The sequence below is a fragment of the Salmo salar genome, chromosome ssa14 (genome assembly GCF_905237065.1).
Source record: "Salmo salar chromosome ssa14, Ssal_v3.1, whole genome shotgun sequence".
NCBI lineage: Eukaryota > Metazoa > Chordata > Actinopteri > Salmoniformes > Salmonidae > Salmo > Salmo salar.
Window position 1 is genome coordinate 42,683,784 of NC_059455.1, and position 110,474 is coordinate 42,794,257.

General features: G+C 43.9%; 6 protein-coding genes across 9 annotated transcripts; 5 read left to right on the forward strand and 1 right to left on the reverse strand.

Annotated features, from left to right (window-relative positions):
* Positions 1-4,438: 4,438 nt before the first annotated feature.
* On the reverse strand, positions 4,439-6,879 carry LOC106569576 (eukaryotic translation initiation factor 3 subunit F). Its single transcript, XM_014141069.2, has 8 exons — positions 6,707-6,879; positions 6,326-6,396; positions 6,125-6,204; positions 5,806-5,943; positions 5,455-5,546; positions 5,159-5,295; positions 4,864-4,977; positions 4,439-4,618 (listed from the first exon to the last, which is right to left on the reverse strand). Exons 1-8 carry the CDS (start codon positions 6,816-6,818, stop codon positions 4,541-4,543), a joined length of 822 nt encoding a protein of 273 aa, XP_013996544.1. The 5' UTR covers positions 6,819-6,879; the 3' UTR covers positions 4,439-4,540.
* Positions 6,880-7,163: 284 nt separating this feature from the next.
* On the forward strand, positions 7,164-17,999 carry LOC106569574 (G protein-activated inward rectifier potassium channel 3). Of its 2 annotated transcripts, none has more exons than XM_014141066.2 (8): positions 7,164-7,868; positions 10,775-11,154; positions 12,620-12,830; positions 13,263-13,464; positions 13,843-14,035; positions 15,602-15,799; positions 16,153-16,283; positions 16,599-17,999. In XM_014141066.2, the coding sequence occupies exons 2-8, from the start codon at positions 10,866-10,868 to the stop codon at positions 16,872-16,874; spliced, it is 1,500 nt and encodes a 499-aa protein (XP_013996541.1). In that variant the 5' UTR covers positions 7,164-7,868; positions 10,775-10,865; the 3' UTR covers positions 16,875-17,999. The 2 variants fall into 2 exon arrangements, with proteins under 2 accessions (XP_013996541.1, XP_013996543.1); XM_014141068.2 differs by lacking the exon at positions 7,164-7,868 and adding an exon at positions 11,289-11,393 and having other exon boundaries at positions 10,874-11,154.
* A 724-nt stretch (positions 18,000-18,723) lies between these two features.
* On the forward strand, positions 18,724-21,844 carry dnaaf6 (dynein axonemal assembly factor 6). The gene is made up of 6 exons (XM_014141071.2): positions 18,724-19,111; positions 19,360-19,429; positions 19,862-19,958; positions 20,070-20,166; positions 20,454-20,539; positions 21,346-21,844. The coding sequence occupies exons 1-6, from the start codon at positions 19,019-19,021 to the stop codon at positions 21,476-21,478; spliced, it is 576 nt and encodes a 191-aa protein (XP_013996546.1). The 5' UTR covers positions 18,724-19,018; the 3' UTR covers positions 21,479-21,844.
* A 136-nt stretch (positions 21,845-21,980) lies between these two features.
* LOC106569577 (type I phosphatidylinositol 4,5-bisphosphate 4-phosphatase-A) lies at positions 21,981-36,563 on the forward strand. Its single transcript, XM_014141070.2, has 7 exons — positions 21,981-22,225; positions 23,317-23,510; positions 23,804-23,910; positions 30,410-30,515; positions 30,838-30,890; positions 31,471-31,561; positions 32,937-36,563. The coding sequence occupies exons 1-7, from the start codon at positions 22,117-22,119 to the stop codon at positions 33,078-33,080; spliced, it is 804 nt and encodes a 267-aa protein (XP_013996545.1). The 5' UTR covers positions 21,981-22,116; the 3' UTR covers positions 33,081-36,563.
* An 8,642-nt stretch (positions 36,564-45,205) lies between these two features.
* Positions 45,206-67,441, forward strand: lig1 (ligase I, DNA, ATP-dependent). Of its 2 annotated transcripts, XM_014141074.2 has the most exons (28): positions 45,206-45,369; positions 47,023-47,112; positions 47,374-47,545; positions 48,366-48,546; positions 48,905-49,021; positions 49,103-49,500; positions 49,546-49,681; positions 50,003-50,135; positions 50,442-50,525; positions 52,176-52,232; positions 52,431-52,489; positions 52,773-52,886; positions 52,997-53,163; positions 53,339-53,415; positions 53,889-53,980; positions 54,185-54,284; positions 54,489-54,574; positions 54,758-54,873; positions 55,750-55,845; positions 56,508-56,618; positions 57,210-57,281; positions 60,934-61,078; positions 63,743-63,825; positions 64,678-64,830; positions 65,094-65,147; positions 65,270-65,413; positions 66,648-66,740; positions 67,056-67,441. In XM_014141074.2, exons 1-28 carry the CDS (start codon positions 45,353-45,355, stop codon positions 67,128-67,130), a joined length of 3,222 nt encoding a protein of 1,073 aa, XP_013996549.1. In that variant the 5' UTR covers positions 45,206-45,352; the 3' UTR covers positions 67,131-67,441. The 2 variants fall into 2 exon arrangements, with proteins under 2 accessions (XP_013996549.1, XP_013996548.1); XM_014141073.2 differs by having other exon boundaries at positions 49,103-49,681.
* A 17,494-nt stretch (positions 67,442-84,935) lies between these two features.
* mpz (myelin protein zero) lies at positions 84,936-108,404 on the forward strand. 2 transcript variants are annotated; one of them, XM_014141044.2, is made up of 6 exons: positions 84,936-85,180; positions 88,206-88,372; positions 89,954-90,167; positions 90,869-90,998; positions 91,404-91,452; positions 102,572-106,666. In XM_014141044.2, exons 1-6 carry the CDS (start codon positions 85,135-85,137, stop codon positions 102,659-102,661), a joined length of 696 nt encoding a protein of 231 aa, XP_013996519.1. In that variant the 5' UTR covers positions 84,936-85,134; the 3' UTR covers positions 102,662-106,666.
* Positions 108,405-110,474: the final 2,070 nt, after the last annotated feature.

Below are 110,474 nucleotides of genomic sequence, written 5' to 3' on the forward strand. Positions count from 1 at the left end.
GAGAGAGAAACTATCCAATAAGTACCATAACATTTTTACCTAGAGCCCTATGGACCCTGGTCAAAAGTAGTGTACTGAATAGCGAATAGGATGCCATTTGGGACTTTGTCAAATCCTTCTCAAATGAATCCTCGCTGCTAGAAATGTGGAGAAATGTCCCAGGCAAAATAAAGTACACTACAGTTCCTGAACTCATGGAGAAACTATCAGAGAACTAACTATATAATGTGAAGACAGAATAACTGTGTCTTTTGGGAATGTTTGTTGACTTGGTAAATACTTTGTAAGAACAACCTACAGCCACTGCCCTGTAGCATATACATGGAACCAGAGCTATATTTAGAATATAGAATATTTCCAATATATTCAATATATGGCTCTTCGTGGAACTATAACACAGTAATATATGTGCATAAGACCTAATTGTCAGGACATAGTTAATCAAAGACTGAGCGCTGGGGTGAAAAATGTCCCACACACACAATAGTATTCCATCTAGAGCACTGTACAGTTCTCCAACAAACAAACCAGCAGGCCAATGTTCTGTTCCCAGTTGGAATGTTGTGACTCACTGGCATTCCTTGGAGATAAGCCATGGGAGGGTCAGATAGTATCTGTATCCCAAATGGCAACCTATTTACTATATCATTCTCTACTTTTGACCAGAGCCCTATGGGCCGTGGTCAAAAGGAGTGCAGTGTGTATTTAATAGGGTGTCTGTGACAACAAACATGAATTCATCCCTATCCTCAGAAGAGATGTATTTATGTTCATGTCAAGTGGCACAACTAAAACAAAGCAAAGGGAACGACAGCGACAATCTCGCAGAGTCACAAATTCATGACTTCATTCCACGAAAGAAAAGCATACATTTCCATTGCGCCTATAATTTTGGCCTGGCAGGGTTTACACACGATGGCCTCTCATTAAAAACTAGAATTAGTGCTTGTGAATCACACGTGGTTCAACTGTGAAGCATACGATGGGAAAACACTATAAACTACTGACACTTTAATTATCTAAACCAAATTGGGCTGAGAGATCTTTTGTATTGTGGCATTACCTAAAGAGCAGCAAGACTAAATACAGTGCTTGAATGGATGCTTATTGTAGATCATCACACATACTGCAAAGACCCAGAGCTACTGTAGGTAAGACTTTAGAACTATGGTACTGTTCTCTAAAGGGAGGCTTTACAAGCTCGAGTCTCATTAAGACAACCCATAGGGCTCTTGTCTAAAGTAGTGCACTATATAGAGAATAGGGTACCATTTGGGCCACAGATATGTTCACTAGGACCAAACTAATGAGGAGTTTAAAGCTGTATGAAGACACATGGCTGTTGTGTTCTTGTGTTAGACCAGTACCCTTTCAGGGTTCCACAAAGGGACAGGCAGTTTCCATGGAGAAATGCAGAACTCCTTTTGTTGTTGTTTTGCATTTGTTACTTACTGACCATAACTAACTACAGCTACACCATTCTACTGCTGCTGACTACCCTGATCCACTATCCCCTTCCAGCTTCTCTCTCTCGAAGAAGAAGAAGAATACATACATCCCAAATGGCACCCAATTCCCTATAGTACATAGGGCTCTGGTCAGCAGCAGTGCATAGGCTGCTATTTTGGACGTAGACAAACCCCAGTACCTCAGATCATAATACTGTAATAGCGGGTTTTACATTCAATATACTATTAGTCTTTAACAGGTTTGTTGGGCAGTATGTTAGAATTAGATGAGTCTTTTTGCAATACAGCTACATTAATCCCACTCATAGGATGAGAATGTCAACGCTTGGTTCATGTACTCTGAAACCCCTCTACACTGTAACTCTATTCATGATAACAACAGGGGGAAAAGGCAGAATTTTGTCTATTTCATTCAACTTTAAAAAAATCAAGATTCAAAGAAATGAATGGATGCATGAATTAGGTTTGCTTTAAGTGTCTCAATCGTAGGAAGAAATCATACTTATATTTTAGCTCATTTAGTCGACACTCTTATCCAGGGCGACTTACAGTGGAGCGCATACATTTTTATACTGGTCCCCTGTTGGAATTGAACCCACAACAAGTCCCATGCTCTACCAAGTGAGCCACATGGAACCGGAAAGGAGGGTCTGTTGATAAATATGATGTACATACAGTTGAAGTCGGAAGTTTACATACACTTAGGTTGCAGTCATTAAAACTCGTTTTTCAACCACTCCACAAATTTCTTGTTAACAAACTATAGTTTTGGCAAGTCGGTTAGGACATCTACTTTGTGCATGACACAAGTAATTTTTCCAACTGTTTACAGACAGATTATTTCACTTATAATTCACTGTATCACAATTCCAGTGGATCAGAAGTGTACATACGCTATTGACTTTGCCTTTAAACAGCTTGGAAAATTCCAGAAAATGATGTCATGGCTTTAGAAGTTTCTGATAGGCCAATTGACATAATTTGAGTCAATTGGAGGTGTACCTGTGGATCTATTTTAAGGCCTACCTTCAAACTCAGTGCCTCTTTGCTTGACATCATGCAAAAATCAAAAGAAATCAGCCAAGACCTCAGAAAAGAATTGAAGACCTCCACAAGTCTGGTTCATCCTTGGGAGCAATTTCCAAACGCCTGAAGGTACCACGTTCATCTGTACAAACAATAGTACGCAAGTATAAACACCATGGGACCACACAGCCGTCTTACCACTCAGGAAGGAGACGCGTTCTGTCTTCTAGAGATTAATGTACTTTGGTGCGAAATGTGCAAATCAATCCCAGAACAACAGCAAAGGACCTTGAGAAGATGCTGGAGGAAACAGGTACAAAAGTATCTATTTCCACAGTAAAACGAGTCCTATATCGACATAACCTGAAAGGCCGCTCAGCAAGGAAGAAGCCACTGCTCCAAAACCGCCATAAAAAAGCCAGACTACGGTTTGCAACTGCACATGGGGACAAAGATTGTACTTTTTGGAAAAATGTCCTCTGGTCTGATGAAACAAAAATAGAACTGTTTGGCCATAATGACTATCGTTATGTTTGGAGGAAAAAGGGGGAGGCTTGCAAGCCGAAGAACACCATCCCAACCGTGAAGCACGTGGGTGGCAGCATCATGTTGTGGGGGTGCTTTGCTGCAGGAGGGACTGGTGCACTTCCCAAAATAGATGGCTTCATGAGGACGGAAAATGATGTGGATATATTGAAGCAACAGCTCAAGACATCAGTCAGGAAGTTAAAGATTGGTCACAAATGGGTCTTCCAAATGAACAATGACCCCAAGCATACTTCCAAAGTTGTAGCAAAATGGCTTAAGGACAACAAAGTCAAGGTATTGGAGTGGCCATCACAAAGCCCTGACCTCAATCCTATAGAAGATTTGTGGGCAGAACTGAAAAAGCGTGTGCGAGCAAGGAGGCCTACAAACCTGACTCAGTTACACCAGCTCTGTCCGGTGGAATGGGCCAAAATTCACCCAACTTATTGTGGGAAGCTTGTGGAAGGCTACCCGAAACATTTGACCCAAGTTAAACAATTTAAAGGCAATGCTACCAAATACTAATTGAGTGTATGTAAACTTCTGACCCACTGGGAATGTGATGAAAGAAATAAAAGCTGAAATAAATCACTATTATTCTGACATTTCACATTATTAAAATAAAGTGGTGATCCTAACTGACCTAAAGCAGGGCATTTTCACTAGGAATACATGTCAGGAATTGTGAAAAATTGAGTTTAAATGCATTTGGCTAAGGTGTATGTAAACTTCTGACTTCAACTGTAACTGTTGACTCCGCCCAGAAAGGGGATACTGAAGATGACTATTAGATGCAGGGTATGCTGTCAAATGGCTCCGTATTCCCTACTTTTGATCAGGGTCCATATGGGTTTTGGGTTATACAGAACATCTCTTTGACCCTATGGTCATCAGAATTCATTGGACCTTTGATCTTCTCCTAGTCCCTGCCCTCTATCTATGACCCCTGTTGCCTAGGAGACCCCTCACTGTGCCAGGCAAAAGATCTGAGCTCTTTGGTGCCACCCTGTGGACCAAATAGGGATTTTATCCTAGGAACTGGTAACTAATCTGCATTGTCATCATACTGTATGAGTAGGGCCCTGTGTTTTGCACAGTCTTGGTCCAATTCTCATTTCTGAATGAGGATTAAAATGCAGGATAAAACATTGCTATGTCCCATGATTGCAGAAAACACAGGGCCCTAAATACAAGGCCTGTTTGCATTACTTCTGGAACCACCAACAGGGGAGAGTACTCACACAAGCAAATGCTTCTGAGCTTTAATTTATATTCATACTGCTTTTCCAGAAATATAAATGTTACTAGGCATGCATTGTCCCATTCAGGAACACATTGTGGAATCTGCAAATAAATTATTTTAGCTATAAAACATCACTTCAGTTGTAGCAAGCAAACATTGCAATTACACACTGTACTGTATATCACCTTTATTAATTTGAGCTAAAGAAGTATACCAAAAAATTCAATATCCATCACTCTTTATTAAGAACTAAACAATCCTGATCCCTCAATGCTCAGAGTACCACAATCTTCTCATTCAGGGCGATCTGTGCTTGAGTCAGATTAGATAGATAGGTCACCATCAACAGGTCCTGTGAAAGAGAAACGGTATACATTCTCACAAATGTCATGAGTGCAAGGGACAAATATTTACTATAGCTGTTCAACTGAATCAATTCCACAGATGAGGGGCCGTATGAATCAAGCGTCTCAGAGTAGGAGTGCTGATCTAGGATCAGATTCCCGTCCATGTAATCTTGATGTAAAAAAAAGGCAAAACTGATCCTAAACCAGCACTTGATAAATACAGGCCCAAATCCAAAAGAGGCATAATTACGTTGATGTTGGAGTTGAGCATGGTCTCAAAGTCCTCTGCTGTGATCTTAGGAACCTTGTTGACCAGATCCATCAGGTACCGTCCAACACTGTTATCTGCCGTCTGCTTACCAGACTGAGAAACATACAGGAAGAAAGGCTTAGGTTATGGCCACAGAGACGCAGAAACACAAATTAAGTCGTAACTCAACTTTTCCGATGAGCTGCATACGGTAAAAAGGTTGACATAACGGACGTCTCCGTAATGTAATATGGGATGCAGCCATATATAGGCTCTGTGTGTGTAGGCTACTCACCAACACGTCCTCAATGTAGGTCAGTACCGTGGCCAGCATGTCCTGAACGCGGCCTGCTGCCCCGCCCACCTGGCAGAGGTCAGAGGTCAGCCCATTGGTGGTGTTAGGGGCATCTCTCGTCCTCTGGAGAAGGTCAACTAGAATATACAAATTATTTTATCAATTTTATTAAGGATTTCCCCACCCCAACAAGAAGACATGACTCAACAAATAAAACCATGTCCAAACCTGGAACAATTGGGACAGAGAATTGTTAGCTGGACAGAAAACAAGGAAAGAAGAATTAAGGTTCTTACCTCCTATCCTCTCAGTGTCGTAATACTTGTATTTCACACTCAGGGGAGTGAACATCACACCGACAGTCTTTCCCGGCACACCCATCTGGGCACTGTCATGGCAAACGAAGCAATGGAAAAAAATATGAATTTATTTAAACTATCATAAGGAATACCAAAGTGCTTAAAGTAAAGCAAAGTAATGAAACAGCAAATGCCAACATAACAAAACAACTGAACGATGAGATCAGGAAGTCACAGGGAGTTGAAGCAACTCTGCCTGGGATGGAGTCAACAATAGCTTTTCAGTGGACCAACTAAATGACTGAGACAGAAGAAGAGAGACTGGTTGAAGTGAGGGCTGTCACAGACCTGACGTAGGCACGGATGTTCATCTTGCCACTCTGCAGGGCGGTGTCCATGGTCAGGTGAATGGGGTTCGTAGCCTCTCGGCTGTAATACTCATGGATCAACACAGAGTGCTCAGTGATCTCAAAGCCTGTGGCATACCTGTGGAAGGAAAACGGTTTGACTTTAGAGCAGTGTTCTGACACAAGCACACAGATTCACTTTGAACAAATGTACTTTTTTTCTTTCTATTTAATCGAATAAGTTGTCAATAATTGTTAGTACCGGCGGGGGACAAAAGCTTTTTTCTAATGGGACTAGGGAAGAATATAAGCCTACTCACCATCCAACAATGACCTCGCTGGGTGACACCCTCTTATGAAGATCATACATGTTCTTGGCAAACTCCATGTCCACAGCAACCTGTCACCATCACAAAGACACCAGTGTCACTTCTAGGACTACATGTGCAAGCTTTCCTAAATTTCTACACTACAACAATAGCTAGATAGTATATAGTTGTATCAGTGACACTTCTCATCACCTCGTCTTCAGACTCATTGTGGGGGACAGAGAAACAGTTGGTGACCTCAACAGAGTGCTTGTCAATGGTGCCTGAGGAAGACAAGAAATGCATTACGTTACGATCCTCGTGTTGTGCCTACGTTACGGGGACAAATTTAACTATTCTATGGAACCTGTTACTCGTTTCAACAACAAACATTCCACAGTAATCTAGGCAAGCTAAAATATTGTAATACTTTGGTATATTTTCGGATGAAGAGGATGTGATAGCCTGGCAATGCATCAGCAAAGTGATGCAAGCTAAGTTCGCCGTAGCTAGCTGAGACAGGCTGTTAGCCTCCCTGCGCGTCTACTCCATTTTCATTAGATTAGAGCTAAAGTACGTTTATAGTTAAATTACCAAGCAAGGTTCCGATCACACGACTCGCTCCCTCATTTCTCCGTTCGTAAGAATCGCCGATGGAGGCGAGAACGACAGGGTGAATTTTCACCACGGGGCCATACACCGACATCTTGAAAAAGGAACACTTTTACGCTTCCGGTCGCTTTATCAGCGTGTGACAAATACAGAAAAGGTGCGTCACCTGCTGCATTGGAAGTGGTATTGCACACAGAGGCGACCTAATAATACATCAAATAAACCCTTATAATAAAAAATAATAGCCTAAATGTGATTAACCATTGAATGCATCAGAAGACCAATTATTTCTGAAAAAACAGTATTAAATACTATAATTGAAATGCTGTTAGGCTATTTGGATGTTCAGAAACTGGTTGTTTCACATGGATATGAATTCATTTATTTTCAAAACGTCATCCTCCACAGACCGAATATCATTTCCACCTCCTGCAAGCCTATCGAAGAATAGGTCAACTGGATCATAAAATTGTCTCTATAGCAACCTCGGGTTGTAAATGCCTCCTCACATCATCGGCATCTAAAATGTCCAGACTTTACCATCTGTGTAAAACAGTTGACAAAACAGCACAATGGTTTAAATATCTAATGCCTGTCGTGATCATGAATCTGGGTGATGGTTTATGAATGATGGCGATGACAGCATCCTCCTCGACTGTCGCTCCCATGATCTAACACCTGCGCAGCTGCCGGTAATTCATACAATTTTATCTGATGCGGATCGCTGCTGCTGGGTGCACTGTCTATACCCAATGGTCTATACGGACGAACTGCCACCATTTTAAACTCTTTGAAGACAAACTTGGAAAATATAAGAATATGCTATTTGTCAGCACGCTGTTCGTTGAGGATTACAGACATCTAAAAAGCAGAGTCGTTTGGTTGGGGTTGCCTTTGTTTCCTGTTGAGAGAGTAGAGGACTGAACTGATGCTGCGTCGAACACCCTCCTGATCAGCAGAGCCGATGGTAAACATTCAAAACAATTGTCGGATGATCGAACTTGAGCGGACGATCTCCGAGGTTCACTCTTGGACCAGCCACTCATCTGTAAGGTCCTTTATAAATAAATAAATAAGGGGACGGGATATTATTTTAATAGGATAAGGCAATTACCAGATGAAAGCGGGACAAACCCCACTACAGGTAAGATACATCACTGTTGTTTTCTTTATGATTGATAAATGTGTGTTTTCTGATCGAATACATTAAGAAATGTTTAATGCGTCATTGTTGAATAGTCAACACCGTAGGCTATAGGCTATTCCATCACCCCACGCGTTTAGTTACCGAATATTCTATCCAGGTAGTGTTTTATATCACTGGAGGAAACCGGGCTCCATTTTATATGTTACACGGTGATTATGCACATTATTAGAATGGAACCTGTCTTATTGCTGTTTTGTGTTCTTATAGGCCTATATTACAGAATACGTTAAAAGTGACATTGTACGTTTTCTGAGAAATAATAGCCCCCTTACTCCGTGAAAAGATTCCTGTAATTTATTGTGCTCCCATAACAGACAGACACAGGCTATGCATGACCAATCTAATGACCTTATTCTTAAGGCTATATGTACAGCATGTGGTTTTGTCTCGGCAATATGTGACTCTTTCTCGGACCAAATTCACTTTCCCCATCCCCCACAGTCAGACAGGAGAAATAACCCATCTGTCATTGTCACTGGAATTATTCAGCTCTGACTCTCAAATGGCACCCTAGTCCCTTCATTACTTTTGACCAGAGCCCTATGGGCCCCTAGTCAAATGTAGTACACTACATAGGAAATATGGTGCCATTTGGGACGTAGATCAGGGCTTCACTCATTCCTCCCTGTAACATCTGACCTATTCCATTAATATAGATTAGACCGTACTGAAGGTAATAGGAGGGTTTGTGGAGAGAAAGTTGAGTAAAGGACAGATGGAGACATGGGTATTGAGTCAGGACAGACAGACATGGGTATTGAGTCAGGACAGACAGACATGGGTATTGAGTCAGGACAGACGGAGACATGGGTATTGAGTCAGGACAGATGGAGACATGGGTATTGAGTCAGGACAGATGGAGACATGGGTATTGAGTCAGGACAGATGGAGACATGGGTATTGAGTCAGGACAGATGGAGACATGGGTATTGAGTCAGGACAGACAGACATGGGTATTGAGTCAGGACAGACGGAGACATGGGTATTGAGTCAGGACAGATGGAGACATGGGTATTGAGTCAGGACAGATGGAGACATGGGTATTGAGTCAGGACAGATGGAGACATGGGTATTGAGTCAGGACAGATGGAGACATGGGTATTGAGTCAGGACAGATGGAGACATGGGTATTGAGTCAGGACAGATGGAGACATGGGTATTGAGTCAGGACAGATGGAGACATGGGTATTGAGTCAGGACAGATGGGACATGGGTATTGAGTCAGGACAGATGGATTGAGTCAGGACAGATGAAGACATGGGTATTGAGTCAGGACAGATGGATTGAGTCAGGACAGATGGAGACATGGGTATTGAGTCAGGACAGATGGAGACATGGGTATTGAGTCAGGACAGATGGAGACATGGGTATTGAGTCAGGACAGATGGGACATGGGTATTGAGTCAGGACAGATGGATTGAGTCAGGACAGATGAAGACATGGGTATTGAGTCAGGACAGATGGATTGAGTCAGGACAGATGAGGACATGGGTATTGAGTCAGGACAGATGGAGACATGGGTATTGAGTCAGGACAGATGAAGACATGGGTATTGAGTCAGGACAGCTGGAGACATGGGTATTGAGTCAGGACAGCTGGAGACATGGGTATTGAGTCAGGACAGATGGAGACATGGGTATTGAGTCAGGACAGATGGATTGAGTCAGGACAGATGGAGACATGGGTATTGAGTCAGGACAGATGGAGACATGGGTATTGAGTCAGGACAGATGGAGACATGGGTATTGAGTCAGGACAGATGGAGACATGGGTATTGAGTCAGGACAGATGGAGACATGGGTATTGAGTCAGGACAGATGGAGACATGGGTATTGAGTCAGGACAGATGGAGACATGGGTATTGAGTCAGGACAGATGGAGACATGGGTATTGAGTCAGGACAGATGGTGACATGGGTATTGAGTCAGGACAGATGGGACATGGGTATTGAGTCAGGACAGATAGACATGGGTATTGAGTCAGGACAGATAGACATGGGTATTGAGTCAGGACAGATGGAGACATGGGTATTGAGTCAGGACAGATGGTTTGAGTCAGGACAGATGGAGACATGGGTATTGAGTCAGGACAGATGGATTGAGTCAGGACAGATGAAGACATGGGTATTGAGTCAGGACAGATAGAGACATGGGTATTGAGTCAGGACAGATGGAGACATGGGTATTGAGTCAGGACAGATGGAGACATGGGTTTTGAGTCAGGACAGATGGAGACATGGGTATTGAGTCAGGACAGATGGAGACATGGGTATTGAGTCAGGACAGATGGAGACATGGGTATTGAGTCAGGACAGATGGAGACATGGGTATTGAGTCAGGACAGATGGAGACATGGGTATTGAGTCAGGACAGATGGAGACATGGGTATTGAGTCAGGACAGATGGAGACATGGGTATTGAGTCAGGACAGATGGAGACATGGGTATTGAGTCAGGACAGATGGAGACATGGGTATTGAGTCAGGACAGATGGAGACATGGGTATTGAGTCAGGACAGATGGAGACATGGGTATTGAGTCAGGACCATTTCTTGAGGGACAGAAGACTACTTCCCAAATGCCACCCTAATTCCTATAGTGCACATATTTTGTCCATAGGGCTCTGTTCAAAAGTAGCATACTATGAAGGGAATAGGTTGCCATTTGGAATGAAAACATAGTGTTATTCAGTATAGTGAAGGGCATAAGTTATGCTCAACACTAGCCCTTCAACACTCCCTGTAGAACATATTTTCAGCATGCAGAGCCCTCTAAATACCCCACACTTCTATGATCTCACAATAACAATTTGGATCAATTTCCCCCTTCTTGTTTTGTATCCTAGGACCTTAACGTAAAGAACCGGATTAAACAGTCAATAACCATTGGACAGAGTCTGCCATAGGGGAAATATCAAAAACACACCGTCATTCCTGATGGCGCTTGAAGACTCTGCCTTCACCTCGCGGCCAGAGTCCCTCTCTCTGCCCGTGGTGGAGAAAGGGAAGGGACCAGTGGAAGAGGCTACTGAGGTGACAGCCTCCACCGGAGTGTTTGATGTGTCTGAGGATCTGGGCCATGTGGTTACCACGGATACCGCCCAGCCTGGTGTTAACAGATCGTGGAAGTCCAAGTTGGCAGAGAGGCAGGCCAATGCAGCATCCGAGGAGTACGTTAAGAAGCTGCCTCGGGTGGTGGAGAAGGAGAGGGGTAGATTTGGCTGGGGTGAGTAGTAGTGCTGTTGCCTTTATCGGTGTCCAAAATTGGCACCCTATTTGCATCTCATAAGGCTCTGGTCAAAAGTAGGGCACTATGTAGTGAATAAGGGCCATTTGGAACGCACTTTATTTCTCTCTCAGGACTGTTCTTCTTTTCTGCCCTGAGACATTGTTGGCGCCACGAGAGTGAATCTATCTAGAACGAGAGGTTACTAAGCGACCGTCTGACAGTGTTCTGTGACCAATGTAAGGTTTTGTGTTTGGCTTTAAATGATTTACACTGACAGACAGGCTAAATCCCAAATGACACCCTATTTCCTATATATTAGGGTGTCATTTGGGACGCAACCACTGTGTTCTCTCTGGCTCTCTACGGTCTGCAGATAGGTGGTTATTGAATGCATCTTCTCTCTCCCTCCTCCTCTTCCACCTCTATCTCCTCCACCTCCACCCCCCCCACCTCCACCCCCCCTCCACCTCTACCCCCCCTCCTCCTGCTCCCCCCTCCTCTTCTACTTCTATCCCCCTCCTCCTCTACCCCCTCCTCCCCTCCTCCACTTCTACCCCCCTCCTCCTCTACCCCCTCCCCTCCTCCACTTCTACTCCCTCCTCCTCTCCCCTCCTCCTCCTCTACCCCCCTCCTCCTGCTGCTCTACCCCCTCCCTCCTACTCCCCCCTCCTCTTCTACTTCTATCCCCCTCCTCCTCTACCCCCTCCCCTCCTCCACTTCTACCCCCCTCCTCCTCCCCTCCCCTCCTCCTCCTCTACCTCCTCCACTTCTACCCTCCTCCTCCCCTCCTCCTCCTCTATCCCCCTCCTCCTCTACCCCCTCCCCTCCCCTCCTCCACTTCTACCCCCTCCTCCTCCCCTCCTCCTCCTCTACCCCCCCTCCTCCTCTACCCCCCCCTCCTCCACTTCTACCCCCTCCTCCTCCTCTATCCCCTCCTCCTCTACCCCCTCCCCTCCCCTCCTCCACTTCTACCCCCTCCCCTCCCCTCCTCCTCCTCTACCCCCTCCCCCCTACTCCCCCTCCTCTTCTACTTCTATCCCCCTCCTCCTCTACCCCCTCCTCCCCTCCCCTCCTCCACTTCTACCCCCTCCTCCTCTACCCCCTCCTCCTCCTCTACCCCCTCCCCTCCTCCTCTACCCCCTCCCCTCCTCCACTTCTACTCCCTCCTCCTCTCCCCTCCTCCTCCTCTACCCCCTCCTCCTCTACCCCCTCCCCTCCTCCACTTCTACCCCCCTCCTCCTCCTCTACCCCTCCCCTCCTCCTCTACCCTCCTCCCATCCTGTGTAAAATGCCTGTTCCTCTGGTTTCTCCCCCCCAACCCATCTTCCTATTGCTCATTCCCTTAGTCCCATAGTTCTACTGCCGATATGTCACTGTAGTCTTTCCCTCTCTCTCTCTCTCACTCCTCTCTCTCTCTCTCCCCTTCCTTCCCTCCCTTCCTGGCCTGGTTTCCTGCCTGCAGCCAAGAGACGTAAGACTCAGCGCTATGTGGAGAAGAATGGTCGCTGTAACGTTTCACACGGCAACATGAGGGAGACGTACCGTTATCTGACAGATATCTTCACCACGCTGGTGGACCTCAACTGGCGCTGCTCACTTTTCGTCTTCGTCATGGCCTACGCCATCACCTGGCTCTTCTTCGGGGCCATTTGGTACCTGATAGCCTACCTCCGGTGAGAGGGACAAACAGACAGACAGCAGGCCAGGGGACACTTGGGATAGTCCCAAATGACACCCTATTCTCTTGTAGTGCACTATATAGGGAATGGGATGCCATTTCAGATACAGCAATGGTATCACTGTCAGAGAGTCACTCTACATGATGCCATTTCTTCTCTGTAGAGCAAGTATATTAGTAAATGGATAGTTTTTCACAACCTATATTTTTGTTTGCTCCTCTCTACCTCTCCTCTCTCTCTCTCTCTCGCTCTCTCTCCCATACTTTCTCTCTTTCCACTGCACCCTTCTCCCCCTATTTTTATTTATTTCACCTTTATTTTAGTAGAGTCCCATTGAGACCAAGGTCTCTTTTACAAGGGAGCCCTGCATGTACACAATTTACAAAAACAACATAATAAAAAAAAAAGTTCTTTCTCCCCTCCCAGAGGGGATCTAGATCATCTGGAGGATGAGACATGGACACCGTGCGTCAACAACGTGAATGGCTTCATCTCTGCCTTCCTCTTCTCCATCGAGACAGAGACCACCATTGGTTACGGCCACCGTGTCATCACTGACCAGTGTCCAGTGGGCACCATGCTGCTCCTGCTCCAGGCCATACTGGGATCTATGGTCAACGCCTTCATGGTGAGACTCATTGTCTGCACCCCTAATGGCTCCCTACGTAGTGAACAAATTTTGACCAGGGCCCATAGTGTTCTGGTCAAAGGCGCTGGTTAAAAGTAGTGCACTATATAGGGAATAAGGTGCCATTTGAGATGCAGGCCCATACAGTCCCTACTGTATTTTTTACTGTACCCTAAGGACATATTCTTACACTAATACAATCACATCTGTTTTTCTCCATCGTACAAATAGTTTGAAGAACTTGTAATCATATCAAAAAGCTGCCCCTTAAAAATGACCTTTTCTCCGTCTATGCCTTTTGGAGCTGTTGGGATGAAGCGGAAGTCACATTTCCATTGGACCTTTGTTTGGACAACGAAGTGATCTTCTTCTCCTCAGGTGGGCTGTATGTTTGTGAAGATCTCTCAGCCCAATAAACGTGCGGAGACCCTGGTGTTTTCTAAGAATGCAGTGATCTCTCTGAGAGACGACAGACTGTGTCTGATGTTCCGGGTGGGAGACCTGCGCAGCTCGCACATTGTAGGAGCCAACATGAGGGCCAAACTCATCAAGTCTAAACAGACTCAGGAAGGTGAGGCTAGTATACAATCAACCGCCATACAAGGTCTGCATCCCAAATGGCACCCTATTACCTATATAGTGCACTACTTTTGACCAGAGCTCTATGGGCCCCAGTCAGAAGTAGTGCACTACATGGGGAATAGAGTGCCATTTGAGATTCAAACAAGAACACTCCACATGTTATTTTCTAGTATGGAAGTGATATACTGTGTACAAAATATTAAGGCTCTTTCCATGACATAGACTGACCAGGTGACTCCAGGTGAAAGCTACAATGCAAAGTATTCAGACCCCTTTATGTTTTCTGTCAGAAAGACCATCGAGTTCTTGGTCACCTCCCTGACCAAGCCCCTTCTCCCCTGATTGCTCAGTTTGGTCGTGGTTCCAAACTTATTCCATTTAAGAATGATGGAGGCCACACTCCTTCGACCTCATGGCTTGGTTTTTGCTCTGACATGCATTGTCAACTGTGGGACCTTATATACTGTAGACAGGTGTGTGCCTTTCCAAATCATGTCCAATCAATTACATTTACCATAAAAGGGTATGAATATTTACAGTATGTAAATAAGTTATTTCTGTTTTTATTTGTAATAAATTGGCAAACATTTCTAAAAACCTATTTTCGCTTTGTCATTATGGGGTATTGTATGTAGATTGAAGGAAAATAAATTATTTAATCAATTTTAGAATAAGGCTGTAACGGAGCAAAATGTGGAAAAAAGGAAGAGGTCTGAATACTTCCCGAATGCACTGTATGATCCTTATTGATGTTACTTGTTAAATCCACTTCAATCAGTGAAGGGAAGGAGGGGAGGAGACAAGTTAAAGAAGGATTTCTTAAGCCTTGAGACAATTGAGACATGGATTGTGTATGTGTGCCATTCAGAGGGTGAATGGGCAAAACAAAAGATTTAAGTGCCTTTGAACAAAGTATGGTAGTAGGTGCCAGGCGCACCAGTTTGTGTCAAGAATGGCAGCACTCCTGGGTTTTTCACGCTCCAGTTTCCCGCGTGCATCAACAATGGTCCACCAGCCAAAGGACATCCAGCCAACTTGACACAACTGTGGGAAGCATTGAGTATTGAAAACCGATCTGGCCTTAATAGCCACAGGTACTCTTAAATCTCTACCCGGTACACCCAGAAGAGGACTGGCCACCCCTCGGAGCCTGGTTCTTATTTTTTCCTAGCCACTGTGCTTCTGCATCTGTATCGCTTTCTCTCTGGGGTTTTAGGCTGGGGATCTGTAAAGCACTTTGCTGATGTAAAAAGGGCTTTATAGATTTGATGATTGATTGAGTATTTTTTTTTGTCCAGGGCTGCATTCCGTTCCAAATTATCATCTTCTCTTCCTCCCTTCACTTTGAGTGAACACTCAGTGACGTATGTATGATGTTTCCCCAAGGGAGCCTTTCCCGAGCGAGGGGGAGGGGAGGAGGGAAGAGGTCGCAAATAAAGTGGATTGGGACGTCCCTCAGGACTAGGCTTAATCTGTATCCAGGAAACCGTCCCTCAAGGTTTTATAACTCACTTCTCTCTCGTCCCCCTTTCTCCAACTCTCTCCCCCTCTCCAGGTGAGTTTATCCCTCTGGACCAGACAGACATCAGTGTGGGTTTTGAGACGGGGGACGACCGCCTGTTCCTGGTGTCTCCACTGGTCATCTCCCACGAGATCGACTGCCGCTCGCCCTTCTGGGACATGTCTCAGGGCCAGCTGGAGAAGGACGACTTTGAGATGGTTGTCATTCTGGAGGGAATGGTGGAGGCCACAGGTTAGTCCATGGTTGAGTCCCAAATGGCAACTTATTCTAAAACAAGTTTTTAAAACTGCACACTATGAAAGACAGGCAACCGACTCTACCATTTACTTTTCATTTTCAGTGAATCAACGACGCATTCCGCTTACAGTTTCTTCAGGTTCCCATAAGGCTCTGGTAAAAAGTGGTGTGACCAGAATAGGTTGCCAATTATAGGATCTCTATGGGTGCACCATGCCTTGGAAGTGGAAGTGGCTTTCCCGCCCACTGAGAAAATATTTGCTTAGTCATAGTCATAGTAGCTGAAGGGGCGCTGCCAGAGGAGGTTAATGTGTTCTTACAAAGTGTGTATGTGTTCATAACCCCAGGTATGACATGCCAGGCGCGGAGCTCTTACCTGGCAGACGAGGTCCAGTGGGGTCACAGGTTTAGTCCGATGATGTCACTGGCCGAAGGCTTCTTTGACATTGACTATGGCGCCTTCCATCAAACCTTTGAGGTAAGAACACACACACACACACAACACTCCAGAAAGGCTAAAAGCAACAAGGTTGCTGTGTTAGCCATCACCAGCTGGGTGGCGACTCAACATGTGGAAATGAATGGACAATGACGGCCCGCTGCTTTTAATCATGTACCATGTGATCACTGCCACTAGTACAGAACAACACAACACACCTTAACCATTTGTCAGTCTGGCATGTCTCCTCACTTACTCTTGTCATGTCACACAAATGATTTTACCCTGATTCTGAAAGTTATTTTCCAAGTTGTCTGATACAGTAACCGCCACTCATACCCCTCTCTTCCGTAGGTGGACACTCCCTCCTGCTCAGCGCACGAACTCTCATTGGCTGCGGCCCGATTGGAGGCTCATCTCTATTGGTCGATCTCCAGTAAATTGGACGAAGAGAAATGGGAGGGATCTTCTCTGACCAATCAATCAGGGAAGCAGCTAGACAATGGGAAAGGAGGGGTCGTTGGCCCTGTTTCATTTATTGTTGGTGAGATCACTGGAATAGAAGAACAATCCGGACCAGGGGAGTTGAATGGAAGTGTCACCACTGACCAGTCAGAATCAGAGGCCTAAAGTAGTTTGGGGCACCCTATCCCCTATGCAGTGCACTTATTTTGAGCAGAGCCCTGGTCCACAGTACTATAAATGTCATGACAGGATGAACCACAACTGCAGTACTGTAAATTACTTTTAGCTAATGTATAACATACAGCCATAGAACATTTTTCATAGAACCATTTGGGTGGTTTAAATGGTCCATTTTGCTCCTCCATTGCTGTGTTGGATAACATTGACTTGGACATGACAAATTATATCAATTCAATTTTGTCTTTCATTTCTCTGGTGATATTTCATTATTACCATGAATGTCTGTGCTTTACTATAATTATATTCTATTGTTATACCTCCAATATCCTCTAACAACAACATACATTATATTAATTAATACACTTTTTTTTTTTTTTTTTTTTTTTAAGAATTAAGTATTGACAATTCTTTGTCAGGAAAGAGGATGTTGTTCAGCCAGGTGAGATAATGGAATGTTCAGAGACATAGAAAGAGAACTGTGTTTTGGAACATCCTGGAACGTTCAGAGAGATAGAAAGAGGTGTGTTGGTGAATGGGGGAGTCAATGTATAAAAGGATGATGTATTATGGATAGTGTGATAGAAGAGAACATGTATGGTTTTTCACTTTAGCATGTATAGAGCATATCAAGGAATCGATTGAAATAGTATCTCTAAATCTCTTTATCTCTAAAAAAAACAAGGATTGTTTTAAAAGATTATATAGAAGTGTACATTAAGATTACATTAAAACAACCACCATTTTGTGATTAATTTAGATGTAGAATCATTACTGTGTTAACAATTTTAAAGGGTCACATCATATGTACTGTAGCTTATCACTGACGATGTCCCAACTGGAGACTAGTGGAAGTATTCATCTAACAAAACCAAGTATTTTCTCTCTTGGGAATGTTTCTGTGTGCTTTCACGTAGAAAGTAAGTAGCACAATGAAATATTTTCTTTCTATAGCCTCTTAGGATTTAAGCACAACTGTGTCCTGCTCTACTCACCCCAAACTCCTGCTTCTGCTGCTGTGTACATATGAGCCTTTTTACTTGATGTTTTTAATATAAAAAAATCAGAATTATTATCTATCAAAATTAATAAACTATATTCCACACCAACTTTCTTCCTCTTTGCTCTCACTTTTATCAGTGTGGTCATCTGCAATTTGCAATATTTATCCTTGTGAGTATTCACTGTTTCACTGAAAATCTGTCCATTTGTCTAAATGTTTTTTTGGGGGGTTGAGACATTCTGGGCACTGGCAATACTTGACGGATCAGAAGTTTGCCAGATTATTCATTCGGCACAGCATCTGTGAGAAGAGACTATTTTGTTCACATTGTGGCACTAAAGTGCTCAGGCCTGTTGCTTGGCACAGTCATGGGTCCCCTCCCTCTGTCTCCTAGGTAACAGGGGTCTAATGCCGCATTCAATTGCAAGTCGGAACTAGGAAACTCGGAAATGTCTGACTTGGTTGAGCGGCCTGGTCACGTAGGTACAAGGAGTTAACAGGTCTGAATTGTCCGATTTTTACTAGTTCTGACTAATACGTGAACGCGGCAAAAAGCAGTGAGAGGGCAGGGACCCAGAAAGGAATAAAGGTTCAATGAATGCTGAGGACCAGATTATCAAATCGAGATGTGCTGAATTCCCCCAAACACTTAGGCACTCCTTTAGATCTGAAAATAATGAATACGTTTAACCTCGCCTTCTGATTAGCTGGCTGGAGTTTTTCCCTATATTGTTTTTCAGATCGGAGTACACGGATGGCAGTCTGGAAAGTTCTGTGGTTCTATTTAAACTTGTGTGGTTCTCGTCACGCCCACAAGATGACGTCGCGGTTTCCATGGCATCGAAACAAGCCGAGCGACCATCTCCCTGGAAACAGTTGCCCAACACATTCCCACAGATAGGTTTAGTTATAAAATAATATTTTACTTTCCCCTTTGGGACAGGAATATATCCTGTCTCTGTGAATTTATTTTGTTTAGATAATCTTGATTCGCCTATTTTAGGTACACAGAGATTAGCCGTTAGGTTTAACGCGAGATTGACGTATCCAGCAATATTGTTTGTTGTAACTTGCTAACGTTAGCTGACTTTGGCAAGCCTTTACACGAGCAAGTGAATATTCTTTCACAATGTCAATGGAGGGTTTGTCATCAGTCCAGAATCTACAAGCACTCTCTGCACTCTTATCCACGCGGGACGAGGATGAGGAATATAATTGTAGAGTAAGGCATTGCTAACGTTAATCATTTAGATAAATTGCACTTCTCCAACGTTAGTTTTGCCTAAACAAGCTAGCTAATAAAATTGGTTTTGGCAAACAAAATGTAATAACTTGTCCAGTTAGCATGCTAGCAAAAATCCGATGATCATGCAGGTAGTTAACGTTAGATATGTGACAACAGCTACTTTGCGCTTGCTTTCTATGTCACTCTTTGAAAGTGATTTATTCTTTGAAATATTTTCTGAACAGAATATGACATCATCCGCAGTAATGGGACCTGGAGATATTGGTCTCCCTTCACCTGCTGCCAACAAATCAGGTCTGTTTTTATCAGATGGCCTGTACCAACAAAGCTGTGGAATATTGAATATGGTGCCATTTGGGATGTAAACAGTAACAAGCTGTGGATGTAGTTACAACAGTAACAAGCTGTGTATGTTTGGGGCTCTTACGTGGCGCAGTGGTCTAAAGCAATGCATCTCAGTGCTAGAGACCCTGGCTTGACCCTGGTACAGACCCTGGTTCGATTCCAGGCTGTATCACAACCAGCTGTGATTGGGAGTCCCATAGGGCTGGGCACAATTGTCCCAGCGTCATCCGGGTTAGGGTTTGGCCAGGGTAGACCGTCATTGTAAATAACAATTTGTTCTTAACTGACTGGCCTAGTTAAATAAAGGTTAAATATATATTTCAAAAATGTAGTTACAACCATAGAGATCTTATGAAATCACTAATTCTATGGTTACAACAGCCTACACCAAGAAGGACAGTAAAGCCATCTGGAGTGAGGAGGAGGTGACAGAGGGGTCGCAGTTTGATGACCTCACAGACACCCGGCCAAAGCCTGAGTAAGTCAAGTTTGCAGTCTAACACCATGAAAAAGAAAACAACATCCCAGACAAGGCAATTGGTACTCCTATCCCTCACATCTGATTTCTCCGCCATTGTTGTGTGTTCAGGTATGACATATTGCTGAAGCAGAATGTTGGAACAGAGGACGTGTTTCTTGGGATGAGCAGAAAAGACCCCTCTTCCATGTGCTGTGACAGCATGCTGGTAACCATAGAGATCCTATAATTCATTCTATACATCATTCTATAGGATTCTATACATAATTCTATAGGTTCCTGTATGTAATTCTATGCTGTTGGTAACCATGTAGCTACAGTGTTGTGCTCTGTAATGCAATGTTACATCTTCTTGCATCTATTACTTGGCTTGAATAGATGAATAGAATGTTCTCCATCTGGGTTGAGGGAAATTTTTTTGGAGTCTATTACACCCATCTGAAATTTATAGTACAGAACAATAATATAATAATAATATAAACTCTATCTCCTCAGGTGAAAATCAAACTGCCAGACACCAAAGCAACAGATGTAGTCTTGGATGTGAAGGAGAAATTCCTTGATCTACGAACGCCAAACTTGTAAGATTCTTTAGAAAATTCTTTAGAATGTTGCCTGCCTGTCATCCTTCTGTAAAGAGTTCCAGACTTTCTATCCACAGCCAGAAAACTATTTGCTACTATTTACTGAACTTGTCTCTTGCTCCTTCTTTCTTCATAAAGAATGCTTTATCTCTATATTTATCTCTATCTAAAGCACGTGTCGTTGTCTCTTCTCTCTCTCTCTCTCTCTCACACACTCACAATGTATTTCTGTCTCTCGCTCTTTCTTTCTCTCATATCTATTTTACTCATTAAAGCTAGAATCCTTAATTGAAACCATAACAAAGCGGGGACCCCGCCTCTGTTTTGGTAAAAAAAGAATGGGCCTGGAAAAATTGTAACTCTCAAATTAATAAGACAGGGCTATGGATGCAAGGACTTATCGTTTTAACCATGTTTTGAGGCTATATAGTGTTTGTTTACATTTACATTGTTTACATGTTAGGTTCTGATGGGGTATGACAGTTTAACTAAGATCAAACCACATTTTATTTGTTACATGTGCCCAATACAACAGGTGTAGACCTTACAGTGAAATGCTTACTTACAAGCCCTTAACCAACAATGCAGTTTTAAGAAAAATAAGTGTTAAGTAAATAGATAAGTAAAAAATAACAAATAATCAGAGTGCAGCACTAAAATAATAGTAAAATAACAGTAAAATAAGGCATTTTTAAGTTACATTCTTCACAATAAATGGGTTTATATAAGTAATTCATAAGTCCAAAAATGGATGTAGCAATTAAGGATTCTAGCTTTAAATCCTTTCTTCTCTCTCCACACAGTAAACTGGGCCTACACCTTCCTCACCCAGTCCACAGTCAGGATGGAAAAGCCCAGTTCTACAGTGAAAGACAGGAGCTGGAGGTCACTCTACCAATGAACCGCCTCATGGACCAAATCAACCTGCAACGATGAGAGAAAGTTAGGAGAAAGGAAAAATAATTGAGGAGCAAACTGAACTCGAGAGGAAATTAAGCAAATCTTGGAGGACAGGTGCATGTGGTTTTGGGTTCCTGAAGTCCTGAAGTTCCTACTTACCTAGGGGTTCATTCAGTTCCTACTTACCTGACCTGTGCACAGGTGAGAGCAGAGCCTCTGTCTTCTGTCATGAAGCAGAAGAGATGAGTATTGTAAATTTCTCGCAATATAGATGACTTGTTTGTTTGAAGAGTTCCATGGTTTTCATTATAAACTCTGACCATTTAATCTGTTCATTGAATATATTTTTTTCTGTTCGGTGGAATATATTGGCAGCGTTTCAATAAATACATTTGTCTGGTTTATTTTCCTCTTTGTGGTATATTCACCAACACCCTTTGCTATATTTTAGCGTTACCATTCTTGTTTGTTACTATGCAATATGCTGTGTTATCATAGGCAGTTGTGGGCTGTGTTGACCAATTATGGGGAAGTGTGCATGGTCTGACAGTCACAGCGGCGAACGTGTGATCATGTGACGCATACGTTTCAGACAAAATCCTGGACACAACAATATAACGGCTCCATATCATTGCGCTGCACGGTTCTGCTCCTCCCACGCCTTTGCTCTCGGTATGGCGGACGGTGAGAGGTCCCCGTTACTAGCAGATCTTGGAGATGGTGCTCTTGTCGGCGGAGTGTCACCAGGCTCGGCTCCCTATGGTCTACCAAATAAACCACAAAGTGAGTATCCATGGATGCTCTCCTACCTAGCCAAAGCGTCGGTCCCTATGATTTGCAGATAGTCAAGAGCACGAAAGGTTGCTTTCTTGGTATCTACATGGACAGTTAGTATCTGGGGAGTGAATCGTGGTTGCTAGCCAGCTGTTGATGCAAGCATGCCTGTTAGCTAGCTAACTAGCGGTTAGCTGCCTGCTACGCCCATCAAACTGAATAACTAGCTAGTCACCTGGACAGCTAATTGGCTCGATTTTTGTAACGGTTTGGCTTTTTCTGCATTTTGTTGGCTAGTCATCATAGTTTCAGGGTTGTACTAAACAGAAACGCCCATGATGTTTTGCGTTTTATGTATGGAACTAACTATAACTGTCTACCCAAAGATGGCTAGCTGGCTAAGTAGCCCAACTAGCTAATTGCTCAGTATAGTATGCAATATTCCACGTGTTATAATATTGTTGGTAATTCTGAGATATGTTGGTGGCCTATTATAAAATTATAGCTAGTAGTGTAATATTTCTATAGTTATTTGAAGATATACCGCCAGTGATGTCTAGCTAGCTAGTTTGCAAATCTCTGTTGTATGTAACCAAAACACCTGATTTGATTGACACCGCTCTGGGCCACTAGGGAAGCTCATAATTACTGCAATATAAGACGACGACCAACGGAGACAGTAATTGGGAGGGGCTACTGTACTTACCTACATATTAGAACAATGGCATGAGTTGGGGGTAAAACAGGTGTTCACAATATGCCTTTTTAATGTATTTATTTACAAACAACTTATTTATTTGAAGTTATTTGTATAGTGGTAACTGCTGATTTCTGTCAATCGTACTACAATTATGTTAAGTTCCATACACATGGAGTGAGAGAGAGAAGTCCCTGCAGTCCTTTTATCAAGCTCCTTTTCAGCTGGAACTCCAGCCTCAAATTCTGTGTGTAACTCTTTCTTGTTTCAGCGGCAGTGCACTACTCTGCCACTATGTGTACATTTTGTTAAGGCCTTAGTTAGTTGAATGCAAGTTGCTCTGAATAAGAGTGTCAGCTAAAATGACCAACATTTTAAATGTGCCTCCCTCTCTGTATTTCAGGCTTCCCTCCCTTCCCCAGCCCCACCCAGCCCTCAGTGCTCCTGGGGGAGGACCCTCCTCCGTACTCCCCCCTCACCTCCCCAGAGAGTGGCAGCGCGCCAGTCATCAGCTGTAGGGTGTGTCAAAGCCTCATCAGCGTGGAGGGGAAGCTCCACCAGCATGTGGTCAAGTGTGGGGTCTGCAACGAGGCTACGGTGGCTAACCTGTTTAGTGTTTACTGCCTGCATGTTCATTTAGGTTGCGTCTCAAATGTTCACTGTGTAGTGCACTACTTCTGAACAGAGCCCTATGTGTACCTTACATCTACCTGCGTGTTCATTTAGGTTGCGTGCAAAATGGTACCCTGATAATGACTTCTTGTTCATCTTGTTTGGCTTGTTCCCCCTCTTCCTTCCTCTCTTCCTTCCTCTCCCTCTCCTCTTCCTCTCATCCTATTCCTCCTCCTCGTCCTATTCCTCCTCTTGTGTGTCTCTGTCTCCCTCTGTAGCCAATCAAGAATGCACCAGCAGGGAAGAAGTATGTCCGCTGTCCCTGTAACTGTCTACTCATCTGCAAAGTCACCTCTCAGAGGATCGCCTGTCCCCGCCCCTACTGGTAGGGGGGCTAATTTTTATATATTTAGAAACCAAAAAGGGGTGATGATATTAATGAACAATTTCGATCCGAATGTGCAAACTGTTCAAACAGATTTGCAAATAAGGTGGATCCTTTTAAATATGATATTGGACCATAAACAGATTTGGCTCATTAATCTACTGTCCAAATAATGATGGTCCACGCTGCTTTAAAAAATAAATAAATGCATACATACAGTCATGGCCAAAAGTTTTGAGAATGACACAAATATAAATTTTCAGTCTGCTGCCTCAGTTTGTATGATGGCAATTTGCATATACGCCAGAATGTTATGAAGAGTGATCAGATGAATTGCAAAGTCCCTCTTTGCCATGCAAATGAACTGAATCCCCCAAAAACATTTCCACTGCATTTCAGCCCTGCCACAAAAGAACCAGCTGACATCATGTCAGTGATTCCCTCGTTAACACAGGTGAGTGTTGACGAGGACATGGCTGGAGATCACGCTGTCATGCTGATTGAGTTCGAATAACAGACTGGAAGCTTCAAAAGGAGGGTGGTGCATGGAATCATTGTTCTTCCTCTGTCAAACATGGTTACCTGCAAGGAAACATGTGCCGTCATCATTGCTTTGCACAAAAAGGGCCTCCCAGGCAAGGATATTGCTGCCAGTAAGATTGCACCTAAATCAACCATTTATCGGATCATCAAGAACTTCAAGGAGAGCGGTTCAATTGTTGTGAAGAAGGCTGCAGGGCGCCCAAGAAAGTCCAGCAAGAGCCAGGACCGTCTCTTAAAGTTTGCTCAGGAATGGCAGCAGGCAGGTGTGAGTGCATCTGCACGCATAGTGAGTCAAAGACCTTTGGAGGATGGCCTGGTGTCAAGAAGGGCCGCAAAGAAGCCACTTCTCTCCAGGAAAAACGTTAGGGACAGACAGATATTCTGCAAAAGGTACAGGGAATGGACTGCTGAGGACTGGGGTAAAGTCATTTTTCTCTGATGAATCCCCTTTCTGATTGTTTGGGGCATCTGGAAAAAATGCTTGTCAGGAGAAGACAAGGTGAGCGCTACCATCAGTCCTGTGTCATGCCAACAGTAAAGCATCCTGAGACCATTCATGTGTGGGGTTGCTTCACAGCCAAGGGAGTGGGCTCACTCACAATTTTGCCTAAGAACACAGCCATGAATAAAGAATGGTACCAACACATCCTCCGAGAGCAACTTCTCCCAACCATCCAGGAACAGTTTGGTGACGAACAATGGCGTTTCCAGCATGATGGAGCACCTTGCCATAAGGCAAAAGCGATAACTAAGTGGCTCGGGGAACAAAATATCGATATTTTGGGTCCATGGCCAGGAAACTCCCCAGACCTTAATCCCATTGAGAACTTGGTCAATACTCAAGAGGCAGGTGGACAAACAAAAACCCACAAATTCTGACAAACTCCAAGCATTGATTATGCAAGAATGGGCTGCCATCAGTCAGGATGTGGCCCAGAAGTTAATTGACAGCATGCCAGGGCGGATTGCAGAGGTCTTGAAAAAGAAGGGTAAGCACTGCAAATATTGACTCTGCATCAACTTCATGTAATTGTCAATAAAAGCCTTTGACACTTATGAAATGCTTGTAATTATACATCATTATTTCATAGTAACATCTGACAAAAATATCTAGACACTGAAGCAGCAAACTTTGGAAATTAATATTTGTCATTCTCAAGACTTTTGGCCATGACTGTACATGCATGCATGCAGTCGAAGTCGGAAGTTTACATACACCTTAGCCAAATACATTTGAACTAAGTTTTTCACAATTCCTGACATTAAATCCCAGGAAAAATTCCATGTTTTAGTTCAGTTAGGATCACCACTTTATTTTAAGAATGGGAAATGTCAGAATAATAGTAGAGGTATTTCTTTCAGCTTTTATTTCTTTCATCACATTCCCAGAGTGTCAGAAGTTTACATACAGGCAATGCTACCAAATACTAATTGAGTGTAAATTGTTTAACTTGGGTCAAATGTTTTGGGTAGCCTTCCACAAGCTTCCCACAATAAGTTGGGTGAATTTTGGCCCATTCCTCCTGACAGAGCTGGTGTAACTGAGTCAGGTTTGTAGGCCTTCTTGCTCGCACACGCTTTTTCAGTTCTGCCCACAAATTTTCTATAGGATTGAGGTCAGGGCTTTGTGATGGTCACTCCAATACCTTGACTTTGTTGTCCTTAAGCCATTTTGCCACAACTTTGGAAGTATGCTTGGGGTCATTGTCCATTTGGAAGACCCATTTGCGACCAAGCTTTAACTTCCTGACTGATGTCTTGAGATGTTGCTTCAATATATCCACATAATTTTCCTCCCTCATGATGCCATCTATTTTGTGACGTGCACCAGTCCCTCCTGCAGCAAAGCACCCCCACAACATGATGCTGCCACCCCCATGCTTCACGGTTGGGATGGTGTTCTTCGGCTTGCAAGCCTCCCCCTTTTTCCTCCTAACATAATGGTCATTATGGCCAAACAGTTCTATTTTTGTTTCATCATACCAGAGGACATTTCTCCAAAAATACGATCTTTGTCTCCATGTTTAATTGCAAACTGTAGTCTGGCTTTTTTATGGTGGTTTTGGAGCAGTGGCTTCTTCCTTGCTGAGCGGCCTTTCAGGTTATGTCGATATAGGACTCGTTTTACTGTAGATATAGATACTTTGTACCCGTTTCCTCCAGCATCTTCACAAGGTCCTTTGCTGTTGTTCTGGGATTGATTTGCACTTTTCGCACCAAAGTATGTTCATCTCTAGGAGATAGAATGCGTCTCCTTCCTGAGTGGTATGACGTTTGCGTGGTCCCATGTTGTTTATACTTGTATACTATTGTTTGTACAGATGAACATGGTACCTTCAGGCGTTTTGGAAATTGCTCCCAAGGATGAACCAGACTTGTGGAGGTCTACAATTTCTTTTCTGAGGTCTTGGCTAATTTCTTTAGATTTTCCCATGATGTCAAGCGACGAGGTACTTAGTTAGAAGGTAGGCCTTGAAATACTTCCACAGTTACACCTCCAATTAACTTAAATGATGTCAATTAGCCTATCAGAAGCTTCTAAAGCCATGACATCATTTTCTTTAATTTTCCATGCTGTTTAATCAATCTTGTGTATGTAAACTTCTGACCCACTGGAATTGTGACAGTGAATTATAAGTGAAATAATCTGTCTGTAAACAATTGTTGGAACAATTACTTGTCATCCACCAAGTAGATGTCCTAACCGAATTGCCAAAACTATAGTTTGTTAACAAGGAATTTGTGGAGTGGTTGAACAACAATTTTTAATGACTCAAACCTAAGTGTATGTAAACTTCCGACTTATATATATCTCGAGCAATACATGACTTAATTATTATGGTGAGTTTATAATACGGTTTTAAGTACATCAATGGACCTTAAAGGAAATCACACTACAAATGATTACCCTCATGGCCTTAAGGAAATAACAAATATTATGGACATTTTGGTACTAGTGCATATATGGAGGCTTAAATACCCTGACCTAGTGAGATATACATGGAGGATGTTTAATACCCTGACCTGGTGAGATATACATGGAGGAGGTTTAATACCCTGACCTGGTGAGATATACATGGAGGAGGTTTAATACCCTGACCTAGTGAGATATACATGGAGGAGGTTTAATACCCTGACCTAGTGAGATATACATGGAGGAGGTTTAATACCCTGACCTAGTGAGAGATACATGGAGGAGGTTTAATACCCTGACCTAGTGAGAGATACATGGAGGAGGTTTAATATCCTGACCTAGTGAGATATACATGGAGGAGGTTTAATATCCTGACCTAGTGAGATATACATGGAGGAGGTTTAATACCCTGACCTAGTGAGAGATACATGGAGGAGGTTTAATATCCTGACCTAGTGAGATATACATGGAGGAGGTTTAATACCCTGACCTAGTGAGATATACATGGAGGAGGTTTAATACCCTGACCTAGTGAGATATACATGGCGGAGGCTCAATCAAGCTAGTCGTCTTGACTACTTTCTTATGTCATTATCTCTGGCACCAAAATATTTAATGGGGGACAGAATGCGGTCGGACCATTTAAATAATTGATATACAGTGCATTCGAAAAGTATTCAGACCCCTTCCCTTTTTCCACATTTTGTTACGTTACAGCCTTGTTCTAATATTGATGAGGAAATGGTTTATTTAATTAATCTCACACAATACCCCATAATGATGAAGTGGAAACAGGTTTTTAGACATTTTTGCAAATGTATTATAAATAAAAAAAATTGAAATACCTTATTTACTTAAGTATTCAGTCCCTTTGCTATGAGACTTGCAATTGAGCTCCGTTGCATTCTGTTTTCATTGATCATGCTTGAGATATTTCTACAACTTGATTTGGAGTCCACCTGTTGTAAATTCAATTGATTGGACATGATTTGGAAAGGCACACACCTGTATATGTAAAGATCCCACAGTTGACAGTGCATGTCAGAGCAAAAACCAAGCCATGAGCTCGACGTAATTGTCTGTAGAGCTCCGAGACAGGATTGTGTTAAAGTACAGATCTGGGGAAGGGTACCAAAAAATGTCTTTTTGGCAACTCCAAGTGGGCTGTCATGTGCCTTTTACTGAGGAGGGGCTTCCGTCTGGCCACTCTTTGATAAAGGCCTGATTTTGATGGCGTGCTGCAGAGATGGTTGTCCTTCTGGAAGGTTCTTTTATCTCCACAGAGGAACTCTAGAGCTCTGTCAGAGTGACCATTGGGTTCTTGGTCACTTTCCTGACCAAGGCCCTTCTCCCTCGATTGCTCTGTTTTGCCAGGTGGCCAGCTGTAGGAAGAATCTTAGTGGTTCCTAACTTCTTTGATTTAAGAATGGTGGAGGCCACTGGGTTCTTGGTGAACTTCAATCTGCAGACTTTTTTTTATTTTTTTTATTTTTATTTATTTTTTTGTACCCTTCCCCAGATCTGTACCTTGCCAGAATCCTGTCTCGGAGCTCTACGGACAATTCCGTTGACCACGTGGCTTGGTTTCTTCTCTGACATGCACTGTCAAGTGTGGGACCTTATATTGACAGGTGTGTGTGCCTTTCCAAATCCAATCAGTTGAATTTACCACAGGTGGACTCCAACTGTGGTAGAAACATCTCAAGGATGATCAATGGATACTTATGTAAATGTATTTGATAAATTTGCAAAAATTACTAAACCTGTTTCTGCTTTGTTATTGGGTGTAGATTGTCGTCGTTCCCCCCCCCTCTCTCAATTTTAATACATTTTAGAATAAGACTAATGTAACAATGTGGAAAAAGTAAAGAGGTCTGAATTCTTTCCGAATGCACTTGTTTGGTCGCAGGTTCAAGATAGGCCGAAAAATTGCAACATTTACCTGGTGTTAACTATGCAAATAGCCCTGCTGAGTGATTTGAAAAGTCCATTGATCAATAATATAATCATTTTTATCAAAAAAAAATAAAATTTACAATCAGTAGAAACTGTTGGAATAGAAAGGTTCAGAACTTTTGAAACTTCACAGCACAGTTGAAAAATATATGGCAAATACAATTCCTTTGACCTCATGGCTTGGTTTTTGCTCTGATATGCGTTGTCAACTGTGGGACCTTTTTTATATAGACAGGTGTGTGTGCCTTTCCAAATTATGTCCAATCAATTAAATTTACCACAGATGCACCTGAGCTCAATTTCGAGTCTCATAGCAAAGGGTCTGAATACTTACCTTATTTACCTATTTCAGTTTCTTATTTGCAAAAATGTCTAAACCTGTTTTTCTCTTTGTCATTGTGGGGGGTAAAAAGTAATTTCATCAATTTTAGAATAAGGCTGTAACATAACAAAATGTGGAAAAGGGGAAGGGGTCTGAATACTTTCCGACTGCACCATATGACCGAAATGGCACCCTATTCCCTATAATAATGCACTACTTTTAACCAGAGCCATATGGGCCCTGGTCAAAAGTAGTGCACTATATAGGGAATAGGGTGCCACTTCGAACGTAACCACTGCCTGGATATGAAGAGTTTGTCCAGGTGGCATGTTGTCTACTTGGTGAATACAGTTGATACAGCATTTGAAACCCCTTAATTCACACTGATACTAGTGCGTCAAGGGCTGCGTTAGGCTAACCCAGGCTCCTAGATAAGTTCGTTGACCGGTATGGAACTTGCGCTCAGTTGCATTTAAACCTAGCTAGTAATACTGACTTAGACTGAACAGCGAGGGAAGTGGTTGCTGTTTTTTTCTCTGATTCCTGGCACTGACTATGATAACGGCTATTTGGAAAAAGGGTCTACTTGCAATGACTGTTTGGTTGTTTTTCCCTACTATAGTCAGTGGAATGCACTCTGGATAAGATCTGCTAAATGACTCATTTTACGTTTGTTTTCCTGTGTGGTAACGCTGTTGTATTTGAACCTAGCTAGTAATACTGACTTAGACTGAACAGTGAGTTTATGTGATTGTGCTCCCCAGTAAGAGGATAATAAACCTGGGTCCAGTCCACCCTGGTCCAGCCAGCCCTGAACCCCAGCCGGCCGGAGCTCGCGTATCCTGTGGACACTGCAACAACACTTTCCTGGTACGACCCTTCACCTCTCTCAAAGCCAGTGTGTATGTGTATATAGGCTCTATCTCAATGAGTCATTCCATGATTCCTCTCTCCTTGATTGTTAAGGAGAAGGTTCCTCCCCCTTAGACCTTCTTGTCCAATGCGTTTTCAGAAGGATGCAAGGGAAAAGGAATCTAGGAAAGATGATTTGAGAAAGAGCCACAGTGTACACCAAAGCTGTTATGAAGGCCAGGAATTCTTGAGTGTTGCTAACATGGATAATACTCTACTGGACTAATGAATTGACATACTGTATAATATTTTATATTTACATGAGTGTCTTGTATTTCAGTGGACAGAGTTTACTGACAGGACACTCGCCAGGTGCCCACACTGCAGGAAAGTGTGAGTACCTATTGGTTTCTCTGTCCATAGGCTGCTCGGTCAATACAGCTGAGTCCATCTGTGCTTATACCACAATTAAGCTCAAGATGAAGTCCTTCAGTGGTGGCTGGTGGCACTTAAAATCAGAGGACAGACTCCTAGTAAAGATTAAAACGAATTTATGGAACTTTTCAAACGTATGCTTTCCATGTGTTTGATTCCATTCCAGCTATTATTATGAGTTGTCCTTTCCACACCAGCCTCCACTGATGTTCTTCATAGTATATTTGAAATATGTATGTGTCCCCTTGTGAGCTGTAGGCAGTTGTCAGTCGGTCAGATTCCCATACCATCAGTCTTCAGCATAAGCTCCTTACGGTCTTGTGTGCAACATCTCAAGTCTGAGCTCAGTGACTCTTACGTAACCTTTGTTAGTGTGACTGGCTTCATCAACTAATAAGTTAAACCTATGAAGTTCTTCCATTTACCATAAAAATGCTTTTGGACAGCCGAAGCAAGTCACACCAATTTTTCTGGTTATATTTCATGTAATAAAAAAAAACTTTTCCCCTTCTCTTTTGTCACGCCCTTCGACATGCAGCTCCTCTATTGGTCAGAGGTACCCTCGAAGGCGGAGCTTGTGGTGTGTTCTACTATGCTTGCTTTTCAGCATCTCCACTGCTGGTCTGGTGGTGAGTACACCCTGTCCGCTCTACATCTTTATTTAACCAGGTAGGCTCGTTGACAACAACTTCTCATTTACAACTGCGACCTGGCCAAGATAAAACATAGCAATTCAACACATACAACACAGTTACACATGGAATAAACAAAACATACAGTAGGAAAAAAAGAACAAAAAGTATATATACAGTGAGTGCAAATGAGGTAAGATAAGGGAGTTAAGGCAATAAATAGGCCATGGTGGCGAAGTAATTACGATATAGCAATTAAACACTGGAATGGTAGATGTGCAGAAGATGAATGTGCAAGTAGAGATACTGGGGTGCAAAGGAGCAAGATAAATAAATAAATAAATATGGTATGGGGATGAGGTAGATGGGCTATGTGCAGTGATCTGTGAGCTGCTCTGACAGCTGGTGCTTAAAGCTAGGGAGGGAGATATGAGACTCCAGCTTAAGTGATTTTTGCAGTTCGTTCCAGTCATTGGCAGCAGAGAACTGGAAGGAAAGACGACCAAAGGATGAATTGACTTTGGGGGTGACCAGTGAAATATACCTGCTGGAGCGCGTGCTACGGGTGGTTGCTGCTATGGAGACCAGTGAGCTGAGATAAGGCGGGGTTTACCTAGCAAAGACTTATAGATGACCTGGAGCCAGTGGTTTTGGCGACGAGTATGACGCGAGGGCCAACCAATGAGAGCGTACAGGTCGCAGTGGTGGGTAGTATATGGGGCTTTGGTGACAAAACGGATGGTACTGTGATAGTGTTGGAGGCTATTTTATAGATGACATCACTGAAGTTGAGGATCGGTAGGATGGTCAGTTTTACGAGGGCATGTTTGGCAGCATGAGTGAAGGATGCTTTGTTGCAATATAGGAAGCCGATTCTAGATTTAATTTTGGATTGGAGATGCTTAATGTGAGTCTGGAAGGAGAGTTTACAGTCTAACCAGACATCCAGGTATTTGTAGTTGTCCACGTATTCTAAGTCAGAGCCGTCCAGACTAGTGATGCTGGACGTGCGGCCAGGTGCGGGCAGTGATCGATTGAATAGCATGCATTTAGTTTTACTTGCGTTTAAGAGCAGTTGGAGGCCACGGAAGGAGAGTTGTATGGCATTGAAGCTCGTCTACATGACACGCCAGGCGATGACCTCACAATAAAAACACACCCCCAAGAACACAATGTTTAAAAAAGGCATAATATCGTCATGTTTCACAACCATGGCCTCTGCCACGCCAAATCACCAAAGCCCTTTTTTAGCTTAGGAAAAACCCGCTGTACACTTTACATGACACACTGTCAGAGTCCTATCACAAACACACCACCCTTAGCCTTGTAACATGCTGCGTCTCTAAGTCTTCTTCCTCTCTGTGTTTTGTAGGCAGGTACGTGGGTGAAGGCCCAGTCCTACGGGGGCATCTATGCCTCCTGGGCCATGCTGATCCTGCTGGTACTCCTGACCCTGGGTCGGGCTCTATACTGGGCCTGCATGCCTGTTAGTGAGCCCCTACAGAACTTCACATAGACACACACACACACACACACACACACACAGGCGTAGGGTGAAGTTGCTCCTAGACGCTGATCTTGGGTCAATTTTGTAATTACCCCACTAATGGTTAAGGTCAGGATTGTGGGAAGGGACGCTGATCCTAGATCTGTACCTAGGGTGAACTTCACCCTTGAGTAGGGCTGGGCGATATATCAAATTAATTTGATGTTTTTGCGCGTTATTCCAAATGCCTGTATCGCAAGAATCTAGTTAGTTTATATATTGTTCTTCTGAGCGTTTATGTCTGCTTGTTCTTAGGTTGTCTTGTTGGTCTCGGCTCCTTCTGTGCTGTGCACCTTCCCATTTGCACCAGAGATCTGTATATAATGATGAGATGCTTATGTCTCCGCTATAACAATGGGAGTCGTTGTCCCAAAGGCGGGAAGGCAGCCGATAAGCTTAGGTATAGAAACGCATTGGGCTTATTTTGGTGAGCGAAACTTCTCGCTTCGCCTCTTCCTCTCTGTTTACACACACACACCAAGCCCCTCCCCCTGTCACACAACAACCTCTCTGACAAGCGGTTTCAACTTGATATGTGGTTTGGTCCAACAGAATCGGTCATATGGACACCAAAAAACATTGCAACATTATTTTTACTGTAAGAGGAGAAGTTAGCCTTTTCAACGATACCCTTTTTATGTCTCAATTCCTCAAATTACGTGCAGAGCAGACACTACTAAAACGGGAACATCAATGAACATCTATTCTGGAAAATAAAAGTTCCGTGTTGCGCGCGGCATTACTGTTATACTAGCTGTCTAGTCTGGCTTTTATAAATGTGCAATAAGCATAACACCCAATATTAACTAGTTCTCTTTAGGAGATGAGGTAGGCCACTTGATTTCCACATCTGAACAAAGTGGACAGACTAGCATTCTGTTCAAACAATTGGAGACGGACAGAAGGGTGTGTTCATAACAATTCAATTGTTTTGCCTTGTTAGCTAGAAGATCCAAGTTGGCTGAAACTTGAAACATAGAGATTAGTTGGCTACTCACTAGCACGTGGGCTTGTGCTTGAGAGATTGTTTGAGACATTTGTTTCATTTTCTATAATGCTGCTACAAGAAGTTGGTCATTATTAGGGAATGTGTATTATACTTGGTTCTGGTTAAATTTCTAACCAAAAAGGGCATTTTCATTTTTTCAAAAAAGCAGGTTAAACTATTAAAATAATTAAGTTGTTAGTGGGTCTGATGATTGTGGTAGGCTCATATTTAGCCTAGATTTAATTTTACGAGCCCTGAATTAATTAGATTATTTCTGACTGTTTGAAATGTAGAGTATTTGACCTTTTTAATTGTACAACAAAGCTTAGAGAACATAAACAATCTAGGTGTGTATTGTGTATGGCCCATAAGATATGATTTTTAAGCCATATCGCCTAGCCCTACCTGGAGCCTTTTATTTATTTAACTGAAGCTCAAAACAAGAAGTTCCCCTCCTTCCCTTTAATCTTTTGTCATTGTGTTTCCAAACTGGATGATGAATAATATCCTAAACTCCTAAAAGAGCAGTAGCTTGACTTCTACATTACTCATGAATTGATGAATAGTTCGCTTTAACATGTTCAACTACTTTCCCTTCCCTGTTTTAATCATTGCTTAGGCCAGTCTATCTATGGCAGGTGCTGGCAGCCACACCAGAGCCTCCTATCATGGCATGGCTGAGTGGAACCAAGTCTTAAATGATGACATAGCCCTCGGATAAGACTGTCCCTCCGCAACCCTGAATAGATGTTCTGTTTTTGGGGCATTTTACATGAGATTCATTCATTTGTTTTGGAAAACCCTTGAAGCGTTGTTGAAAGGCAAATTAAGCTAAATTGAGGCCAGTGTAAGGTGAACACCACCTAAATTACCCTCCTTTTCCCAGACATGGAGCTGGGTTTGAAGGGAGGTTAGGACTGTGTCCCAAATGGCACCCTATTCCCTAAATAGTGCACTACTTGTGACCAGGGCTCAGTCTGGTCAAAGATCAGAAGTAGTGCACTATATAGGGAATATGCTGCCTATTGGGTTGCTTGCTAGGGCATCGTCAGAGTGAGGTCTGTCAGTATGTTGGAGTCGATATTTATACTGCGTAATCTGTCTGTGGGAGTGTTCGTCTTTGTTCCAAAGCAACTTAGAAGCCTTAAAGAAGTTGGAGAAATTTGACTGGACACACACATACATACATACATACATACATATACACACACACTCTCATTCCCCACACTTACATACCAAAATATGAGTATTGTGAGTCACTGTAGTGGTAGGCAGCCAGCGTGAAAAAGCATCTCTCCTCAAGGACTTCAGTTTATACACTAGTTTGTTACAAGTGATCTGATCATCTCTTTATTGTGCTCTTGTTTAATATTGTATTCTTATCCATTTATTAGCTTACATGAGCTGTCAGTGGAACTCTTAGAGATGTACTAGAGAGCTTCAAGGTGGTGAAAGCCCACCATGGCTCTGCCCATGTTAGAAATAACTGGCTTTGGACCAAGTGTGCTCTCTATCCAACTCTATGGTCTTACTACACTAAATGTACCATGATGAGGCCCTGGTGACAGAGGCAGGCTGTGGTTGTTGTAGACCCCTTACTCTTCTAGTGGTGCACTAAATGGGGAGTAGGGTGCTGTTGGGGATTCAGTCAGGGTAATAGGAAACGGTTGCTGAAGATAATCTATACACACTACCTGCATGTTCAAACACACTTCATCTAACCATATAAGCTGTCTGTGGTTCGGATGTGGTCATAGGTTTCTTTTTACAGCAATGTTCTTTTTTTTTTTTTTATTGTAAATATATTTGTTGTTGTTCATGTAAGAGTAATTATTGCTAAGCCGATATTGCACTTGTGTGCATAACACTACATGATTTGATTCTTGGAGAACTTTTATTTTTTGTTTTGTTAATCGATAGGGTTATTTTTGCAACCCTTGTTACTTATTTTAACGGGAATCTGCAAAGTTGTTAGTTATTTGACTTACTAACACATTAACCCTCTGGACACAGGAATATGTGTCCAGATCTTAAACACACACACACACACACACACACACACACACACACACACGCATTCCTCATTTTACATATAGACAATCAAACATTTAAACCACAAATGGCATCATTTTACACACACACACAGTGACAAACAGATGGATACACATATATATACACACACACACACACACACACACACACACACACACACACACACACAGTGACAAACGGATGGATACACATACAGCTCTTTGAGATGGTTACCCTGCTTGACAGAACTGTGACGGTAGCAGTAATAGGTATTTTAAAATATCTTGTTATTTATTATAATGATCATGTTTTAATCATGATATTATGTACAATATTGATCATGTTAATGATGCCAATAATCAACAACCTGGCTGATGATGCTCATATCAGAGTTTGTTTACACACAATAAAGACATGATGTATGAAAATCTCAATGTGTTTTAGGCTCTTATTTATTTTTTATATATATTTTTAAAACGGTTTACTACAACATAATAAATCACAATACAATAATGAAAACCAAACAGTGGCATTACAGATACTCAGACACATTCACAGGCTGTTTTATAATGGAATTACAGTGTCAGTTACATTACATTTACATTACATTTAAGTCATTTAGCAGATGCTCTTACCCAGAGCGACTTACAAATTGGTGCATTCACCTTATGATATCCAGTGGAACAACCACTTTACAATAGTGCATCTAAATATTTTAAGGGGGGGGGGGGGTTAGAAGGATTACTTTATCCTATCCTAGGTATTCCTTAAAGAGGTGGGGTTTCAGGTGTCTCCGGAAGGTGGTGATTGACTCCGCTGTCCTGGCGTCGTGAGGGAGCTTGTTCCACCATTGGGGTGCCAGAGCAGCGAACAGTTTTGACTGGGCTGAGCGGGAACTGTGCTTCCTCAGAGGTAGGGAGGCGAGCAGGCCAGAGGTGGATGAACGCAGTGCCCTTGTTTGGGTGTAGGGCCTGATCAGAGCCTGAAGGTATGGAGGTGCCGTTCCCTTCACAGCTCCGTAGGCAATCACCATGGTCTTGTAGCGGATGCGAGCATCAACTGGAAGCCAGTGGAGAGAGCGGAGGAGCGGGGTGACGTGAGAGAACTTGGGAAGGTTGAACACCAGACGGGCTGCGGCGTTCTGGATGAGTTGTAGGGGTTTAATGGCACAGGCAGGGAGCCCAGCCAACAGCGAGTTGCAGTAATCCAGACGGGAGATGACAAGTGCCTGGATTAGGACCTGCGCCGCTTCCTGTGTGAGGCAGGGTCGTACTCTGCGAATGTTGTAGAGCATGAACCTACAGGATCGGGTCACCGCCTTGATGTTAGTGGAGAACGACAGGGTGTTGTCCAGGATCACGCCAAGGTTCTTAGCACTCTGGGAGGCGGACACAAGGGAGTTGTCAACCGTGATGGCGAGATCATGGAACGGGCAGTCCTTCCCCGGGAGGAAGAGCAGCTCCGTCTTGCTGAGGTTCAGCTTGAGGTGGTGATCCGTCATCCACACTGATATGTCTGACAGACATGCAGAGATGCGATTCGCCGCCTGGTTATCAGAAGGGGGAAAGGAGAAGATTAATTGTGTGTCGTCTGCATAGCAATGATAGGAGAGACCATGTGAGGATATAACAGAGCCAAGTGACTTGGTGTATAGCGAGAATAGGAGAGGGCCTAGAACAGAGCCCTGGGGGACACCAGACACACATTCTATTCAAATGAAAAGTTGAGGTTCCATGATGCTTTGTGATGTGCACCAGTGATCAAAAAGTGTCAAAACATTTTATGACCACACATGCACACCTAACCTGGCTCATTTTGGGCTCTTGAGTTTCATACGAGTTTCATTATTTTGTCGACACGAGATGAAAGGATTAGTAACATTGAAAAACAAAAACGATTATTATAATAAATAAAGAGCTCCCTGGAGAGAGAACGAGACAGGGGACAGAGAAGTCTGCAGGAAAAAAGAGGTGGCCATGTCCCAAATGGGACCCTATTCCCTATGTAGTGCACTACTCTTGACCAGGGCCCTATTGGGCCTGCACTATACAGGGAATATGGTGCCATTTGGGATGTGACCAAGGAAAGAGGGAGGAGAAGACAACTGTTCCTCAAGCCTTCTGGCTGTAAGTGGCTTTAGCTTGGAGGATACCATCGAGCATCCTCACCGGTTGCATCACTGCCTGGTATGGCAACTGCTCAGCATTTGACCGCAAGGCGCTACTGAGGGTAGTGCGTACGGCCCAGTACATCACTGGGGCCAAGCTTCCTGCCATCCAGGACCTATATAATAGGCGGTGTCAAAGGAAAGCCTATAAAATTGTCAGACTCCAGTCACCCAAGTCATAGACTGATCTCTGCTACCGCACAGCAAGCGGTACCGGAGCGCCAAGTCTAGGACCAAAAGGCTTCTTAACAGCTTCTACCCCCAAGCCATAAGACTGCTGAACAATTAATCAAATGGACACCGGACTATTTATATTGACCCCCCCCCATTTGTTTTGTACACTGCTGCTACTCGCAGTTTATCTATGCATATACCTACATGTACAAATTGCCTCGACTAACCTGTACCCCTGCACACTGACTCGGTACCGGTACCCCCTGTGTATAGCCTCATTCTTGTTATTTTATTGTGTTACTTTTTATTTTTAACTTTAGTTTATTTGGTAAACATTTTCTTAACTCTTCTTGAACTGCACTGTAGATTAAGGGCTTGTAAGTAAGCATTTCATGGTAAAGTCTACACTTGTTGTATTCGGTGCATGTGACAAATAAAGTTTGATTTAATTATCTTTAGCTTGGAGTTGTCTTGGGGCGGCAGGTAGCCTAGTGGTTAGAGTGTTGAATTAGTAACCGAAAGGTTGCAAGATCGAATCCCTGAGCTGATGAGGTAAAAATCTGTCGTTCTGCCCCTGAACAAGGCAGAATTTGTTCTTAACTGACTTGCCTAGTTAAATAACTAAAAAGAAACAGCTCTCTAGGTCCTGTTAAACACACACAGATTCTGACTTGCACTTTGCCTCCCACACACACATGATGAGAATTGACAGTCCCACTAAACTCATTGTCTGTATATGACCCCCATCCTGTACATCATACATTCCCTCATCCCATCCCATACATTCCCTCATCCCATACGTCATACATTCCCTCATCCCATCCCATACGTCATACATTCCCTCATCCCATCCCGTACATCATACATTCCCTCATCCCATCCCATACATTCCCTCATCCCATCCCATACATCATACATTCCCTCATCCCATCCCATACATTCCCTCATCCCATCCCATACATCATACATGACCCACATCCCACACCATCCTCCTTTCACATATAGGCTACTGCAGCATCCATAACGGCACACTATTCCTTACTGTATACGAGGTAGTACTTTTGACCAGGGCCCAGTGGTGGAAAAAGTATCCAATTGTCATACTTGAGTAAAAGTATAGATACCTTAATAGAAAGTTACTAAAGTAAAAGTCACCCAGTTTAATACTACTTGAGTAAAAGTCTAAAAGTATTTGGTTGTAAATATAGTTAAGTATCAAAAGTAAATGTAATTGCTAAAATACAGTTGGGTATCAAAAGTAAAAGTATAAATAATTTCAAATTCCTTCTATTAAGCAAAGCAGGCTGCACCATTTTCTTGTTTTTAAAATGTATGAATAGCCAGGGGCACACTCCAACACTCAGACATAATTTACAAAATATGCATTTGTGTTTAGTGAGTCCTCCAGATCAGAGGCAGAATGGATGGCCATGTGTTGTTTTGATAATTGTGTGAATTGGACAATTTTCCTGTCCTGCAAAACATTCAAATACATTATGGAATCATTACCCTGAATCATATACACTATAGAATCATTACTCTGAATCATATACATATTACTCTGAATCATATACACTATAGAATCATTACTCTGAATCATATACACTATAGAATCATTACTCTGAATCATATACACTATAGAATCATTAATCTGAATCGTATATTTTATTTCACCCTTAATTTTCCAGGTAAGTTGACTGAGAACACATTCTCATTTACAACAACAACCTGGGGTATAAATACTGGGGATGAATGAGCCAATTGGAAGCTGGGGATGATCAGATTGGGAATTTAGCCAGGATACTGGAGTTAACACAACTGCTCTTATTTTTATTTTACCTTTATTTAACTAGGCAAGTCAGTTAAGAAAAAAGTATTATTTACAATGACAGCCTACTGGGGAACACTAGGTTAACTGCCTTGTTCAGGGGTAGAACAACAGATTTTTACCTTGTCAGCTCAGGGATTCGATGCCGCAACCTTTCGTTTACTGGCCCAACACTCTAACCACCCCATTTACAATAAGTGTCATGGAATCTTTAGTGACCACCGAGAGTCAGGACACCCGTTTAACGTCCTATCTGAATGACAACACCTTACACAGGGTAATGTCCCCAAGCATTGCCCTGGGTCATATATACACATTGTATATCTTATTTATTTTGGACTGGAGGAAAGGGTGCCTTCTACTGGCCCTCCAACACCATCTAATCTCCCATTCAGGGACTGACCAGGACCAATCCTGCTTAGCTTCAGAGGCAAGCCAGCAGTGGGATGCAGGGTGGTAGGCTGCACTATGGAATCATTACCCTGAATCATAAACACTATGGAATCATTACTCTGAATCATCTACACAGTTCTCCCATCATATCCCATCCCTCTTACTCACTTTAAGCTATCTCTGTTAATGTACAAGGAAGAGAAATGAGGGATGATGGTAGATAGAAGGAGAGCAGGAGTGGCTTGGAGGGAGACAGGATGGAGAGTCGGGGAAAGAGTTTGTTTTATTCATCATACACTCATCCTTTAACAAACCAGGAACGACGCCATACCCTGTTTTAACAACACACAATATCTTTTGTGTTTTGTCGTGCTACATTTGGACATCATTAAATTCACATTTAACTACTAATACCACGTGATGGTTCAGCGGCATTATCGGAGGCCATTCAACAAGGAAAGATTCAATCACATTGCTTCACTGGGAAGATGTACGAACTGAATAGGAGGGTTTGGCATTTGTAAAAAGGAATATAACTGTGTTACATTATAACAGAGGAGGTCAAATGGATTATTAAACAACTTTACAGGTATTTTTGAATATCTGACTTCAGTGTGATGATGATGATGATGATGAAGATATTTTACAGATGCAGTGTAACTGTACTTCCTCCATAAGATCACTCTCATTACCATATTGGAGCAAAACTAAGGGTCCCACTTTAGATTGGAAATGAGGCAGCCAATTACATTTATGGAAGCTACAATCTAGCCACAATATTAAAGCTGATCTACCCCCTATTCATTACAAATATATGAAAATAAGGGTCCCACTTTAAATTGTCAATATGCATTTATTACATGGAAATGACATACTGTCAGCACTACAGGAGGTTGGTGGCACCTTAATTGGGGAGGACGGGATCGTGGTAATGACTGGAGCGGAGATTCACCCTGTGTCTGTACGTTTACTTTGACTGATCCTCCTGACCTTTTGTCCCGGCTGTCAAGCTGAGAGGCTGGCGAGGCAGTGGGAAGAGAGAAACCCCACATGAACTACGACAAGCTGAGAGGCTGGCGAGGCAGTGGGAAGAGAGAAACCCCACATGAACTACGACAAGCTGAGAGGCTGGCGAGGCAGTGGGAAGAGTGAAACCCCACATGAACTATGACAAGCTGAGCAGAGCACAATGAGGTGAGGTGAAAGGCTCAATACTACTGTTGTTCCCATAGATACACTCACTCAGGTACAGTCTCAATACAACTGTTGTTCCCATAGATACACTCACTCAGCTACAGTCTCAATACTACTGTTGTTCCCATAGTTACACTCACTCAGCTACAGTCTCAATACTACTGTTGTTTCCATAGTTACACTCACTCAGGTACAGTCTCAATACAACTGTTGTTCCCATAGATACACTCACTCAGCTACAGTCTCAATACTACTGTTCTTCCCATAGTTACACTCACTCAGCTACAGTCTCAATACTACTGTTGTTCCCATAGTTACACTCACTTAGGTACAGTCTGAATACTACTGTTGTTCCCATAGATACACTCACTCAGGTACAGTCTCAATACAACTGTTGTTCCCATAGATAAACTCACTCAGGTACAGTCTCAATACTACTGTTGTTCCCATAGATACACTCACTCAGGTACAGTCTGAATACTACTGTTCTTCCCATAGATACACTCACTCAGCTACAGTCTGAATACTACTGTTCTTCCCATAGATACACTCACTCAGCTACAGTCTGAATACTACTGTTGTTCCCATAGATACAGTCACTCAGGTTCAGTACTACTGTTACTCCTTAATGCCAACAGGTACTTATTTCAATGAAATTACGTTGAACCAATGTGGAATAGATGTTGAATTCATGTCTGTGCCCGGTGGGGAGATTCACCTACAAGTCTAACTTCAGTAAACTGATCCTGGTCAACATCCAAGGGCACCCACCTTGTCACCAGGTCAGTATATCCCCTGTTTATCTCAAGGTGTATCAAATGGCACCATATTCCTACTAGCTCACTCATCTCATATAAGGATCTAGGGCTTTGAAATGGACCACTTACTTTTGGACTCCCAGCTGGTCGAGAGTGCCCCTCTTCTGTTCCTCCCTATGCATTGTGGCAGGTAGCGTTCTCCTGGCATCCGCCAAACCCAGATTCGTCCGTCAGACTGCCAGATGGTGAAGCGTGATTCATCACTCCAGAGAACGCGTTTCCACTGCTCCAGAGTCCAATGGCGGCAAGCTTTACACCACTCCAGCCGACACTTGGCATTGCGCATGGTGATCTTAGGCTTGTGTGCGGCTGCTCGGCCATGGAAACCCATTTCATGAAGCTCCAGACTAACAGTTCTTGTGCTGACATTGCTTCCAGAGGCAGTTTGGAACTCGGTAGTGTCGCAACCGAGGACAGCCAATTTTTACACTCTACACGCTTCAGCACTCGGCGAGCTTGTGTGGCCTACCACTTCGTGACTGAGCTGTTGTTGCTCGTAAACATTTCCAGTTCACAATAACAGCACTTACAGTTGACCTGGGTAGCTCTAGCAGGGCAGAAATTTGATGAACTGAATTGTTGGAAATGTGGCATCGTATGATGGTGCCACATTGAAAGACACTGAGCTCTTCAGTAAGGCCATTCCATTGCCAATGTTTCTCTATGGAAATTGCATGGATGTGTGTTCAATTGTATACATCTGTCAGCAACGGGTGTCGCTGAAATAGCCGAATCCACTCATTTGAAGTGGTGTCCACATACTTTTGTATATACAGTGTATTAGCCACTCTTTTGCCCCATCTCTTTCAACCATACAGTTTTTCAATTCCTCACCAATCCATGAAGCCTTAACAGTTCTAACAGTCAGTTTCTTAACAGGTGCATGTTTATTCATAATTGGAAGAAGAAATGTCATAAATTAATCAAATGCAGCGTCTCGATGCTCCTTATTAATCACATCAGACCAACAAATATTCATCCACATAAGAGTCACAGCAAAATATTTAGTTGATACATACAGCCACTACATACGGCCTCTTGTGTTCAAGATGTCTGACATCTTTTTATGTACATCAATGTGTGTTTGACCGTCTGTCTGTGTTCCTCTTTATCGACAGCCTTCCAGTCGGTAACCCTCTCACCTTCTGCCGTATTGCCTCCCGAAGCCCATCCCGTTGCCCTCTTCGGGGCCACTTCCCCTTCCTCTCTGTTCCCCCTCCTCCTGGGAGCTCGAACCCTAATCTGAGGGAGCTCTTAGCAGGCCTTCCACCTGCCGCCACTACCGCCCTGGCACCTCAACCCCAATTGCTTCAACGGCTGGCATACCAAGAGCAATATCATCAGAACCCTGCCTGGTGTGGGACTGGGAGGGAAAGAGAGTGGGAGCTGAGGAGGAGAGAGGAATGTGGGGAATGATGATGGAGAGTAGTGGAGGAGGAGGAGGAGGAGGAGGAGGAATGTGGGGAATGATGATGTAGTGGAGGAGGAGGAGGAGGAGGAGGAGGAGGAGGAGGAATGTGGGGAATGATGATAGAGAGTAGTGGAGGAGAAGGAGGAAGAGGAGGAGGAATGTGGGGAATGACGATGGAGAGTAGTGGAGGAGAAGGAGGAAGAGGAGGAGGAGGAGGAATGTGGGGAATGATGATGGAGATTAGTGGAGAAGGAGGAGGAGGAATGTGGGGAATGATGATGGAGAGTAGTGGAGGAGAAGGAGGAAGAGGAGGAGGAGGAGGCATGTGGGGAATGATGATGGAGAGTAGTGGAGGAGAAGGAGGAGGAATGTGGGGAATGATGATGGAGAGTAGTGGAGGAGAAGGAGGAGGATGAGAAATGCCAGGGAGAGTCTTTCCTCTTTTGACATTATAATAGATGTCCTATTGTTTGGGATGTCTTTGTCTGTAGTTTTTACTCTCTCTCTCTTTTTAAATTCTCCTTTGAGTAAATCTGAAAAGGCTATTATTAAAATGAGATTATTATAATATTATTGTTCCTCACAGATTGAGTGTGGATACTACTGATGTTGTTTGTGTAAAGGATTGTGTATAGAACAGGACAATTGCAGTTGTGTGATATGTATGATGAATTGTATGTGAATGTCACAGTGTACTTTGATATTTATTCTATTTAATATTGCATGTGTATTTACTTATTCTACATTTCATTAAATAAATAGGTTTAGTAGTACAAACCTGTGACATGAACAGTACACTTACTTTCTCAGCAATCTTCAACAGAGAAGTACCTGTTGTGTATGACAATAAAATATTTCAATTGTCAAACTGTTGCGCTGCATTATAAGGCAAATTTGCTTTGCATGACAAAAGGCAAATTTCCATTTTGTGCTCAATGATTTTAGCAAAACATAGGCCTAAAAGACTGATGATATGTGAAATATCATCACGATCAGAGCCATACTGTTGCTATATAATATATTCCACTCCAGCAGGTGGCAGTATCGCAAATGCCGTTAGCTCGACACCACACTGGCAACATGATTCCCTCCCTTGCAGAAACGTCTCACGTTGTTTTGGCGCCGAACGTTTCAATCGCATTTCTGCGCGGGTAATGTCCTTTTGTTGTTAGCTAAACACGAACTTTAATTGTAGTGTATAACCAGTAATTTACCACATCAGAAAACTACAAGAAAGCATGCAGCGAAGCATATCGTAAGTAAAGTCAGCATTGGTTTCTGCTGGCAGTAAGTCTTTGCTCCACTAGTCAAGTAATGTTAGCTAGCTAGGTTGGCTAACTCAGCCTGTTGGCTTTTGTGCTAGGTAACGTTAGTTAGCAACACTAGCAAAATGAGTTCCTTGCCACCATCTAGCTAACTGGATTGAGGTACATTGAAACTAGCTAGTTGGCTTCTTTGTGGTTGCAAATATGTGAACAACACACACGAGGTCAAACCCCTTGGACTTTGTGTTGATAATGAAGTGAAAATGACTTCGTCATATATCCTCCAACCACCGGCTAAGAGGGCATTATCACTTTTATACAACGGGTTACCAACATATTCAAATAATAATTGACATATTTTCATTAACGTTATTTTTTGATTAATTTATTCATGCTTCCACAATATATATTCCCGAAATAAAATAAACTAGGGTTGGTACCCAAACCGGCTGCTCGTATTGGTTCGGTTACCAGAGAACCAGTTGTTTTTCTGTTCTGTATCTATGGACGCGACCCAGTCGTGTGTTCTAAATGTTCCGTTTCCATACTGGCTTGGCAACGTTCTCATCGCTAGCTAGCTAGCCAACTACAGCTAACTTAAAAGTAACGTCAAAAAGAATAACAGCTGCGTTTGTTTTAAGTTGTTTTCTAGTGACATTTATTTGGATACCGACATAACAATAAACTAATGAGGCGCGATTTCACCTGGCATAGAAAATGTGCTCTCTCGTCAGGACACTTGTTCAGAGGAGCTAGCCAGCAACATTTGTGTGTGTGTGTGTGTGTATATATATATATATATATATATAAATTAATTATGCCAGCTGATTCATGATTTAGCTGGCTGAGAAACGCAGTCTGTCTCGACCCGACACGTTCATTGCTATGGGACAGCTGGAGATAGAATTTGAATATTGAAACATTTTTGCAAATGTCATTAAGCCAGACAGCAAGGATTATACACATCTCCTCTGTTGAAAACTAAATGTTAGTCAGAAAGAAATGTGAGATAATGTCTAGATGCTTTTTAAAGTGGAGATCAAGTTTATATTTTGCCTGGCTGGGCTGATGAGACAGTGGATTGTGCAGTTGGATGAACAGAGTAAATGGCCATTTTAATGTCATAGATTTAGCTGGTGGTAACTTGTGGAATAGACACTGGCTGGAATGCGCTTTTAACCAATCAGCATTCAGGATTAGACCCAGCCGTTGTATAATTAGGCAATAAGGCTCGAGGGGGTGTGGTATATGGCCAATATGCCACCTCTAAGGGCTGTTAGGCACGACGCAACGCCATGGTATATTGACCCTATATCACATACCCCTGAGGTGCCTTATTGCTATTATAAACTGGTTACCAATGTAATTAGAGCTGTAAAAATAAGTGTTTTGTCATACCTGTGGTATACGGTCTGATATACCACGGCTGTCAGCCAATCAGCATTCAGGGCTCAAACCACCCAGTTTATAATGTCATATAACGTTAGTGCCTGTCTCAAAATTCTACTTGACACCTGCCTTAATATATAGCGAATCATGAGACTCAACAGCGTGTTTGTGTCATGCATAATGTATTTTTTACCTTTACAGTAGCTACATATGTTTTCTTTCTGACTTCTGTTAAATTTTCTTCTGCCCTAAAGATCTTTCTTTCAGCCCAAAACGGGCAAAGAGAAGGAGAGCAAAAAATGTGATGGCCCGGTGAAAGACAAGCCGGTGAAAGACAAGCCAGAGTAAGTGTTTAAGGCAAGGGGATGAGGGTGGCAGGGTTTTCACGGGTGTAGCCAGAGCCATATATTTAAGTTAAATACATGTCCCTGGGTGTCGTTGTCTATACAGGAAATGGATTACCCTTGAAGTTTGTGGTAGAGTACTTGCCTGAATAGCAAAGCAATCAGCAACGGCGAAAGCGAACAGAGTGTAGAATGACCGATATGAGAGTAGGTATTTGCAGTGTCTCTCTATAATGTATTTTTATTTTCCATCCTTGCTAGACCAGTCAAAAGGCCTCTCAAAGTTCAGAATGGGGTCCATAAAGAGCCTGATTCGCCAGTAAAGAAGTTCACTAAACGCAGTCGTCAGATCTTGGACAGTGATGATGATGATGAGGCTCAGGCTCCAGCCGGAATAGAACAGGAGCAAGAGGACAAGGCTGTGCAACCCAAGGTAGCTTTTACATTTCCCACCTCATATCCTCCTCTACGTACACAAGCTCTAATCAGGACATTGGATCCATCCCATATGGCACCCTATTCCCTACGTAGTGCACCAGTTTTGACCAGGCCCTAACGGCTCTGGTCAAAAGTAGCACACTATAGGAAATAGGGTGCCTTTTGGCACTCAGAAATGATTTATATACTCTGCAGTAGGCTTGGGCTGTATACCGGGGTATTTTCAAATACCAACAGTATGATTGTCAATACCGTCAACACTGCTTATAACTAAGTTCAGTATCTAAGATGTGCCAAATCATCTCCAGTTCAGTGCCCCAGCTATGCGTTTGGTTTGCTAACTCTCTAGCTAAGTGGCTAGGTTACAAGATCAAGCTTCTTGTTTACAGCAGAGACAATCAAGCCCTTCCTGGATCAAGGTCCCTGCTGCCTAAATTAGTTTTGTGTGTCAAAACAATAACACATTTTTTTGTTTTAAAGAGCCCCTTGCGTGCGCTGCTGGTAATACCGTATACCCCAGTATGATACAGGAACAGCATGACTGAATGAACATTTGGTTACCACCCAACCCTACTCTGGTCTTTACCATTTGAAACAACTGTAAAGCCAAAGGAGGGTGTGTGTATATAAAGATGCGTCTGAGTATGCATTCCAAATGGCATCATATTCCCAATACAGTGCCGTCTTGACCAGGTCGCTCTTGAAAAACAGATTTGACCTAAATGAGACCTGGGTAAACAAATACAAATCTAGGAAATAGTGGCCGTTTGTGACCCACTCTGCATATAGATCTGAACTTTGTCTCTCCCCCACAGGATGAAGTATTCAAGGCTGTTACCACCCCCCTGTCCCCCGCATCTCCAGTGACCCCAGCAGCATCCGCCACTCCAGTGACCCCATCCGCCACTCCAGTGACCCCAGCCGCCTCCCCCACCCCTGGAACCCCAGACACCCCCACTTCCATCTCACCCTCCGGAATACCCAAACGCCGCACCGGTCGGTCTCTAGCTGTACAAGTCCAACATCCTCTACTAACACACTGTTAACTAAGTTGTCTGTTATTTAATGCAGCCTGCATGTTGAAATATGTCTGAAAATAGGAAAAAGCATTTCCATATCTGGGGTTACTTGTTGCAGGTGCGTGGGGAATTATTCAATGATAACAAAGAGAAAATACCTCCACACAAGTTGTTTAAAAAAAAAAATGAACAGAATAAATATATTTCTAAGGACTACTTCAATTTCATTAATGCCACAAAAATGTGTTCAGCAATGATGCATCTCTAGTTGTTTCTATCTTCTCTGTAGAGTAGTGATGCATCTCTAACTAGTTGTGTTTCTATCATCTCTGTAGCACGGAAGCAGTTCCCCAAGAGAAAGCTGGACAGCAGGAGTGGCAGTGAAAAGGAAGAGGAAGAACAAGGACCGCAGAATAAAAGAGCAAAGGTTGAGGAGACACAGGACAGCACCGGTAAGGGTTTCCTCCATTACAAGTGTTCCTTGCTACTCCTTCTCTCTTCTGTTGCATCACTCCGTTTCTCTTTCTCTGTAGAGAATGAAGAGGAAACGATGGATGTGGGAGGAGAGAACAGTGTGGATAAGCCTGAGGTGGCGCAGAACAACCCAGAGGAGAAAGAGACAGATGAAGAGAAGACCAAAGATGGAGAGAAGGAGAAAGCACTTGATGTGAAAGAGACTGCGACTGAGAAGGCTGAGGAGGAAAAAGGAAAAAGTGAAAAGGCTAAAGAGAGAAGTCCTAAGGGTCAAAAAGTTAAAGAGAGAAGTCCTAAAGAGAGAAGTCCTAAGGGTCAAAAGGTTAAAGAGAGAAGTCCTAAAGAGAGAAGTCCTAAGAGTCAAAAGGTTAAAGAGAGAAGTCCTAAAGAGAGAAGTCCTAAGGGTCAAAAGGTTAAAGAGAGAAGTCCTAAAGAGAGAAGTCCTAAGGGTCAAAAGGTTAAAGAGAGAAGTCCTAAAGAGAGAAGTCCTAAGGGTCAAAAGGTGGTAAAGGATGACAAAGAAAAAGGAAGTCCTAAAAATGAAAGGAAGGCAGTGAAGGAGGGGAAAGACTTGAAAGAAGAGAAAGTGTCAGAATGCCCCCAAGCCACAAAAGCCCCCACCATCAGCAGTTTCTTTGGTGAGATTTTTCCCCATTTACTTCCTGCCTTGCACAGGAACATCTCTATGAATGAGTTTGCATTCTGCATTTTGTTTAGAAGAAACCTGAAGGAGTGTAACATTGCTTCTCAAATGGCACGGAATAGGGTGCCATTTGGGATTTAACCTACATTTTGTTTTGAAGAGATCTGAAGAAGTGTAAGAGACTTGTAAACTGCAGAGATGGCAGTGGAACAAGGACATGTAACACCCTTTGTACTTTATACTTTAAAAAGCTTGTTTGACAAACCGTATGCTCCAAACTCCAAGTCTGAATGTTGGTTTCTTCTCTGTTATCTAGCTCCCAGGAAGGCTGCTGTAAAGATGGAGAGACCAGAGAAGAGCGAGGGAGACGGAAAGGAGAAGAGCGGGGAGTGTATAAAGGAAGAGGCGACGGTGTCCCGTACCACGGAGGATGTTAAAGACAAGAAAGGGTAAGAGAGAATCACAGATGGTTATGAAAATGTGTTAACTTTACACCATGGCTTCATCCCATTCTCCACCCTTTTCCCAAAATTGGTGCTTTGGTCAATGGTGGAATCTCCCTCTAGCCAATATTTACAATAACCCATTGCTTTTAAACCTGTCACTGTAAGTGTGCAGGTGAAGAAAGGCTATGTCCCGATTCTCTGGCCATCGCTTTGAAGGAGTAGCTGTACACGTGTACATTACTGGATGTTTTTTCCAGTGAGTTGAATAGTGCAGTATACTGTATTAATCTGAGTGTCTTTGACCCCCAGAGAGAAGACTGCCCAGGCCCAGTATGACCCGTCCAGACCCAACTACCACCCAGTAGACCACGCCTGCTGGAGGCAGGGAGAGAGGTACGCCCAACCCCCTTAATATGGATCAAATCCCGTTAACGGGATAGATTTGACAACATCCGGTGAAATTGCAGAGCGCAAAATTCAAATTACAGAAATAGTAATATTTAACTTTCATGAAAATACAAGTGTCATACATCAAAATAAATCTTAACTTCTTGTTAATCCAGCCGCTGTGTCAGATTTCAAAAAGGCTTTACGGCGAAAGCACACCATGCGATTATCTGAGTACAGCGCCCTGCACACAAAAGCATTAAAAAAAAAAATCTACCAAGCAGGTGCACCACGAAAGTCAGAAATAGCAATAAAATAAATGCCTTACCTTTGAAGATCTTCTTCTGTTGGCACTCCAAAAGGTCCCAGCTACATCACAAATGGTCCTTTTGTTTGATAATGTCCTTTATATCCTCAGAAACTCAGTTTAGCTGACGCGTTTCATTCAATAATCCACCGGTTTCCCTCCTACAAAATGCATACAAAGTGAATCCCAAACGTTACCAATAAACTTCTCCAAACAAGTCAAACAATGTTTATAATGAATCCTCAGGTACCCTAATACGTAAATAAACTATCAAATTTAAGGCGGAGAATCATTATTGTCTTTAATGAAGATAAACAACAAAGAACGCGCTCTCATCCACGCGCCTGAAAACACTATAGCCAAAATGGGAGCCACTTAGAAAAACTACAAATTCTAGCTAATTTTTCCAAAAACCAGCCTGAAACTCTTTCTAAACACTTGACATCTAGTGGAAGCCATAGGAACTGCAATCTCTGAGGTTTCCGCCTCATAATTAACATGCCAGCCATTGGAAACAGTGGTAGGCTGAATTCTTTTTTGGGGGGATGGTTTGTCCTCGGGGTTTCGCCTGCCATATCAGTTCTGTTATACTCACAGACATTATTTTAACAGATTTAGAAACTTTAGAGGGTTTTCTATCCAAATCTATATGCATATCCTAGCTTCTGGGCCTGAGTAACAGGCAGTTTACTTTGGGCACGCTTTTCATCTGGATGTCTAAATACTGCCCCCTAGCCCAAAGAGGTTAACCTCTCTGGGGTATGTGGGACGCTAGCGTTCAAATTCAAATTTCTCAAACATACAACTATTATATCCCATTTTAAAGATGCACTTCTCGTTAATCGAACCACATTGTCCGATTTCAAAAAGGCATTACGGCGAAAGCATAACATTAGATTATGTTAGGACAGCGCCTAGACAAGAAAAACCACACAGCCATTTTCCAAGGAAGGAGAGGTGTCACAAAAAACAGAAATACAGCTAAAATTAATCACTAACCTTTGATGATCTTCATCAGATGGCACTCATAGGACTTCATGTTACACAATACATGTATGTTTTGCTCGATAAAGTTCATATTTATATCCAAAACCCCCATTTTACATTGGCGTGTAATGTTCAGAAATGTTTTGCCTCCCAAAACTTCCGGTGGTTGAGCACATCAATTTACAGAAATACTCATCATAACGTTGATAAAATATTCAACTGTTATTCAAAGAATTATAGATGCACTTCTCCTTAATGCAACCGCTGTGTCAGATTTCAAAAATGTTTCAGTGTTTTGATACTGTAAATAAGTCTCTCAATGGAGTTGTATTCAGTGTTTTGTCTAATTTTTTCTTTCACAGGGTCCCGTATTTGGCTGTTGCACGCACCTTTGAAAAGATTGAGGAAGATTCTGGCAGGTAAGAGATTTCAATAGACCTCCCAAGTCGTAACTGGTTAGTTCTTGTATGCATCCCAAATGGCACCCTATTCCCTATGTAGTGCACTATCTAGGTGATGGGGTGCCATTTGGGCAGCCTGTGTTTTATTGTAGTGTAATTTTCCCTTTTATATTGTTTTACATGCTAATTGCATTTCTTTCACTTTTTTGTTGCTAGATTGAGGAACATTGAAACATTATCAAATCTCCTACGCTCTGTTATCGTCCTCTCTCCAGGTAAAATAGCTTTTTTAGTTTTTCCCTAAGGTGTGTACATGTGGAGCCCAGGTGCAGGATGCAACATCCCAAATGGCATTCTAATATTCCCTATTTAGTACACTACTTTTGACCAAACCCTACGGCACTATACTATCTGTAAAGGAACGCTGTGAAATACCCTGGATATGTCCCAAATGCCACCCGATTCCCTATGGGACCTTGTCAAAAGTAGTGCGCTATATAGGGACTAGTGTGCTGCAGATAGTGTGCTGAGTGTTTCTCTCTTGTTGTTCTTTCTCAGAGGACCTGCTGTGCTGCGTCTACCTGTGTCTCAATCAGCTGGGTCCTGCTTACATGGGGCTGGAGCTGGGAGTGGGAGAAACTGTTCTTATGAAGGCTGTCGCACAAGCTACTGGTGAGACACCCACACAACACACACACACACTCTCTCTCAGTGTTGTTTGTTATTTAACTTCCTTTGCTTTTGGGCTTAGAACTCTCTCACATCTTTGTTCTTGTTGCCAGGGCGACAGTTGGACAAAATCAAGGCGGAGGCTGCGGAGAAGGGAGACTTGGGTTTGGTGGCTGAGAGTTCCCGTAACAACCAGAGAATTATGTTCCAGCCAGCCAATCTGATTGCGGGGGGTGTGTTCAACAAACTGAAAGACATCGGGAACATGAGTGGGAATTCTGTGAGTGTGTGTGAGAGTTTAACACAGTAAAATTCTCAAATCGTTTTGATAAATTCACTGATTTTAAGAAAACGCACTTCTCTGTCCTGGGAATAGGATGATGAATTGTTTTTTTATCAGTCTAGAATTTGATTAAAATGAATGAATTATTTTCTCTCTCTCCCCCTGCCTGCAGGCCATGAATAAGAAGATTGACATCATCAAAGGTCTCTTTGTAGCATGTCGTTTCTCTGAAGCCAGATACATTGTCAGGTGATGGTCTACTACGTCCTTCACTTTACTACTGGTCAAACTGAGGATGTCTCCTAAATGGCAGCCTATGCTCTATGTAATGCAATACTTTTCACCTGAGCCTTATTGACCTGTCTTTCTGCACTAACTGAGTTCTAGCCTTTGTTCATTTTATATGTGATCGATTATTATTTTGTTGTATCTTCCGGTCACCTGTTATTGGTTTACACAGGATATAGTTGAGCATGTTGTCTTGCTTCATTAGTCAAGCTGAACTTATTATCACTCCTGTCTGCCTGCCCATTCACAATTCGCCACCCCGCTGGTCGGTACGCTAATGCATTCAAATAAGATTGGATCTCTGTGACTATTAAATGATGTGTAATTCTATAGTACTTTATAACTGTTTGTTTACCAGCTGCTACGTACAACATCAGACAAAAAGCAGGACATCATCAATGCATGTCTGTATTGATTGGTTGATTGATCGACAGGTCGCTGGCAGGGAAGCTGAGGATTGGCTTGGCTGAACAGAGTGTACTGTCTGCCCTGAGTCAGGCCGTGTGTCTGACTCCTCCAGGACAAGGTTAGCCAGCCAACGTTATCACAATGTTTAAACAACATTACCTCCCAACTTTAGCACGTTTTCACAATACTATCACATTACCCCAACATCGTCAAAGCGTTTTCACAACAGACATTATCACCATGTTTGTTCACAACATAGCCTCTACATACAATATTAACGTCTGCCCTTGATGCAACTGAGACGTTTGTGTGTCTATTCCAGACTTCCCTCCGGCGGTGATTGACGCGGGGAAAGGAATGAGTGCAGAAAAACAGAAAGCTTGGATAGAAGAGAAGAGCCTTATCCTCAAACAGACTTACTGGTACTAAACCTGCTAAATACAGCTGTAGTGAGTGTGTTCATTACCCAAACAGCCCCCTATTCCCTATATAGTGCACTACTTTTGACCAGGGCTCATAGGGTTCTGCACAATGTAGTACACTATGTAGGGAATGTAGTGCCATTTGGGACAAAGCCTGTGTGAATTAGATTTTCTTAATGGTTTTGTTCTGTTTGTCCCGTCCAGTGAGATGCCAAACTATGATGTCATCATCCCAGTCATTCTGAAGGAGGGGATTGACCAACTCCCCAACCACTGCAAACTCACTCCAGGCAATAATAATCATTTATTACATTTTTATAGCGCTTTTCATTACATCAACAATCCCAAAGTACTTAAAGCGGGAGGGGAAATGACAGCCTTTTATGAGTAGATGATGAGGTACTGACCATCGGGGTTGTTGGTGTGTGTGTATTGTTTGTTTCAGTGTGGTATTTCTGACCCCTGTTCCTCAGGTGTACCGTTGAGGCCCATGCTGGCTCACCCCACCAAAGGTGTAGGAGAGGTGATGAAGAGATTTGATGAAGCCGCCTTCACCTGCGAGTACAAGTATGATGGAGAACGAGCACAGGTGTGTGTGTGTGTGTGTGTGTGTGTGTGTGTGTGTGGTTGCTCACTTTTGTGTGTGTGTGTGTCAGCTACATGTTTGTTATATCTGTGTGTGTCCTGTGAGGCCCTCCCGGGTGGAGGCTGTAGAGAGGCCTCCCGGGTGGAGGCTGTAGAGAGGACCTCCCGGGTGGAGGCTGTAGAGAGGACCTCCCGGGTGGAGGCTGTCGAGAGCTCTGTGAGGCCCTCCCGGGTGAAGGCCGTAGAGAGCCCTGTGAGGACCTCCCGGGTGGAGGCTGTAGAGAGACCCTCCCGAGTGGAGGCTGTAGAGAGCTCTGTGAGGCCCTCCCGAGTGGAGGCTGTAGAGAGGCCCTCCCGAGTGGAGGCTGTAGAGAGGCCCTCCCGAGTGGAGGCTGTAGAGAGGCCCTCCCGAGTGGAGGCTGTAGAGAGGCCCTCCTGAGTGGAGGCTGTAGAGAGGCCCTCCCGAGTGGAGGCTGTAGAGAGGCCCTCCCGAGTGGAGGCTGTAGAGAGCTCTGTGATGTGTCGTCCTGTTGGTCGTTAAGCTGCTGTCTGCCTCCTGAAATGGCCACCAGATGGCGCTCTAACATACAGCTGGCTTGTAGCTCCATCTTTACAGGTGGACCCTGCATGTTTCTGTCTAATATAACATGTATTATGATAGTCGGCAGATGCGTATTCAAAGCAACGGACAGTAGTGCGTGCTTCCATTTTGTTATGAGTGGCCCCTGCGGGAATTGAACCCACTGTCCTGGTGTTTTTTTAAAGTGTTATACTCCACCAACTGAGCCACACAGCTCTACTCTACTACATACAACAGGAATCCCACTGTCCTGGTGTTGGTTGAAGGGTTCAACTATTGATAATTGTATGTATTGTGCAGATCCATATCTTGGAGAACGGGGAAGTGCGTATTTTCAGTCGCAACCAGGAGGATAATACCACCAAATATCCTGACATCATCTCTCGCATTCCTACGGTAACAATGACCCTCTGAGCATCCCAAATGACAGCCTATTCCCTATATAGTGCACTACTTTTGTCCAGAGTACACTACATAGAGAATAGGGTGCAATTTCGGGAAACAATCTGACATCATCTTAGCCCCTTTATCATGGACATAAGCACACTGCATGAATAATACCTGTCTCTCTTTCTCGCTGTGTCTCTCGCTCTCTCTTTCTTTCTCTCTCTTTCTCTCTTCTCTCTTTCTCTCTCTCCTTCTCTCTTTCTCTCTCTCCTTCTCTCTCTTTCTCCTCTCTCTTCTCTTTCTCTCTCTTTTTCTCTCTTTCTCTCTCCTCTCTTTCTCTCTCCTCTCTTTCTCTCTCTCTTCTCTCTCTCTCTTCTCTCTCTTCTCTCTCTTTCTCTCTTCTTCTCTCTCCTCTCTCTCTCTCTCTCGCTGTGTCTCTCTCGCTTTCTCTCTCGCTTTCTTTCTCTCTTTTCTCTCTTCTCTCTCTCCTTCTCTCTTTCTCTCTCTCCTTCTCTCTTTCTCTCTCTCCTTCTCTCTTTCTCTCTCTTTTTCTCTCTTTCTCTCTCCTCTCTTTCTCTCTCCTCTCTTTCTCTCTCTCTTCTCTCTCTTCTCTCTTTCTCTCTCTTCTTTCTCTCTCTTCTTCTCTCTCTCTCTCGCTGTGTCTCTCTCAGGTAAAGAATGAGTCTGTGGTATCCTGTGTGTTGGACTCTGAGGCAGTAGCTTGGGACAGAGAGAAGAAACAGATCCAACCATTCCAGGTTCTCACCACACGGAAGAGAAAGGTGACAGTAAAGAAACGAGTGGGCCTCATGCTGAATATTCATTGTTTCTGTAATCATTTTCATTCCAGCTGGATGGCTGATTAGTCCAGGTGGCAGTTTCCTCAGTAGATCCTTTTCCTACCAGGCTCTGATCAAGAAGTGGACTGCTTTGTCTAACCCCTCGACCTGTCTGGTTTGGTTAGACCTGCCGGGAGTCGGACTACCTCCCATCGGCATAGCGCTGAGGGGCTGTCAAGCCCTCTCACTGTCACAATATACTGAGTACAGGGACCAAAACATCTAGGTTGGAATCATCTTTTAGTGGGTGGGTGGGTGGGTGGGTGTACTGTACTGTATATTCTGTAGGATGTGGCTGATATCAATGACCTGTACTGTATATTCTGTAGGATGTGGCTGATATCAATGACCTGTACTGTATATTCTGTAGGATGTGGCTGATATCAATGACCTGTACTGTATATTCTGTAGGATGTGGCTGATATCAATGACCTGTACTGTATATTCTGTAGGATGTGGCTGATATCAATGACCTGTACTGTATATTCTGTAGGATGTGGCTGATATCAATGACCTGTACTGTATATTCTGTAGGATGTGGCTGCAGCTGATATCAAGGTCCAAGTGTGTGTGTACGCCTTCGACCTGCTTTATCTCAATGGAGAGGTGAGTGGATGAGAATAGTAATTATAAGGTCGATTAGAGATGGACACTTTCATATTTAGTGCACTAGTTTTGACCAGGGCCCGTAGGCTTCTGGTCCAGAGTAGTGCACTATATAGAGAATAGGGTGCCATATGGGATGTTTAAGCAATCAGGCCCGAGGGGGTGTGATATATGGCCAATATACCACGGCTAAGGGCTGTTCTTAGGCACAACACAGAGAGTCTGGATACAGCCCTTAGCTGTGGTATATTGGCCATATATCACAAACCCCCGAGGTGACTTGTTGCTATTATAAACTGGTTACCACGGCTTTCAACCAATCAGCATTCAGGGCTCAAACCACCCAGTTTATAATAATTAATTAGACATTGATTGCTGTGTTTGTAACTTCATTGGTGGTAATAGTGTCTCTTTCTCTGGGTGTCTCTCTCTCTCTGGGTGTCTCTCCTCTCTCTGTCTCTCTCTCTCTCATATTCAATTGGCTTTATTGGCATGACGTAGCAATGTACATATTGCCAAAGCTTACTTTGGATATTTACAATATGAAAATAATAAGAATCAAAATTGACAACTGTAGCAACAATAACCAAGGGTCAAAGTAACCATGCATTGAACAATAACAATAAGCATACAATAGAGGACATGTGCAGGTTGATTGGTCTGTCAGACACTGTCCCTCATCTTATGTCAGGCAGCAATGTAGTGCGCTGCCAGCCCACAGCTCTCTGCGTCCTCCCCCAACAGGACGGGTAGCCTATCCTCATCAGAGAGGTCTTTGAATCTTTGAATCCTTGAATAAGGGTTTCACATTTGGAGAAATGACACTCTAATTGTTTTATATTTTTGTCAGGACTCTCTCTGGGTGTCTCTCTCCTCTCTCTGGGTGTCTCTCTCCTCTCTCTGGGTGTCTCTCTCCTCTCTCTGGGTGTCTCTCTCCTCTCTCTGGGTGTCTCTCCTCTCTCTCTGGGTGTCTCTCCTCTCTCTCTGGGTGTCTCTCCTCTCTCTCTGGGTGTCTCTCCTCTCTCTCTGGGTGTCTCTCCTCTCTCTCTGGGTGTCTCTCCTCTCTCTCTGGGTGTCTCTCCTCTCTCTCTGGGTGTCTCTCCTCTCTCTCTGGGTGTCTCTCCTCTCTCTCTGGGTGTCTCTCCTCTCTCTCTGGGTGTCTCTCCTCTCTCTCTGGGTGTCTCTCTCTCTCTCTCTGGGTGTCTCTCCTCTCTCTCTGGGTGTCTCTCTCCTCTCTCTCTGGGTGTCTCTCTCCTCTCTCTCTGGGTGTCTCTCTCCTCTCTCTCTGGGTGTCTCTCTCCTCTCTCTCTGGGTGTCTCTCTCCTCTCTCTCTGGGTGTCTCTCTCCTCTCTCTCTGGGTGTCTCTCTCCTCTCTCTCTGGGTGTCTCTCTCCTCTCTCTCTGGGTGTCTCTCTCCTCTCTCTCTGGGTGTCTCTCCTCTCTCTCTCTGGGTGTCTCTCCTCTCTCTCTCTGGGTGTCTCTCCTCTCTCTCTCTGGGTGTCTCTCCTCTCTCTCTCTGGGTCTCTCTCCTCTCTCTCTCTGGGTGTCTCTCCTCTCTCTCTCTGGGTGTCTCTCCTCTCTCTCTCTGGGTGTCTCTCCTCTCTCTCTCTGGGTGTCTCTCCTCTCTCTCTCTGGGTGTCTCTCCTCTCTCTCTCTGGGTGTCTCTCCTCTCTCTCTCTGGGTGTCTCTCTCCTCAAATTCAAATTCAAGCTGCTTTATTGGCATTAAAAACATTGCCAATATTGCCAAAGCAAGAATGTATACAATATACATTGTAATACAATGACAAATAATAATATAAAATGGCAGTAAATAATAATACAATATTAAATATAAAACTATTAACAATAAAATAATAGTAGAATGTAATAAATATAAAAATATAAATATGGAAAATGAATCTATAACTAACTTATAACTAAATAACGGTCATCTTCACCATTACATCCTCTCTCTCTCTCTCTGGGTGTCTCCTCTCTCTCTCTCTCTCTGGGTGTGCCTCTCTCTGGGTGTGCCTCTCTCTGGGTGTGCCTCTCTCTGGGTGTGTCTCTCTCGCTCTCTCTCTGGGTGTCTCTCTCCTCTCTCTCTCTGGGTGTGTCTCTCCTCTCTCTCTCTGGGTGTGTCTCTCTCGCTCTCTCTCTGGGTGTCTCTCTCCTCTCTCTCTCTGGGTGTCTCTCTCCTCTCTCTCTCTGGGTGTCTCTCTCCTTTCTCTCTCTGGGTGTCTCTCTCCTCTCTCTCTCTGGGTGTCTCTCTCCTCTCTCTCTCTGGGTGTCTCTCTCTCTGGGTTTGTCTCTCTCTCGCTCTCTCTCTCTCTCTGGGTGTGTCTCTCCTCTCTGGGTGTCTCTCTCTCTCTCTCTGGGTGTGTCTCTCCTCTCTGGGTGTCTGTCTCTCTCTCTCTCTCTCTCTCTCTCTCTCTCTCTCTCTCTCTCTCTCTCTCTGGGTGTGTCTCTCTCTCTCTCTCTGGGTGTGTCTCTCTCTCTCTCTCTGGGTGTGTCTCTCTCTGTGTGTGTCTCTCTCTGTGTGTGTGTCTCTCTCTCTCTCTCTCTGGGTGTCTCTCTCTCTCTGGGTGTCTCTCTCTCTCTCTCTGGGTGTGTCTCTCTCTCTCTCTCTGGGTGTGTCTCTCTCTCTGGGTGTGTCTCTCTCTCTGGGTGTGTCTCTCTCTCTGGGTGTGTCTCTCTCTCTCTCTCTGGGTGTGTCTCTCTCTCTCTCTCTCTGGGTGTGTCTCTCTCTCTCTCTCTCTGGGTGTCTCTCTCTCTCTCTCTGGGTGTCTCTCTCTCTCTCTCTCTGGGTGTGTGTCTCTCTCTCTCTCTCTCTCTCTCTCTCTGGGTGTCTCTCTCTCTCTCTCTGGGTGTGTCTCTCTCTCTCTCTCTGGGTGTGTCTCTCTCTCTCTCTCTGGGTGTGTCTCTCTCTCTCTGGGTGTCTCTCTCTCTCTCTCTCTCTCTCTCTCTCTCTCTGGGTGTCTCTCTCCTCTCTCTCTGGGTGTCTCTCTCTCTCTCTCTCTCTCTGGGTGTGTCCCGTGTGGCTCAGTTGGTAGAGCATGGTGTTTGCAACGCCAGGGTTGTGGGTTCGATTCCCACGGGGGGCCAGTACGAGGAAAAAAAATTCACTACTGTAAGTCGCTCTGGATAAGAGCGTCTGCTAAATGACTAAAATGTAATGTAAATGTGGGTGTGCCTCTCTCTGGGTGTCCCTCTCTCTCTGGGTGTCTCTCTCTCCTCTCTCTCGCTCTCTCTCTGGGTGTGTCTCTCCTCTCTCTCTCTGGGTGTGTCTCTCCTCTCTCTCGCTCTCTCTCTGGGTGTGTCTCTTCTCTCTCTCTCCTCTCTCTGTGGGTGCGTCTCTCTCAAAAAAAATCAATTCAAAGGGCTTTATTGGCATGGGAAACATGTTTTCATTGCCAAAGCAAGTTAAGTAGATAATAAACAATTTACAGTAAACCTCAGGTTCTCTCTCTCTGGGTGTATTTACATTGTTTGTGCTCCACTGGTTGTCCTTTTCTCATGGCAACAGCCACAAATCTTGACACTGCGGTATTTTGCCTAATGGATATGGGAGATTATGAATGTTTGATTTGTTTTCAAATTCTTTGTGGATCTGTGGAAAATATGTCTCTAATGTGGTCTCGCTCTCTCTGGGTCTCTCTCTGGGTGTGTCAGTCTCTAGTGAAGCAGTCCTTGTCATGTCGCAGGGCTCTGTTGAAGGAGAGCTTCCAGGAGAAGGAGGGAGAGTTTGTGTTCGCCCGTGCCATCGACTCAGACAACACAGACGCCATCGCTGAGTTCCTGGAGCAATCGGTTCGAGGTTTGTGGGATGAGTCTGTGTTGTGTGTGTTTTTTTACGTGTGTGAGCAGTCTGTTCGCACACATGTTTGCGAGGTCACTCTTGTCTTCTGTGATCTCCTTCTGTCCTTGACTTGTTTATTCATGTCTTAGGCTGTGTCCTAAATGACACCCTATTCCCTATATAGTGCACTACTTTAGACCAGAGCTCTATCTATGGTCCCTGGTCAAAGGTCACTGTGGTTGCCAGGGATGGTGTAGCATTCTAAGCCGCTACCTCTTGGATCATGTATAGTGCTGCAGCAGAGGCCACCATCCAGCCCACTGCTATTTCACCCCCCGTCTTTCCTCTCTAGCGCTCTCTCTCTATCCTGTACAATACACAAACATGTGAGGAGTGGGACTGCCCCACTCCTTTAAAAAAAACATACAAGTTTGAAAAAAAAAGCTGTGCGCTGTACAGCGAAGGGTTTACCAAGAACATTCCAGAAGGACTAATTTGAGGCAGAAAGGGAATTGTCGTTGTCTTACGTCAGATGGCGTCACTCCTACGCAACGCTCGTCCTTCAATCAATCTGTCTTGTAGGACGTCGAACTCATCCTAAAATGTTGGGATTCCCGAGCACCCGCCATTCAAAAATGGAAACGGTTCCTAAAATATTATATCAATGCGCTCTTGTATGACTCTCCATGAAATAGGCAGAATAACAAGCTAAAGTAATACAAATGTTGTGACAATGATTTAATAGTTTGAGAAAATTAAAACAAAGGCTATCTCCTGCAAAAAATTTGCAAAGATGTCGGCCGCCAGTGCAGTGACTTAATCAGCTGCTTAGCTGTTCTGGCTAGCTGTCGTACTGACGGGGTAAGCTGGGCTAGCTGTCGTAGTGACGGGGTAAGCTGGGCTAGCTGTCGTACTGACGGGGTAAGCTGGGCTAGCTGTCGTACTGACGGGGTAAGCTGGGCTAGCTGTCGTACTGACGGGGTAAGCTGGGCTAGCTGTCGTAGTGACGGGGTAAGCTGGGCTAGCTGTCGTAGTGACGGGGTAAGCTGGGCTAGCTGTCGTAGTGACGGGGTAAGCTGGGCTAGCTGTCGTACTGACGGGGTAAGCTGGGCTAGCTGTCGTACTGACGGGGTAAGCTGGGCTAGCTGTCGTACTGACGGGGTAAGCTGGGCTAGCTGTCGTACTGACGGGGTAAGCTGGGCTAGCTGTCGTACTGACGGGGTAAGCTGGGCTAGCTGTCGTACTGACGGGGTAAGCTGGGCTAGCTGTCGTACTGACGGGGTAAGCTGGGCTAGCTGTCGTACTGACGGGGTAAGCTGGGCTAGCTGTCGTACTGACGGGGTAAGCTGGGCTAGCTGTCGTAGTGACGGGGTAAGCTGGGCTAGCTGTCGTACTGACGGGGTAAGCTGGGCTAGCTGTCGTACTGACGGGGTAAGCTGGGCTAGCTGTCGTAGTGACGGGGTAAGCTGGGCTAGCTGTCGTAGTGACGGGGTAAGCTGGGCTAGCTGTCGTAGTGACGGGGTAAGCTGGGCTAGCTGTCGTACTGACGGGGTAAGCTGGGCTAGCTGTCGTACTGACGGGGTAAGCTGGGCTAGCTGTCGTACTGACGGGGTAAGCTGGGCTAGCTGTCGTACTGACGGGGTAAGCTGGGCTAGCTGTCGTACTGACGGGGTAAGCTGGGCTAGCTGTCGTACTGACGGGGTAAGCTGGGCTAGCTCTACCTTTACTGACATTTTTAAAGCTCGCTTAACTTGTTTAAATTACCCTGAAGTTGTAGACTTGCAGCCCCAAAGTTAAGAGGGACTGATCAGAAATCAGTTTGTAGATCAGCATGTTTCCCCTGCGATGGCTAACGTTACTCTGTATGGTTGGGTCAGCTGAGCACAGCAGCTGACTTGGGAGGCGACTGCTATGACCAACAGCTGCTTCATGAAAACTCATCATGTGAGCATCAGCACTACTAAAGTAGCTTGCTTAGATAGCTTTTGTTGGAAGCATTCAACATTGTGTGTGTTACTAAGAGGCTTGGTTGGTTAGCAGCATCGTTTCAGGGACTGGTTCAGCAAGCTAATGTTGGACATTTTATGCTAGCTTTCATGCCCATTGTCAAACTTCAGAAATGCTCGGAGAAGCACAAAAAGTCTTCGCTAGATGTGAAATGGAGCGACTAAGACTTCCTCACCAATAACATTATTGATAGATGTATTGTTTTAGCTTACATTCATTCAGACTGTTTTCAGGCAGAAATTGTGTTCAGCAGACGATGTCACCTAGGTAATACTGTTAGACAACCCATTGTAGCTGAGTTATCCCATCACCCTGCAAGATACGAGACAGATCAGTGCCGGCAGAACCGACACGCTACCTGGTTTAGGACATGGCAGCCAATTCCCCATTGTCCTTAGATAGCGTGTCGATTTTCCATCGTCCTAAGTCAGATAGCGTGTCGATTTTCCGTCGTCCTAAGTCAGATAGGACGATGGCGAATCGACACGCTATCTAAGGACAATGGGGAATTGGCTGCCATTTGGGACACACACTAAGTGTTATGTTTCTATGGGCCCTCGTCAAAATTAGTGCACTATATAGGGAATCGGTTGTCATTTCCTGTTTTTAAATACATTTTAAATTACATTTGGCACACACTGTAAATGTTTCTGTATGTAATTCTGGGTTCATCAGACTCCTGTGAGGGACTCATGGTGAAGACTCTGGAGAAAGATGCCACCTATGAAATCGCCAAGCGCTCTCACAACTGGCTCAAGGTACAGACACACCACAGGGTTCTCCCCAGGATTTAACAAGGTGGTGCTGCTGTGTACAGCCGGGGGGACGCCCAGACAGGGGCAGCCCCCCCCCCCCCCCCCCCAAGACTCTGAGAGTTTTGCGTTTTTGAACATCATTAACTGCCATTTCCTGCTATCTAGAACTAAAAAGTGCCTTCTATATAACAAATAAAGTAAAAATAAATATATATTTACCTTTTTCATTTATATATACATACATATTTATATTTACAGACATACATACAGTACCAGTCAAAAGTTTGAACATCTACTCATTCCAGGGTTTTTCTTTATTTTTGCTATTTTTTTTACAGTGTAGAATAATAGTGAAGACATCAATACTATGAAATAACACATATGGAGTAACCAAAAATGTGTTAACAAATCTAAATATATTTGAGATATAGACACCCTTTGCCTTGATGACAGCTTTGCACACTCGACATTTTCTCAACCAGCTTCATGAGGTATTCACCTGGAATGCTTTCCCGACATATGCTGAGCACTTGTTGGCTGCTTTTCCTTCACTCTGCGGTCCAACTCATCCCAAACCATCTCAATTGGGTTAGCATTAGTTTTGATGTCTTCACTATTATACTACAATGTAGAAAATAGTAAAAATAAAGAAAAACCCTTGAATGAGTAGGTGTGTCCAAACGTTGACTGGTGCTGTGTATATATAGTGGCGCAGCCTGTCCACAAGGTGGCGCAGCTCCTCTTACATTCTTTGGTGAGAACCCTGCACAACACGTGCACGCAAACACACGCGCGCACACACACACAAGAACTTGTAATACGTTTTCTATAAATCCTTCCCATCTCTCTGTCTAGCTGAAGAAGGATTATCTGGATGGCGTGGGGGACACGATTGATCTGTGTGTGATCGGAGCGTATCTGGGGAAGGGGAAGAGAACAGGGACCTATGGAGGCTTTCTGCTCGCCTGCTACGATGAGGACAATGAAGAGTTCCAGTCAGTCTGCAAGGTCAGTGTGTGTGTGTGAGGGGGGGGTTCTTTGTGTGGGCTGTATGTCTGTGTGTGTGTACCTGTCTGCCTGCCTTGCCTGCGAGGTGACTTTTTTCCTCTCTCTGCTGGTTTGTCTGTTTTGAAAGGTGACAGCGCCTCGGGCCAATTAGGCTAAAGGCATTTAACACAGGGAATTCTGTCAGTTCTGTTATTCTACTCTCCTAAAGGTCTCATCTGGTTTACCCCAGGGGAATATATTTTCTGGTTCTTTTGTCTTTGCAGATTGGGACAGGTTTCAAGGATGAAGATTTGGAGCAACATTACAAATTCTTAAAGGTACAATACGTCGACCGTTGCTGTGTTCTTTTCTCGTTTGTGAAGCAAAGCCCAGCGTTTCTGTTGCAAAGCTGCCAAAAGTCTTTAGATCCAATTAACTATGAAGCCATTGTCTTTTCCAGGAGCATATTTTGCCAAAGCCCCGCCCCTATTACCGTGTGGACCAATCAACTGAGCCCGACTTGTGGCTCGATGCCGTGCAAGTATGGGAAGTGAAGTGTGCCGACCTATCGCTGTCGCCGATCTACAAGGCTGGCATGGGATTGGTTAGTACCACTCTTGTTTGTACACTGGCACATCAATACTAATAATATAAAGACTGGCCCTATTCCTTTTGTAGTGCACTACTTTTGACCAGGTCCCAATAAAGTAGTGCACTATATAGGGAATAGGGTGCCATTTGGGACACAACCAAAGTAATTTGGAAATTATTCATTCGATTCAATGCAATTTCATCTTTGAGGACCGACAGGGATGCAAACGCCACAGACTCTTCACCTCATTAATCCCCTCTGCAAATCTAAAATGTGTTGTTGATTCTCAACAAACTCTTTACGTCTCTAGATTTGAGTATTTAAAAAGTTCCCCCAAATTTCTTGTGAGATCATGGCTCTGGTTGCTTTCCTTTGGGAATTATATTAATTAATAGACTTTCCATGAACCCATGTTACCCACAACTTAAATGCACACTCCTATAGGCCTAGGTCTAATATTTAGGCTACATCTCCCGAGGGGCGCCGCAGTCTAAGGCACTGCATCTCAGTGTTAGAGGTGTCACTACAGACCCTGGTTCGATTCCAGGCTGTATCACAACCGGCCGTGATTGGGAGTCCCATAGGGCGGCGCACAATTGTCTCAGCGTCGTCCAGGTTAGGGTTTGGCTGGGGTAGGCCATCATTGTAAATAAGAATTTGTTCTTAACAGACTTAAATAAATGTTAAAATAAATCTCAGGGCCAGAGTATGAGTAGCAGTGCTGCTGTCCATAAATCCTATTCATATCAACACTCCTACTCTGAAGCTCTTTGTCGATACGGGCCCTAATCTGTGATTTATACAAGGGCTGTGTCCCAAATGGCCCTCTATTTCCTATAAAGTGCATAACGTTTGAGCAGAGCCTTATGAGTAGTGTACTACATTGGGAAGAGGGTGCCATTTGGGACAGAGCCCAGGTTTCAAAGTGCTTTACTGGTCAAGTCTTCGGGTGCTTGGTTAGTAATGCATCAACTGGGAAAGGAAAACCCGCACTCAATGAGAGGGTCTGTTTTCATGTTCTTTTAGCAGGTCAAACCCGCACTCACTGAGAGGGTCTGTTTTAATGTATTTTCTCTGGTCCTCGTATCTTCTCTCTTTGTGACCCAGAGAATGGCTTCAACCGTTTGCTAGGGTTATGGTTCGGCATAGTTAGTTGAAATGTTGTTGACACTCTACAAAACAATTTGGGACTATCCAAATACAGTGTTGCCGGTGATTCATGTATTTTCTCTCTCCTGTCTCCCAGTGTGACCCAGAGAAGGGCATTTCTCTTCGGTTCCCACGCTTCCTGAGGATCAGAGATGATAAAAAGCCAGAGGAGGCCACTTCAGGAGGACAGGTACATTGAGACACTGCTGTGACACACTGGAGTTGTCTTGTTGCACATCATTTCTCTTTCTCAATTCATCTTTCCACGATTCCTCACGTCCTGTCTTCGCTCCTCTCTCTCAACTGTATTGGAGGAGAAGGTCCAAGGTCCCTCCCCTTGGACCTTCTCCAGTGCGTTTTGAGAAGGTGTCAAGGGGAGATTTATTTGTATGTTTTTTTTTGTTGTTGTTTTTCACAGCGCCTTCTCTGTATTTCAACATCTCCCTCAGAACCATTTGTATATCTCTCTGAAATCAAGTCACTGATTTCTGTCATTCTATTTTAGATTGCTGATTTATACAGGAAGCAGCAGGTTGTTCAGAATCAGGGCGACAAAGCTGACCTTGAGGACTACTACTGACCTCTGACCTGATCAGCTGACCGTCCAGTCGCCAATGACTCGGGTGAAATCTCAATGTGTACATAATTATACTTTTTTAAATGATGAACCTGAATAAGGCTCTGCCAATGCAAAAATGAAAGCGAAGACCCTGTGAACAGCTGTGTTTCTAGATATAGGCTCTGCCAATGTTATGACGTTCAACGTTTTGTTGTTGAGCCTAAGGCTTTTTTGGGGGGGGATTGTATACACAGCAGTATAAAGTACAGTTGTCAATGACTCATAAATCATCATAAAGTATGTGAATAAAGGCTTTTGCCAATTTTATAATATGCTGTTTGTGTGTGTTCATTTTAGCAACTAAACATATTTTTCTCAACATATGCAGTAAAAAAAAACGTCAAGACTATTGATGACTTCCATCGTTCAGATTGTACTGATGCGTATCTAGGTAACGCTTTACCTGAAACTCGCAGGTATGCTTTATAACTTGTTCTAAGCATGTATGAGCCTGAAGGCATTCAGTTGTACAACTGACTAGGCAGCTCCCTTTATCCTTTTAATGTCTTCTAAGGTTTTATAATTCAGGCAGTGAGTGAATACCACTTTGTTCCCTTTGTCCTATGTGCCACCCAGTATAATGAAGATGAGTTGAATGGCACTTAATATTTGCAGTACACAGTGACTTGAATAGAGTCCACAGGAGTAAACAAAAAGCTCAGTACCCTCAGTACCTCTCACTCACAGCTTCATTACCATACATATGTGTCCCAAATTGCACCCTATTATAGTGCACTACTTGGTTTAATGTCATTGTCACCATACTCCCTATATAGTGCACTACTTTTAACCTGAGCCCTATCAGTCTACTATATACACTACTTGACCAAAAGTATGTGGACACCTGCTCGTCCAACATCTCATTCCAAAATCACTGGCATTAATATGGAGTTGGTCCCCCCCCCTTTTCTGCTATAACAGCCTCCACTCTTCTGGGAAGGCTTTCCACTAGATGTTGGAACATTGCTGTGGGGACTTGCTTCCATTCAGCCACAAGAGCATTAGTGAGGTCGGGCACTGATGTTGGGCGATTAGGCCTGGCTCACAGTCGGCGTTCCAATTCATCTCAAAGGTGTTCAATGGGGTTGAGGTCAGTCAAGTTCTTCCACACTGATCTAGACAAACCGTTTCTGTATGAACGTTGCTTTGTGCACGGGGATATTGTCATGCTGAAACAGGAAAGGGCCTTCCCCAAACTGTTGCCACAAAGTTGGAAGAGCAGAATCGTCTAGAATGTCATTGTATGCTGTAGCGTTAAGATTTCCCTTCACTGGAACTAAGGTCTACCTGTTGTTGCTCCTAGATGTTTCCACTTCACTGTAACAGCACTTAGCTCTAGCAGGGCAGAAATGTGATGAACTGACTTGCGAAGGTGGCATCCTATGACTGGGAAACGTTGAAAGTTACTGAGCTCTTCAGTAAGGCCATTCTACTGCCAATGTTTGTCTTCTGAGATTGCATGGCTGTGTGCTCGATTTTACACACCTGTCATCAACGGGTGTGGCTGAAATAGCCAAATCAACTAATTTGAAGAGGTGTCCACATACTTTTGTGTTGTGTAGATAATATGGTCCCATACTTCTCAGTTCATCCTCTTGTAGACTTACATCATTGAAGTCTAAAGCTGATTTGCAGGAATGTGAGGCAAGGTCAACTCTTAACATTGCTCACATTGCTTGTATCCTTGGAACTGAAGAGGTTCATTCTAATTTACCCAATAACCCACGAAGCTTTATTAACTTATCTCAAGTCAGTTACAATTATTGACTATTCAAATATTACTGTAGACAATGTAACAATGTGTACACCATACATGGTTACATCTCAACAGTTCACCAGAGTTAAATGAACAGCCACACAATCCAAGTTCCCTGTAGAAATCAACAAAACAATGCAACAAGAGATGAGATTTCCTCAAGACATGAATTTATGCAAAATAGCAGTGTAAAACAATTTCCAATGTTCTGTGTATATTCAGAAGAACAAGGACGAAACAAGGACACCGCCTGGTATGATGTGATGAAATGCAAAGAGGGTTGACGGTTCATGGAGCAGAACAAAACAGATGCATTTCCAGCCTGCATTAGACAATGAAAATCCACAAAGTCTGTGGAAGGAAGTCTGGACTCCATCCACTATAATACGATGCAGGTCAGTGAAGAGAGCCAAGGTCACGTGGTCATTACAGGGAGTAAAATGGATTTTAGAGTTCTGTGCACAGTAATAACAATCAGAGTGGCGTGTGCTCTAGTTATGTGTTTTTCAAGATGCCATACTTGGTGGTTGTTTCGTTTGTATGTGGCTTCTACTTGGTCAAAAGTAGTGCACTATGTAGGGAATAGTGTGCTATTTGGGACGTATCCCCAAAGTGAGCGTGTGTTGTGGCGTGCATTTGGAAGTGAGGGGGTTGTGATGTGACCTGTGCTGGGGCGTCAGTCTGCTTCTGCAGGGGAGGAGAAGGGCTTCATTGTGCCAGCCTGGGCATGGACATTTAGATTGTCTTCCCCTTTCCCATCTGTTAATTATTGGATTTTCTTGCTCTCTCTAAATTTTACCATGTGGGTTTTCTCTCCTAGCCTTTCTTGCTACTTCTATTATGAATAAATTGTGGCAGATTTTATACATATTCTTTTTGATATTTAATTCATACCTGAAACAAGAAAGAATCAGCTAATGTTTGCACAGTAGAATGTAAGCTATTTATACACATACTGTAGCTGGGTTGTCTGTCTCTCTGTCCCTGGGATGTCTGTCTCTGTCCCTAGGTTGACTGTCTCTCTCTGTCCCTGGGTTGTCTGTGTCTCTGTCCCTGGGATGTCTGTCTCTGTCCCTAGGTTGACTGTCTCTCTCTGTCCCTGGGTTGTCTGTCTCTCTGTCCCTGGGATGTCTGTCTCTCTGTCCCTAGGTTGACTGTCTCTCTGTCCCTGGGATGTCTGTCTCTCTGTCCCTAGGTTGTCTGTCTCTCTGTCCCTGGGTTGTCTCTTCTGATAAAACAATACCTGAAACTAGGAAGATGAAGAAGCAGCTAATGTTTGCACAGTAGAATGTGAGCTGTAGAATATCCTTCTGTGGTAGTGTATCAGGACAGTGGTGTGGGTTTGCAGAGTGGGGGAGGAGGGGCAGCTGGCTCAGAACATGTGCCTGCAGGGCAGGGTACTGCTCTGGTTTTGTGCTCGATGGCAATCAACTCCCTGTATGGTGCACTACCTTCAACCAGGGCTCTGATGTTGCATTTGGTATGCAGACCTGGTTTCCATTTATAGCATCTGTTTCCGCTATAGACTGCCTGATGTTGGACCAGATGAAATAACCTGATGTTGGACCTGATTAAATAACCTGATGTTGGACCTGATTAAATAACCTGATGTTGGACCAGATTAACTAACCTGATGTTGGTTTATATTAACTAACCTGATGTTGGACCAGATTAACTAACCTGATGTTGGTTCATATTATAACCTGATGTTGGACCAGATTAACTAACCTGATGTTGGTTTATATTAACTAACCTGATGTTGGACCAGATGAAATAACCTGATGTTGGACCAGATTAAATAACCTGATGTTGGACCAGATTAAATAACCTGATGTTGGACCAGATTAACTAACCTGATGTTGGTTTATATTAAATAACCTGATGTTGGACCATATTAACTAACCTGATGTTGGACCAGATTAAATAACCTGATGTTGGACCAGATTAAATAACCTGATGTTGGACCAGATTAACTAACCTGATGTTGATTTATATTAAATAACTTGATGTTGGACCAGATTAAATAACCTGATGTTGGACCAGATTAACTAAATTGATGTTGGACCAGATGAAATAACCTGATGTTGGACCAGATTAACTAACCTGATGTTGGACCAGATTAACTAACCTGATGTTGGTTCATATTATAACCTGATGTTGGACCAGATTAACTAACCTGATGTTGGTTTATATTAACTAACCTGATGTTGGACCAGATGAAATAACCTGATGTTGGACCAGATTAAATAACCTGATGTTGGACCAGATTAAATAACCTGATGTTGGACCAGATTAACTAACCTGATGTTGGTTTATATTAAATAACCTGATGTTGGACCATATTAACTAACCTGATGTTGGACCAGATTAAATAACCTGATGTTGGACCAGATTAACTAACCTGATGTTGATTTATATTAAATAACTTGATGTTGGACCAGATTAAATAACCTGATGTTGGACCAGATTAACTAAATTGATGTTGGACCAGATTAAATAACCTGATGTTGGACCAGATGAAATAACCTGATGTTGGACGAGATTAAATAACCTGATGTTGGACCAGATTAACTAACCTGATGTTGGAGCAGATTAACTAACCTGATGTTGGACCAGATTAACTAACCTGATGTTGGACCAGATTAACTAACCTGATGTTGGACCAGATGAAATAACCTGATGTTGGACCATATTAAATAACCTGATGTTGGACCAGATGAAATAACCTGATGTTGGACCAGATTACTAACCTGATGTTGGACCAGATTAACTAACCTGATGTTGGACCAGATTAACTAACCTGATGTTGGACCAGATTAACTAACCTGATGTTGGACCAGATGAAATAACCTGATGTTGGTTTATATTAACTAACCTGATGTTGGACCAGATTAACTAACCTGATGTTGGACCTGATTAATTTACCTGATCAACTGAGTCCGCCCACCTAAACTGAACCTTGCTAAACCGAACCCAGGACGTGTCCGAAGTGGAACCCTATTCACATTATAGTGAACTACTTTTGTCCAAAAATATAAAAAGTAGTGCACTATATAGGGAATAGTGTGCCATTTGGAAGTGCCCTGGTCTGTCATGTTGCACTTGATGGAGTAGCTACATGCCTACATCCCTGATGGAGTAGCTACATGTCCTGATGGAGTAGCTACATGTCCTGATGGAGTAGCTACATGTCTACATCCCTGATGGAGTAGCTACATGTCCTGATGGAGTAGCTACATGTCTGCATCCCTGATGGAGTAGCTACATGTCTACATCCCTGATGGAGTAGCTACATGCCTACATCCCTGATGGAGTAGCTACATGTCCTGATGGAGTAGCTACATGTCTACATCCCTGATGGAGTAGCTACATGTCCTGATGGAGTAGCTACATGTCCTGATGGAGTAGCTACATGTCTACATCCCTGATGGAGTAGCTACATGTCCTGATGGAGTAGCTACATGTCTACATCCCTGATGGAGTAGCTACATGTCTACATCCCTGATGGAGTAGCTACATGTCCTGATGGAGTAGCTACATGCCTACATCCCTGATGGAGTAGCTACATGTCCTGATGGAGTAGCTACATGTCTGCATCCCTGATGGAGTAGCTACATGTCCTGATGGAGTAACTACATGTCTACATCCCTGATGGAGTAGCTACATGTCCTGATGGAGTAGCTACATGTCCTGATGGAGTAGCTACATGTCTACATCCCTGATGGAGTAGCTACATGTCTACATCCCTGATGGAGTAGCTACAGTGGGGGGAAAAAGTATTTGATCCCCTGCTGATTTTGTATGTTTGCCCACTTACAAAGAAGTGATCAGTCTATAATTTTAATAGTAGGTTTATTTGAACAGTGAGAGACAGAATAACAACAAAAAAATCCAGAAAAACGCATGTCAAAAATGTTATAAAATGATTTGTATTTTAATGAGGGAAATAAGTATTTGACCCCTCTGCAAAACATGACTTAGTACTTGGTGGCAAAACCCTTGGTGGCAATCACAGAGGTCAGACGTTTCTTGTAGTTGGCCACCAGGTTTGCACACATCTCAGAAGGGATTTTGTCCCACTCCTCTTTGCAGATCTTCTCCAAGTCATTAAGGTTTCGAGGCTGACGTTTGGCAACTCGAACCTTCACCTCCCTCCACAGATTTTCTATGGGATTAAGGTCTGGAGACTGGCTAGGCCACTCCAGGACCTTAATGTGCTTCTTCTTGAGCCACTCCTTTGTTACCTTGGCCGTGTGTTTTGGGTCATTGTCATGCTGGAATACCCATCCACGATCCATTTTCAATGCCCTGGCTGAGGGAAGGAAGTTCTCACCCAAGATTTGACGGTACATGGCCCCGTCCTTTGATGCGGTGAAGTTGTCCTGTCCCCTTAGCAGAAAAACACCTCCAAAGCATAATGTTTCCACCTCCATGTTTGACGGTGGAGATGGTGTTCTTGGGGTCATAGGCAGCATTCCTCCTCCTCCAAACACGGCGAGTTGAGTTGATGTCAAAGAGCTCCATTTTGGTCTCATCTGACCACAACACTTTCACCAGTTGTCCTCTGAGTCATTCAGATGTTCATTGGCAAACTTCAGACGGGCATGTATATGTATTCTTGAGCAGGGGGACCTTGCGGGCGCTGCAGGATTTCATTCCTTTCATTTCTCCACCAATTGTTTTCTTGGTGACTATGGTCCCAGCTGCCTTGAGATCATTGACAAGATCCTCCCATGTAGTTCTGGGCTGATTCCTCACCGTTCTCATGATCATTGCAACTCCACGAGGTGAGATCTTGCATGGAGCCCCAGAAATTGACAGTTCTTTTGTGTTTCGTCCATTTGCGAATAATCGCACCAAATGTTGTCACCTTCTCACCAAGCTGCTTGGCGATGGTCTTGTAGCCCATTCCAGCCTTGTGTAGGTCTACAATCTTGTCCCTGCCCTCCTTGGAGAGCTCTTTGGTCTTGGCCATGGTGGAGAGTTTGGAATCTGATTGATTAATTGCTTCTGTGGACAGGTGTCTTTTATACAGGTAATAAACTGAGATTAGGAGCACTCCCTTTAAGAGTGTGCTCCTAATCTCAGCTCGTTACCTGTATAAAAGACACCTAGGAGCCAGAAATCTTTCTGATTGAGAGAGGGTCAAATACTTATTTTCCCCATTAAAATTCAAATCAATTTATAACATTTCTGACATGCGTTTTTCTGGATATTTTTGTTGTTATTCTGTCTCTCACTTTTCAAATAAACCTACCATTAAAATTATAGACTGATCATTTCTTTGTCAGTGGGCAAACGTACAACATCAGCAGGGGATCAAATACTTTTTTCCCTCACTGTACATGTAAAGAAAAAGCAACTGACACATCAAATGACATCACTGCTGAGCTCTGTTGACAGATGTCAAATGAAATGGAGATGTTGTTTCACTAGCTTGTGGTTCAGAGAGAGAGGGATAGTGGGAAGGCCTGCTAACAGTGCAGAGAAATTGGCTGAAATGCGCAGCCTCCCTCCTGAGCTCCAAGAGTCTCTCAACACTCTTATGGATTATCTCAAACAGTTAGGAATTTTTCGGGGTGTTTGACAAATAACGGTTTTCACCTCTCTCTGTCCTTTTGTCTCCTCTCCTCTTTCTCCCACCACGGCTATCTGTCTTTCACACAATACCCCTTTTCTCAACCCAGAACAATGTGTTCGTTCTCTTCCATCGCTCCCTCTCTCTCCACCCCTCCATCTCTGTGTCGCTCTCTACCCCTCCATCCCTTGTTTGGTACTTTCTGTGACATCTCGGGCCATGCGAGGGCACGAGGGAGAGAGGGAGCGAGGGACAGGCCCTACCATTGTCCTCATCTGAACCCACAGAATATGAGTGTTTTTCTTGAGGCACAGGACCAGCAAGCGTTGGCCAATAACCTTTAGATAAATGGACTTGATGATGTCAGGCCAGCTTTATCACCCTAGCTGAGTACCTAATGGTGCCTTATCCACTACATAGTTCACTACGGGTCCTGGTCAAAAGTAGTGCATTATATAGTGTATAGGGTGCCATTTGGGATGCAGACAGCCCCATGTTCTTTCCACAGTCTCCACTGGCATTTTATTGTAATATATTATTGAATACAATAGACCTGCATGTCTCGTCAATGCAATCTACCAAGACCATATTAAGCTAAATCCTATTTCTATTCATATTCTACCATTATTGAAATAATTGTTTTTTAATCCTGATTTGCAGTCCCCAAGCTGCAGGATATTCTGGAGTTGTCTACTGTGTGTTCACATGGCTGGTTTGGCTGCTTGTGGTACTCTGGGCTTTGGATGGATAGATCTCCTTTCTCCCGTTAGCTCCAGTTTGGGAGCAGAATCTTGGCCTGTATTCATAAAGCGTCTCAGAGTAGGTGTGCTGATCCAGGATCAGGTGCCCCCTGTCCATGTAATCTTATTCATTATGATCTATAAGGCAATTCTACTCTGACTGATGCGCTTTGTTAATATTGGCCCAGGGTGTTGATGGTGTTTGTGTTGTGATTAGTCCACAGCAGTGGTTGTTTTCCCCAGTGCTGCTTGGTGTAGGCCCACACGGCTGCTCCTCTGAGGGACTGACTGACTGTCTGGCAACTCCTTTGGATCATTTCTTTGGACATTAGCTAAATGACTAGATGCCTCTGTCACTCTGGTCTCTGGCCTCTGTCTGTCCCTCTGTCTCTCTGTCCCTCTATCTCTCTCTCCCTCTGTCTCTCTGTCCCTCTGTCTCTCCCTCTGCCTCTCTCTCTGTCTCTCTGTCCCTCTATCTCTCTCTCCCTCTGTCTCTCTGTCCCTGTCTCTCCCTCTGCCTCTCTCTCTGTCTCTCTGTCCCTCTATCTCTCTGCCTCTCTGTCTCTCCTTCTAGTCTCTGTCTCTCTCCCTCTGACTCTCCCTTTCTCCCTCTGGCCTCTGTCTCTCTCCCACTGTTTCCCTCCCTCCCTCCCTCCCTCCCTCCCTCCCTCCCTCCCTCCCTCCCTCCCTCCCTCCCTCCCTCCCTCCCTCCCTCCCTCCCTCCCTTCCCCTCCCTCTGTCTCTCTATCTCCCGTCCTCTGTCCTACCCTCCCTCCCTCCCTCCCTCCTACCCTCCCTCCCTCTTTCTCTCTCTCCCTCTCCCTCTGTCCCTACCTCTTTCCTCATGACCAGAAAGTATTGTCTGTGTCCAATAGCACCCTATTCCCTGTGAAATGCACTACTTTTAACCTTGACCCATCGGGAAAAGCATACGGAAAAGCCAGTGTGCCATTTGGGACATATCCTCGGCCTCCCGCCACCTCCCACCAGCCCTCAAGACGCTAAGCAGATCCCTCTAACCCTCCGACCCGGCCAGTCCAAGACATTCCACTGGTGCTCATCTACCAACATGCCTGGTAATTATCCCACTGTCTGGCTCTGTTCAACCCAGACACTGTAGACAGCTGGCCTGTTACACTCAGACACTGTAGACAGCTGGCCTGTTACACCCAGACACTGTAGACAGCTGGCCTGTTACACTCAGACACTGTAGACAGCTGGCCTGTTACACTCAGACACTGTAGTCAGCTGGCCTGTTACACTCAGACACTGTAGACAGCTGGCCTGTTACACTCAGACACTGTAGACAGCTGGCCTGTTACACCCAGACACTGTAGACAGCTGGCCTGTTACACTCAGACACTGTAGACAGCTGGCCTGTTACACTCAGACACTGTAGACAGCTGGCCTGTTACACCCAGACACTGTAGACAGCTGGCCTGTTACACCCAGACACTGTAGACAGCTGGCCTGTTACACCCAGACACTGTAGACAGCTGGCCTGTTACACCCAGACACTGTAGACAGCTGGCCTGTTACACCCAGACACTGTAGACAGCTGGCCTGTTACACTCAGACACTGTAGACAGCTGGCCTGTTACACCCAGACACTGTAGACAGCTGGCCTGTTACACTCAGACACTGTAGACAGCTGGCCTGTTACACTCAGACACTGTAGACAGCTGGCCTGTTACACCCAGACACTGTAGACAGCTGGCCTGTTACACTCAGACACTGTAGACAGCTGGCCTGTTACACTCAGACACTGTAGACAGCTGGCCTGTTACACCCAGACACTGTAGACAGCTGGCCTGTTACACTCAGACACTGTAGACAGCTGGCCTGTTACACCCAGACACTGTAGACAGCTGGCCTGTTACACTCAGACACTGTAGACAGCTGGCCTGTTACACTCAGACACTGTAGACAGCTGGCCTGTTACACCCAGACACTGTAGACAGCTGGCCTGTTACACCCAGACACTGTAGACAGCTGGCCTGTTACACCCAGACACTGTAGACAGTTGGCCTGTTGAGCTGTTTTTATTCACACAGCGGTGAAACCCAGGAGGGGGATGCTCCTGAAATCCACTCTTCTATCTGGGCTGAGACCTAAATGTGACTCCTAAATGGCACCCTGTTCCCTATTTCCTCTGGTCAAAAGCAGTGCAATATAGAGGCAATAGGGTGCAATTTGGGATACAGCCTGAGAGTTCTCCTTAATTCTTCTCTCTGTGTTGTTCATGGTCTTGCCTTACCACATGAGTGTTTTATCGCTGCCTGCTGTGAGAAGGTATCTCTCTCTGTCTCTCTCTGTCCTCTCTCTCTCTCTCTCTCTCTCTCTCTCTCTCTCTCTCTCTCTCTCTCTCTCTCTCTCTCTCTCTCTCAATTCAATTCAATTTGCTATATTGGCATGACGTAAGCTTATTTTGGATATTTACAATATGAAAATAATAAGAATCAAAATTGACAACTGTAGCAACAATAACCAAGGGTCAAAGTAACCATGCATTGAACAATAACAATAAGCATACAATAGAGGACATGTGCAGGTTGATTGGTCTGTCAGACACTGTCCCTCATATGGCAGGCAGCAATGTAGTGCGCTACCAATCCACAGCTCTCTGCGTCCTCCCCCAACAGGACGGGTAGCCTATCCTCATCAGAGAGGTCTTTGAAACCTTGAATAAGGGTTTCAAATTTGGGAAAATGACACTCTCTAATTGTTTTATAAGGCTGTGCTCACTGAGCCTGTACTTTGTCAAGGTTTTTCTAAGGTTTTGATCAGTAACCATGGTCAAATAGTTAGCCACAGTGTACTGTCGATTTAGGGCCAGATAGCACTGGATTTTGCTTTTTGTTTGTGCTTGTGTTTCCTAATGTAGTTTTGTTTTGACTGTGTTGTAATTTGGTTTATTCTGATTGATTGGATGTTCTGGTCCTGAGGCTTCAGTGTGTTAGTAGAACAGGTTTGTGAACTCAGCCCCAGGACCAGCTGGATGAGGGGACTCTTTTCTTTGCTCAGCTCTTGGCATTGCAGGGCTTGGTAATGATATGAGAGGGGGTCTCTGTATTTGAGATGTTTCCAAAACTTAATTGCTCTTTTTTGAGTTTTTATTATTAGTGGATATTGGCCTAATTCTGCCCTCCATGCATTGTTTGTAGTTTTCCTCTGGACATGTAGGAGAATCTTACAGAACTCTGCATGCAGGGTTTCAATGGGGTGTTTGTCCCATTTGATGAAATCTTGTTTTGCAAGTGGACCCCACACCTTGCTGTCATAAAGTGCAATTGGTTCAATGACATATTCAATTAGCTTTAGCCAAATTTGAATAGGTATTTCAATTTGAATTTGCTTTTTAATGGCGTAGAATGCCCTGCGTGCTTTCTCTCTCAGTTCATTCACTGCCTCATTAAGGTGTCCAGTTGAGCTTATTTTTAAACCTAAGTAATTGTAGTGTGTGCAGTACTCTATATACACTGCTCAAAAAAATAAAGGGAACACTTAAACAACACAATGTAACTCCAAGTCAATCACACTTCTGTGAAATCAAACTGTCCACTTAGGAAGCAACACTGATTGACAATACATTTCACATGCTGTTGTGCAAATGGAATAGACAACAGGTGGAAATTATAGGCAATTAGCAAGACACCCCCAATAAAGGAGTGGTTCTGCAGGTGGGGACCACAGACCACTTCTCAGTTCCTATGCTTCCTGGCTGATGTTTTGGTCACTTTTGAATGCTGGCGGTGCTTTCACTCTAGTGGTAGCATGAGACGGAGTCTACAACCCACACAAGTGGCTCAGGTAGTGCAGCTCATCCAGGATGGCACATCAATGCGAGCTGTGGCAAGAAGGTTTGCTGTGTCTGTCAGCGTAGTGTCCAGAGCATGGAGGCGCTACCAGGAGACAGGCCAGTACATCAGGAGACGTGGAGGAGGCCGTAGGAGGGCAACAAGCCAGCAGCAGGACCGCTACCTCAGCCTTTGTGCAAGGAGGAGCAGGAGGAGCACTGCCAGAGCCCTGCAAAATGACCTCCAGCAGGCCACAAATGTGCATGTGTCTGCTCAAACGGTCAGAAACAGACTCCATGAGGGTGGTATGAGGGCCCGACGTCCACAGGTGGGGTTTGTGCTTACAGCCCAACACCGTGCAGGACGTTTGGCATTTGCCAGAGAACACCAAGATTGGCAAATTCGCCACTGGCGCCCTGTACTCTTCACAGATGAAAGCAGGTTCACACTGAGCACATGTGACAGACGTGACAGAGTCTGGAGACGGCGTGGAGAACGTTCTGCTGCCTGAAACATCCTCCAGCATGACCGGTTTGGCGGTGGGTCAGTCATGGTGTGGGGTGGCATTTCTTTGGGGGGCCGCACAGCCCTCCATGTACTCGCCAGAGGTAGCCTGACTGCCATTAGGTACTGAGATGAGATCCTCAGACCCCTTGTGAGACCATATGCTGGTGCGGTTGGCCCTGGGTTCCTCCTAATGCAAGACAATGCTAGACCTCATGTGGGTGGAGTGTGTCAGCAGTTCCTGCAAGAGGAAGGCATTGATGCTATGGACTGGCCCGCCCGTTCCCCAGACCTGAATCCAATTGAGCACATCTGGGACATCATGTCTCGCTCCATCCACCAATGCCACGTTGCACCACAGACTGTCCAGGAGTTGGCGGATGCTTTAGTCCAGGTCTGGGAGAAGATCCCTCAGGAGACCATCCGCCACCTCATCAGGAGCATGCCCAGGCGTTTTAGGGAAGTCATACAGGCACGTGGAGGCCACACACACTACTGAGCCTCATTTTGACTTGTTTTAAGGACATTACATCAAAGTTGGATTAGCCTGTAGTGTGGTTTTCCACCTTAATTTTGAGTGTGACTCCAAATCCAGACCTCCATGGGTTGATAAATTGGATTTCCATTGATTATTTTTGTGTGATTTTGTTGTCAGCACATTCAACTATGTAAAGAAAAAAGTATTTAATAAGATTATTTCTTTCATTCAGATCTAGGATGTGTTGTTTAAGTGTTCCCTTAAAAAAATTTGCAGTATATTTTGTACCAATTGAGAACTTTGGTCTAATTCCCTGAGATCTGGATCTTCTCTGCAAAATCATTATTTTAGTATTTTTGGGGTTTACTGCCAGGGCTCAGGTCTGGCATACTGCTCTAGCAGGTCCAGGCTCTGCTGTAGGCTATGTGCTGTGGGTGACAGCAGGTACAGGTCATCTGCGAAGAGCAGGCATTTAACTTCTGAATTGTGGAGACTAACACCAGGGGCTGAGGATTTTTCTAGAATAGTGGCCAATTCGTTGATGTAAATATTGAAGAGTGCAGGGCTCAGATTGCAACCCTGGCAAAGGCCCCGCCCCTGGTTAAAGTATTCTGTTCTTTTCTTGCAAATTTTAATGCTGCACGTATTGCCAGTATACATTGAATTTATTATGTCATATGTTTTACCCCCTACACCACTTTCAATAACTTTGTAGAACAGTCCTATTATACCAAATAGAATCAAATGCTTTTTGGAAGTGTAGGGTGTAAATATGATCAGTTTTGCGATGTTTTGGTTTAAATCCAATTTGGATTTTACTCAAGACATTGTGCTTATTAAGGAAGTTTAGAACTCTTACATTTATGATACTACAGAACACCTTCCCCAGGTTACTGTTCACACAAATGCCTCTGTAATTATTAGGGTCAAATTTGTCTCAGTTCTTAAAGATTGGGGTTATGAGTCCTTGATTCCAAATGTCAGGGAAATAACCTACACAGTTTTAATATAGCCAAGTTCTTGGGGTTATAGACAGCATTCCTCCTCCTCCAAACACGGCGAGTTGATGCCAAAGAGCTCCATTTTGGTCTCATCTGACCACAACACTTTGACCCAGTTGTCCTCTGAATCATTCAGATGTTCATTGGAAAACTTCAGACGGGCATGTATATGTGCTTTCTTGAGCAGGGGGACCTTGCGGGTGCTGCAGGATTTCAGTTCTTCATGGCGTAGTGTGTTACCAATTGTTTTCTTGGTGACTATGGTCCCAGCTGCCTTGAGATCATTGACAAGATCCTCCCGTGTAGTTCTGGGCTGATTCCTCACCGTTCTCATGAACATTGCAACTCCACGAGGTGAGATCTTGCATGGAGCCCCAGGCTGAGGGAGATTGACAGTTCTTTTGTGTTTCTTCCATTTGTGAATAATCGCACCAACTGTTGTCACCTTCTCACCAAGCTGCTTGGCGATGGTCTACAATCTTGTCCCTGACATCCTTGGAGAGCTCTTTGGTCTTGGCCATGGTGGAGAGTTTGGAATCTGATTGATTAATTGCTTCTGTGGACAGGTGTCTTTTATACAGGTAACAAGCTGAGATTAGGAGCACTCCCTTTAAGAGTGTGCTCCTAATCTCAGCTCGTTACCTGTATAAAAGACAACTGGGAGCCAGAAATCTTTCTGATTGAGAGGGGGTCAAATACTTATTTCCCTCATTAAAATGCAAATCAATTTATACAATTTTTGACATGCGTTTTTCTGGATTTTCTTGTTGTTATTCTGTCTCTCACTGTTCAAATAAACCTACCATTAAAATTATAGACTGATCATTTCTTTGTCAGTGGGCAAACGTACAACATCAGCAGGGGATCAAATACTTTTTTCCCTCACTGTAGCCTGTCTTCTCTTGAGAGCCAGGTCTGCCTACGGCAGCCTTTCTCAATAGCAAGGCTATGCTCACTGAGTCTGTACATAGTCAATGATTTCCTTAATTTTGGATCAGTCACAGTGGTCATGTATTCTTCACTGTGTACTCTCGGTTTAGGGCCAAATAGCATAACAGTTTGTTCTGTTTTTTGGTAAATTCTTTCCTGTGTGTCAAGTAATTATCTTTTTGTTTTCTCATGATTTGGTTGAGTCTAATTGTGTTGCTGTCCTGTGAGGTCTGTTTGTGTTTGTGAACAGAGCCCCAGGACCAGCTTGCTTAGGGGACTCTTCCCCAGGTTCATCTCTCTGTAGGTGATGGCTTTGTTATGGAAGGTTTGGGAATCTCTTCCTTTTAGGTGGTTGTAGAATTTACCAGGTCTTTTCTGTGTTTTGATAATTAGCGGGTATGGTCCTAATTCTGCTCTGCATGCATTATTTGGTGTTTTACGTTGTACACAGAGGATAATTTTGCAGAATTCTGCATGCCGAGTCTTAATTTGGTGTTTGTTCCATTTTGTGAATTCTTGCCCAGCTAGCAATGAGGAATCGGCCCAGAAGCAGCCCTCATCCGGGGGGCCGGAACTAATGGGCCTGGAATCGGGTGTCAGACTCCGGCCCGGAATCAAAATGAATGACTGCCCAGAATCGGGCCGTTTCCGTCTACCGGAATTCAGCTGACTTTGACGGCATCTTACCAGAAACCCCCAGAAGCGGCCCGATGCAAATTTAAATAAATGTATTCAAAATTACCCGATTTAGTAATTTTAAATATTACTATTTACATTTTATACATACAAATTATACCCACCCACAAAAAAAAATTGTGTTGGAGGAAACACCATAGACTTGGTGACTGTGTCAGCGTGCATGCGCCTGGCCCGCCAGAGGAGTCGCTACAGCGTGATGGGACAAGGACATCCCGGCCGGCCAAACCCTTCCCTAACTTGGACGACGCTGGGCCAATTGTGCGTCGCAATTGGCCCGAGCCCCAAGTAATACATTTGGGCCAGATAACTCTCACCGGAATCGGCCAAAGTTCAATCCCCGCATCCTAGACATAAGTAATACTGCGGAAGGCGGCCCAGACTCGGGCCACATGACGTCGGCCGAGTCTGACTCTCAGCCGAGTGCCCCGACTCTCAGCCGGAATCGGCCCAGATCCACTATGCTAGCTGGGTGGTTGGTGAGCGGACCCCAGACCTCACAACCATAAAGGGCAATGGGTTCTATAACTGATTCATGTATGTTTAGCCAGATCCTATTTGGTATGTCGAATATTATGTTCCTTTTGATGGAATAGAAGGCCCTTCTTGACTTGTCTCTCAGATCGTTCACAGCTTTGTGGAAGTTACCTGTGGCGCTGATGTTTAGGTCAAGATATGTATAGTTTTTTGTGTGCTCTAGGACAACGGTGTCTAGATGGAATTTTTATTCATGGTCCTGGTAAATAGACCTTTTTTGGAACACCATTATTTTTGTCTTACTGAGATTTACTGTCAGGGCCCAGGTCTGGCAGAATCTGTGCCGAAGATCTAGACATTTGACTTCAGATTCTAGTAGGTTGAGGCCGGGTGCTGCAGACTGTTCTAGTGCCCTATTGGTTGGTGAACGGACCCCAGACCTCACAACCATAAAGGGTTCTCTCTCTCTGTCTCACTCTCTGTCTCTCTGTCTCTCTGTCTCTCTCTCTGTCTCTCTCTCTCTCTCTCTCTCTCTTCCTCTCTCTCTCTAATACAGTAGTTTGCCATGGCAATCTCCATTCTGCCACGGCAGAAAACTTTGGAAGTTTGCCACACGTTCCTTTCAGTGGACAGATTTATAAAATATTTCCTGTTTCCTCTGCCTTATGGCAAGCCTTAATCATTTAGAACACACACTGAGCTAGATCTCTGCCAACAGGTTTAGTGAAGTGATCCGTCGGTATGTTGTTGAAACGGAACCCTGCTCCTTACATAGTGCACTACTTTTGACAAGAGCCATCTATCCTCTGGCCCACTAGTTGTTCTCCCTATGGGCTCTGGTCAAAAGAAGTGCACTATATAGGGAATAGGGTGCCATTTGGGATGCAGCCCTGGTCTAATGGGAAGCCACATGACATGTTCTGATAGGGAGAGGAGAGCGACCTAATAGTGGGTCAGCGGATAGCAGGAGTGTAATGTTAAATTGACCCACCGTAGATGTCACCGTCGGCTAAACTAATGAATATTTATGTCATATGACAGGTTGATGGATTGTGCATCCTCCTGGAGTGGATGGCTCTCGTACTTATAAAGAAAACCTTTCTCTGCGTCTTTCCCACTCTCTCTATCTGTGTTGGCTCTCATGTCTGTGTGTCCCAGTGTCCTCATGTCAACCCATCTATATATATATCTGGTCTCTCCCCTCTCTCTCTCTCTCTCTCTCTCTCTCTCTCTCTGTTTTACAGGAATAAGCGGAGTGGGAGATCTGCAGAGGGAGGCAGGAGGAGAATACAATGCTTTGTCTGGATGGAGAGAGAGAGGAGAGAGAGAGGTTGGAGAGGAAGAAGGCTCCATTGAAAGACAGGCCAGTCTCCCCCTGTGTCCCTCTCTCCCTCCATTGTTTGTCTGCTAGACGTCAGCAAACAGGCAGGAATTCGGAGAGAGGGAGGAGAGAGAAAGGGAGAGAGGGAAGACTTGAGACCTTTGTTTTCCATTCCTCTCTCCGCATCCCGGTGAAAGTGCAGGGAGAGGAAAAACAGGGGGATGATGGACAGGGTTACACTGACCTCGTTAGAGACAGCCCCCCCCCCCCCCACCTTCTAATCAAGGGCTGATATAGACCTGGGACACCAGGTGGGTGCAATTAACTATCAGGTAGAACAGAAAACCTTAAGTACTCGGGACCTCGAGACTCGAATTTGAATACCCCTGTCCTGTCCTATCACACACAGTAAATGACATCATTCTGGGACAATACATGATGTGGTAAAGAGTGACGGTGTAGATTGTTGTACATTTGAGGTGTAGGTGGAGAGAGGGAGAGAGGGAGGAATGGGCCGGGCCGTGGAGAGAGAGAGGGGTGTGGTTGGGTATAAACCCTGGGACAGTAGGGTTCTGTTGTTGTCCTCTGTCCTGGCACCGTGCATCACTCTGTCCTATCTCTCCATCGCTCCATAGTGGGACTCCTCCGTCTGCAACATCCCTTTAGGAACCCAAAGACTCAGGAACCATGCTGACCATTTTGGCGCTAGCATCGGTCATACTGCTTGGAATAGGTAAAGATGGTATTTGATTTGTCTTTATATATCCTTAATCTCAGCCCTAACCCTAATTATTTTCACAATTATAAGGCCACTGTAATGTGAAGTGTAACTGCGTTCAATTTCTTTAATTTAAGGTTAAAAAAAGTTACTTCTAATATGTTAATTCTATGACTAAACCTTCTAATTTGATTTGTGAATAGCGCTGCCAGACCTTTATCAACATCTGGGTTAAAGGTCAAAGAGCACATAGGGTCAGTTACACAATTTGAATAAATAACAGATATGATGAATGATCTCCTATGCTTTACACAGGCTTGGTATTTCATTCTCAGCTGTACATTGAATTAATCCCGTCGGTCGCTGACTCTGGGTGAACCTGGGTGACTCTGGGTGACTCTGGGTGACTGATATTGGTAGATATTAATTAAAGGGAAGGCAAGTAAAGGAAACCTGTCAGATGATTGGTTGGTCTTGTAACACATTGTTATGCGGATGTTATATTGTGACGAAATTCCATAAGGCTCACAAAGTTAGAGTGAGGGTATCAATATTGGGGCTCACTCTGAGACAGTGTGTTGACAGCATTTTTACACTTGAGCAGAGATCCTTTTTCTTTCCCCCTGATTTTTACAGCTTTGTCAAAATGTTTATTAAAAACGTCAAGTCTTATTCCATTGACATGTTCTCTGCTGGCTGACATCAGCTATTCAAGGACGCTGGAGTTGTGATCTGCTGTGAACATTTTTAATGTGCATTTCTTTATATATCCACTACCGTTCAAAAGTTTGTGGTCACTTAGAAATGTCCTTGTTTTTTAAACAAATGCACATTTTTTTGTCCATTAAAACAACATCAAATTGATTCGATATACACTGTAGACATTGTTAATGTTGTAAATGACTATTGTAGCTGGAAACGGCAGATTTCTTTATGGAATATCTACATAGGTGTACAGAGGCCCATTATCAGCAAACATCACTCCTGTGTTCCAATGCCACGCTGTGTTAGCTAATCCAAGTTTATCATTTTAAAAGGCTAATTGATCATTAGAAAACCCTTTTGCAATTATGTTAGCACAGCTGAAAACTGTTGTTCTGATTAAAGAAGCAATAAAACTGGCCTTCTTTAGACTGGTTGAATATCTGGAGCATCAGCAATTGTGGGTTCGATTACAGGCTCAAAATGGCCAGAAACAAAGACCTTTCTTCTGAAACTCGTCAGTCTTTTCTTGTTCTGAGAAATGAAGGCTATTCTGTGCCAAGAAACTGAAGATCTTGTACAACGCTGTGTACTACTCCCTTCACAGAACAGCACAAACTGGCTCTAACCAGAATAGAAAGAGGAGTGGGAGGCCCTGGTGCACAAATAAGCAAGAGGACAAGTACATTAGAGTGTCTAGTTTGAGAAACAGACACCTCACAAGTCCTCAACTGGCAGCTTCATTAAATAGTACCTGCAAAACACCAGTCTCAACGTCAACAGTGAAGTGGTGACTCCGGGACGCTGGCCTTCTAGGTAGAGCTGCAAAGACAAAGCCATATCTCAGACTGGCCAATAAAAAGAAAAGATTAAGATGGGCAAAAGAACACAGACACTGGACAGAGGAACTCTGCCGAGAAGGCCAGCGTCCCGGAGTCGCCTCTTCACTGTTGATGTTGAGAATGGTATTTTGCGGGTTCTATTTAATGAAGCTGCCAGTTGAGGACTTGTGAGGCGTCTGTTTCCCAAACTAGACACTCTAATGTACTCCCACTCCTCTTTTCTAATGATCAAATAGCCTTTTAAAATGATTAACTTGGATTAGCTAACACAACGTGCCATTGGATCACAGGAGTGATGGTTGCTGATGATGGGCCTATGTACGCCTATGTAGATATTCCATAAAAAATCTACCGTTTCCAGCCACAATAGTCATTTACAACATTAACAATGTCTGCACTGTATTTCTGATCAATTTTATGTTATTTTAACAGACAGAAAATGTGCTTTTCTTTCAAAAACAAGGACATTTCTAAGTGACCCCAAACTTTTGAACGGTATTGTATAGTGTATAACATGATTTGTGTGCGAGTCAGTATCTTGAATCAAAAGGAATTCCTAATACCCCCAAATACTAGGGATAATAATTGATGATGGCAATGTTTGTAGATGTCATTACATTGGTGGTGGTTAATGTACTGTGGTATGTATTGCATTTACTATATTAGTTTTATATAGATTTTATTGCAAATACAGAATTTACATTCATATTTCAAAGACACAACATAGAAAAATAAGCTATGGATATTTATATTCTGTGGATAGTTTTTGTTTTGTTGAGCTTTTTAGTTAGTATCAATCAACTCCAATCCTTGTTGTCTGCCATCATAACTCATGTTCATATGGCATTGTGCCCTTGGATAAACATTGTGCCCTTGGATAAACAGTGGTTGTGTGTGTATGGATTTTGAAGTGTATGTAAAAGGTTTTGAAACCGAAGAAAAATGTTGAAAATAACATGTCTATTCCACTAGGTCTACTTGTCTGTCTTTTCAAAGTAAATTAAATGGTCCATCCAAACCATACTAGTTTTGAAGGTTGTGTTGGTTTATTGATGTGAATACAAGGGGTTAGAACGATAGACTCGACAATAGTCTGGAAGGATAGTCTTGAAAAAACGCCTTGCAACTCAAAAACATTCTCTACTCCACTCTATCCCTTTGTCTCTGTCTTATTACCCAGGGACAAAGTTTTGGCATGTGCAGCTAAGATTTTTCTTATTTAACCCTGCGTGCCCCAGTCCACTTTCTCATCTTGTCTGTTTTTATAGTATTGTCCTTTTATATCCCCAGAAAAATAGTTTTTAACCGTGCAGTGCTGATCTTCCGTGTTTATATTTTGTATTGAAAGCGCCATAAAAATGAACAATGGTGAAACATACACACATAGATAAAATGCTACAATGGTGATGGGGTAAACAAGGAAGTGTGAAAAGAGGTTATTATGAACCACATGAGTGTTCATCTTTGTCATTTAACCCCGTCTTTAACCCCAATAGTGCCCCAGCAGTCGGAGGCCATCGTCATCTACACGGGCTGGGAGCGTCACGCCCTGGTGGGGTCAGACATCCGTCTGTCATGTTCATTCTTCTCCTGGCGCTGGACTTCCGATGACGTCACCTTCTCCTGGAGCTACCGGGCCGACGGAGCCAGGGACAGCATCTCTGTATATAACCACCTCTTCTTTATCAATCCATTATCCTCCTCTATCACTCCATCCTCTATCACTCCATCCTCTATCACTCCATCCTCTATCACTCCATTCTTTATCACTACATTATCCTCCTCTATCCTTCTCTATCACTCCATCCTCTATCACTCCCTTATCCTCCTCTATCATTCTCTATCACTCCATCCTCTATCACTCCATCCTCTATCATTCCATTATCCTCCTCTATCCTTCTCTATCACTCCATCCTCTATCACTCCCTTATCCTCCTCTATCATCTATCACTCCATCCTCTATCACTCCATCCTCTATCACTCCATTCTTTATCACTACATTATCCTCCTCTATCCTTCTCTATCACTCCATTCTCTATCACTCCATCCTCTATCACTCCATTCTCTATCACTCCATTCTCTATCACTACATTATCCTCCTCTATCCTTCTCTATCACTCCATCCTCTATCACTCCCTTATCCTCCTCTATCATTCTCTATCACTGCATCCTCTATCACTCATCCTCTATCATTCCATTATCCTCCTCTATCCTTCTCTATCACTCCATCCTCTATCACTCCCTTATCCTCCTCTATCATTCTCTATCACTCCATCCTCTATCACTCCATCCTCTATTATTCCATTATCCTCCTCTATCCTTCTCTATCACTCCATCCTCTATCACTCCATCCTCTATCATTCCATTAACCTCCTCTATCCTTCTCTATCACTCCATCCTCTATCACTCCATTATCCTCTTCTATCCTCCTCTATCCTTCTCTATCACTCCATACTCTATCACTCCATCCTCTATCACTCCATTATCCTCTTCTATCCTCCTCTATCCTTCTCTGTCACTCCATCCTCTATCACTCCATTATCCTCCTTTATCCTCCTCTATCATTCCCTTATCCTCCTTTAACTTTCTCTATCACTCCATTCTCTATCATTCCATTATCCTCCTCCTCACTCAGTCCTCATCTCCTTCTGATTGTACTCATCTCCCCATCTCACCCTGACTAGAGCCCTGGTCAAAAGTAGTACACTAAATAGGGAATAGGGTGCTACTTAGGATGCAGACTTTCACTCGGTTCTCATCTCCTCCTCAATCCCGTCCTCTCACCTGGTGCCAGCTCTTTCATTTCAGTCTCTCTCACCTTATCTGACTGTTTCCATCTTATTATGTCTCTCTCCTCGTTGTGACTTGCCCTCCATGGCTCCCAATCTCCCCCTTTTATCCCCCTGTCTCTCTCTCTCCTACTCTCATTATCTATCTCCTTCTCTCCTCCGCTTTCATCTACTTCTTGCCTCCCTCTGAAATGATATCACTTCCTTCCTTCTTACTCCTCTCCAAAAACAGTTAATGAACTTTACTCACAAGCATCTTCTTTTAACACATTTCATCTCACACTACTGGATGGGCTGGTCTAAAATGGCACCTTAGTATTCCCTAATTTTAACCTTTACCAATACAAAAGTAGTTCACTACATAGGGAATAGGGTGCCATTTTGGATTCAACCTTAGCCTAGATGTAAAACCACACAAGAAAGAAACTGAATACCTTCCCTGTTCTGTGCTCCAGGTCTTCCACTACACTGGTGGTGCCCCCTATGTGGACAACAAGGGACCGTTCAGAGACAGGCTGGAGTTTGTGGGGAACCCTGGTCGCCGGGATGGATCCATCCTACTCAAGAACCTGGACTACGGAGACAACGGCACCTTCACCTGTGACGCCAAGAACCCGCCTGACATAGTGGGACGCGCCTCCAGTGTCAGACTGCTGGTCTTTGAAAAAGGTGAGAGCATAGAATCACTAGCCTGAGGATCAGTCTGTTTGTTACACTCCATGCTTTGGCATGACAAGTAGTGGCAAAGGAGCGGCATGATGTCACAAACAGATCTGGGACCGGGTTATAGGATTACATGTATACAGTTCCTAGAATAGATATTGGCACCCTAGCAACATGCCTAATAAATCCATCTGCCATCTTGGTCAGGAAAACTTAAATTCTAGAAACGGATCAAATTCTATCTAGGTTTATACAGACAGGTCTATTTCATCAACCACTGTAGTGAATTAAAAGGGCCGTCATCACAATCAGAAGCAGCGCAGTGCTACAATCATCCAGAATCATGATCAGAATTCTAAATCAGGCTGCACACTTAAGCAAGCCCTTATTTGTGCTAATATGTTGTTTAATGTCAAAGTGTTTTCTTGTCTTCTTCATATTTCTCTCCATCCCTCCCTCTCTATTTTCATCCTCATTCCTCTTGCTCTCTTTCCAATTTCTTTCTTTCTTTGTCTATTTGTTTTTCTCTTTCTTTCTTTCTTTCTTTCTTTCTTTCTTTCTTTCTTTCTTTCTTTCTTTCTTTCTTTCTTTCTTTCTTTCTTACTCTTTCTTACTCTTTCTTTCTTTCTTTCTTTCTTTCTTTTTTTCTCTCTCTCTCTCTCTCTCTCTCTCTCTCTCTCTTTCCCCACCCCCCTTCACTCTCCCAGTTCCCATCCAGGCTGGAGTGATCACGGGGGCCATCATCGGTGCGGTGCTGGGTCTGTTGGTGCTCGTCGTGGTCATCTACTATCTCATGAGGTTCCTGGTGGCCCGCAGAGTCTTCAACCTCAGTGTCAGGTCAGTGTCCCTGTGCCTGGGTCTGAGGTCCAAGCTTCAGCTCATTCTGTATGTCTTAGCTGTCACTAGGTGGTTTTTATCTGATTTGATTGAACAGATAGAGAGAGATAATAAAAGTGCAGAAAGTTAGGGACAGGTTGTATCAAAGCTAGCCATGTGTGTCAGAGGCTGAGGCATTGCCCCTAGACCAGCCCTCTGCACAGGAAAGAAGTTGACATCTATTGACACTTTAAAGTCTATCTATGTAGCTGTGTCTCATAACCTAGCTGGAGAAACAGTGCTGTGTTCTTTGCGATAGCTATAAGGCAGGCAGTACTATACTGTTACAGGAGCAGAACATCCCTTTGACCACCGGAGGCAGAGGTTCTACATCCTCCTGACTTGGTTCTCTTTTGTTTCCTCCAGCAAACATGGAAAGAAAGGGAAGGGTAAAGAGGGATCTCAGCAGAGACAGGCAAGTCCTCTCAGCGTCGGCTCACTCACAATGACTACACAACATTAGCATCGCACTCAGAACAACTACACATCGACAGCACGTCACTCACAACAACTACACATCGACAGCACGTCACTCACAACAACTACACATCGACATCACCTCACTCACAACAACTACACATCGACATCACCTCACTCACAATAACTACACATCGACATCACCTCACTCACAACATCTACACATCAACATCACCTCACTCACAACAACTACACATCGACATCACCTCACTCACAACAACTACACATCGACATCAACTCACTCACAACAACTACACATCGACACCACCTCACTCACAACAACTACACATCGACAGCACCTCACTCACAACAACTACACATCGACAGCACCTCACTCACAACAACTACACATCGACAGCACCTCACTCACAACAACTACACATCGACATCACCTCACTCACAACAACTACACATCGACATCACCTCACTCACAACAACTACACATCGACATCACCTCACTCACAACATCTACACATCAACATCACCTCACTCACAACAACTACACATCGACATCACCTCACTCACAACAACTACACATCGACATCACCTCACTCACAACAACTACACATCGACACCACCTCACTCACAACAACTACACATCGACATCACCTCACTCACAACATCTACACATCGACATCACCTCACTCACAACATCTACACATCGACATCACCTCACTCACAACAACTACACATCGACATCACCTCACTCACAACATCTACACATCGACATCACCTCACTCACAACAACTACACATCGACATCACCTCACTCACAACAACTACACATCGACATCACCTCACTCACAACAACTACACATCGACATCACCTCACTCACAACAACTACACATCGACATCACCTCACTCACAACAACTACACATCGACATCACCTCACTCACAACAACTACACATCGACAGCACCTCACTCACAACAACTACACATCGACATCACCTCACTCACAACAACTACACATCGACATCACCTCACTCACAACAACTACACATCGACAGCACCTCACTCACAACAACTACACATCGACAGCACCTCACTCACAACAACTACACATCGACAGCACCTCACTCACAACAACTACACATCGACATCACCTCACTCACAACAACTACACATCGACATCACCTCACTCACAACAACTACACATCGACATCACCTCACTCACAACAACTACACATCGACAGCACCTCACTCACAACAACTACACATCGACATTAGCTCACTCACAACAACTACACATCGACAGCACCTCACTCACAACAACTACACATCGACAGCATCTCACTCAGAACAACTACACATCGACAGCATCTCACTCAGAACAACTACACATCGACATCACTTCACTCACAACAACTACACATCGACAGCAGTTCAATCACAACAACAGCTCACAACTACAGCACACAAGTGCCTTACAACACAAGTCATGTCAGAGTACAGCACCTACAGTATATAACAGCTCATACTATAACACCATGGTTACACACACAGTCCCAGAACCACACAGTCCCATTACCACACAGTCCCAGAACCACACAGTCCCAGAACCACACAGTCCCATTACCACACAGTCCCAGAACCACACAGTTCCAGAACCACACAGTCCCAGAACCCCTCGAGCTAAAGTACCACCCCTCCAATCTCTTATCCCCCCCCTTAATTTTAAACCTCCTCAAAGGCCAGACAAACACAATGGGTAAATAGCTTTAAGGCATAATGATAATAACACAGAAGAGCAGCACTGTGAAATGGCTGCAGCAAGGTCCTGTTGTACAGTAATTCAATTCCCTGTGAATGGAACTGATTTGCTCTCAGTGGGAGAGAAAGGAGAATACGAGGGAGACCTGCTGATTCTACCTCCTTTGAGTCAAATGTAAATCACTGGCCCATTATTGGCTCACAGTTATCCCAAATTACACAGAGTCACACTGCGGATAAGTGCAGGGCTTGGGGATGGATAGCTCTTAGGCTGCGTGCCAAAAGGGCACCCTGTTCGCTATACACTGCACTACTTTTGACCAGAATAGTGCATTATATAGGGAATAGGGTGCCATTTTGGGACATGACCTTAGTATTGGATTAATAAAACACTCATTATTTCTTGTGTGCTTTTGGGATTAGCAGGAGTTCCTCCAGGGCGAATCAAGTTTTATTATTTTGTGAGAGAGATTTCTTGTTAAATAGATGATGATGTATGACATGCTGTTAAACTACAAACACCTAAATACCTATATTATTCCATCCTATCGATCAATTCAACTCAGTGTAAATATGAAATAAACTAAGACATCTTCATGGAAGTAGTCAAGGGACTAGGTTTGCAAAATTCGGGTAACTTGAAAAAAATATCCAGAATTTCCTGAAGCAGGAATTTTGGGAAAACCTGGACATTTTGGGAAATTTGACAGAATTATACAACCCTACCAGGGAAAGTGTGGCATGTAGTCACTTTCTTATAGCATTGTTCAGAAACATATATAGAAAAGCAAGTATGCAGCTAGCGAATATACTGTAGCACTGGGTCGTGGGCTTGCGGCTGGAGGTCAGTACAGTATCAGGGCTTAGAGGCAGGGTTCGCTTCTGTTTACCTCAGTACCCGAGTGATCACTAATTCTCATATTCACACAGATCCCTGGCTGCATCCCAAATGGAATCCTATTCCCTATATCAGGGGTAGGTAACTAGATTCAGCTGCGGGCTGATTTTTGTTGGAACGGATGGTCCGGGGGCCGGAACAGAATTATAACAATATGTATACTGTAAATTGACCACAATTAAGCCCAGAAAGAGATTGTACTTGAAAATAAAACAAATGTCATACCTTGATTTCATTGAGACACGATCACATATCTCTTTTATCTGTGAAAATACTTGGGAACATATTTCCTACATTAAAACATTTCTTGTTGAATTCCTGGTAATTTTAGTATTTTTTGACCTAAAACGAAGGAAAAAAAATCCCCCAAAATGTTGGGGATCAAAATAAATCACTCGCTGGTCAGTTTTGGCCACGGGCCACCTGTTGCTGACCACTGACCCATATAGTCTACTACTAGCAGAACTCTATGGGCCTCGGTCAAAAGCAGTACACTCTTTTAGTAATAGTGTTAAATCCTCTGTATCCTGTGTATGTGAACAATAAACATTGATTTGATTTTTGTCAAAAGTAGTCGACTATACGGGGAATAGAGTGCTACTTGGGAAACACACACTGTCACATGACTGACAGTCAGTCACACAACGCCCAGAGGTTGGCTGCATAAATGAATAATAAAACACAAAGCCAAAGGTTTCTGAAATATAAACAAAGTCTCCCCATGTGTGATTCATTTCTCCTCACAATGGCTGCTCTCTTTTAAACCTACAGTATGTAAACACGTTTACAGGTTAAACCTACCGTATGTTAACACATTTACAGGTTAAACCTACAGTATGTAAACACGTTTACAGGTTAAACCTACAGTATGTAAACACGTTTACAGGTTAAACCTACCATATGTTAACACGTTTACTGGTTAAACCTACAGTATATAAACACGTTTACAGGTTAAACCTACCGTATGTTAACACGTTTACAGGTTAAACCTGTGGTATGTAAACACGTTTACAGGTTGAACCTACAGTATGTTAACACGTTTACAGGTTAAACCTACAGTATGTTAACACGTTTACAGGTTGAACCTACAGTATGTAAACACGTTTACAGGTTAAACCTACAGTATGTAAACATGTTTACAGGTTGAACCTACAGTATGTTAATGCATTTACAAGTTAAACCTACGGTATGTAAACATGTTTACAGGTTAAACCTATAGTATGTTAACACATTTACAGGTTAAACCTACGGTATGTTAACACGTTTACAGGTTAAACCTACAGTATGTTTACACATTTACAGGTTAAACCTACAGTATGTTTACACATTTACAGGTTAAACCTACAGTATGTTAACACGTTTACAGGTTAAACCTACAGTATGTAAACACATTTACAGGTTGAACCTACAGTATGTTAATGCATTTACAAGTTAAACCTACGGTATGTAAACATGTTTACAGGTTAAACCTATAGCATGTTAACACATTTACAGGTTAAACCTACGGTATGTTAACACGTTTACAGGTTTAACCTACCGTATGTTTACACATTTACAGGTTAAACCTATGGTATGTTAACACGTTTACAGGTTAAACCTACAGTATGTTTACAGGTTAAACCTACAGTATGTTAACACATTTACAGGTTAAACCTAAGGTATGTTAACACATTTACAGGTTAAACCTACAGTATGTTAACACATTTACAGGTTAAACCTAAGGTATGTTAACACATTTACAGGTTAAACCTACAGTATGTTTACAGGTTAAACCTACAGTATGTTAACACATTTACAGGTTAAACCTACAGTATGTTAACACGTTTACAGGTTAAACCTGTGGTATGTAAACACGTTTACAGGGTTTTCATATGTAGGGTTTACTTACACTCTAAAACAGGCCTTATCTACATCCCAAATGTCATCCTATGCAGTACATAGTGCACTACTTTTGACCAGAGCCCTTTGGGCCCCTAGCCAAATTAGTGCACTATACAGTATAGGGAATAGGGTGCCATTTGGGACACAAATAGGGTTTTCATATATAGGGTATGGTTACAGTCGTAAAACGTCCCGTTTGATCAAAATGGCCTTATTTAGTGCTACGCTGACTCGCCACAATGTTTATCCGCCACTGTATCTTCATTATTTCTGTTTGCTGGGCTTGCACAACGATAACTGCATCCCAAATGGCACCTTATTCCCTATATAGTGCACTACTTTTGACCAGAGCCTCTATAGTGCACTACTTTTGACCAGGGCCCTATGGGGTGTATTTTAGTTATTTTTATTTTACCTTTATTTTAGGAGGGAGTCACCATTATAGGGTACCATTCAAAAGTAATGCACTATTATATAGGGAATAGGGTGCCATTTGGGATGCAGATCTCGTGTGGCTTCTTCATTCACCATTACTGAGGGAGGGAGGGAGGGAGGGAGGTGGAACAGCTAGTAGCTGACTGCCCTGGAGGCTGAAGCAGCAGCACACAATCAGGCTGTACTGGAATGATAATACAGTGCATTTAATATTAATCCCAGCTAACGCTCCATCCCTCAACTCCTTCCTCTCTCTCACTGACTCATTCACATTCTCTTTATCCAGGCGCTGTCTCCCCCTTTCTTTCAGTCACACCTCCCTCCTTCTCCTGTCTGTCTATCCTTCGTCTTTTCTCTCCAGATGGCCGTGAGAAGCCCCTGTCTTTTATTCTTTCTCTTGCTCTGTCTTTTTCCCCACAGGTGACCGGTTAGTCGTTAGCGTTTGGATCTGTTTATGTTTAACTGATCCATCCTCTAATCAATCTCTACCTCTCTACCAATCTTTACCTCTCTACATGTCTCTATACCCATCTCTTCCTGTCTCTCTACCTGTCTTTACCTCTCTACATGTCTCTATACCCATCTCTTCCTGTCTCTCTACCTGTCTTTACCTCTCTACATGTCTCTATACCCATCTCTTCCTGTCTCTCTTCCTCTTTACCTGTCTCTCTACCTGTCTTTACCTCTCTACATGTCTCTATACCCATCTCTTCCTGTCTCTCTACCTCCCTACCTGTCTCTCTTCCTCTTTACCTGTCTCTCTACCTGTCTTTACCTCTCCACATGTCTCTATACCCATCTCTTCCTGTCTCTCTACCTCCCTACCTGTCTCTCTTCCTCTTTACCTGTCTCTCTACCTGTCTCTACCTCTCTACATGTCTCTATACCCATCTCTACCTGTCTCTCTTCCTCTCTACCTGTCTCTCTACCTCCCTACCTGTCTCTCTTCCTCTCTACCTGTCTCTATACCTGTTTCGACCCCTCTACCTGTCTCTACCTCTACCTGTCACTCTACCTCTCTGCCTGTCTCTACCTCTCTGCCTGTCTCTACCTCTCTACCTCTCTACCTCTCTGCCTGTCTCTACCTCTCTACCTGTCTCTACCTCTCTACCTCTCTACCTCTCTGCCTGTCTCTACCTCTCTACCTCTCTACCTCTCTACCTCTCTACCTCTCTGCCTGTCTCTACCTCTCTACCTCTCTACCTCTCTACCTCTCTACCTCTCTACCTGTCTCTACCTCTCTACCTGTCTCTACCTCTCTACCTCTCTACCTCTCTGCCTGTCTCTACCTCTCTACCTCTCTACCTCTCTACCTCTCTGCCTGTCTCTACCTCTCTACCTCTCTACCTCTCTGCCTGTCTCTACCTCTCTACCTCTCTACCTCTCTGCCTGTCTCTACCTCTCTACCTGTCTCAACCTCTCTACCTGTCTCTACCTCTCTACCTGTCTCTCTATCTCTCTACCTGTCTTTACCTCTCTACCTGTATCTCTACCTGTCTCTCTACCTCTCTACCTGTCTCTACCTGTCTACCTGTCTCTCTACCTGTCTCTCTACCTCTCTACCTATCTCTACCTCTCTACCTGTCTCTACCCACCTCTACCCACCTCTACCTGTCACTACCTGTCTCTCTATCTCTCTACCCACCTCTACCCACCTCTACCTGTCTCTCTGCCTGTCTCGCTGTCTGTCAGTGAGCTGTGTTAGTATTCAGGCAGGGACTGAGCTCCTAAACCCCTCTCTAGTCACCTTCTGACTGATTTATCTGGCTGCGCCCGAAATGGCACCCCGTTCCCTATGGGTTCTGGTCAAAAGTAGTGCACTATATGTATGGGCCTGGTCAAAAGTAGTGCACTATATAGGTATGGGCCCTGGTCAAAAGTAGTGCACTATATAGGTATGGGCCCTGGTCAAAAGTAGTGCACTATATATACTGTATACTGCCCTACAAATGCAAAACTCACTAACTACGAATTTGGTGAAATGTCTTTCATCTGTTGTAATGACACAAGAACAAGCCACTTGATCAGAATATATCATGGGGTGCCAGAAATTGCTGTCTGTCTAGACAGAAAAATACTTTGAAGTCAGATTTTGCCTTTGTTGTGCAGTAGCAAGGAATAGGGAATAGGGTATAGGGAATAGGGTATAGTGAATAGGTTTTAGGTAATAGGGAATAGGGTATAGGGAAAAGGGTGCCATTTAGAATGCAATATCTGTCCATAGCCACTGTAACTGGAGCAATGTACCTACCCTGTACCCTGTCCATAGCCACTGTAACTAGAGCCATGTACCTACCCTGTATCCTGTCCATAGCCACTGTAACTAGAGCCATGTACCTACCCTGTATCCTGTCCATAGCCACTGTAACTAGAGCCATGTACCTACCCTGTATCCTGTCCATAGCCACTGTAACTAGAGCCATGTACCTACCCTGTATCCTGTCCATAGCCACTGTAACTAGAGCCATGTACCTACCCTGTATCCTGTCCATAGCCACTGTAGAGCCATGTACCTACCCTGTACCCTGTCCATAGCCACTGTAACTAGAGCCATTTACCTACCCTGTACCCTGTCCATAGCCACTGTAACTAGAGCCATGTACCTACCCTGTACCCTGTCCATAGCCACTGTAGAGCCATGTACCTACCCTGTACCCTGTCCATAGCCACTATAGAGCCACGTACCTACCCTGTATCCTGTCCTTAGCCACTGTAACTAGAGCCATGTACCTACCCTGTACCCTGCCCATAGCCACTATAGAGCCACCTACCTACCCTGTATCCTGTCCTTAGCCACTGTAACTAGAGCCACGTACCTACCCTGTACCCTGTCCATAGCCACTGTAACTAGAGCCATGTACCTACCCTGTACCCTGTCCATAGCCACTGTTGAGCCATGTACCTACCCTGTACCCTGTCCATAGCCACTGTAGAGCCATGTACCTACCCTGTATCCTGTCCATAGCCACTGTAGAGCCATGTACCTACCCTGTACCCTGTCCATAGCCACTGTAGAGCCATGTACCTACCCTGTACCCTGTCCATAGCCACCGTAGAACCATGTACCTACCCTGTATCCTGTCCATAGCCACTGTAGAGCCATGTACCTACCCTGTACCCTGTCCATAGCCACCGTAGAGCCATGTACCTACCCTGTACCCTGTCCATAGCCACTGTAGAGCCATGCACCTACCCTGTACCCTGTCCATAGCCACTGTAGAACCATGTACCTACCCTGTACCCTGTCCATAGCCACTGTAGAGCCATGTACCTACCCTGTACCCTGTCCATAGCCACCGTAGAACCATGTACCTACCCTGTACCCTGTCCATAGCCACTGTAGAGCCATGTACCTACCCTGTACCCTGTCCATAGCCACTGTAGAACCATGTACCTACCCTGTACCCTGTCCATAGCCACTGTAGAGCCATGTACCTACCCTGTACCCTGTCCATAGCCACTGTAGAGCCATGTACCTACCCTGTACCCTGTCCATAGCCACCGTAGAACCATGTACCTACCCTGTACCCTGTCCATAGCCACTGTAGAGCCATGTACCTACCCTGTACCCTGTCCATAGCCACTGTAGAGCCATGCACCTACCCTGTACCCTGTCCATAGCCACTGTAGAGCCATGTACCTACCCTGTACCCTGTCCATAGCCACTGTAGAGCCATGTACCTACCCTGTACCCTGTCCATAGCCACTGTAGAGCCATGTACCTACCCTGTACCCTGTCCATAGCCACTGTAGAGCCATGTACCTACCCTGTACCCTGTCCATAGCCACTGTAGAGCCATGTACCTACCCTGTATCCTGTCCATAGCCACTGTAGAGCCATGTACCTACCCTGTACCCTGTCCATAGCCACCGTAGAACCATGTACCTACCCTGTACCCTGTCCATAGCCACTGTAGAGCCATGTACCTACCCTGTACCCTGTCCATAGCCACCGTAGAACCATGTACCTACCCTGTACCCTGTCCATAGCCACTGTAGAGCCATGTACCTACCCTGTACCCTGTCCATAGCCACTGTAGAGCCATGTACCTACCCTGTACCCTGTCCATAGCCACTGTAGAACCATGTACCTACCCTGTACCCTGTCCATAGCCACTGTAGAGCCATGTACCTACCCTGTACCCTGTCCATAGCCGCCCAGTGTATATTTCTAGTAGCGTCTCTTTTTTAGTCATTCAATTAGATTCGTCTGACCTTTTCCTTTTCACTAACTCAGAAGCCACTTTCCTCCGCTGTATTTTCCGTACCAACCATGGCTGAGTCCCCAATGGCAGCCCTATTCTATTTAGTGTGTATTCATTTTAAACCAGGGCCCATAGGTTTCTTGCCAAAAGCAGTGCAGTATATAGAGAATAGGGGGCATTTGGGATATACCCTATTCCTTTACCCCTTGAGCTTCCTCTTACTTACAATATACCCCTTTAAATAGTAACCACCTGTGTGTGGCCTCTCTCTCCTGTGCCCTTGCCTTCCCAGCCCACTCACATGTCTTTAGCTGCAGTAAGATGAGGGTTTGCAGAAATATTTCATTTGCTATCATTATCAAGGTCCATTCTATAGTGCTGATGAATGAGTGAGTGAACTGATGCACATGTGGATTGTGTTGATTCAGTTTTGATTCAGTGACAAGCTGAATGTGAGATGTATAGCATGTGAGATATGTACCATGTTAGATGTGTAGCATGTGAGATGTGTAGCAGGTGAGATGTGTAGCAGGTGAGATGTGTAGCATGTGAGATGTGTTGATTCAGTGTTGATTCAGTGACAAGCTGAATGTGAGATGGGTAGCAGGTGAGATGTGTTGATTCAGTGTTGATTCAGTGACAAGCTGAATGTGAGATGTGTAGCATGTGAGATGTGTTGATTCAGTGTTGATTCAGTGACAAGCTGAATGTGAGATGCGTAGCAGTCCTGTGTTAGATGTTAGATCTGTATGTAGCAGTCCTGTCTCTAACTCAAGGATGCTTGTTTTGTCACACCCTGCAGCCCTGGAGACCTCCCCCCATCACTTGCCTACCCCTTACCTCCTAAATGTACCTCTCTCTGTCTCTTTTCCTCCTAAATGGACCTCTCTCTGTCTCTTTTCCTCCTAAATGGACCTCTCTCTGTCTCTTTTCCTCCTAAATGGACCTCTCTCTGTCTCTTTTCCTCCTAAATGGACCTCTCTCTGTCTCTTTTCCTCCTAAATGGACCTCTCTCTGTCTCTTTTCCTCCTAAATGGACCTCTCTCTGTCTCTTTTCCTCCTAAATGGACCTCTCTCTGTCTCTTTTCCTCCTAAATGGACCTCTCTCTGTCTCTTTTCCTCCTAAATGGACCTCTCTCTGTCTCTTTTCCTCCTAAATGGACCTCTCTCTGTCTCTTTTCCTCCTAAATGGACCTCTCTCTGTCTCTTTTCCTCCTAAATGGACCTCTCTCTGTCTCTTTTCCTCCTAAATGGACCTCTCTCTGTCTCTTTTCCTCCTAAATGGACCTCTCTCTGTCTCTTTTCCTCCTAAATGTACCTCTCTCTGTCTCTTTTCCTCCTAAATTGACCTCTCTCTGTCTCTTTTCCTCCTAAATGGACCTCTCTCTGTCTCTTTTCCTCCTAAATTGACCTCTCTCTGTCTCTTTTCCTCCTAAATGGACCTCTCTCGGTCTCTTTTCCTCCTAAATGGACCTCTCTCTGTCTCTTTTCCTCCTAAATTGACCTCTCTCTGTCTCTTTTCCTCCTAAATGGACCTCTCTCTGTCTCTTTTCCTCCTAAATTGACCTCTCTCTGTCTCTTTTCCTCCTAAATGGACCTCTCTCTGTCTCTTTTCCTCCTAAATGTACCTCTCTCTGTCTCTTTTCCTCCTAAATGGACCTCTCTCTGTCTCTTTTCCTCCTAAATGGACCTCTCTTCTCTTCTCTGATGTAAAGACCTTCAATCCTAATCCATCTGTTTTCTCATTTTTAACACGGCCATCTCTCCCCCATGTCCCCCGTGCTAACACACCTCTCCTCTCTCCTCTCCTCCCTCTCTCCTCTCCCCCTCTCTCTCCTCCCCTCTCCTCCCTCTCTCCTTTCTCACACTCCTCATTTCCTGCTGAAGTGACTCCTCTCCTCCCCTCTTCCCTCCTCCTCTCCACAGGTCCCAGTTCTCTCCATCGGGGACCCGTCCAAGCTGAAGACCGCCGCCTCAGAAAAGAAGAAGCAGGAGTCACGCAAGGATAAGAAATAGGATACGGAGAGCAGAGAGCTAGAGCCCCAAAATACAGCCCACACAGCCCACACAGCCCACACAGCCCACACAGCCCAGCACAAAGCACTGAGACAGCCAGGGAGAGCAGGAACATGGGGAGGGGACTCACCCAAGGGGGAGAGGCCTGACAGGGTGCTGATGACCATTGAGCTGGAGCTCTCCAAGGGGGACAAAGAGGGGGAGGGGAATGGGGGTGGGTCCTCCTCAGCCAAATCAGCCAGTTTCCTGTCCCAGCTCACCAAAAAACTGACCCTGAAATAAGTGAATGAGACAGACAGGGGTTTTAAACGGAGGACGATACTGTCCGAAATCATACTGGAGAGAGAAGCAGAGGAGGGTCTTAGAGAGGCGGTCCTAATGACCTAAAAGGCTACGTCTCAAATAGTACCCTATCCTTATATAGTACACTACTTTAGACCAGAGCCCTATTGGTAGTAGTGCATTATATAGGGAATAATAAGGTGCCGTTTGGGAGGCAGAGTAAGTCTGTCTAGTACAGTATATTCCTTCCCACGAGATCTAAGCCTTTACAACTGAAACGATCATCATTACGATCTTAATGCCACACTGAGGAGAACATAGACACAATACTGAGGAGAACATAGACACAATACTGAGGAGAACATAGACACAATACTGAGGAGAACATAGACACAATACTGAGGAGAACATAGACACAATACTGAGGAGAACATAGACACAGTACTGAGGAGAACATAGACACAGTATTGAGGAGAACATAGACACAGTATTGAGGAGAACATAGACACAATACTGAGGAGAACATAGACACAATACTGAGGAGAACATAGACACAATACTGAGGAGAACATAGACACAATACTGAGGGGAACATAGACACAATACTGAGGAGAACATAGACACAGTACTGAGGAGAACATAGACACAGTATTGAGGAGAACATAGACACAGTATTGAGGAGAACATAGACACAATACTGAAGAGAACATAGACACAATACTGAAGAGAACATAGACACAATACTGAGGTGAACATAGACACAATACTGAGGAGAACATAGACACAATACTGAGGAGAACATAGACACAATACTGAGGAGAACATAGACACAATACTGAGGAGAACATAGACACAATACTGAGGAGAACATAGACACAATACTGAGGAGAACATAGACACAATACTGAGGAGAACATAGACACAATACTGAGGTGAACATAGACACAATACTGAGGAGAACATAGACACAATACTGAGGAGAACATAGACACAATACTGAGGAGAACATAGACACAATAGTGATTCCAAAAGTATGATAAGTCAATGAAAACCCTCCAACTACTAACTGTTACTGTCAGGTCATGAAACATGCCTTCTGGATCGCATCATCTGACTGCTGGTTGGATAACATCATCTGACTGCTGGTTGGATAACATCATCTGACTGCTGGTTGGATAACATCATCTGACTGCTGGTTGGATAACATAATCTGACTGCTGGTTAGACCACATCATCTGACTGCTGGTTGGATAACATCATCTGACTGCTGGTTAGACCACATCATCTGACTGCTGGATGGATAACATTATCTGACTGCTGGTTGGATAACATCATCTGACTGCTGGTTGGATAACATCATCTGACTGCTGGTTGGATAACATCATCTGACTGCTGGTTAGACCACATCATCTGACTGCTGGTTGGATAACATCATCTGACTGCTGGTTAGACCACATCATCTGACTGCTGGTTGGATAACATCATCTGACTGCTGGTTGGATAACATCATCTGACTGCTGGTTGGATAACATCATCTGACTGCTGGTTGGATAACATCATCTGACTGCTGGTTAGACCACATCATCTGACTGCTGGTTGGATAACATCATCTGACTGCTGGTTGGATAACATCATCTGACTGCTGGTTGGATAACATCATCTGACTGCTGGTTAGACCACAACATCTGACTGCTGGTTGGATAACATCATCTGACTGCTGGTTAGACCACATCATCTGACTGCTGGTTAGACCACAACATCTGACTGATGGTTGGATAACAACATCTGACTGCTGGTTGGATGACAATATCTGAAAAGCTTTGTTTCCATCCTGTCATCTTAGATTTGATGCAAGGCAGTATTTCTCTACCACGTCTGTCTGACACTCATCACAAGGGTCCTGGATACAGGGACAACCCAATTTGTTATTTTCAGCTGTGTCCCAAATGGCATCTTGTTCCCTACATAGTGCACTCTGGGCCTTGGTCAAAAGTAGTGCCCTATGTAAGGAATAGGGTGCCATTTGGGAGACAGAGTCTGGCTTCCCCCTCACACTGGCGTTCTCTCTTTCCCTTTCCTCCTTTCAGTGGAACACTTTGTATTCAGACTCTTCTCATTCAAACTGTTCAAGTGGTTTGAAAAACTTTTAATGCCAACTCTTTCACATCCTCTCTTTCCTATTTATCTCCCCCTCTCTCTCGCTCTCTCTCACCCTCTCTCTCCCCTTCTCTCTTGCTCTCGCTCATTTCCCTTATCTCTTTCTCTCCAATAGATTTTCTGAATCTTATTTCTCAAGGTCTTAATTTCCTTCCACCTGACTGCTTCAGCTTCCATAGACCATACCCCTTTAGACCACACCCCTTTAGACAACACACATTTAGACCCCACCCCTTTAGGCCACACCCCTTTCCATCTGCTCCACCTCCTGATGCACTTGTCCTATCTCATTAAGCCCTATGAAAGAGTAGTCCTATCAAACTCAGTGTCTCCTCTGCAGAATATACAACATATAACCCCTCCAGCTAGCATCAAGTAGAGCTGACCCAGTATAGACATGCAGTGTAATATATGGACCCTGCTAATGTAGAGATACTAATGACTTCAGGGAGGGGTCAAATAGTTCCTGAAATTTCTATTAATGTTTCCTGCTGCTGGTTGCTTAGCTCAATGGCTCAATCAGATCAGATGAGAGTGGTGTGGAAAGAGAGTGTGAGTGCACCCTGCACTGACGAGTTAGAGAAATATGATTCCAAGCTCTCAGCTTGTGTCGATGGGTTCAACCCGTAGTTCATTTCACCGGGTGATTCAATCCCTTCACATTTGAGCTAATGGAGGTCATAGTTCTACACTGGACTCTGCTGCTTGGCTGTCGGTGCATGCTGAAGGTTAGGTTATTTCTGGCTCCATAAGGGCGTATACAGGATTACTGTAACAGCTGCAAAACAGGAAAATACTTGTTCGTTTGTGACTGAGAGTATATCCCGAATATCATTCTGTTCTCTCTGTTGTTGTGACTGAGAGTATGTCCGGAATGATACTCTATTCTCTCTGTTGTTGTGACTGAGAGTATGTCCGGAATGATACTCTATTCTCTCTGTTGTTGTGACTGAGAGTATGTCCTGAATGGCACTCTATTCTCTCTGTTGTTGTGACTGAGAGTATGTCCTGAATGGCACTCTATTCTCTCTGTTGTTGTGAATGAGAGTATGTCCTGAATGGCACTCTATTCTCTCTGTTGTTGTGACTGAGTCCTTGAAATTATGTCACGTTGACAGCCAGTCGACATTCTCAGGCCCTGACAACAGAGGGATACCAACAAGTGATTCATCCTTATACTCCTCCTGGTTATTTTGGTCCCGTTAATCCGTCCTGCATGTGTCTCCCCCACTCAGATCATTATTTTAGCACTTGCTGGCAACTGGATCTCTCTCTCTGTCTGTCTCTTTTTCTCTCTCTCTCCCTCTGTCTCTCTCTCTCACACAGACACTCTCTCTCTCTATCCTTTAGTGACACTAAGCTATGTTCCCTCATAGATTACCCAATCCACTCTCCACTCCATACTTAAGCCTCTTCTATCTGTATAGATACAGACTGTATCAGACGTCTTCTATCTGTATAGATATAGACTGTATCAGACCTCTTCTACCTGTATAGATACAGACTGTATCAGACCTCTTCTATCTGTATAGATATAGACTGTATCAGACCTCTTCTACCTGTATAGATACAGACTGTATCAGACCTCTTCTATCTGTATAGATATAGACTGTATCAGACCTCTTCTATCTGTATAGATATAGGCTGTATCAGACCTCTTCTATCTGTATAGATACAGACCTCTTCTATCTGTATAGATATAGACTGTATCAGACCTCTTCTATCTGTATAGATATAGACTGTATCAGACCTCTTCTATCTGTATAGATATAGACTTTATCAAACCTCTTCTATCTGTATTAGATATAGACTGTATCAGACAAACTCATCTCAAACAAACTCAGCAATTCTTTCTTCTTCTTCCTCCTCCTCTTCTTCCTCCTCCTCTTCTTCCTCCTCTTCTCTCTTTTTCAAACTCAGTGATGGACACCACTCCTCTCCTCCACCCCCCTGATCACCAACACCTCTCTCACTCCCCCACCAATGCCACCACACCCCTGCACGTTTATTCACCCACCATTTCTGCTGGTTGGAATGCCACGTCGCTGTCTTCTGCCCAACTATTGGCCAGGGATGGACACTGGGCAGAATCATCCTCATTAGTTCTCATTGAAGACTTTAATTTAGCTATAGCTCTCTGCCGGTGGCAAAAGTGTGTGTTTTATGTGTCTGTGTGTCTAGTCAGACTGTCATGTCAAACAAAAGATGAGGGAAAAACTGTGTATATGTATGTCACCCTAAAGTAAATAGTTATACATTACATTTTACTTTACATGTGCACGAAAACACATGGAGACCATGTTTTGTTTGAGAGAGGCAGACATGTGATAGATCTTCTTATGACATTTGATCACATTTCTGCTCTTGTATCTGGAGGAGGATTCTGTGTGGCTGTTCATTGTTTTTGGTGCATATTTTCCAGGAGTGGAAAATAAAATCATTTTTCATTTCAGGTGTTTGTAAACTGCATGGTGCCACAGGAGGCACTGGCACAGTGAGGGGGAGATTATGGGGAGGACAGCTCTCTCTTTCAAGATCCTTACCCTGAGCTTCTGTTCTGAAGGCTTGATAGGCTATTCAAGGTGGTTAGTGTAGTTCTGAATGCTTGATAGGCTATTCAAGGTGGTTAGTGGAGTTCTGAAGGCTTGATAGGCTATGCAAGGTGGTTAGTGTAGTTCTGAAGGCTTGATAGGCTATGCAAGGTGGTTAGTGTAGTTCTGAAGGCTTGATAGGCTATGCAAGGTGGTTAGTGTAGTTCTGAAGGCTTGATAGGCTATTCAGGGTGGTTAGTGTAGTTCTGAAGGCTTGATAGGCTATTCAAGGTGGTTAGTGTAGTTTTGAATGCATTCTGTTCTTTTAGCTGTAGTCATAGGGAGTGAGCTAGTGTGAAGCACACCACGGTTCATTAAGGCAACAGGAACTAGATATCTCTGTTTACCCCAACACTGTTTAACCAACTATCCATCATCAGATGTGTAGTTCGAATGTTTCTTTCATTCCTCTTTCAGTACGGCCACACAGACTCCTGATACAATACTACAAACTGCATTAAAATGTCTTCACACTGTTTTGTTGGATGTATTGTGTACTGCATTAGTTTAGGTTGTTAGATAACATTCCTTTCTTAGAAATTTTAAGCGCCTTACATTTTTTATGTTTTTTTATGCTTATAATTGAAGTGTACTAGTAATATAAATTCCACAGTCATGTAAAATGTGTTGTAACGGGAAGGTAAATAAAAATGTAAGCATCAAACGCATGTCGGTTGAATAAGAAGAATAAAATAAACTCAATTTAAAATGTCTATTCTCCATGTCTGTTTGAGTCAAATATATTATGATAAGCCATTGGATCATTTATTTTAGGGATCGAGGTGGGGGCCACAAAAAATCTGAGCGCGTCATGAGGGGGCCGCAGTGGCTCCCGGGTCTGCATACCCACACATGCAATCAGGGCCGGCCTTAGACTTTTAGAGGCCCTAAGCGACATGTTGTTGGCCTCCCCACCATGCGAGCAAAACATTTTAGGGGCCCCCATCTTGACAGCAGAGAAAAACATTCATAGTTTTAGCGTTCATTTCCTTCTATTCTACACATTTTGCCATGGGACGTAGAGAAAATGTAGCAGTTTTTAAGCAAATTTACTGCAATTCTACAAATTTTGCCATGAGGCGGGAGAAAAATGTGCAGTTTTACAGCTAATTTCCTGCAATTCTACACATTTTGCCATGAAGCGGGAGAAAAATTAGCAGTTTTATAGCTAATTTCCTGCAATTCTACATGTGTTGCCATAGGGTGGAGCAAACTGTTTGCACACACATTTCTACCCTTGTACATGGAGGGGGATTCTGTGTGTTTATAATTTTTTTGGTGCATATTTTCCAGGAGCGGAAAATAAAATAATTTTTCATTTCAGGTGTTTGTTAACTGCAGGGGGCTACAGGAGGCACTGGCACAGTGAGGGGGAGATTATGGGGAGGACAAGGGAGGTAAACTTCAGATGTTGCCCGTGGTAATGTGATTATAAAAAAGAAGGTGGTTGCTGGGAGGAAAATACTTTGGCGAGAGAGAGACTTATCTTGTGTGTTAAGTCAAGCCAAAGTCCATATGTATCAGTAAAGATAAGGCCTCAGCTCTCTCTTTCAAGATCCTTACTCTGAGCTTCTGTTCTGAATGCTTGATAGGCTATGCAAGGTGGTTAGTGTAGTTCTGAATGCTTGTTAGGCTATGCAAGGTGGTTAGTGTAGTTCTGAATGCTTGTTAGGCTATGCAAGGTGGTTAGTGTAGTTCTGAATGCTTGTTAGGCTATGCAAGGTGGTTAGTGTAGTTCTGAATGCTTGTTAGGCTATGCAAGGTGGTTAGTGTAGTTCTGAATGCTTGTTAGGCTATGCAAGGTGGTTAGTGTAGTTCTGAATGCTTGTTAGGCTATGCAAGGTGGTTAGTGTAGTTCTGAATGCTTGTTAGGCTATGCAAGGTAGTTAGTGTAGTTCTGAATACTTGTTAGGCTATGCAAGGTGGTTAGTCTAGTTCTGAATGCTTGTTAGGCTATGCAAGGTGGTTAGTGTAGTTCTGTATGCTTGTTAGGCTATGCAAGGTGGTTAGTGTAGTTCTGAATACTTGTTAGGCTATGCAAGGTGGTTAGTGTAGTTCTGAATGCTTGTTAGGCTATGCAAGGTGGTTAGTGTAGTTCTGAATGCTTGTTAGGCTATGCAAGGTGGTTAGTGTAGTTCTGAATACTTGTTAGGCTATGCAAGGTGGTTAGTGTAGTTCTGAATGCTTGTTAGGCTATGCAAGGGCGTAAAATGTTTTGTTTTGGTCACGTAGACCGGATAGGTGCAGTAAAATGTGTTGTTTTACAGGGTCAGCCATAGTAGTACGGAAGCCCTGAAGAAAATTAGGGGTAAGTGCCTTGCTCAAGGGCACCAACAGATTTTTTACCTTGTCGGCTCGGGTATTCGAACCAGTGACCTTTTGGTTACTGGTCCAACACTCTAACTGCTAGGCTAATTTCCTGTAACGCTACACATTTTGTCATAGGATGGAGAGAAATATTAGCAGTTTTTTTATATGATATCTGAGTGAGAGTGATTAACAAAATAAATGGAGTCTCCCCAGTCAGTAATTCGACCATGATTACTACAGACTAATTTACCAATCTAAAAAATGGTAGCTGACAAGGGCTAATTGAGTTACTGTCAGTGACTGACATAACAAGAGAAAAACTGTTCATCTACTTATATTATTTGCCAATGGTTTTGAATAATGGGAGAAGGCCTAGTATAACTACTTTTCTAATCTTTTGCAATCCTTTTTTGGTGGCAAGTAACACAATATAACTGCTATGGAAGTCATAGTAGATTACATTAGAAATATAC

Excerpts from the sequence above, each read along its gene's own strand:
- LOC106569576 (XM_014141069.2), bottom strand. The coding sequence starts at position 6,818 with ATGTCGGTGTATGGCCCCGTGGTGAAAATTCACCCTGTCGTTCTCGCC. Across the intron at positions 6,397-6,706 it reads TGTGATCGGAACCTTGCTTG|GCACCATTGACAAGCACTCT; the intron begins GTAATTTAACTA and ends TGTCTTCCTCAG. Across the intron at positions 6,205-6,325 it reads ACAATGAGTCTGAAGACGAG|GTTGCTGTGGACATGGAGTT; the intron begins GTGATGAGAAGT and ends TGATGGTGACAG.
- LOC106569574 (XM_014141066.2), top strand. The coding sequence starts at position 10,866 with ATGGCGCTTGAAGACTCTGCCTTCACCTCGCGGCCAGAGTCCCTCTCT. Across the intron at positions 12,831-13,262 it reads TACCTGATAGCCTACCTCCG|AGGGGATCTAGATCATCTGG; the intron begins GTGAGAGGGACA and ends CTCCCCTCCCAG. Across the intron at positions 16,284-16,598 it reads CCTTCCATCAAACCTTTGAG|GTGGACACTCCCTCCTGCTC; the intron begins GTAAGAACACAC and ends TCTCTTCCGTAG.
- dnaaf6 (XM_014141071.2), top strand. The coding sequence starts at position 19,019 with ATGTCAATGGAGGGTTTGTCATCAGTCCAGAATCTACAAGCACTCTCT. Across the intron at positions 20,167-20,453 it reads TGTGCTGTGACAGCATGCTG|GTGAAAATCAAACTGCCAGA; the intron begins GTAACCATAGAG and ends CTATCTCCTCAG. Across the intron at positions 20,540-21,345 it reads GATCTACGAACGCCAAACTT|TAAACTGGGCCTACACCTTC; the intron begins GTAAGATTCTTT and ends CTCTCCACACAG.
- LOC106569577 (XM_014141070.2), top strand. The coding sequence starts at position 22,117 with ATGGCGGACGGTGAGAGGTCCCCGTTACTAGCAGATCTTGGAGATGGT. Across the intron at positions 23,511-23,803 it reads GGGTCTGCAACGAGGCTACG|CCAATCAAGAATGCACCAGC; the intron begins GTGGCTAACCTG and ends CTCCCTCTGTAG. Across the intron at positions 31,562-32,936 it reads TCTCCACTGCTGGTCTGGTG|GCAGGTACGTGGGTGAAGGC; the intron begins GTGAGTACACCC and ends TGTGTTTTGTAG.
- lig1 (XM_014141073.2), top strand. Across the intron at positions 48,547-48,904 it reads AATACCCAAACGCCGCACCG|CACGGAAGCAGTTCCCCAAG; the intron begins GTCGGTCTCTAG and ends TCATCTCTGTAG. Across the intron at positions 56,619-57,209 it reads TCACCACACGGAAGAGAAAG|GATGTGGCTGCAGCTGATAT; the intron begins GTGACAGTAAAG and ends TATATTCTGTAG.
- mpz (XM_014141044.2), top strand. The coding sequence starts at position 85,135 with ATGCTGACCATTTTGGCGCTAGCATCGGTCATACTGCTTGGAATAG. Across the intron at positions 88,373-89,953 it reads GAGCCAGGGACAGCATCTCT|GTCTTCCACTACACTGGTGG; the intron begins GTATATAACCAC and ends TCTGTGCTCCAG. Across the intron at positions 91,453-102,571 it reads AGGGATCTCAGCAGAGACAG|GTCCCAGTTCTCTCCATCGG; the intron begins GCAAGTCCTCTC and ends TCCTCTCCACAG.